The sequence below is a fragment of the Dromaius novaehollandiae genome, chromosome 16, assembly GCF_036370855.1.
Source record: "Dromaius novaehollandiae isolate bDroNov1 chromosome 16, bDroNov1.hap1, whole genome shotgun sequence".
In the NCBI taxonomy this organism is placed as follows: Eukaryota; Metazoa; Chordata; class Aves; order Casuariiformes; family Dromaiidae; genus Dromaius; species Dromaius novaehollandiae.
This window is the reverse complement of record NC_088113.1, coordinates 1,633,242-1,777,420: the sequence shown is the minus strand read 5'-3', so window position 1 is coordinate 1,777,420 and position 144,179 is coordinate 1,633,242. Positions and strand designations below refer to the sequence as shown.

General features: G+C 39.8%; 3 protein-coding genes and 1 long non-coding RNA gene across 7 annotated transcripts in view; 2 read left to right on the top strand and 2 right to left on the bottom strand.

The window, feature by feature from the left end:
* Positions 1–21,419, top strand: part of ASIP (agouti signaling protein) — a 31,415-nt gene extending 9,996 nt beyond the window's left edge. The window contains exons 2-5 of one of the 2 annotated variants that reach the window (XM_026115743.2): positions 1,007–1,047; positions 10,911–11,065; positions 15,797–15,858; positions 17,295–21,419. In XM_026115743.2, coding sequence (XP_025971528.1) covers positions 10,912–11,065; positions 15,797–15,858; positions 17,295–17,471 — 393 coding nt within the window. In that variant the 5' untranslated portion in view covers positions 1,007–1,047; position 10,911 and the 3' untranslated portion in view covers positions 17,472–21,419. The remainder of the gene's footprint in view (positions 1–1,006; positions 1,048–10,910; positions 11,066–15,796; positions 15,859–17,294) is intronic. The other variant, XM_026115744.2, reaches the window with a different exon arrangement.
* Positions 21,420–31,837: 10,418 nt separating this feature from the next.
* Positions 31,838–62,966, bottom strand: AHCY (adenosylhomocysteinase). Its single transcript, XM_026115742.2, has 10 exons — positions 62,817–62,966; positions 60,893–61,083; positions 57,896–57,971; positions 55,910–56,062; positions 47,634–47,746; positions 44,192–44,399; positions 43,233–43,320; positions 42,197–42,314; positions 35,833–36,027; positions 31,838–32,834 (listed from the first exon to the last, which is right to left on the bottom strand). The coding sequence occupies exons 1-10, from the start codon at positions 62,842–62,844 to the stop codon at positions 32,703–32,705; spliced, it is 1,302 nt and encodes a 433-aa protein (XP_025971527.1). The 5' UTR covers positions 62,845–62,966; the 3' UTR covers positions 31,838–32,702.
* A 10,389-nt stretch (positions 62,967–73,355) lies between these two features.
* LOC112992566 (uncharacterized) lies at positions 73,356–74,802 on the bottom strand. 3 transcript variants are annotated; one of them, XR_003261565.2, is made up of 3 exons: positions 74,711–74,802; positions 74,210–74,407; positions 73,356–73,663 (listed from the first exon to the last, which is right to left on the bottom strand). It is a non-coding gene; the product is annotated as an uncharacterized LOC112992566 (long non-coding RNA). The 3 variants fall into 3 exon arrangements; XR_003261567.2 differs by having other exon boundaries at positions 74,582–74,796; XR_003261566.2 differs by having other exon boundaries at positions 74,587–74,796.
* A 53-nt stretch (positions 74,803–74,855) lies between these two features.
* On the top strand, positions 74,856–141,365 carry ITCH (itchy E3 ubiquitin protein ligase). The gene is made up of 24 exons (XM_064521268.1): positions 74,856–74,975; positions 102,702–102,792; positions 105,362–105,500; positions 107,958–108,082; positions 109,347–109,484; positions 111,155–111,197; positions 114,425–114,594; positions 116,179–116,413; positions 117,380–117,475; positions 118,876–119,050; positions 121,558–121,624; positions 123,021–123,105; positions 124,384–124,512; positions 125,163–125,235; positions 126,219–126,290; positions 128,387–128,475; positions 129,131–129,290; positions 129,577–129,710; positions 133,588–133,728; positions 135,508–135,628; positions 136,342–136,446; positions 136,677–136,773; positions 137,129–137,201; positions 137,920–141,365. Exons 2-24 carry the CDS (start codon positions 102,723–102,725, stop codon positions 138,017–138,019), a joined length of 2,637 nt encoding a protein of 878 aa, XP_064377338.1. The 5' UTR covers positions 74,856–74,975; positions 102,702–102,722; the 3' UTR covers positions 138,020–141,365.
* The last annotated feature ends 2,814 nt before the right edge of the window (positions 141,366–144,179 follow it).

Genomic DNA, 144,179 nt, shown 5'->3' with positions numbered 1-144,179 from the left:
CACTATTCTACACTGGAAAAAGTTTCAGAAATGATTACATGGATCCCTGGAATATATGTGTACACGAATGCTGCCCAAAAATAAGTGCAAATTCAAATAAGATAATGTAAATTTATTATCAAGGATAGTGAAAGAAAATATTTCCACAATGATGATCATTTTCCCTTTCCCAAATTAAAAAAAGATTAATTACAGAACACACTATTTTGAAATATGAACATATGTAGAGTAATTTTTTTTTTAGAAAGGCATTATCTATTCAAATCATTGTCGAGAAATAATTGATTCTTTTTCTGACAATTTATGAAATGCTAATACAAAAACTGTGATAAGAAAATGTCATAAAATTATAACAGAGAGATACTTCTTTGTTTAATAAAGGAGCAAGTAATAATAAATACAAGAATAACACTCAAAGTTAATACAACCAAATTTGCTAGAGAGGTGGAACATATGTCATATGCTTTAAAAACTGTGTTCCTTTTGAGGCAAGTATGAGGGAAGTTTAAAAAACTTTTCATTGCAGAAAATTTTATTTTTACTTAAAATACAGTAAAACAGGTCAATTCAATCAAGGAAATGAGAGAATTATATAATTTATTAAGATGCTTTTAAAATTGTGCAGTTAGAAATAATAACAATGTAGCAGTATCCAGGCATCCTTAAAAAACTGAAGAATATTTGACCCCCTAGAACATTGTTTCTAGGCTTGGAAGAGGATCCTTCTGCCTGAATAATTTTCAGGCTTAGCACAAGAGTAAATAAAATATTCTCACATTTGTCACTGGCATGTGTGAGGGAATGGAGGTCAGTATGACTTTCTTTTTAACTGGTATCAGGTGGAGTATAAATAAGTTGACTATACGGGACAATATCATGGGAGACATCTACTAGATCACTTGGTATCTCAAGCAGTAACATTTAGTAATCATCTCAATATTCTTCGCTGACATTCATTCTAATTTAAATGCATTTTTCCGCATTTTTCCTCCACATGGGTGATTAGAATTGGACACCATACTCCAGATGAAGACCCTGTGTACAAAGGTATTAAATGCTTTCATATTTCCATTACGAAAACTTCTCTTGATATGTCCTAGAATTACATTTGCATTTTTTCCACAGCTGTATCACACTGTCACTCTTGGTCATGCTGGGATCAATACACCTGGTTCTTTCCCTTCTATCATCTGAAACCCAGAAACTATTAACTTAGGAAATTTTTTGCCCTCAAGCTTAAGTGTTCGAACTCGGCTTCTGCACTGTTGCATCTCATCCCATTTTACTGCTCCTTTCCTCAGGATTATACAGCTAGGGATAAGGCAAACAAGGTAGGAAGACAATGAAAGAGTACAAAAGAAAAAAGGACTAAATGCATAAAAAGCGAGAGATTTGTCTAAAGGAAACTCCATATCAAAAGAAACAGGACACAGTGGATCACTGAAGATGAAAGGAAACAAAAGGTAGAACAGGAAAACCGAAAATAGAAACAAAAGGAGTAGGGGAGCAAGGAAGATTGAGTGATTTCAATTAATTACATCAATATAATTTTCAAGCTAAAATTGCACACAAACTTAAAATACAATATCAGACACTACAGAAGTCTCACCAGTGCACTCACCCATCTCTGTACAACATGTACAGTTCATTTGAGTAGACTCACTGTGTTTATGATATAAAAAAATGATGCAGAACAGCAACTGCCCCTTGTGCTGGGGCCCCATATCGGGCATGAAACAAAAATATACAAAAGAAAGGAGATAAGAGTCTGGAAGGAAGAATAAAATGAATGAGAAGGAACTGAGAGAAACTCTCCTATGCCACCTGCCAGCTTGACTTTGCTCAGTAGTATTTTATAGCTTAGTTCTCAATTTGAAGAAGAAAAGAAGCAGAAATTTGGATATAACACACTGACATCCTGTGAAAATATCGATCCCAGGAATTCATGTCAACTTTTGTTGTTAAGAACTGCAGCGTTTTTGAAGGCCTTACCTTTAAACCCCTTCTGTGAAAAGGGAGAGTTGAGTTCCTGCTGCTCCTTCCTGGCACCTGGCCGCAGCACCAACGAACTTGGTGTCCTGCCGTAGCACCGAGCTGCCCGCGAGGGTCTTGCAGGGGCAGGTATGTGCGTCCTTCTGGCAGCAGTTTGGGCAGCTTGGTGAAATCAGTGAGCTGCAGATATGTAACCACTAAACTTCACTTGCAGTTCTGACACCAGGCTAACTTCTAGAAGGTCTAAGGGAAAGTATGTTGGATGGAGGACAGACTTAGCTGATAACAATAAGCAGAAGTACTAAAGAACCATTAAAAAATAGTCTCACTATATTTCTTGAAGTGGACACTTTTTTTTAAAAAAAAAAAGAACTTGTACATTATGTTTCACACTTAAAGCAAATTTAAGTTATTTTTCAGCTACAGACACATCTATCTTCATATACAGCACATTAAACTTTTTTTAACCATAGGGTTTAGATATAGGCACTGCAACTGCATGTATTTCTGTTGAGCTTTGCATTATTTTAAACAACCCAAAATGTAAAGATTGAATCTGAAATAATGAACAAAACGTCAGACTGGAACAGACTCTCTGAGCATGGAAGCTCTACTCTGCAATCACAGGCAGCTTTTTAAGAAGGAATCAGAAGTTAAGTTAAAATGGAAGATAAGAACTGCTCTAAGGGGTCAGACCTAGCCTTGTATGCCCCCTCCAACAGGGACACACCACAGATGGGCAGCAAAAAGTACACAAACAGGACAATCAAATTGTGGTGTTTTGCCTGGCCCTTGACTAATAAAAAATAAATATTATGCAAAACACAAAAACCACCAAAATTATTGGTTCATAAATGCATAAGCAAGCTTAGAATAAATGCCCTACTATGGTTTGTGTAATGTTTGTCCAATGATTTTTATAGTTGTGTATGTGGGATTCACATAAAGAAAAATCCCCAGTTACCCAAGTTCCTGATTCAATTTCAAAACACTTTGCTAAAGCAGAATTAACATTGCCAGAGAGTATTCTTGTGGCTTCCAGAACATTTGAGTTTGTCAGAACTCAAATTGCTGAGGTAGTTATAAGTGAAAGTGATTCAAAACAGTGAAAACCAAACTCTGCAGAGATAATGCCTGTGCAAATAGCAGGGCTGGCAATAGCCAAGAAGAGCTGTCTCCAGGCAATTTAGTGGTATTAATTGTACTATAGCTAGCTGTACTGAAAAAATACTTACAATATTTTGATTTTGAGGATTTCCAATTATAATCAGTAGCAGACAGGAGATGTGGGATATTCCCCACAGGAAAAAGTCTTTCATGCTGACCTTGCGGTCCTAGGAAGGAGATGGATGTGTACCCTGGTAGAGGTGCTGCATCACCAGGTGAAGGAGCTGCAGGAGGTTAGCAGATGGCATAGCATCTGGGAGGATGAGGGTTGACTGAGTTGGACCTAGTGTCTGCATCAAGAGGAAGCAGAGGGTAACGGTCACAGGAAACATCCTCCTGGAGATGGAAGCCCCTATCTGTCAACCTGATTGGTGTCTCCAGAGGTTTGTTGCTTTCTGGGGTCCGGATCTGGAAAAGCGCAAAGACACTGCAGGGGCTCCTCTGGGCACTTGCACTATTACCCCTTGCTGGTCTTCCATGCAGTCACCAATAACAGTGCCAAGGGAGTCTTTGAGCATATCCAGAGTGACTCGAAGACTCTGTGGGGCAGGGACACATGAAAGGTTGAGGTACTCAGTGTATTCCCTTCTCCATTTTTCACTGGTCAGCTCTGCCCTTTGTCCTCTCAGGTCCCTGAGCCTAGAGACAGAGCCCAGGGACATAGTACTACCACTGCAGAGGAAGATAAGTTAGAGGCCATTTAAACCAGCTGGACATAGAAAAGTCCATGGGACCACATAGGTTGCATCATACAGCACTGAAGGAGCTGGTTGATGTCGCTGTGAGCATGCTCTCTATCATCTTTGAAAGGGAAAGGTTCCGCATGCCTGGAAAAAGGAAAATATCACACATATCTTCAAAAGGGGCAAAAAGGAGGACCCAGGGAAGCACAGGCCAGTCAGCCTGACCTCAGTCCCTGGGAAGGTCATAGAGCAAATCAAATATTCCTTGAAGCCATTTCCAGTAACACGAAGGACAAAAATGAACCAGGAACAGCAGACATGGATTTACCAAGGGCACGTTGTGCCTGATCAGTCTGACTGTCCTCAGTGCTGAGGTGACTGGAGGTGTGAATAACTACATGTGTGGATAAATGGAGAGTGCTGTATATTGCTCAATGTACACCTTGATTTCAGCAAGGCTTTCAATAGTCTCCTATAGTGTCCTTACAGCCAAACTAGAGAAATATGCACTGGATTACAGAACAGTAAGGGAGACAGAAAATCGGCTAGAGCACAGGCTCAAAGCCTGGTGATCAGTAGTACAAATTCCAACTGGTGGCCAGTTACTAATGCTGTCCCTCAGAGATCAAACGTGGGGCCAATATTGCTTAGCATCTTTGTTAAAAACCTGGTTGATAGGATAGAGTGCACTCTCAGCAAGTTTGCAAGTCATATCAAACTGGCTGTTTTCTCTAGTAGTTGAACAAAAAAGAAAAGAGGAGAGAATTCAATACTGCAGGATAATGATACCACTGGATCCATAAACATATATTGGCTATGAATAAATCTAGGCTGAAAATTAAAAGATTTAATACCTATATGGAAATTAAGGAGGGAGATATGGAACTGCTTTATGATTGGGATGGCAGAGGGGTTTACGTAGTTTTGAACCTATGAAGAGGCAGACACAGGGCATAACAGTGTACCAGACTCAGTAATTCAAGAAGTTCCACTCAGTTTTTCTTCATCTGGTTAAAGAGATATGGGGTTAAAAATCCTGCCAAATGGCCAAACATCAAAAATTATAACTTGTAAAAAAATCAAAATGAAAAATTTTGCTATCCACGTTCAGGAAATCTGCCCAATAGCCACATTTTCTCCATAGCAAGCCAAAGATTCAGTGCAAGGAATGGTTCTGTTGTTCAATACATCCAACCCAGATTTAGTTATGGCTAATCACTGTTGGATGTGATCATCTATGCTCTTCAGCACGCACATGAGAACCTGAAGATCTAGCTTCTTAGCTACCAATGGAGTTAAAAACCAGCCCAACTCATTTAGACTTCTGAGACTTCTGTACGGATACACATATCTCTGTTCATTTTCACAAGTACTACTAAAGCTGTGAGGTTTCTTCTAATTCTACAAACTCTAAGTAGATCTATAAGCACATACAGAAGCTAACAGACATATACACATTTAGTAAAACTAACATATAAACACATATACAATTTATTATTAAAATAAATGCCATATTCTTTTCTTCTGTGTTTTTCCAACTTTTTGTCTTGGTCTGATTTACTTACTATACCCAGTAAAAGACCTTTTCTAAGTAAAAATTCTAACTAAAATTTCACATCTGTAAAAAAAAATTCCTTTTCTCATTAAAAATTTGTGCATGCTTTAGAGTTCACATCTTTCTTTCAGTTAACAAGGATGCAGAACATCTGTCAACTTTTCTAGCATTTTTAAAATTTGACAGATACATTTGTTCTTAATAATTTGATTCAGTTTCATATAATTTTCTAAGAACAAATTTGGTTTTCTGAACTCCACTTTATTTTATTTTATTTTATTTTTTTTACTTTTGGATTTGTATCTTGTGGAATTTTATTTACCATTTCTGAACCTAAGGAAATCTGCTTTCTTTTGGTCTATTGCTATAATTTGCTCTCCCTCTCCTTTGTTTCTGAAAATTGAACTCTATGAAACATCTGTACTTCCTTTTAACAGTGTTTCTACCCTACGAGAATTTCTGGCAGGGTAATGTCTCATGTGTTAATCATTTGCTGTTATTCTTGCTGCTTTTGAAGATTTGGGGTTTCTTCTCCTTAACTGTGAGTTTTATAACAAATATACTATAATTACTTCCCACATTCTCTACCCCATATTCATTGCTGTCCAGCAATTTCACCTTAATTTCCTGAATACACACAGTTGCTTACACACAGTTGCTTACTGTAGTCTTTGGAGAGTCCATTTGGGAAACTCTATGTTACTTATTAATATTTTTATGTGGAAAAGGTGTGCTTCTAGTGATAAGCCTTTAACATCAGCCACATTTCATATCTTCATCCGTAACATTTTCTGCCTCAGCATTGTATTTCCTGGTGTCAGCAATAGCCACCCCCATCGCTAAAGGGATGTCAGGTCTGGGATTATCATTAATCACCAGGTAGCTGTAAACTCCAGCTGATCTCTGACTTCATGGGCACCAGTTTCCCATTGATGTAATGTGTGAAAGTGTCAATGATGTGTTTGAAACTTGGCTGGAGCAAAGAGCAATCTAGAAGCGATTTCCTTCTTTTGAAATCAGAAGTTATAGTACTCCTTCAGAATGACAGACAACTTGCTTTCCCAAATACATCATAATATTTTCAGTTTCAGTTTCTTTTAATCACCCCTGGGCCACTGGCTTTTCATTTTCTTTTTTCTTAACCCGAGGAATTTCAAACTTACATTAAGCAATTCCTTGAATCATAGATGAAGATTTCTCTATTGAAGGAGTAGATTAATATTAATTAAGGAAGACATAGACTTTGAGTTTCTGGAGAGTATGCCCCAACAGGTGACTAAGTTCAAGATAGCACGCTCAAGTAAGGTACATTTTTTGCCACAACCCATTTCCTCTCATGTTTCTCTAACCATGTTACAGTCCTCATGTGACGGGCCCCTGAATAGCTTTTAATTCTTATAGATAGCCTAGGGAAACCTACCAGGAACTAAATCTTGTTCTGCATAGCTCTTATAGTCAATGCATGTATAAACTTTCTCATTGCATCAGGGTACAGCCATACCCAAAGATATGTTCTTTATGAGAAGGACAGATGAACCAGCCAGTCACTTCTTGTCCTACATGACTTTGGCAAGGCAAGTCATAGCTGCAACATTTTCTTCCTTTTTGAGCTCTAAGCTTACCTGAGCACTAAAATTGGTGATGAATCATCACCTAGCAGAGTCAACGAAGGTGATAAAGATTAAAAAGCACCTGAAAACTGAAGTTCTTAGACTATCCTAAAGAATTCCTTCACCTCAGTCTGAAGTGTGGGCAGTATAAAAGAACCTGTATCGGTCCTCCTCCAGCAGTTTGGACAGTATACCGCAACCATCAAATTGTACTTAAAACAAAATGTTAGTAGATCAGAATGGCTGAAACAAATATATTCCCTGATGTCCTTTGTTCTGCAGAAATGTTATTAAAAATTTATTGAATTTTGTTATTTTGGGTTTGTTTTTTAAGCACTTGGCCTTTGCTATTGCAATTGAAAAGCATGAAAATATGATCCCAAAGTGGCCTAAAAACTCAAAAACCAGAACACAACAGAGGAACAGAAATGTACTATTATTTTCTTTCTCATGATTCCAAGGGCCCACCTCATAATATATAAAGGCTAGCAACTATACTAAACTAAACAAAATTAAACATGTTATACACATAGTACAGGTTAGGCTACGTTTTTATAAGGCAGCTGTTGTTAAGCTAGTTCAACTTTCCTTGTATATCAATGGCATACAAAACAAGGGCAGATGTTCTTTGAAAGCTAAAGCTTTCTAGGGGAAACCACAGCAAAAGGGAATCTAGTAAGAGGGTTGGAATTTAGGTCTTTGGGTAAAAAGTTCTCTGCAAAATTTGATCCTGTGACATTTCTCCCAGAACCTTGGAGGTATAAGAGATATAAATGTTGTCAGGCTGCTTTCTAAAGGGGACCTAAGATTTTTCAACCCATTCCCCCAACACTGAATGAAATAGCTCTAGTGCATTAAATTTCAAATTAGACTGCAAATCCCAAAGGGCAGAATAGGGCCTCCTATTTTATTCTGTGAGGAAAGCTTTGGTTGTGTTGATTTTATTTAAATTATTCTGTGGTTTGAGAGTAAGAGCTATTGCTTTATATTTTTTTATGTGTTTTTAGATTTTGATAATGTCCTCTAAAGCCTTGAAAAAGTATATATCTTTGGTTTGCATTCTGTGCGGTCAATTGCAAATAAATCTACTGTTAGGCAACTGTAATTCTCCACAAAATAAACCCTACAATGGCTCTTGCTGTTATTCTCTTTAACTTAGCATTTTTCAAACCAGTAAAATGTCTCTCTTGGCTCTTCCTGGTTCCACTGGAGTGCTAGTGACTGGTTCTGTTCCCATTTGTCTCAGGTGGAGGCACTACTACATGTTAACCATTTACTCACACAATTTGCTGAATTGCAGCTAAAGTTCTGTGCTGAAGATTTCAGCACTTTGCAAGACTGAGTCCCTGTAAACAAAAAAACAAAATTGTAGCAAAAGCATTTACATTCTTCTAGTTTATTCTAGCCTCAGTAAAAATAATAAACGGTATCCCTCTAGAGATACTATCATCTATTACAGCAATATAATTCTCCTTTGCTAAGAGCATCACAGGAAACTAAACTCTTTTAAAACTAAGTGTTCACAGAAAAACAAACGTAAAGCTTGCTGAACCTAAGGAAAATAGAGTGACTTGAACAGTCTCTGATGAGACCTAGAAAAAAAGTTACAAAAATAATGTGCAAAAACAGAAAGTAAACCTCTCTTTTAACGCTGAAAAAGAACCCCAAACTTGAGCAAGGGTTTTGTGAGATGACGGAAAAGAAGATGAATCCCAAGACTACAACTATCTCTCTTTCATCTTTACATCTAACTCCACTTTCTACTAATCACCTTTTTCACCTTTTGAGGAACTGCAAAGCATATATCTAACAGCTTATGCAGCTCTAAGGAGTGTTATCTTTTTAGCCAATTGGTATAGTTTTCAGATCAAATGTGTAAGAACTAATATATGCATTTTTCAGGTTCAAACAGTCACTTGAAGGCTTTAAAATTCCTACACCGAACTGCTTATGGCAAACACATGCACAAGAATGTGAATCGACATATGCAGCTAGGTTTGCATTTTAACACTAGAGCACGTTCAGATGTCATTCTGTTTGAAGTGAACAGATGCAGGCTGTAAAATTTTACTAATTTATACATACTTGTGCACTTGTGTTCACTGACAGTTTTGCTGAAATAAAGGCAAGGAAATACAATGGAAATAATAAATAACATTTTGGCACAGAAGAAGTTTATGTACACAGTATTTTGGGGGCATGTCTACATGGTCTCCAACAGATAACTACGTGCCACCTATGCCTATACTCTAGGAAAGTAGCACATGGATATGAAAATCAAAGATATATTAGTGCATATCCCACACATAGGCTAAAAAGTTGCTTTAAAAAGCAAAAATTACAGGATGAACACCTTTGTGTGCAAACTTACAGCTCAGAGCTTGCTTCTTCCACTCCAGCTTGGAGCGTGGAAAGAACTATGGCCCAACTGTCTACATCTACCTGCAGTAGATGTACCCTGCACACTGAGATGCCATGAAAATAAGCAAATTTAAGTGTTAAGCAAACCAAGATTTTTAAGTAATATCTTTTATTAGACTGACTGCATATTACGAAAAAGTAGACCACTCCTATTACAAAATTTTCAACAAATCGTTCAAAGGCTATGTCTATCCACAGCCATGCCTATGATGCAGCTTGGGTCTCAGTTTCTGTACTACCTTTAAAATACACCAGAGAGAGCTTGAAATACACTCACAGAGCTCAGCCCAAGCATTTGGAATTAGAGGCATAATTTTAGACATCTCACAAGGGAGAATGGGTCAGTGGAGGCCATACAAGAAAGTGTAATATAGACTTAGTTGAGCAGCAGTGATTAGATTAGGTTCTTCTAATGCAGAACCTCTTCCTCTTTTAACTGCCTGGTCACTAACTTATTACAACCAGATTATGTGCACAAAAAAAATTGGTTTCACTCCCCCTTTTTTACTACTACTGGTAGCTTTTGACTGACAAAAAGCTACCAATAGATCTAGAGGTTAGCAGTGCCTCTGAGGGAGGGTTCCCATAACTCTGACACAACATGAAACTAATACACATAAACTAATACAAATAAAATCAACTTTGATCTTCCACAAGAAAAGGACACCAGAATGGTGTAATGCTCTGTGTACCCTATACTGCTGCACTCTGAGCCACACAGAGACTGTCCAGGGCCAGTGGATTTCTTCCAAGGTATATGGCCTGATTCAGCAGATCTCAGGTTTCTCTATAAATATGCTCAAATCCCACTGACTTTACTAGATCTTAAAAGTTAAGTACATACTAAACTCTAAAGCACATAAAGTACTTTATAGCACTGGGCCTTTTATGATTTGTATGAATTATGGCTATGACTCACCATGGTATCAGAGCACCACATCCAGGATGTAATAAAATAAGGCATTTCTTCATGACTTATTTGTAAATGGAGGAAAGCTTCCCCCCAGATTATACAGAACAAATCTGAAAACAAGACTTTCTGCGGTTCTGTGATTTCTGGGGAAAAAAAAGATGACATGATTAAGCTCATCAAAAGTGACAGCAGAAATTCCTCTCCCCTTGGTTGTGCAACAAACAACACTGTAAAACTCAGTGAGGAGAACTCATATTTACAATTTTGGTGAAAATAAACCTTTTGAGAAAAAAAAAAGAGAAAAAAAAAGACTGTCTAAATTGGTTATATTTGAGCTAGTATTTTTCCACTCAAGTCATTCTGAGCAGCCCACTACCAGACAGCAGCAATCCTAGGTATTCTGGTATTAGAGGCAAAATAGTAGAAACATAAGAATCATCAAAGGTACACCTGTGAAACCGCACAACATGACAGTAAATCATTTCTGAGATTCATCTCCCTACTTCTCTTCTACAAACAGGTTTTGACTGATTTTGGTTTTCATGACAATGGAATTTTTCTCTCTCCAGGATGGAAAGAAAGAACCTCTTCCTAAGCTTATTACTCTGCTACAGTTTGCTCAGAGCTGCCGATTCTTACCTGATAATTGAAGAGAAGACAGAATGCAACCCATCAAAGAGCAACAAAATGAATCTCCCAGATCTCCCACCCATCTCCATAGTCGGTTAGTAAAATTTGCCACTTGGCACCAAATTAACAAGATTTGTAGAAAATACAGTTACAAATTAATATGGAGTATTCTGATAGCTTACTACAGCATTGCAATTTCATATAAATGCCTTAGCTGCTACACAGAAGTGCAATGACAATTCAGCCATAGCATCCAAGAACGACATGGCAAACCATAGCTTGGGGTAAAAGAAAAAAAAAAGAAATACCAGAAAATTTCCTTTAGCTTTATAGTTCTTCACTGAAGCTCTTATCATGCTGTAAGTCTTTTTATATTCAATAGGGGTGTTTCTCCATTAATATGGGCATTAATCTTCCTTGAAAGATCTAATGCAAATAAAAAAGCGAATATAAACATATTCTTTTAGCATCTGCTCTTGCAGCACAGAAATTGACAGTTCTTTAATGTATTAATATGACCTCAACTTTACATGTATGCCAAACAATCTTAAACCAGGGGAAGAAAAGAGGCAAGAGATGGCCCAAAGTCATCTGTTTATTCAAGACAGGACCTGCTATGCCCCTGCCATTACTGGCAGATCCCTATCTATACTATTGTAAAGAACCTTGTTAGGGCAATGCTTAACTCTTCTCTGCACTGAAGTTTTTTTTCCTAGTGTCCGTTCTAGCTTTTCCATTGTAATTTAAGCCAACTTTTTTCTTCAGTCACCTCTTTCAAGAAGCTTTTGGCTATTTGGGGATGATTAGCTGCAGAATGTCATTCAGAACAGTGTCAAAAGTCCTAGTAAGTCAAAAAATAAAATTTCTCTCGTTTAAGTCCTTTCCACAAGTTTTCAAAACTTGTGCTCAAACCAGGTTGGTTTCTTACTTTGTTTCCTTTATTTTCTCTGCACTTTTGCTCTGCACAATGCACAATGCCTCAGCTCTTCTTTAAGGAGAAATAGTAGTTTCTTTAAGGAGAAATAGTAGTTTCTTTAAGGAGAAATAGTAGTTTCTTAGCTCCTTTCCCCACACATGCATTTCAGTGAAATCTGAACCACTGCATCCCTAACTTAGCTGAAGGTTGTTCTCTTTAACTCCAAGTTTTTTTAACTTGTGCTGTTTTCCCTCCTCCCAACCCATATCATTTCATGGTCCTTGTGATCCTAGGTGCCTTCCACCTCATGTTTCCGATCCACTTTTTCAGTCTGATTAAAATCAAAGATACAAAACACATTCCCTTACGCTCATTTCTCTACTTTCTCTCAAAACTGTGCACAATCCTTGAACTTGGCAAACAGCCTATGTGGCACTGCACTGTATTCCTTTGCCAGCAGATGTCCATGTAGGCAAAAAATCCCCTAACGCTGTCGAACCTTTTTGCTTTGGAAGATTGGGTAATGCCTCCCCAAACACCATCCTCCTCCTCTGCCCCAGCTTGGCTGCCTGCAATAGAAACCTCCTCCTCCATCAGCAGAGCACCCATGTGTCCTCCTCTTTACATATATCCTTTTTGCACACAAACAGAAGGAGCATTTGACATATAAAATGCAAGAATAACAAAAGAAAATATACAAAAGATTGGCATATCTTGTCAAAATACATCTCCGTAGACCACTGTCCTAGCTAGCTATTCCAAAAAGGAAAAGAGATGCAAAACCCGCCGTGACACTGTTAACCAGGGCTGCACTCGGTTTCCTGGGCCAAGAGGCATCTGCAAAGCTATTCCGAGGCTTTTCTTCAGCCCATTTGTTCAAACACAAGAGGCCAGTCTGATCCTCCATTACCCTGCATCTAAAGGAAGCTTGAAACAATACAAAGTGAGTAAGAAAACTGGTACAAATCACTCCCATTTTTTTACAGTTCATAGAATCTGACATATGTTTTGAAATAATTTTTCAGAGCTGAATTGGCACCTGTCCAAAACCTTTCCAAGTTTTACTTCAGACAACCAGTAGCCACATTATCATCTTTATCATTTATTAACTAAAATGATTGAATTACAACTTGATAAACTGTGTGCATTCACAAGTGCAAGAGGGAAGAGTTGCTGGAGGAAAGAGCAGAGCCTTGCAGACAGTCCTGTGCGGGACAGAAACAGATAGAATGAGAGCAATAAATGCAGACGGGCAAAGCAGCTGGAGCCAGATAAAAGTGGGAAGAACAGGCACAGGGATGGGGCAGCTGGCTGGGGACACAGCTAAGCTTTCCTGAGTGCCCATCGGCACGATCCTCTGGTGAGCTGCCACTGCTCTCACTGCCTGCAGCCCTAGCAAAACCTATGCAACGCTCAGGGATGAACATGAAGCCACAGATGGTAATTTTTATTATAATAATAGTATCATGGCAAAGGGCTGACAAGATGGTCTCTCCCATCGCCACTGCATCACCACAGAAATAATTAATTTAGAACAAATATGAAGGGAGGGTTTAAACCACCACAGCCTCCTCTCACCTCCTAACACATCTAAGTGGTTGGCTTCTTTATGATTTATCAGTTACGATTTGTTGTGCTTATACATATAACCTATTTTTGTATAACTTAACAGAAAAAATTCTTGTCAGCTGTCAACACCCTGGTTTAAACATTTAGGGTGCAGCTTCCTTTCTCAATCGCATTTTCCTGTAACAAGTCCTGCTCCTTCTGGTTGGCCACATAGAATAGAGCTGAGGCACTAATGTTCATGTCTTAAATTTAAAATGTCCCTGTAGCCTAACTAGAGTAATAAAACTCATTTGCAATTGGCTGATTACACACTTGCCAATCAACCACAGCGCTCATGGTATCGAAGGGTGACATGATTAGCCCAAATTCAATAAACTCTAAAGCTGGGATTGAATCACATCTCAAAAGATAAGCAGAGGATTTGCTAGTGTCAACTAAAAAAAAAAAACATACAGTCACCTGATTAACACAGGCTTTTTGTAACACTTCAGATCACAGTTGTATCAACAGGTGTTAGAGGTGTGCGTTAACACTTTTGTAAGCCTATATTACATTTTCCCGTATTTTGACAGATGAGATTTGTAAAGAGCTGGTTAATCGGTCAGGTGTTGAAAGCAAGGTAGGTGGAATATGAAGAATATGAGTGGCCAGTAGGGAGAAACACGGTGTTTTGCCTAAACCAGAGGAACTGCGGAAGAGACAATCACAGTACTCATCCACCAAAAGAAGCATTTCTACATTTCCCTCTCATCTGCTTGCTGGGCTTCATTTTCTTCTTTACCACACTATTCTTTGGAATAATTAAAGCACATTTATGTCAAAGCAATGTTTAAATCTCAGTTTAATGATATCATGTCCCCTCTATCTGAACATTATCAAAAAAATTTTGTAAGCAAAGCAATGCAGCCAATCTCAACAAGTGCAGCTGTATTATAGAAAATGTGTGTGCTATCCTTGCAGTAGAATTAAATGGCTTACAAGCATCTTGGTTACCACAAGAAGGTTTTAAAGGAGAGCATAATTGCACCTACACAATATAACAGGTGGAACCAGATCTAACCATTAATTCTAGTTAGCGCAATGCCCTTTTAAACCATGTTCTCATTAAGTGACGATAACATTACCCTCCTGAAATACAGTTTATCCTCCCACTGTCTCCTAGAAACAGATCCATAACTCCAACTCTGTAATGATATGAGGATAATAAATAAATAATCCTTGTAACAGCCCAGAACGGTGTATGCTTTATAACATTCTGCAAATTATAGCAATTATTGAATATTCTAAAAGATAAAAATAACAAGTTCTGGAATAAACAAGGAGCCCCCATGCATCCGTGGGCATATAAAAACATTTTATCCCTATCAAACATTTAGTATATATAGTTACCATTTATCACAAACATCACATAGACAGAATAAAGTTACAGAAAATACCTTAATAGATTAGTAAGCTGGGAAGTGCCTTACGCGTTAATAAAACACTTCGGTTGTGCTAGATGCCAATATGAGTCTTAGTTATGGAGCTAACATATAGCAATCAGTAATAATAGAGTTAATACAATAATAAAACTAATATCCTTCAAGTGATAATACAGGATGCTCACTATAGTAGTGCCTTAATTTAAAAAAAAAAAAAATTACATCAGACATAGTCTTAAATTTACCTGCTAAAATTTACCAAGTCTAAGATTCTATTCACATGTATTCAGAAACCCTTAAAAACTACAGGCACATTAATGAAAGACTTACCTCTGCAAGTAACATTTTGTAAAACAAGATGGTAGGTAGAAAAGGAACAAAGAATTGAAGAATGGTGGCATCACATTGATGAAAATTAGCAAAGTGCTTTTTGTGCTTGTGAAAACCAAAGTATACATGTTAATTTATGCCAAAATTATGCAGGTAACACTACCTTTTACTGAACATAAAAATGGATTTCTGAAAGTTTTTTCTAGTTTTGTCATATGACTGAAGTGTACAAATACCCTCAACCTTCTACACAGAGACCCTGAATTTTATTTCTCTGCATCGTATTTCGCCATTCACACCTGACCAAATAACATGTGAAAAAAACCCTCCTAAAATACAAATGTTAGTGGTTTTCTGTGTTTTGCACTAGCAACAATGACAACACAGGTTCAGACATACGATTTTTAAGTGAGGCTGGCTCCTAGGGATGACCTTAATTGCAATACATTCTGCTGCGGGAATATGCAGTGGCGAGGTGACAATGCAGGCCACCTGCCTTCTCTCGCACAAAAGTAGTATTAAGCTTCTCAGTTAAATAATATTTGCTGTAAAAGTGATTTAATATTATGCTGTGCTATTCTCTTTGAAGATCTAACTAAAAGATCCCAGAAAGTCAGCAGAAAAGAGGCAGAGAACAAGAAATCATCCAAGGTAGGTGACTGTTCAGAAAACATTGTCCGATCAGAATGATTTACTTCTGATACTTTTCCTCGGTGCATTTATTTGACAGGTTTTCACAGCCCTCTCCTGATTTAAATAACTTGCATACATTTTAAAGCTCTTAATACTGCAAAAACAGACCACAAAATGGTTGAGTTTGGAAGGGACCTCTGGAGATCATCTAGTCCAACCCCCCTACTCAAGCAGGGAAAAGATGCAAAGCACTAGTGGTGGAAAGAAAACTATGTGACCTTAGATTAGTTACAGGTTATTGTTGTTCTACAGCTTTCTCTTACACTAAACAGTAGCTTAACCTAGAGCTGTTTAAAGTATTTGCAAACCTATTTATTTGCAAAATAAAGATAACATTCCCAGGCACACCATGAGGGTTGACTGTACAAGTCTCCAGCACAGAGCCATAAACTCACTATCTGCTGATTTTAAACTGCAGATGCAAGAAAGTTGAAGTGGAGGCATCGAAAGAAGTTGATATTTGGTTGAAAATATTAACTAGCAATTTTATTGAATCACTAGATTAAGACTGATGAATTTGCTAATGTTAACATAATGTTACTCAGAGCTGTCAAACATGAACTATTACATGGGCTGGACTCCCATATTCTAAAGACTATCTGGGAGGGTAGAAAACATTATTTTCATTTTATTATTAATTAGTCATGATAGCCATTTATAGCCAACTCAGTCATTGCTGCAACCAGAAATATTTAGAGCTCCCCCTTTTCCTTTTTAATTTGTGCCTTGTGGGTCAATCTTCCTTGAAACACTTCTTAAATTCCTAGGAAAATTCAGGTTGGAAGGGACCTCAGGAGGTCATCTAGTTCCATCTTCTGCTCAAAGCAGGAAATTCTTGCAGTCAAGCTTTATCAAAACATTTTCTCCTATAGCATGTAGAGACCGCAAAACAATTTGTAGCTTACAACTGAAATTTCTGAGAACTAAGAAGTTAAAAACAGAACAGAACACCTGCAGGACCCCAGAGGTCTCACCCAAGCCCCAGGCACATGCTGATCAAGCTGAAGTTTCTCCCCTTTCGCAATCATAGGTAGAGAGGCAACACTACAGAGATTGGCTCAGAGATTTTTTTCAGCCCACTTACCCATGACTGTAATTAAGGATTCCCATGCACAAATCTGATGCAGAAAGGATTACCTAATTCCAAAAACAACCTGACAAGCAAACCATGTGAGGTAGGGTATTGACAAATCATGGTTGACCTCAAGCCACCATTTCCCATGTTCCAGTCCCATCATGTCAACTCTACATTGCTGCTAATATAGGTCTCACTACAAACAACTACCTACTGATCTCAAGCCAGAAGTTCCCATGGTTCCTTTTATTTGCATCTATGATTTATTCTAACTCATACTGGTTTTATGGTAGTATGAATTTTCATGTCTTTCTTCTAGAAAAATGCTGAACCGAAGACATCTCCAAAACCAAGGCCCACACCTGCAGCTGACTGTGTGCCAAATTTCAAAACCTGCAAACCACACTTGAATTCATGTTGTAACTACTGTGCCTTGTGCAAATGCCGAATTTTTCAGACCATCTGCCAGTGTCTACTGTTAAACCCAAAGTGCTAGGTCAAACCAGTAACACATTAAGGCTTCTGTCTTTCATTAGCTTCACAAGTGTCTATTTCAAACTGTCTCATGTATTGCAATCAAATTAGAGCTTTGAAGCTGGTAGGTTGGATTTGCCCCTCCTAAAACTAAATGGACAATAGGGTTTTTTTCATGGGGTAATGTTATCATAAACAGGATAGTTTTTAAATGCAGCACACAGCCAGGGAAAAGTACATCAAACAAGTATTTTTGGCAGAACTGATCTGCATTTAAAGAAGAATGCTGTTTTTTTCTGAAGGGTAATACTCACCAGACCGCAATATTGCCTAACCAGAACTGCAAAACCTGCACCAATAGCATACAAGTGGCCACAGGTTACATCAGGTGCAGGTTACATCACAGGTTACAAATGGTACAGGTTAATCCAGTGAGGAACCAAAGCTTGGGTTTGCCCACAAGGACACCACTGTACAAACTCCTGACAGAACCAAAGTACCAAGCTGAAAATGCAGGTTTCAAGGTTAACTCCCTCCTCGCACATTCAACAAAAGTTAGGACTAGAATCTATATAAATTATTCTACCTGGAAAAACAGACCCAAAACAGTAAGTCAATTTTGTAATTACCCCCGCCCAAGCATCAGTACATCCACCTCCAGGGTTTCCCATAGCCAGAATCTCCAGGATGTATAATCTGCACGTATATTTTAACCTGAATGTATCTGTGCCTCATGACTTGAAAAATCAGATTTTTTCCCAGCCATATCCATAAGAGAGGAGTCCCTGGCACTTTGCCTCCTGCTGCCCTAGACACGGTGCGTGTCATTCATTTAGAGACCAGAAGGAGGAACACGTACCCAGGACTCAGAGGAAGAAGGGAAATATCAACAAAAAATAAATGTGTCGCCCACAATTTGAAAAAAATGTTACAAGCAATCTTTCTTTTAGTCCATATGTACATTCTCACTATGGGCAATTCCCAGCACCTACCCTAAACATGAATTTGGCTGACAAACTTCACACAAGCGGTAACTGCAGAAAAAAATAATCAAATGCTGCATCAAACCCTTGAAGGGTCAGAAGTAGCTCTGCATATAGGGAAGGTATGGATTAAGATCTAGGCAGCAGTATACAAGTGTCTAGAACCAAGACATTTTTCTCTTTTTCTTGAAGATCCAGTCTTGAGTTATCCTTGATGGCATAGTTGGAAATTCCTCCTTTGGCAAACTACAAGGAGGGATGCAATAGGTCACAGAAGAGTGGAGGAGCAGACCTGGAAGCTGTCTCCAGCATTGAATACTTCATCTGCCAAACTCCAGTTCTGTTGCTTTTTATTTTCCCTCTTCTGTATCTACAGTCTTAGTCTCTCTCCCCACTCCTTTACAGTCTTCTTTCTTCTGTGGTTCTTTCTTGATTTTAGTCTTTTCCGTTCCTCCCACTGTTATTGCCAGTCACTAGAAGAGTCACCTGCACTCCCAGGGTTTAAGCCATATTTTTGCGTTCTCTTTGCCTGCCTGTTAAATGACTGCACCAGTGTTCCTGCCAATGCCTTTTTGCTTTCACAATGATATATTTTCTAATTATGAATTTATGATCACAATCCTGAATTTTCTAATGCTCTGTGCAAGTCTAATTAGGAGAACATTTCTTTACTGATTTATTGCTAAGCACAACTAAGGGCTACAAAATGTTCCAGGCAGGCAAAGACAACATAGATGATACAAATACTCTTTAAAGTGCCTCAAATTATATGTACTTTTTTTCTTCTGATAGCTTTACAAAGACCAGAGCTCAAAACACAAGTCAGATGTTGACAAAAAATGTCTGTCCATCTTCATAGAGATATATAAAGTTGACAGAGATTCATCCGAGAAAGTCTAAACAATGACAGAATGTCATTGAACTCATCTTTCATACAATGTATCAGTTGTCATACATGATGCAAGCTTGGATTCTTTTAAAGGTACATAGCTATTTCTTTTAATCAGACATCCTGGCTCAGGAATCTGTAAGCCATTCAGGTATGATAAAAAGAGGAACAGGAGGAAGAATGATACACATTATGATGGTCCCATGGAACAGAATTTAGCACCTTCTTTAATGAAGGAAAGCTGCAAGTTCCTGTCACGGTGTTTCAAAATAATGTTTCCAAAGACTATCAAAAAGTGTCCTTGGTTGATATTAAAATCGTATTAATAATCACACACCAACTTCTAAAGTAGAAATAAAATCATTTTATTATCAGAATGGTGAGATAGCTAGAAAAAATTGTATTTTAGTGGGGGTAGGAAGGGAACAGGAGGAGAGGAAAAGGAAAAGAAAGGAAGCAGAGCTAGAAATGAAACAGAACAGCTCAGGTGCCAATCTCTATACAGCATCTCCCACTCCAGCACGTGGCTGTCAGCTAAGGAGATGGAAAGTGCTGACACCCACAATGAGGGGCCTGAGACATGGAAGCTGAACTAGTGAAGTACAGGACAGTCCATTTAGGCAATGGAAGAAAAGGAAAGGTTCTTTCCTGTGAGAATGAGGGGATTTGTTTTTAAGCACATACTTTTTAATATAGCATTTATACATAGTGCATTTTGACAAATTTGATTATAAGCCTTTTTTGTAACTGGAATTGACTAAAAACAGATTATGCTTTCTTTGCCATTCATCTATCAAAACAAAAAATATATAGAATCAAGTACTCTGAAATTGTTGTTAATCTTAGCGACTTTACTTCTCCAGCTATAGACCACATTGCATGAGGTACTGATAGGATACAGAAATCAGTAAAACATGTACATCTACTATTTGTTTCCTGTGTTTAGTTTGAACAGATATTTATGTTAGAGTTTGTTGTAAGAGTTCCCTAGGGGACCTATTTGAAATGTCATCAGCACATAGATGATAAAATGTATGCATGGCAAAGATGGAGTGTTTAATTTTCAGTTGCCACATGTCAAAATGTCTTCAATGAAATCTTCAGTGGAATCCAAGCACAGCACCAGACCCAACAATGCTCCAAGATACAGTCTCATTCTGCTCCTAGAGATTAATGGAAGTTTTACTCTGATTACAGCTGAGTAGAATTCAGTATAAATAAATCACTATCAACTTTTCCAAATATCTGGTGTGAATTTAAAACAGATACTGTATTTTCCATCCAAAGTCCTGATCTGATTGCTTATTGTCAAACTCAAAGACCATAAAATCCAAGTTTACCCTAATAAACACAAACTAGTAGAATTAACACCTTAATGACTACAGCAGCTTCAAACACCTCACAGTCTCCCAGGCTAATGTTTGAAACCATCTGGAAGACCCACAAAGGGTCAAACAACTTGTCATGTCAGTCTTTAGGATCTTCTCATAGAAGGAATAATTTGATGGAAGGCAGAACAGCTTTTTCCAAGTCAACAGTATTTGTGATGCTGCTTTGTCTAAGGTTGCTGAAAGATTTAATAAAGTCCCTCTGAGACACAGAGACAGGGCCAATTTCACAATGCAATGAATAAAAGTGAACCAGATGGAGACTTGTTGTGTGAGCAAATTCAAGAGCCAAGGAAGAACTTGTATAACCCATGCCCAAAGCTGGTTCTGAAGGAGCTCTATTTTATGGTGCAAAAATTGTCTTATTTCTACAGAGAACATACTCCTTGGAGCATTGTGGAACACACTGTTCATGGGAGAGTACAGTCTCGGGGTCACTTTATGTACAGGTGTTGATAATAAACAACATTAAAGACAATACAAAAAATATCCCATCATGAGATTTTTAATCAAACCATTTTAAGCTGAACTAGACCATTCCATGGCCAGAAGTGACTTTATAACATGTTAAATAGACCAATACAGCACTTGTTCACATCCAATGTCATATTTAACTCAAAGAGATGACTTGCATGAGGAAATATTAATCAACATGACTCTGAATTGCAGAATCAAGGCTGAAAATCATTAAAAGAATTCTCCTAACATAAGCACATGATCACTTGCTATTTCTTTCTACCTACCTCTGAGCTTTGAACTGGACAGCCTTCTTCACACAGTGATCTCCAAGATCAAACCCTTAACCTGAGGAGAAAAGGCATGGAATGGCCTGCTATGGTTACTGCATTTCAAAATCCCATTTGCCATTGTAATACCTGGAGCAGACCTGTCACGAAGACTTAATTTCAAGAATTGAAAGTGCATAACAAACAGCTATGTATTTCCAAACAAAAACTTAATCTTAGATTTTTTTATTCAGTAGTTCATTTAAAACTTAACAGAAGTAATTGCCTCCTAGCAAGTTATTCCTCTTACAGAGAAAAAAAATTAGAGGCATGGTTCATTATTTAGATTTCAGTCTTAAATTTGCTGAGGTTCGCAGAAAGCACCGCTTAGTCTTATCTAAAGAATGTTTGAAAAGAGAAGTGAAAATGAAATCTGCTTCTTTGGCTGCCACCCAAGACAAGTTATTCAGTAGAAAGCACAAGTACTTCTGGCATTATTGCTCTCTTGCCTACCATCTCTCCATTGGCAAAGGTGTGCAAAAACATCCTGTGTGATGTTGGTGATACTAAATAAATTTGTATCCCTTAAAAGAATTTATTTAGAATCCTAGAGCAATTTGGGTAGGAAGGGACCTTTGGAGGCCTCTAGTCCAACTCCTCTGCTCAAACCAGGACCAGCTTAGATAAGGTTGCTCAGGGTCTTGTCCAGTTGAGATTTAAGTACCTCCAAAGATGGAGGTCCCACAACTTCTGTGTGCTCCTGGTCCAGTGTTTGACCACCCACCTGAATGGTGAACATTTTTTTTCTTTATATTTAATTGAAATTTCCTTTGTTCGGCTTGTGCCTGTTGCCTCTTCTTCTATCCCTGTACATTTATGAGAAGAGTCTGGCTCTGCCTTTTCTACGCTCTTCCATCAGGCAGTTGCAAACAGCAGTAAGATCCCCTTTCACCTTCTCTTCTCCAAGCTGAACAGACCCAGCTCTCTCAGCCTCTCCTCCTACGTTCTGCGCCTGTCTTGTACGGGGGAGCCCCAGACTGGACCCAGCACCGCAGAAGGGGTCTCAGCAGTGCTCAATGGAGGGAAGGATCCCTTCCCTCGCCTTGCTGGCTGCATTCCTGATAACACAGCCTTTTTGTGGTCAGCCTTTTTTGGCAAAGGGGCACACTGCAGACTCCTGCTCAACCCGTTGTCCACCAGGACTCAGGTCTTTTTTTGCAAAGCTGCTTTCTAGGCAATCACCCCCAGCATGTCCTGCTGCAGGGGGGTATTCCCTGTCAGGGGCAGGGCTGTGCATTTGCTTTCATTGAACTTCATGAGGTTCCCATCAGCCCATCTATCCAGCCTGTCAAAGTCACCCTGAATAGCAGCCATGTCCTCAAACGTATCAGCCACTCCCCTAAACTAAAGGGAACTGAATTACCTCACATTTACAGTAATTTGGAAGAGAAGAGAGGGACAGGAACCACAACTCAGAAAATATGCAGTAATTTGATTGTTACCTGAGCCCTGGCTAGGTCAGAACGCTCCTCCAGACTCCAGTAAGATGCTGCTCCTACCCTGGATTTAGGATTACCTTCGAGCACAATGCATTGATACAACCTAGCCTTTTAGTTATAAAGTCAGGAATTATCTCAGAAAGGCTTCCACAGCTAAAGCAGAAGTTGCAAACTTTGTGTCAGGCGCAAACAGGGTAACTGCCCTAACCACTGCCACTATGTGGTTCTCCAACCATAGGGATGAGACAAACTCCCACGTCACATTTGGTGGGCACCCCACCAGAGTCAATGAGTTTGTGAAGTCGCCCAGACTGCTAAAGGCTATAGTCAGAAGTTCATGACTTAGCCATAGCAATGCTACTGGGGGCATTACAGATGGGCCCACATACGTGGGCAGTGCTGAATCTTGGCTACCTATGCATGGCTTTCTCTTCTGTTAGTATGATCTCCACTCTGTGTTGTCTTAATTTTCATTTCATCCATATCCAGTCTCCACTAGATATTTTTCAATGGCATCAACAGCTCCAGTCAATGTAGATAAAGCACAAAGCTTTGGGACATGCACAATGGAGCCACAGCATATATTTCCTCCCTAAACCTCTTAGCAGCTCCTTAAACCTGTCGAATAAGAGATATAAAAAAAAGACCTGTAGTTCTTCATAGAAGCTAGACATAGCTAGCCACCGAACAGCTGTAAAATCACAGAACTTGAGTAATGGCACTATTCATGAGAAAAGTTCCCTAATCCAGCAAACTGGAGAAAGGCACTTTCCCCATATTTAATTTTTTTTCGTAACCACTATGACTGTTGTATAAGCAGCAGTACTGGTATCATGCTTAATGCCATACGTGAACACAACAAAAAGCACCTGCTCCAAAGAGCTCTAGATCAGAGGCCCTGAGATGTCCTGCTGATAACTCCTCTAAAATACTGAATACTCCCAATTTCTATAGACTCAACAAGATGTTGAGGATCCTGAAGTCAGCAGAAACTTGCAGTACTCTGTTCTTAATTAGTTATTTACAGTACATTAAACAGTAACAATAGTAATAGACTTTTTATATCTCAAGAGGATTTGGTGGAATTTTCTTCCCCATCCCCAGCAAACCACCCTGATCTGAGAGGCAAGACAGTCAAATGCCAGCCTTGCACACAGGGCTAGTTTAGGTTTTTCTATCATTCAATTCTCCAGAGTTGAAAAGGGTATTTTCTGCTTCTTCCACAGTTATATTTGAATGACCTAAGAAGAGAGATATGAAAATCAGCTCCTGTATTTTCATTTTTCTAATGAATATTCACAAGAGGAGCAGTTCTGCAGCATAAATATGTGTCTGGTATCATCTTAGACTTTTTAGGGTATCAGAGATGCTCATACAAGACTGGGAGATGTGACACAGAACTTCCAGGAGACTGTGCCCATCTGGGGCAGCAGCAGAAGCCTAGCGAGATGCACTAGGCTATCTTAAAACAGCAATTAATCACTCTCAAAATGCTTTTCTTAAATTTGTGGTGCCTGCAGATTACTTTTTGAGATAATACAGAGATTTTATTGGCAAACCTCTCAGATAATTTGCACATGGCCAACATATGGCTAAGTCCCTCTCCCAGCTCTCCCAGAAGAAATGGGAGGCTTTGGTCCTTTCTGCAGGATTCCCCAAAGAAATGAAAAATATTACAATTGCTGCACGACATATGCACACTTCTACCCAGGAAGTCCTCTGAGATGATAAAATCCTGGCCTGAAAAACGGGAGCCCTAAACGGCTGTAATAGTGTCATAGCGCAATTCACATGTGGCATTCATCTATACAGATAAAGGCAGGAAAAGACAAAAATATACACTCCCTAGTGAGTCCATCCAGGCCCCTTTGCATCAGTGGAAATCTTCTGCTGACTTTAATAAACTTTAGGTCATACCTTCATTACTCACTCTCTGCCATCAGGTAGGATTAGCTAATAGCAATGTTCTTCTGATACTCTTGCTATTTTTGGCAGTTTCCTTAGGCAAAATGTCATTCATGATCTCATACGGCCTTCCTTTCACTTGACACAGCCACCTCAAACAGGTAAACAGTATTATACAAATTATAATAGTAATAGCTAGAATATACAGTCTCACTTTCCTTGAGCTCCATTAAAAATGAGTGTGCCATTTAAAAAATATATATACAGACACATCAAAGGCTAATAGTAAAGATATTTAAAGCAATAGGTGAAAAACAGCAATTCCTTGAGTCTTCAAGAATGGAAATGGGAGCAAATGCATTTAAAATAGGACAATAGCCAGGGGTCCTTCACTCTAAATAACCTCAGAAATATCTGGCAAAGCCAGACAGCTTTCAAGTAGAAGGCTTTAATATTTAAAAGATCTCCTTGCTATAAAACTGTCATTCAGTTCATAATAATAAATACTCCATTTGGGAAGCAAATATTTGCAGCACTAAGTGACCATACCAGATGGTTTAGTTCCCTTTATTCTCTTCAACTTCTTCACAACATGTCTCCATTACTACTGCTCTCTTCTATGGGCAGGGGTTTGGTCAGAGATGTCATTCTTCATCTACAAAATGACATCTCGGGGGCAGGTTAGGTAGTATCTCAGACCTCCAAAAAGGCCAAAAAGAGTTTGTATCCAGTCATTAAAAAAAAAGTACAGACAGGAAACAATTTTGGAGGGGAGGAAAAACAAGAACAGCACATGGTTGTTCTGAGTAGAAATCAAGTTAACAATGCAAAGCAGATACTACCAATAATCCTAGGCCCAAAACAGACTCTGGGTGTCAGCCTCATCACTAAGTATTTAAAGGTGCTTCCAACATCTGCAATAGTGCAACTAAGAAGCTGTCCAATTTACTTCTAAAATATTGCTCTCCTGACAGGGAAAGAGACCACATGCCCATGAATGTATGCCCATTTAATGCTCCCTTACAGATATAAGTTCCTGGTTGATGAAACCAAAACCAGAGTGCTACAGAAAAATAACAGGTTTGTTAAGAATTGTCTCTGGACTCTACAGAATGTAGCAGAAAGTAAAAACTTTGCTATAGGCTAAGTATCCTAAAGATTTTAATTGCTCTACCACAGAATTTCAGGGAATTTGGCAGACAAACAGAATGGATGTCAATGCCCATCCAGTTTGAAAGGTTGCTGCATAACTTTAACAGATGCTTTTTGGTTCCATCCTATTAACTTCTAGAAGTACTTTCCATAGGCCATATTTTTTTACAGTCATGTTTGTGGGTTTTTTTCATTTTGTTTTTTCGCTTGGCCTGCAAATCATGAGCACACATGCTGGGTTGGGTTAGTGATTAAAAAAAAACCAGCAAAAATACTTAATTGCAATTGAAGCTCATTACAGCTGTGCAAAGTTATCTGGCAGAAAACACTGCTGCTGGTAAAACTACAGAGGCATTACAGTGTGCATTTGCTACATTTGATTTCTCTTAACAATAAAGCCCCAAAGGCTAAAAATCCACAATTTGCTTTTGAGAAACATCAGATCATCTTCAAGAACCACCACCACCATGAAAACAGAGCCAGTTACTAATCACTTAGTCAACAGGGGAGCCTTCATTTATGCATTCTTTGTCCCCAGCTAGTGATGATATGCATTTCCTAAGGCTATCTGTACTCCTCCATCAATCTCCATTTCACAAAACATCTAGCAACTCAAAAAAAATAAAGAGGAAGACCTTACAAGACTGTATTGCAAACTAGTTTCTTTTTTAAAATCATGGAGACTAATGCATTTGGTTGAGATAGATGGACAAAAAATGATGGCCTGTGTTCTCTCACTGCTTCTCACTCAGTGGTGGAAGGAGGAACAGGGGAAACTTGCAATATTTAAAAGAGGCAATAGTATTTTCAATGATAACAATAAGCTAAATGTTCACATTGAAAATGAATCTGAAAGACATCTGTTCATTTCCCAGATCTCAACCAGTGGTTAATTGGTTTATTTTTTAGGCCATTTATTAATCCAAGTCAATTCCTATTTCACAAAAAAACAGCACGCTATCTTTCGCCTCTGAATTTAGCTTTAGATCCTATTCTTTGTGCTCTCCACATCCCTCTTATATACATGCACACTTACCCAAACTAGACTTCATTTATGCATGGTTGGGAAATCTCACTTCTCATTTTGCTTTGCAAAATGAGTCTGCAAACCAGGCTGGGGGATGTGGTCGATACGCTGGAAAGCAAGGCCGCTCTACCAGCCATCACGTTTGGTCAGCCCAGCTGAGGACATGAGCCTGACAGAAGCACCGCAGAGTCAACCGGTGCTGCACGCTGCCCTGTAGCAGCTTCCTTGCTGCACTTTTCACAAAGGGAACATGCACAAGCATACAGTTAAATGAATCTTCCTGCCTGCACATACACCTGACCTGTTGAGTTTCATAAATTATGAAACTCAGATTTGTTCCCACTTCATGCTCCCAACCCTGCCCATGCCAAGGTCTCTGTATCATCAGTTTGCAATACAGCACAGTAATCCGTCTCCCCCGCTTTTTTTCCTGTGCGTCAGATCCAAATAGCCTGTGGCTCACATTTCGCACCGTGACATCTACTGCGCAGAGTCCAAAAAAGGAGAAAAGCCGTAGTCTGTCACTGGCACCCAACTCAGCGTGCCAGATGTGGGAAGCCACATGAACTGATGCACGGGATTTCAGCACTGGGGAGGGGGAGCTTGTGAGCCTCAACACATACAGATGCTGGGTTCTTGTTGCTGTTATTGTTCTTTTTCATTCATTTGCTCTAAAACCACTGTAAGGGAACCATAGTGGAATTAAGATACTCTCTATTCAGGGAATCACGATACTTGACTTCAGGCCAGACTGAATAGTGAATTCACAGCATCTAGATAAAATAGATAAACCTAGAAAGCTGTCAAAAAAAGTTGCAAACAATTTAGTGCAGCTCTTAGTGACAACTGATGTGCTCTTGCCAATAAAAAGCAAGCAAGCAATGAGGCTGTATGATTTCCTTTACTCTGGATTGGACATCTGTTGAGAAATTAGCAGGGAGTCATGACATGAAACAACAATGAGTTGTTTGGGGGGTTTTTTTGTTTTTGTTTTTTTTTTTAAAGGAAACCAGCTGCTGCTTCAAAGGTCATGTTTCAAATTCCTTCTATCCATTCTGGAAAGCTTCTGAAACAGAAGTGAAATCTGCATATTTTGCTGTAAAGGTTATTCAAATCTGTCCCTGAAAAAGAGTTCATAAAGAAATCAAGGTTACACCTCAGTTTGGCCAAAGTACAGATGATCTTCACATCATAGCAAGAAAGAACAAAATGTCCTGAAGGAAAAGAGGCTGCTAAGCTGCACAGAAAAAAAAGGCTAGTCAGGACACAATAACAGATTAACAGAATTATCAAATATCACCTTGCGTTAAGAAACGAGCTCAAGTGCTGCTGATTCACGAACAATACTGCTGACAGGTACCAGCCATGCTCTTTCTTCTAGAGGCAAGACTAAACCACCATTGCACTCTGGGGTGTGGGAAAGCGGAAAAAAAACTTTATTAGGTTTTGATCTAGTCTTATTCAATCAATAAAGCAGAAGGTCTAGCAGAATTAAATATAAATTTTTTTATATATAAACTTATCAACTCAAATCATGCTCCGAGTGAAATTCCCACATTGTTAACTTGCATAAATCACTGTATTTTTAGCAGCAAAGCAGAAGTAGAACTGGTCATTTTATGGTCTTTCTGAGAAAACCAAATATATATATATGCATATAAATGTCTCTGCATTAAACACTTCTGTATGCAATCTGAACATAGAGACGGGAAAAAAAATCCTAACCCACTACCCAACATACAAAATGATAATAAAATACCATTAATGCAAACAGACCACTGGTTGCTAGTCCTCACTCAAAAACCCTCTGACAGACCTTCCCGGAAAACATTTGAGATGACAAAGCACACTGCTAGCATAATATGCTACACATTAATCACCTAATGGAGCATACATTTCAGATAAATTCATTGTGTCAGCTATTTTTTTCACCTTTACCTGCTGTGAAACTATAATTCTTTGAGACTCAAGTCAAAAGTTTCTGGGTAAGTACCAGAGGACAAACCAAGACGGGCGGTATCATGGTGGGCACCTGACAAAATCACCTGATCAATAAGAGGAAGTAGCTGAAGACTTCTTTAGGTAGCTGGAAGAAGCCTCTTGATCACAAACTCTGGCACCCTTGGGGTACTCCAACCACCCTGATATCTGCTGGAAGGGCAATAGTGTTGGGCACAAGCAATTCAGGAATTTATAGAGAGCAGGAAGGACAGTTTCTTGACATAGGTGGTTGATGAACCAACCAGGTGAGATGCTCTGCTAGACCTGTTGCTCACAAACAAAGAAGAACTGGTCAAAGACGTGAAGGGAAGCCTTGCCTGTAGAGACCAGAGCGTGAAGTTTAAGGTCCTTGAATGCCCATGCAGCAAAGAAGCCCAACCTGCATCTGGGCTTTATCAATAAAAGTGCAGCCAGCAGGTCAAGAGAAGGGATTCTTCCCTATTTGGCACCTTCAAGACCACATCTGCATCGAGTTTTGGCTCCCCAGTATAAATAAAACATTGACACAGATGGTCGGGGGGCTGAAGCATAGGATGCACAATGAGAAGCTGAGAGACCCAAGTTTGTTCAGCCTGGAAAAGGTGAAGGGTGATTTATTGCTGCCTATAACTACCTAATGGCAGTGTGCAGAGAAGATGGAGCTAGACTGTCCTCAGACATGCACAGAGATAAAACAAGAGGCAATGAGCACATGGTGCAACACAGGAAATTCCAATTAGATGCAAGGAAAAAACTTTTTCACCTTGAGGGCAGTCAAATATTGGGATAAAGGCCCAAGGAGGTTGTAGGATCTCCTGTCTCTGGAGATATCCAAAATTCAGCTGGACAAGCCGATTGGCAACTCAATCTAATTGGTCATCACTTGAACAGAGGGGTGGATCAGAGACCTCCAGGTAGCCCTTCCTAGCTAAATTATTCTATGCATCCATGATCCAGAGAAGCAATCAAGTCAAAAACAATCACAACCCTGGACTTCACCTACAGCTGAACTAATGAGGAATGTGAAGTACAAGAGGGGACTCTGGAAGCACATCAGCAGCAAAAGGAAGGCTATAGAAAATATGAGCCCACTGCTCAATGGGTCTAGGGACCAAGTGCTAAAGGACATAGAAAAGGCTAAGGTACTCAGTGCCTTTCCCTGGTTTTCATTGGTCAGGTCTGCCATCTGGCCTCCCAGGTCCTTGAGCCTGGAGGCAGAGCCTGTGGGAACACAGCACTACCCACTGCAGAAGATACAGTTAGGGGGTACTTAAACCACTCAAACATGCACAAGTCCTTGGAACCAGACAGTATGCAGCCCTGGGTGCCAAGGAAGCTGGCTGTCATTGCAAGGCTATCATCCATCTTCTTTGAAAGGTCCTGGCAATCAGAGACATTCCTGCTGTCTGAGAAAATGCAAGTATCTTATCTGGATACTATTCTGTGACAAGAGGCAATGGACACCAGTTGCAACAAGGGAAATTCACATCAGGTGTGTGGGGGGGAAATGATTCACCATCAGGGCACTTGAACATTAGAACTGGGACCCAGAGAAACAGTTGTGAAATCTGTCCTTAAAGATGATCAAAACCCAGCACAATCAACTCTAAGACAGCCCTGCTTTGAGCAGGGAAGGTTGGACCACACAAACTCAAGAAGTCCCTTTCAATCTAAATTATTCTGTGACTCAATAAAACATGACAACTTGAAACATACACATAATAAGCAAATAACATAGTAGAACAGATATAAAGGGAACACAATGTCTGGGTGCTGACCAAAGATTTTTGATATTATCTTTGTTCTCTACCACATGCAGCTATGTCAGACATAAGGTGACTGTTGCCCATCATCTGCATTCAGATGTGTACAACAGCTGTGTGGACCAGGAAAGGATTGCCAGCAACTAGTCCAAAGTGCCTATTTTTTTCTTAGAAAGAGATGAATTATGCCAAAGACAGGTCAGTTAAATTCCCCTTTTTCCTCTGTGAAGGAGCCTAAACAGCTAGCTCTGATGTGAAGTTTGTTGGTGACCTTAACAGACCTCCTAACTTTATCTGGCTATACATGTCATGAGATATGGAATGCCATAAATATAAAAGTGATTAATAGGGCTTCGCTTCTGGGTCTGAGGCTCTGCAAGAATGTTAAATGGTTTTGCTCCTGGCTATCAGCTAAAATTTTGGCACTAAATTGCAAAGAGCTCAGCATAAATACAGAAATTTAAATGATAACCCATTACTGATTATGGAATAATTTAGGGTAGCTGTGTTCATGTGATCTGAACTCAGTTAAAATTAATGCTCTTCAGTGACTGGCAACAGCTTCTTTGCAGAATATAAAACAGTGCAAAAAGTTCCCTACTCAGTAACATCGTGTTTACTCATCTTCTTTCTCCTCCTCCAACAGTTCATACTCTGCACCATCTGTTTTAATCCCTCACTGACAACATTGCACCTGATGCTTGACTATGAATCTCAGAGCACTTCAACCATGGTTCTTCTTCAATGTTGTACCAAACCTCCAATTCTTACATCCAGAGACAGAGGTGGCCTGCTGTGGAATGTGTGACTGCAGAGGACAGTGGCAAGAGAGATCTTCCGTGAGGTATATGGAGCGGTATGTGTTTCAGAGGGGTAGAGGTTTTTTCTGCAACATTCAGCCCTTCAAATAAGTTTATGTAATCTGAGCAGCAGCTTTTCCCAGCTCAAATGTATGATGGCAGCTAGCTGAATTTTGCCTGGAGAAACTACCTGAAATATTTTCAACAGCTTAAGGAACACTTAAAACCAAACAGATCCATGGCAAACCGATCCAAGCATCTCACTATACAAAACAAGTTAGGCCACAGTCAGATCTTTAATAAAAGCACTTTGAGACACTGACAGAGATACTGCAGACATGACAACTTAGAAAAATCAAGTTGGGGTAGAAGCGTGTTGCTGGTGTTTTCAGAGAATCAAACAAGATCCCAACACTTAACCATCCCCTCAGTGATTTCCTCAGCCATTCACAACACACTAGAAGACTGCTAAAAAAAATTAAACACTCTTCTAGAAATGCTATGGAACCAGCACAGAAGGCTCTTGGTTTTGATTGAAACTGCTGGACTAGGCGACCCAGAAAAAAACCCTCTTCCCTGATCTCTGAAGAGATTAAATTGATTCCACAGGAAGGAGACCAAACAAGCTGCAGGAATGCTCTGTGCTACTTCCTGAACTTCACAATATACATCCCGGTTTAGGGCTCTTTTGTGGACAGAAGCCTGGCATTGCAAGCCTAATAAAAAGATTCATCTAATTTGAACAGGCCACAGCAGGCAGGATCTCCCTGTAGAGACAGTTCCTCACCTTATTTCTTTGCCTGTTCAAACAGGCTGTGAGCCATCTGTTTGACAAGACTAGGCATTCAGATTTAGAACTCTTCTGTCCCGCTCTCCTCATTGGGATAGTGGAAGTCAGTAAGAGTGTGTATTCACCACGACATCAGCTAATTCCAATTTTAATTCCAGTAATTCTAATTCTAAGAGTCAGAGTGATCCCCTCTCACTAAGGAAGTAAACCCTGAAACTTTCTTGGTAAAGGGATCAGTTCTGCAGTACTGAGAGAAGGATGGAGAAGGACTTGTTCTCAGGATCCCAGCATACACAAAAGAGCTTTGGAAGGTCGTATCCCTGCATGTTGTTCTTTGGGTAGTGCCACCTGCTCAGTATCTGTAGTGGTCTGGCTTGAAAGGCCCATCTCTTGATAAGCCTAGGTATTTGGCCTGCTTCTCACTCAGCTTTGTCAGCTTCACACACAGTTTATCCAGATGAGCAGCAGCCACAGCTTCATCCAGCTGAAAAACAAAGCATTGAGACAAGAATATTAGCAGAATGAAGTCCTATCACTCAGGAAAGTCGTAGTCAACAGTGGGAACAGTATCTGAAAATCAGTAGCAGCCCCAGGAAGGATTTAACAGGCTGACACAGGAAGAGCAGTGAGCAAGCTCTTTTCCTGTCTGAGCAAAGAGACCTTGAACACTGAACTGCATTCAGATGGAAAAGCCCCATGCTTTTCAAGGAGTCAAATCAAGCTCAGGCTTATTAACATAATCCAGTCCATTTCAGTCTCATTTACATGTTCACATCCAGTGACAAGTAAAGAACAGAGACCAAACTATTCAGAGATAAGAATATCCAGTTTGGTAAAACAGTAAGGCCCCAATCATGTTTCCAGTACAAAAACACCTTAACATACACTATTATCATAAGATTTTAGAGAAGTTCTAATACTGACAGAAAAAAATACATCTGGTTTCCAGATAACACATGTACCCTGAAGATGGGATAAGAACATTCATTCAAGAATCACCAATTCAGTAAGAATCCTAGAATCTATAAGCATGCCTCCATGAAAAATAAAGCCAAGGTATGCAGTGGGAAGTACAATATCAGCATATTTTATACCTCACTTTTTCTGAGCGTAATGGGCTTTTCTTTATCCCAGAGGTGTCAGACAATACCCACCTACTAACTTAAGGGATTGAAGAACACGTAAAGCTACAAGACAGTTAAGAACCACAAGAGATAGGTACGAGATTCAAAAACAGACAGTAACAGGGGAAACCGTAGTTGCTGCGTCAGAAGGGAAGGGAGAACCGTAAGAGACACTCAGAGATGGAAAGGATAGCACTAAGTGATCAGTGCTGCTGAGTTACATAAAGACAAGCTTTAACATCACTTAATTCCTGCAACACACAAGTAGTCATTGCTAAGGAAACAGATAAGTCTAAATTTCCAGCAGCACAAGAAAAAATGGTGATATCCCCTCCATACTAACCAAACAGATGTGAAAAGTTGTAAGAAATTCAAAGAGCAATAAATCAACTAAACAAGCAAGGGCCAGATCTTCAGCTTGTGTGAACCAGCATCTCCTAAATGATTCAGTGTCTAGCCCTAAATTTCCCACTCAAAGGGAGTGTAGTAACAAGCAGCCACTCTAAAAAAATTCAACGAACCAGCTAAGATGAAAAGTTACATTTATGCAGAATGCAGTTCACTGGGGCTCTACCAGCTGATAGTAAGTAGTATGGAACTGCTAAAATCTATTCAGAACCAGCATGCCCAACTAGGTACAAGACAAATGACTGAAAAACAAAGATCAAGTAGTCAAAGAACACAGCAGTGAAACATGAAAGCTATAGAATGCTACATAAGAGTCAGAGGGAAAGAAAGCAAGAACCAGCAGTTAGTGAAAGAAAACCTAAGTGAGAAGACAGGATTTAGAAGGGAAACAAGCATTTAAGCTTGACAGATCCTGCCAGAAAAAAAAAAGAGGGAGATTAAAATGGAATGCATATCTGCTTGACTGGTGCACTTCCAGCAATTGTAAGACAGGTTACCCCCACAACTCCAAAAGAAGCTGTTGGTGAGTCAGGTATGCTGATATTCTTACCTAGTGCACACAAAAATCAGATGGCTGAGCGTAAAGGATAGGTTTGTTACCAAGAATGCAGATGCAATAGTTTGGTTAGATTTCCGAGGAAAAACACACAGCATTTTCTTTGATTACTAGAAAACAGTTTTGATGATTAGCTACAACAAACATGTACACATTCTATAATGCAAGGTACTTAGCGGTTCTTAAATTTTACATTTGAACCTCAAAGCTACTACACAGAACAGGCAACAACATTAGCCAGAAAGTTATCAAAGAAAGCTATTCTACCCATCTTTCCCTGGTTCTGACATGAAGACAGCTTTATCTGAAATCCTCTATGAAGTACCACGGGTAAAGAGCATTTTGCCACAATACGCGTTTCTAAATAGATCACTGCCATATGCTAAACTGAATTGCATTTAAGTCACTGATTTGGGCATTATTTCTTCATTTTCAGTTCAAGTATGATTACTAAAAATTGTTATTTAGAAGTTTTATTAGCAACACTGGACTATCTCCCTCTCAAGAGGATTGATGATAAAACGTTTCTTCTGAAGAGGATGATGAGTGAGCTCTGACACAATCATTTCCCACATTAGATCTTTGCTATGCTTTGCTTGATCATTAATGGATGGTTTTGCAAGCTTAGAAATCCTTCAACAAACATTTCATTAACAAGCCCAAACATATATAGTCTATTTCCCAAATGAAAAGCATTTTCACATTTAATGTCACACCCGGTTGCATTTCAAAGGCAGTGGGATTTAACTCCAGCATCTTTTTCAATGTCTATCTCAAATTCTCAGGCTTGTTTTGAAAAATTAAAACCAGATTAGTTTTATAAAAGGAATTTGAGAGTTATGACATGATCCAGATTTCTCCAAGAACAAAGAATCCACAGCTAAGTTTAAAGGGAAACCCAAGGGAATCTGTGTCATGAATATTTTGTGAAGCTATTAGAACCAGATTATGATAAGCTCTGCTCAGGTGCAAATGGGCCCCAGACACTCTCAACCACAGTAAGAGGGAAAGATTTCTAGTTTCACTCCAGCTTTAACCCTGCCTCACTAGACTTTGCTGCTGGATGGGCATGTGAAAGCTTGCTGTGAATGTTGACTTGCAACAGAAGGGAAAAAGTTGAATGAAGCTCCCTGACCATCCTGAGGCAGCACAGGGCTTCCCAGCACCTCAGGGTGGAGCCCCCAGGTCAAGCCAAAAAGTGAACATTCCCACTGCATGTGACAGACAGGTCCCAATTCTGCACAACATGCTAGCCACAAGAACCAGCCCACATCAGACTCAGAGTGACTAAAGTCAAGCACTCATTGAGGGACAGAAGCTCCCTGAGACAACACTGAATTAAAGTACAGACAAAACTGAGTTACCTTACCCAATCTGAAATTGGCTTAACTCACCTTCTTTGGAAGGAAATGGACTCCAACAGTGTATTTGTCACTATTGGTCCACAGCTCGATCTGTGCCAACACCTGGTTGGTGAAGGAATTACTCATAACAAAGCTAGGGTGACCCATGGCACAGCCCAAGTTGACTAGTCTGCCTTCTGCTAGCAATATAATGTGGCGGCCATTCCTCAGTGTATAACGATCCACCTGGGTGGAAAACAAACCAAAATCAGTCAGAGGTGAGGGTACAGACAACAGTAACTCATGCAAAACTTGGTAAACAACCTTTCCACATCAACAATCCAGCAGTAGACTGGCAATATGGACTTAGATTGTAATTGAGAGATAACCTCACTCAATTCCCAGTCGGTGTCTATCAAGTCGGTAACTGTTCTGGATTTCATACAACATGTACCTACCTTCGCATATGCTTCTCATTTAACCACTTACCCAGTTGTTCTAGTTTTTCTGCATAGATGTCATCTCAGATGGTTGTGGTAGAGAACATGCTGCCAACAGCAACATGCAATTCATATATGCGTAGTTATAAGACCCAGTGTGGAGAGACAGGAGAAAAAACAGAACATATCTACATGCAACAGCATTTGCATCTAATACAGGGGCCACAGCCAGAGTCTTCAGCTTACTGAAATTACTCCCCTGTAACTCTTCCTGCTACAGTAAGGCCATTGCTTTACAGTCAAAGCACACACAGTTCAGCTCTTAGGTACAGCAGCCTGCACCTGGGTGATGTCTGCAAGCTCTCTGGCACTGTTCTAGGAACCTGATCCTGAAGAGTCTTGCAGTTTGACAGCTCACCACCTTGGGTGAGACCAGGTCCAGCTAAGGGCAAGAGAAGTCCAAAGACTAAACAGACTAGAAGACTAAGCAGGCTCTCTCCACCCGTCCAGTGAGCAAGTCAGGTTACATCTGTAGCTATAAAGAACCATAAATATCTCTCTCTAACACTGTCCCAGATTCTGGCAAACTTCCTTTGCTCTCAGAGCCAAACACATCAATCTTCCCGTCAGAACAATTTCCAAGCTGTGCTAGGGACAACAGGACTCTGCACACAGGACCAAATCTCATACAAGATAAGATGACTGGTGTTCAGCTATACAAGCAAGTCCCAAACAATTCAGGAGACTGTTTCACTTAACATGTGTCTCAACTGTCTGGGCCAGACTGGAATCCTACAATGTTAGCTCTTCTCTTCATTGCCTTCACACTTGTAGGATGTTAGAATATTAAAGCTTAGAATTAAATGCCAATATTGCCTGTAAGTCTCATGAATATTCAGCATTCACTGGTATTCATTCCTCACCTGTCATACCAAGCAGTTGGGAGTAGATTAAATCTTTGAAAAGACTGAAAAGATCAAAGATCATCTTTGACAAAATTAATCATATTGTAGACAAATTCGTTTATCTTGTGTTTTCATAGCACAGGTACTGTGAAAGACTTAAGAAGCTCCCTCCCCACACTGTATTTATACTATTAGTCTCAAAATTTTATTCAAATGGAACAAAAGAAAACATATCACTTTTGACTTTGTTCTTAAAGCTTTGGCCTGTAGGTTAGGTTAAAAGCCATGTGGAATATACAGTCTTCATTGCAGACAATACTACCTTCTGCAAAAACATCTCTATTCAGGTTCTTAGTAGACTTGCTGTAAGGAAACCAAGAGCAACCTTTTATTTTAGAAAGCAGTTCAATGGGAATTAAACCTTCAGAGAAAGTGTGCAGTTGCACGTCTTCCCTACCTGCCTTCCCCAGCTATGCTCCAATTCCAGAGCTATTTCTGGGATTTTTATGCTAGAGATTACTCCCCACCACCCCCCACATGACTTATGCGGATAGCAACCACCTCAAACAGAAGCCCTAAATAAAATTCTTAACTTCTCCTTTCCAAGAGTAGTACAGTCAGATAGGATTAGTAAGAATGTTTTCTATCACACAGTTGCAGCACTTCATACAGATGGTGACTCCTCAGAACGGACCACCACTGACTGTGCTGAGTCCACCCAAAAAATACAACATGCAGTATCAGAGGACTATGGGAGGAAGTAATGAAACCAAGGAGAAAGGAGCCATAAGCAGAACACTCTTAAAGAACCTTGAGGAAGCTGCAAGCACAAGCTGTAGGGAAGCTGCCAAGTCCAACAAAACTGGAGGAAGCCACATTATTACTCTAAGTTATGAAGTTCTTTTTTTAAAAGCCTCAGCTGCCATTTAAGATTGTTTCCTCTGAGGTGCCAGTGCCTATGCAACTGAAGGGACAGTTTTGCTGTTGTAAAGAATCTGTCCTCAAACACATTCCAGTTACCTTATTAAGAACACATTAGCATCTCCAACAGCCAGGCTATATGCTCAGGCAAGATTACAGTAAGAATGAGGGGCAGCACCTGGACTGGCTGGCCAGCACCTGGACTGGCTGGCCAGCACCCTACAATGAAGGGCAGTGTTCACAGGTCAGTCTCAAGAAACTGTAGGAGTAGTGGGGAGAGGCCTGCAAGTTCATACTCATTGTGTTATATCTTGGGCATCTCAATTCAGGCTACAAAGACAATTTTGTTCAGACTTAGCAAAACTGTTAAAATAGCATTCCATGATGAATGGCAGAATATGTGCCAGTATCAATAAAAGTACGTTTTTATTTAGTGCAGGATACTCATGGAAAAATCCATGAAATTTCAAGTTATTAAAACACTAGAAATTTGTCACATTAAAGCAAAAAGCACTCAAATAACTTAGTTTTCTTGCATAAATATACCTCTTTCTAGATGGGCAGAAAAATATACAATTCCAAGTTTCTTATACATTTTTAACAGTAAACATGGTATTTACAGGTTAATATGGCTACAAGGTATCACACTTCAGGGCTACTGTTCTGAGGTCTGAATTGGGTGGCTTAGGTGTCAAGATATTATACCCATATATTGACAAAACTTACACCTGGGCAGCTGCTGGCTTGTGCATGGAATCACATAGCTTTGACAATTTGCTGGCCTGACTCAGATTCAATGCACTGGGTAATGCAGAAAAATGCAAGATGTCTTTCCATAGAGAGAAATGCAAAATAGTAGTAATAGCAGCAGAGGCATAAGTCAGTGCTGCAAAACAAGCCTCATCCATAGGCAGGGATAAGCAGACTGATTTATAAACTCAGGAAATTCCTAGAGAAGTAGAATTCAAGTCATCCAAGTGCTAAGTTTATTTCCAGACTTCTGCAAATGCCTCCTCCCTTTCCTCATTTGCATTTAACTTACTCTGGACTTTGTCTGTTTTGCACTTCCTTTGTGTCATTCCTCCACACCTGAGAATAAATCATGTATTTAACAGAACCAGAGCTCACAAATCCCACCCTGACCTTTCCTTCCCCTCTACAGTTGTGCTTGTGTTACAAGTAATTTTCTAATATCAGAATGCAGCTGAGTGGGACTTTATCCAGTGCAGACCTGTATTCAAAACAAACTGCCAGCTTTTCAGGAATAAGCCTCCCTGCTACTCAGCTGTACTTTGAAAGTAACAGATGAATCATCAGCATGGCACACAGAGGCATCTTCCTTTCCCAGGTATTAGATGATTCTTATACCATCTCACCAATTGTAAGTGGGGACCATATGGTGCTAAAAATTACAGCATTGGACACTGTCTCCCACGGTGAAGGGAAGAAAGCTGCAGAGAACTTTGTGGGAGCTTTTTTCTAAACCTAAACCTAACCCATGTCCTGGAACATGTAAGGAACTGCTACAGCTCTCCATTCAGTGCCATCTAATTTGTTTCATGTGTGGACTGTGGACTGTTTCAGGCTGTGAAGTCAAGTTTTGCCTCCCAGTCCTGCTTTTTCTTTTTTTCCCCCTGCAGAAAGCTTTCAGAGAGAGAGAGACTGGTCCTGCTCAACTATCCAGCCACCACAGGAATTGGGCTTGGTAAAGCTGCACAGAGAATGAAAATAATACAGGTTTTACATAGCAGTACCTGTTCATGTAACACCTACTCAGCTACTTACCTTGTCATACAAGGTAAGGTCTGTGAAGTCTTTAGGGACAAGAAAACTAAACAGACACAAAATGGGGCGTAGGTCCATATCATTAGCACAGTGTAGCTACATATAGTATTAAACCCTCCCCAAACTGAGTCCAACTTGAGATTCAAACTAGTTGACAGTTCTGATTCTGTAAAAGTCAACAAAATCCAAGTACTAATCCTGAGTCATCAGGCTTGGCAGTATACAAGTCTACAGGCTATCCTCACCTTAATGAAGTCTCCAACATGTCACAGGAATGGTCATGTAAGATTTCTGTCGAGGTACATCCTGTCTCCATCACTAGCCAGTAGGTGCATATGGAAGAGTACAAAAAAGCCCAAGGGTACAGTGCTATTCTCCAACACATCCTCTCAGTTTCAGCTATCTGTGGATCAAGCTGAGGCAGAAGTGGTACATCCAGGGCTGCCAGAGATACCTTCCACAAATTTTAGCTATTTATCTTCAAACCTACACATCTGTGACACTCACAGCACCCTGGGCAGTGAGCTCCACAGCTTTCACTGTGTGAGGACCCTCCTGCTTGCAAGAGCAGCAGTTTATGCAACAGACTAGAAAGATTCAGAATAGGAGGCAGGTTTCACATTAAGCCATATGGACTACCTTGTCTCTAATTCTCTACCCTTTTAAAAAGACAACATGCTGTCTTTAGCCAGACACTTGTTACGGTTTTCATGCCTTGGACTAAATTGCATCTTACTGCAGGACTGGCTCCTTTAAAATGTGATATCTAAAGGAAAGGGACTACCTCCTCCTCCTCCAACAGCGATACTTATAATTTTTATGACAGGAGTCTAAGAGCCACACTGAACATCCATGTGCAGGTAAGTTCATATGCTACCATAAAAACATCCCTTTTAGCCTTCAACATTTGCTTTTTGAATGATCCCAATTTTAGTTTTGAAACCTGAGCTACCCAATAACAAGCTGCAGCATCCCTTAAGATGAGAGCTGCAAAGTCAGCTCTGCACTAAGGTCATAGGCAAGAACGGACTTGAACACAGGTAGAATTTTGGCTCAACTAAATATGAAGCTATACACTCAAGTTTAGTGTCCCAAAAGCAAACGGGATATTGAAAAGACTCACAACTGCTTACTAAGTTCGATGTGGGTGGCCAATAAGCCACAGGGGAGTTATGAAAATTGGAAGGGCAGATTAAGATGTAAGAAAGATGCTTGTATGTGTTAAAAAATGCCATACACCTGTCCCAGAATCCTATCAGCAACCACACTCCCTCTTCAAAAGCTAACTAGAAGCTGCTCTATGCCAAGTCCAACAGAGCCCGGTTTGCCTTGAACAATGTTCTCTCAATGCTGGCATTACAAAAGAGTTTTGGTTTAGTTTAGTTCTGTTTCTCTGTTTAAGAACACAGCTGAAATGCTGAAATTTTTAGATCCCTACTTTCCTGTGTGGCTACAGCTGTAGCTTGAAGTAGGCACGCGGTGGAAACGCAAGCAGAGCAAGCATAAAACATCCCTCCTTGTCTGCCCACACACAGACTTACGGTCTCCACAGGTTTCTAACATGAAACCACCGAGTCTGGAAGAGAACTCTGAATTTGGCAGCGCTCCAAAGAGGCTTTACTGAGGCTTCCATCTCCAAATAAAAAATGCTTTGAAGAGGTGTGAATTTTTTTCAAACCTTGACAGTCTCAGAAGACATTATCTTGAGATTCATTCTAATACTGGCACTCTGTTACAACTGAGATTCTTTTAGTGTAAGACAGCTACATTAGCAAGCAACTTCTTGCGAGGAAGTTTAGATCAAGGCAACCTACAATCTCTGTTCTTAAGAAGTTTTATACAGTCTCTAATGGCCCGCTCTGTATTCACCATCTAGCTTGTTTTTTAAAAATAAGTTTAGCACTGTTTTCAGCTGGTGGCTATCAAAAAGTACATTTCCATACCTTCCCTCCCACACCCCAAAACATCAAAGCTGACTTCCTGTAAGGAATGAGCATTAGGCAATTAATTGTCTACATGACCACCACCAAGAAGGCAGACTCACACTTGTCAAGGAAGTAGGAATGAATGGACAAAGATGCATCCCTCCAGGTGCCTCTCGCCAGAGACCATGCTGTACTCAGGGGCACTGGCTGGAACCAATTGCTTTAATATCAATGCAATAAAACTATGTGCAATTGCTCTAGGTTAATCAGGGAAGAGCAGATCATAGTCTGCATTCTCATCAGCCTAGAGCAAGGTCAGCTTCCAAACAAGCTAGAAACAGAAATAAGTATCTGAAGAGAAAGGCCCCCTCCCTTTCTGGGGCAAGATGCTGACTGGCTCTTCTTTCCATCAGGAGAGCCCATGCAAGTGCTGTCTCACCTGGGGCTTAACATTCACCACCTCTACTGCGTTTTCATTCAGCCACTTCGCATCAACTTCCACATCAAAATGGCCAATATTACACACTATGGCATCATCTTTCATCTGCTCAAAGTGCCTGTAAAGAAAGTTTTATAACAGTTAATGCACACATGAAAAACACAAAAAACCCACACAACTCTTTTCCAGTACAAGATGATGCACTACTTCGTAGCTCTGCTCAAGGAGAAATGAAGAGTCTTTGACTCACTGACTGCATTTGAGCCTCAAAACCATGAAATGTGTGGATGCAAAGCCCGGTGGAAAAAAAAATACTCAAGCTTCTAGGATGAGGCTCTTCCTAAGGATATGAAGGCGTGAGGGAAAATATTTTTCCAGTATGGAAAGTAAAATTAATTTTTTGAATTGGTCAGAACTAGAATACCTGCAGTTATTCTGTTCTTTCCTACACAGGAGGGACAGCCTACTCCATGTTTTTAAAGTTTCCAGCAGTTTTATATCTCTGGAGTCTAATGGCCTTATCTCTTCCCACTTAATTTGACCTTCTGCTCAACATGTACAGTCACAATGGCAAAGACAGGAAGGAGGGTATAGAGTGGAGGGGCTATAAATTGAGATTTAAGTGATAACAAAAAAACGCAGGGTAGTTTGTTGAGAACAGGCTAGTTTCAATCTGCTATATGTACTCACAGATGGAACTGCTTTCAGCCTCTACCTCCCCCACCATCTGCTCACATTTATCTGTCCTAACACAGAACTCAGTTCAAATGCTCTCATTCTCCAAAACTATCTATTCCTCTACACCTTTTATTGTTTCTCCAGCATTATATGCTGCAAGACGGGAACAATTGCAACTCAGCAATATCCAACAGAACTGAAAGACCAAAGTCCTGATTTCTCATTAAGTTCATGCTAAATCCAGATGGCCAGAAATGGGACCTATGTGTTAACCCTCACCATATTGCTGACAAGTTATGACTGTATAAAATCTAACTTTACAGGAATTTTTTCACTAAAGCAAGTGGCTAGACCATACCTGCCCTGAACAATGTCAGTGCATCCAGTGGTGGTTACAAAAATATTGCCTTCTTTGCAGGCCTCCTCCATGGTTGTAACTTCATAACCTGAAAAAGAGAGGGGGGGGGGAAAAAAGTATTTGCCTGTCCAGCCACAAACATTTGTTCAAAAACAGACTACAATATTATGAATAGAAAAGTCAAAAAAACTGTGCCAGTGTTTGATTTATGGAGGATAGCAGGATACTGGGCATGCTCTTGTCTCACTAAATGCTAGGGAAGCACAAAAAATATCTATCGATCACCTGTTTCCAATATGAAGATCCATATATTTAATGTTTGTATGTTTATATGTATAATACACAGCACAGCTCTTAGCTTGGATTCAAGGGGTCAAGTCTGCAAACAAAAATGCACCAATAATACTTGCATGTTCGCTTTATGTAGGAATAGAAATGGGATAAACTGGTACTAACAGACACTGCTGCAGGAGGGATTCACAGAAGAGTGGGAACACAGCTTTCAGAGCATGGCTTGAGCACAGCTTCACATTGGAAAGGCACAAATCATGGCATTGCTCTCCCCACACATCTACTGAAGGTAAGACCTGGTGTTTTACTGTGGAGATAGTCTAGTGAAGCCTTAACCCAAACTAGCAGTTAGAGTTACTCAACTTGAAAGCAATCAAACCATTCAAAACCAAGTTTACAGCATCATGAAATGGGGTGCTTCTCCCACTGCATATTTTCTATATCCTTGACTCCAAATATATCTTCAAAGACTATACTAAACTCCTTCCTGGAATGCACAGTTGTAAGGCAAGAGTTCCTCATAAGCTGAGTTGAGCTAGAAGTCACTTTTACCTCCACAAGAGGAAGGAAGTTAAAATGCACTGAAACTGTCCTGACTATCATTCAGTGCTCTGCACAGAGACCCCCACATGAGATGCACCGAGTTCCTCATCTCCTTTAGTTCTCACCTTCCATAGCTGCCTGCAGTGCATTGATGGGATCGATTTCAGTGATGATGACTCTAGCTCCAAAGCTCCGTAGGGCCTGGGCACAGCCTTTGCCCACATCACCATAACCTGCCACCACTGCCACTTTTCCAGCAATCATGACATCTGTGGCACGTTTGATGCCATCAATGAGGGACTCTCGGCAACCATAAAGGTTATCAAATTTGCTCTGAGGAAGAAAAAATAGCAACTTAGAACAGATGAAAGTCATTCATAAGCAGAAGTCCCTTAGAAAACCAAAATGGATTTATACAAAAGCACTACGAACCAGAAGACTGGCAGTCAGCTAAATAATTACAATGAGGGATGAGAAGAAGAGAACCAGGTTTGATGTTTTTGTTTATCTGTTTTTAATGTACATAGTTATACCAGATACAGACTTCAGTGCATCCCTGGTGAGAGGCATTTCACAAGCATGTTGTGTCCACTGGCCAGGGCTTGGACTTGTTAAAAGCTTGCTAGAGGTAACCTGAATTTATGAACTTCAAGCACAAACAATCATTGCATACAGAAGTAGGTCTGAGTTCCCTAAGCAGATGTTCATCAATTCTACTGCTGTTCCTCAAACTGAATCAAGTACCACAGGTAGCCAAAAAGCACCAGAAGAACATCTGGCCAGTTAGCACAGGTTCACATCTTTGAGACACACACACATCCTGCAGAAGCAACAAGCTGCCCACACCAGTCAGACCGGGAGCAAGGCACAGTGCAGCCCATGAAGATCAAAGTCATTTCTTCCCCTAGGAACAGTTACACTAATGCTGCCACACCTCACCACTGCTCAGCCCTAGAAAGAGTCAGTAAGTAACACTTCATGATACCAGAAACTGCAACCAAGAACCCCCAGACTTCATCTCCTAATGTGCCATCCCACAACATCTTCCTAATGTAACATTAGCTTATCAGCTTACCAGCAGCCAGACCTCCAAATCAAAACTCTTCCACTAAAAGTCAGAGGTCAAACAGTATTCCACCTGAACACCTTCCTAGACTTAGAAACATATCTTCCTGTGCTGATTTTTGACACTCCTCATTTTCTCCTTGAGCCCTTTGTTTCGGCCAGAAGGATGGGCTGGATAAACAGATTTGATTACCTGAAATGTTACAAAAGCCAGGAATTGAAGAAACCTGGCTACCAAAGTCATGCTATGCTCTGCAAGGCAAGGATGAAGTCACCATCCACAGGAAAACTCCTGTCTCAAAGCCTGCAGCTGTGCTTTCTGCAGCCTCAAATGATCAATCACTCTTGCCATTACACAACAGAGGTAGTGCTCTGTCCACTAAAAGCAGTCTTAAGATTATGTACTTAAATGCAAACTGCAGCACAGAGCTTTTAAATGGGAACTGTCTTGCAGTTATAGCTGGTGCCACATAGCATGTATAGTAAGTGATGTTACATGAAAGAAACACATGGCAACATTCAGATTTGGCTTTCAGTATCACAATTCATAGCTGTAAAGTTTTATTATAAAAAATGCAACAATGGCTGTGCACAAAACACATTGCAGATATAACTGACACATCATGTGAGCAGTTACAAAATATAGCTTCATATTGTTCTCATAGCCTCAGGACTTGGCCATTTGCCTACCTGTAAGTTCATCCAGAAGTACCTGACTCAGTGCCCATAAGTCTTGGCACAGGCAAATTTGCCATAAGTAGTTCAGGAAATTTGTGTTACCAATGTTTCAAATTCCAAAGCTGGTAACAGTTAATGGTCCTCTTTTCCAGTCCATGAGAAGATTTTCCTTGCACTGTAAGTGTTCTTGCGGAGCAAAGCAGTGTTGTCAGATCTGATTCCTCATCACCAAACCCCCACTTGCAATCAAAGCCTTCCTGGTGCCAGTGCAGTCCCATTCCCACGTGGCAAGGCAGCACAATGCCAGAGGCACTGACGTCTGTCCCACCCAACAATAAGTTTGCATGGCAGAGGTGCAGGGGAACAGGACTGCCTGCCCTGTCCTCTCTCCAAATATTAGTATAGGAAGGACTATCGTTTAAAAGCTGGCACCAAGTCGAAATATCCAGCCGCAGGAGCAAAGTTTGTCAATTCAGTAGATGGCTTCCTGGAGAACTATAACCATGGTTAGTATAAATCTTATTACATAAATGACAAACAGTGCTTGAAAATAAGCACTTGGCAGTAGAATAAAGTTAGCTCAACTTTAACCCACTCAAGAGTTTTTTAAGAAACATCTGAATTTCCAAGTCTACTGAACAGTATTAATAGCTATTGTGCAGGAGGCAGAAATCTAGGCAAAAAGGATGCGGAGGAACAAGTTTCTTCCAAAAGCAACTAGATTCCAGCCCAATGGCTAGGGAATAGAGATGCCAGGCACATCTTTGCAGGTAGAAAGGAGCTATTCTGCAGATAGCAAACTGCAGAGAAAACAGGCCAAACCATAGTGAAAAATGCCATGTGCAGCAAGACAATGTTAGAGACTGAGGTTAGCCTCAGAGTGTCCTCACAGCCACAGGATACTGAAAGAGGGCTGCCCTGGAAGTGCCATTTTGCACAGGCAAGCTACACATCAGCAACCATTATCATGGTTTTCCACCTTGAAAACTATTTTGAACTGAATGGAGTATGGCACCTTGAAAAAAGATTTAGCAACTAGATTTAACAAGCATCTTGATGCAAAAGCTTTTAAGCATGCCTGAAAGTCCCACTAGTATTTCATCTGCATCCAGAAGCATCAGCACCCTTTAAATACCATTTCCCCTCCATCCTCAGTTCACCAGGATTTGTCTCAGGAAGCAGAAATACAGCTAAAAACAAGGAATAAATAGCTCTTGCCCTATTCATTGTAAACACTGCTTGCAGAAATATCTTGTCACACCAACCCACCTTTAACAGCCACAAGCTCACCTGGGTCACTCTCCCTTTAGAGGTCAGTACTGACAGCAGCCTTTCATCCACCTACACTCAAGCAGCTGAAGCTAAGGACACCAGTTGTAACTGCTCTACCATTCTGCTTTGCTATTCCTGTGCTGCTTTCTTTTTCAGGTATTACTTGCCAGGCTAATGTGGGCTTTAAGGTACTGAGTGAAGACAGGCTGGTTGCCACAGGGACTGAGTGCAGCCTAATGCAGCCATAACTTCCAGAGGTCTTTTCATATTGTTATAACACATAATAAAAGGAATGCACATTCTTATACACAAGCCCTCGATATTCTAAAAACAGGGGCGCTATTTACAATGGCATGTCACATTACAAGCATCACAGGTTCCACTGGCTCACTTTAAGGACATACGCTCACTTTAACAACATGGCAAAAGTCTGTTCAGTACCAGGTCAAGAAGAGCCCAGCAGGAGTAAGAATACCTATATGGGAATGACAGCATCACAACACCAAACTAGTCAGACAGCAGAATATAGCACAAGGGCACTAGCTGCATTACCTTCGTGACAGAGTCGTTAACATTGATGGCTGGCACTTTCAGGGTCCCATTGGCCTTCATCTTGTACAGGTTATGAACTCCAGTAGTTGTCTCTTCTGAAATACCTCTAATTCCTACAAGGAAAGTAGAAGGATTCATCCTAGTTGGAATTAACACTGCAAATCAACACATCCAGACACCAGAACATCTTCCAAAGGCATCCGTTACACAAGCATCCTGCAGGAAGCAGCGAAGAGATGAGAACCTTCATCTGGGTCTTCAAGCACTAGTCTGAAGCTTCAAACAAGTTTCTCTCCCACAAGACAGTTAAGAGAGTAGGATAAAAAGTTTTTTGGGAAAACAAGGAGGAGGAGGAAAGCTGCTGGAAGACCACGACAATTGTCAGAAGGTGAAGAGCTTTCCAAAGAAACAATGAGCAAGTCCCTTGCCCATTCCTAAAATTAACATTGACAGGCAAGGAAAGGGGAGGGGGACTCCAAATAAGTGATTGGGATTTGAAAGCATCACTGATTTCATTTTATATTGCCCTTCTCAGACAGCACCCTATTTCCAGCTGTGGGAAAGAGAGCACACAAGGTAGACAAAGACCACACAGGTTTGTGGCAGAGGCAGGCATAGATCCCGATTTTCTAGTCCTCAGCCACAAAATTGATCTCTCTTTAGATCACCCATAGCATTCATTCTATAGCAGTTAAACACATGCATTAATACTTCATTACCAATGACAGAGCCATTTATGAGTACAAGTGTAGTGGCTGTTGATACCAACCATAATACATATTTTAGTGAGGAAATAAAGAGCAGTATGTGCCCAGGTGGAACTGCAGAGGGGTCAGCTTCATTAAGATGGTACTTCTTGCACTGATCATCCCTCACTCAAGACAGACAACTGTTTTAGCAAGAAGTTCATCAGCACTTCTGCAGCCAGAAGATGCCTTTGACAATGATGGTTTTCAGAAAAAAACCCACAACAATGCAGCTTTCTACAAAATTAAATTCAGGAGAAAGTTTCATAAAAAGCTTTCCAAAGAGACAAGAAACTTATCTTTTGTGTAATATTCCCATTATCTTTTAAAGCAATCTAAATATTAACCCAGCTGGAAGCTTAAGTAATTAACAGCTGGTACTGAAAGATGTTCAGCACTGCTCCTCAAGGTTAACCCATCATCTGTCTTCTCTGGATGCTCAACACATTCCTGCCAGGGACCCAGGGCAGTGACAGATCACTTCATCACACCAGCAGGCTCTGCCTACTGAAGGTGTGTACAGACTGAGCATACTGCAGCTTTCAGGACAGACACTGTTGGATAAACATCTACTCTGTTCCTCTACATAAAAGTGGGGAAGAGTAAGTCATTTGTCTGAGCAAGGATTCAAACCCAGGTCCTCCCAACAACCTAGCTATCTGACCTACTTTTTAAAGTATTAAGTGACCATTTAACCTATTCAGGTCACCAACACCATTTTCAGACAGATATAAGTGAAATAAAGGAATGAAGTGTTCATATGTCTGCTTATTTTAACTGGATCAAGACCAATAAAGACTACAGACATCCCACTGAGCTTCAGAGATGCCACTCCCTCATGCTCATTAGATCTTGTGAGAGAATGCTTAGCCACTCCAGAAATCACTTAATTGTCAGCCTGAGCTGCAAAAGCTGCAGTTTCTGACACTTTCTGCAGTTAAAGTTGGGAAGTGCATAGATAGACTTTTTACTATTTAAGAAAAGATTAGGTCTCATTAACACCAGTAAACAATATCCACAATTGTGAGGATGCTCACAGTAAAAGGTCATGGCAAAGACTGTCCCCAGATTCATTCGTAAAGGATTAAGCTTAAGTTCTGTGCTTCATCCTGTAGCTTTGCACACTGCTCAACAATCATCTGCCAAAATGAGTTCTTATGTAGATAAAGCACTCAGCAACCCAACAACACATTTTCAAACACAGTATGAACTGACTCTACACCAAGGAATGCAGAAAGATCAGGTGCTAATCCATTCTTTCACAAAATGTATGATAAAGTCCCCTTCTGCAAAATGGGGAAGATGCCCACCTCAGTGATATTTCTAAAGCCTAATTCAGTCTTGCAAGGTGACTTGAAGGGAGAGGACACCTAGGCCTCTAGTATGGTAAGGCCATATAAATCTAAGGCCTATGGTAAGGCCATATAAATCTAAAGCACTTGGATCAACTAATAAGGCAAATACATAATTTGCCATCCCAATTCCTCCTATGGATAATCAACTGTAGCTGTGATTAAACACCCCCCTGCCCCCAGTCTAGACACTAGTAATTCCCAGTCATGGGAATTACTAAGCAGAGTAAAAAAAAGTTTTTCAAGCATCCTGGTTTGAAAACAGTCCAGGGGTAGGAGGCCAGAGACAAAGTACTGCCTAGAAACACAAACACCTTACAGTAGAATTAGATCTTGATATCATACTTTGCACCACATTACATCCACAAGCTGAAGCCATAAATACATGATCTGCTTTAAGGTCCCTGACTCTTCAAGGGCCAATTGTCTACAACTAGTCTGACTGGGTATGCTGTGAACTCTGGATATTTCTGCTAACCTCTCAGTACCATCTCGTTGCATATAAATTGAATTTGCCTAGTTACTACCTAGGACAACACCTTGATTACTCAGAAAATCTATGCATAAGTTACTCATAACTTAAAACAAGCAGAATAAGTTTTGAAACAAACCTATCAAATCTGGCCGAATTTCAGATGTAGAGGATATGGTAATCATCTTTGTTCATTAAGGTCTTGAAGCATACTGTAAGACACCTAATCTGCTCAGGTATGAGCCACTGGGGGGAAAAATAAGAATTCTGCTAAATAAGGCAGAAACCACCAACACTAGTAGCAGCCCTATATGAAGAGATCCATGTAACACCTGCAGCTAATTCAGATTCACATGAAAAAAGACAGGTGAAAACAATGAATACCAAGTTCTACATAAATCTGAAATGTGTGGTGAGAAGATATTGCCCCTTCATGCAAGTGACCTCTGTCACTTGCCACTGTTGCCCCCTGCCATCCTCCAGCAAAATCCAGAAAATTGTTTATGCAGTTTATTAATTTTGGGGAGAGAAGAGAAAAAGGATCTAAATATTGCCACCTCCCCAGCCACTCAAGCAAATACTTTAAGAGTGAAAACTTACTATAGAAATTAAAACAAATTGCTGTAATGGCTGAGAGAGATAAAAAGGTATCCACAGTTAAGGTATGGTGAAGAACATGAAGTTTCCTTCACCAGATGTTGCCCCGACTGATCAAATACATTGTTTGGCTGACTTGGGAATGGTATTTTATATTGACCACTGCATATTTCAAGGCCCACATATGAGATACCTATAAAGCAGGATTAATAACTGGGGGAAAAAAGAAAACCAGGCATGAGCTTGGCACAGCCCAAGGACAGATGAGGAATGGAGCTAACCAGCCCTGCACCTCCAGCTGAGCAACGGGCTTTGCCCGCAACAGGCAAACAGATGAGGCCAGCCCGCAAGCCCAGCAGCAACACACTGACCCACGAGGCTGGCAGGCTCCAGAGAGGCATCCCAGGGCCAGGAAGAACAACGCGGATCCACCAAGATCTGCAGGAGCAGGCAGCCGCCAGAGGAGGGAAAGCACGGTTTCAGAGCACAGCCCTGTGCACCCCAGTCACCTGAGGGTGCCGAGTTTCTCAGAGGTAGGACATCCAAACAGGCTTTGGGACTCTGGCTCCCACGGGAAGGGACTCAGGTGCTTTGCCACGACCATGTGGGAGGAAATGCAAGCTGAAGCGACAACCAAGCCTGGCTGGAGGCCCAGGGGCGGTCATGGCCCAGGCCCAACAGGAGCACTGCAGGCAGGGCGCTAAAGGAAAGAAAGAGGAAACTCAAATTTCTACCACAGTTGAAGCAAGTGAGAAAGAATAAGCTCTGTTAAAAGTCACCTTCAAAGTTCAGGGCTTAAGCCTTCTGGAAGAGCAGCTTGCTGCATCCCCCCCCCCACCTGGCAGACACACGCCTGAGGCCTGCAGGACACCCGCTCCAGAACAGGGGAAGCAGGCACCGCCACCGCAGCCCCCCCAGTTCCTCCTGCACCCCGGCACCTGCAGCAGGCCCTGGAGCACCAGCACCCTGAGGGCAGCTCGCACTCTGCAGTAAGACATCACCGCCTAGCACCACCGGGAGAAAAGAAGCAATGAAAAGACTCACAAAGACGGGCACGAGCAAAAGCAACGTTTGGAGAACCTCCTGCACACCGAGGGAACAGAAGGAAAACTCCTACTAGCCAAATGCTCCTGTGTAGCAGTTTATCTTAAATCATCTGAACTCCTTTAGTTAGGCTAGCAACACATTCATGCTTTTCTTGGTTTAAAACCATGCTTAATGCTTTAAAAACCTGTGTACTGCCCAACCCCTAGGTGAACTACGCAAACCATGCACACTGACCACTCCAGTTTAAGTCTTCAAGTTTGACTCAAATCAGTTTTCAAAGTGGAATCTGTACAAGCAACAGATGTCTAGACAGAGTCTAAAAGACTAGGAAGGTTAGATTTCTTCACACTGAGTAGCATACCACAAATGCTACTTCTCCCACCAAAACAAAAGCTCCCAGAGAGCTCCTGGCTGAAGCCTCACAAATTACAACTCCCCAGCAGCACCGCAGTTGGCTGACCCCTTTCTAGCTTGGGAAGAGAGATCTGGCTTTGCCCTTCTGTCACTAACAGGTCAACCTGAAGCATGCCAGGTGGCTGCCCAGAACTCACTGGTCCTGAGGGAAATGAACAGAAACCAAGAGATATTAACCCTCCCTTTTTCTTCCCAGACCAGCAGTTAGAAGCACATGTACAGAGTAAATAGAGATCAGCACCTCTCCAAGGAAACATGGTTCTTGATTAGGCTGATTTGCCCCAAAGGTCTGTCTCATCACAGACCTTAAAGTCTTAGACAGCTACATTCAGCTTGGTTACATGTAGACAGAATGAGTTCAGGTTTTGGTACCTTCAAGACTTGTTTGGAGGGGCAGGACAAACTAAAGAATGTTATCTGTGGCACAGAAAAATATGGCACCTATAGCAAGTCTCCAAAAAGCAGCAATTTACCAAAAGCAGCAGTTTTCCAGTGCTACTGCCTGCATTAGGTACACTCATTCCCTTCCTGTGAAGGAAATCATCTCTGCAAGGTTGTAGCAGAGACCTCCAACTCAAAACTGCCTCCTCTCTTCTGGTCTATCTGGAGACTAAGAGACATGCACTCTCCCCTTTCTTCAAAAGCTCTCCAGGCTGACATTTCTAAGCTTAGCAGATTTTCTTTAAGATACCTTTACCCCAGAGAATCTGATGTCATGTAACTCAGCAGTTTCCCTTCCCTGACAAAGGCCTCCCTGATGCCCCAGGCAACATTTACATCTGGTCTAACCTACTTTGAAACTCTGCAGTAAGAACCACTACCTACATCACTGGTTTCAATGACCTTTTACAGAAGAGACTTAACTACACAGAAGAGCCTACAGCAAAGCAAAGATTGAACTAAACTGAAAAACCTTGCTAAGTATTCAAGCCTGCTTTGCTCTCCTTCTACCTGATAAGTGAGCAAATCTGGATTCATGGATCACAAGTGATCCAACTTTCTCAGTCCTTTCTTAAGAGCAGTCTTTTGCACAGATGCCACAGACATCCTGTGTGAGCTTGGATGGCTTTCTCCTCTGTTCAGTTCTGAAGTTTTCCCTCTTCTATCTTCAGTTATCCCAGTTTTAAGGACATTTTAGTTTAGAGGAGTAAGCCAGTAGTACAAAGTCATTCTGCCCTCTAATGGCAGGCTGGGTTAGGGGAGAGGAAAAGCATGTTGAGAATTTCCACATGCCTATTTAACAACACCATTCCTAGTTGAAGAAAACTTGAATGAACTAGAGACACCTATTTTCAACTGTTAGTTTAGTCCTGATGTGCAACTAACCTCTATTTAACTTAGAAGTGGCTGAAACATGGAAGACAGGCAGGCAGTCCCCTCAGAAATTAGGCCAGAAAACTTGTCCAATCCTTAACTGGCATATGGCACTTTCAGCTGTTCACTTCTGTGCACAGTGCAATTACATGTGCAAACATTTGCTAAATTCTCAGCTTTCCCCACATCTCAGAGGAGAATAGCATGCTGAAACATCTCCTGTGCTCAAGGTTCACTCTTTCCAAATATTGTGCCTGCTCTGCTGACATTACTGCTGGCCCTACCTCTCCCCCAAAGAGGTCATTGAACTGTGACATTAGTCTATTTTCATATGGTCATATGTGACCTTCAATATCACAAGGCCTTGATATTTATTAGCTTCTATTATCTTCAGGATACAAAAATACTGGATGCTACACAGGTGGTTGCTACATTTAAATAACCTTCACAGCACAGGGCTAAGTGCAGAGCTCAATTAAAGGAGATCAAGGCTCTACACAGTGGGCCCGTTTCAGGAAGTTTTCCCTACTTCTGAGGGGCGTTGGACTGAATAGCAAAACAGATCAAGTTCTGTCTGCTTCCAGAGATCAATCTTGATTAGTTTGCTGAATTGCCGCAAGGAGGCTTTTGATCTTACTTGACAGGTAAGACACCCAGTCTAGACTCTCTAAAAACACAGCTGAAAAGTCATTCCTGCAAGTTCAGGGAGCAACCCTAGGCACTAGGGATGTTGCTCTTGATGGCAGACCAGAGAGGGATGCAAAGACAGGAGACAATTCAACAGCCATTGCTTCACTCCACCATACTAAACTGGTCCTTGCATGACAGGAGCACAAGATAAGTAAAACAGAGGAGGGGGCTAAAGGGGAGAAAAGGGGGCAAACAGCAGGAATTCTAGATATGCGGAAGACGGCTCAGTGCAAACAACGCCAGGAGCAGGGATACAAGTGGAGATGTGTTGCATGTGCACAGCAGGGGAACAATCCTGCAGAACAGAGGATATGAACATGAAAAATACATTTTTGGGCCCATGATAATGCCAGGGAAATGAAGTGTTGCGACCGATCTTGATGTTCCTTGGTATCAAATGGCAGGAAAGCAAGAGGTCATCTAACATCAGACAGAGCCAATCTAGGAAGCAAAACAGGACTTTGATAGAAGAGGAGGGATCTGAGCATGACTGAGCAGATATCAAAGAAAATCTCAGATTATAGTTTAAATAATATCAAGTAAGGTGTTCACTGCAGAACAACTGACACCAGTCTAAGGGTGGCAGAAAGCGAAGCTGGTCTCACAGAAGCAGTTTCCTCTCTTCCTTGCCACCTACCCTGGCAAGCACAACGATGGGGAGCAATCCCAGCCTCCTACACTCGCACAACTCTATTTGTGGCCTGCCTTTTTCTAATCCCCTCCATCTTCCTCTTAAAACAGCATGAGACTCAGAACAGAGTTGATCCAGCAGGCTTCTCCAGCAACCCCACCTCCACGGACCAAGAACAAGCAGCAGTACACTTCGTGGTATATCAGTTTAGTTTCTCTGTATACACATTCCTGTTCAATTTTTTTCCACATCCTAGATCAAACATGCCCTTTGGCAACACTGGGCCTCTGTGGCTTGCAGCAGCAGTGCAGACTATATATGCTGACAGAGCTAAGGAGAAGCTGCCACAGATCAGTGTGCTACTGCAGCTTATGCCAAATTAGCTTCAGATAAATCATTTTACATAACCATGTTAGCCACACCACATGATCTATTCTCAGTTTTACTAACCTATACTTAAGTTAATAAAGCAACAAAGCAAGAGTCCCAAACCTGACTCCATCAGCATCTTTGACTGCCGACAAACTGGATAAGAGTGAATGCCTTGTAGTTTATATACTGCAGAAAACTGTCCCCTTTCCAAGAAAGGCTACAGGTTGTCATGATTTCATCCACAGGTGCACTAAGAGGATGAGGAGGAAAGAGTATTAATGTTAAAAAAAGTTAATTGCAAGCAGCAGCCATTAAACAATTCTAAAACACAGCCCATTTCCAGGAAGCTCTTAGCCCCATCAGCAGCACCACTTGTCATTTTCAGGTAATGGGCACCAAGAAGGATGGCCAGAAGGACAGGTCACAGTAGTATATTACAAAGCACAGACAGAAACGACAAATCCTGTAGGTAAGAAATTCTGGTCTTGGACTGTAAGTAATTTTTATGGATATATCACAGCCTGTTTTACACATGCCTTTCCCTCCTTTCCCCATCCCTTTTAAACAAGCAAGGAATTCCCATGGAAACCTAAATGGCCTGCCAAGAGCAGTTATGCCTGACATAACAGGCTACAAGTTACCTTTCAAAAGCTGTGGGTATTTGGTATGAACTAGGTTGGTAAGATCTCCACCGTCATCCAAAATCATGTTGAGGGGCTGCCCATCCTTGAAGTACAGTGTCTGCTCAATGCACCAGAGATATTCCTCGTCTGTCTCCCCTTTCCAGGCAAACACTACACAGAAACAAACACATACAATTAGCCAGTTTCTTACTCAGCACATAGCAAAGCAGATTGTTATCTGCACCTGGAGGCCAGAAAAGACTTCTGCATTGAGAAACAGGTATCAGCATGAGCAGAAGTGAATTCACTTCATCTTATATTCCAGGACACGAACTTCGTCAAAACTTTTAGTCTTATCTGCTCCTGTCTTATTCTTCTACATTAGGAGGGACAAGTCAAAGCAAGCTAAACCAGACTGATACCAACAATGCCGCATTTTCTCCCTTATTCCACCCTGTGTTACCAGGAATCAGAAAGAGACACTGCATATATTGACACAGGCAAATGAAAACAATGATAGCATTGGTTAGCACAACAGAAAAGAGGTATCACACTTTAGCATGAACTAAGCACCAGGTACAAGCTCTTCAGCAACCTTGAATTTAAGTTCTACTCCCCAGCAGTGTTAAAATCCAAGCTGCTGTGCCTTCTCTGCTCCTGTTAGCACATACATCTAGACCAGTACGTCTACCACCAGTAACATGCTGCAATGACTAACATGTTTTATCTAGCACTGGCAATACCTTTGCCTTTCCAGGCATTTGTATTCCCAATTTCACACTATACTTGAGTCTCAGTGGTACTCTGCTATTCAGGCACACTAACCATACAGTTTACGTACCCTAAGGTGGGACACCTGCTAAATTGCCCTGTTTTCATTATCTATACAGAAAACTTAACTCTGAGCCACAAAGAACCAATCCTGCAACTGTCCTTTCTGCAGAAACATGCATCAGTACCTCACATTGTACAAAGGATCAGCATTCCTTCAAGATCTGGTAAATTCAATATTAACAAAAAGAGTGAGGCCCACAAAGCAAGGCAGAGATCAAAAACTTAGACAAACACTCCACCCCTAAACTGCTCTTCAGCTGAATTCTGGGTGTTGTTGAGAGCAGTGAGGAAGGTGATACCAGATCTGGACAATGCCTCATGGTTCCCTGACATCGTATACCAGAGAGGCAGGAGGCAATGCCCACAGCTAGTAACAGCACAGCAGCCAAAGAAGGGACCACTCTCTTCATTACTTCAAAGTACACCACAGCTAGGAAAAGATTTGCAGCAATAGGTAATTATAAGAGAAATGGAAGACATTGCCCAAAACAGAGAATCAGGCTGTCAGAAATGAGATTTAGCATCTGCCAGCACCCAGGCTCAGGCCATGCAGTTTCTAGCATGCAGACTCATGAGGACCATACATCTTAAAGCCAAAGAAAGAGTGCAGCAGACAGCTTAATGTATTCTTGCTGATCAGCAAGAAATTGCTGTTTATCAGAAGGCAACAAAAATAAAACAGCAGCATTTTGAGAAACCACTTCAGGGATGTTAGACTGCAACACAACCGGTCTAGCCCCTGCCTTTAAAACATCTTGAACATTGACCCTGTGACTGTAACAGAGCACACTGCAGTCAGCATCTCCTCCCCAACACCAGTTAGCACCAGGCTTACTGGAAAGCACCAGACACCTGTGTCTAAACACACCTACACACCAATTTCTTTATTGCCTAGTCAGTTTAATCACCTTACTGACCAGACTTAAAGCTGCCAGGACACAACCTGGATCCATTGTAGTCTAACACAAGATCAGTCATTCTCAGGCGTGTTAGACTGTCTGATGCAATGCAGCTTGAATCAAATGTCCTCTTGTGTAACAACCACTCCTTTGATGCACTATTTCTATCCTAAAGCTTCCTCTTAAGAGCTTGATTTGTACGCAGTTTCATTTAGCTAGAATAGGCAGCACACACTTAATTCATCAGAGCCAAATTAGAACATAGACTTACCAGGGATACCAGCTTTCGCAATAGCAGCTGCCGCATGGTCCTGCGTGGAGAAAATGTTACAGCTTGACCATTGTACCTGGAAAACAACCAAAGTTGTATTTGCTGAGCAAAGTTCTGAGATATCAGACATTCTCATCCAGAAAGAGGAGTTAAAAAGGGAGCAAGAGCAGAAAGGCATATTAGTGCAAATTTCTGACCTTCTCAGTAGCTCTGCAAAGGTTACAGGAAAACTAAGTATCTAACTAGGACAGGGAGAATAATGCTACTTAGGGAGAGAGCACAATGGAGCCTCAGCTGTGCCATACATTCAGCCATCTCCTTACTTATGAGAGCTTCTACCAGACAGCCACAGCATACATTCAGCTATAGATCTGCAGCAAGTGCACAGTATGGTGGGTTTAGAAAGTCTAAGTCAAAGTTCAGATTTTCAGAAGAGCCACATAGCGAGTGTCCAGTGAGGAATGGGGACACACAGCAACACACCTGCTGGAACTCAGAAGGGTCAGAAATGCAGCTGAAATGCTACACTCAATCAACAGGCATTCTTTAAGATTATGCTCACCCAACTCCCACTCTGTGCTCCAGTCATGGAAGTTTTCCCAGCTGAGCTAAGCATTTTCCACACAGATTTCATAACTAGGCTCAGGCACCTAGAAAAGCAACAGCATGCCGCTGAGTTGCATTGAAAAGTATCTGTGTACCTATTGCAGCTCACCTAGAAAGCACTGCATCCGACAGCCACGTGCTTGAGTTCTTACTCCATCCCCTACAGGGCTGACTGGCAGGCATCTGCATGCTTACTTTTAACAAATCTTCAGGAGAGGGGGCAATAAGGTATAATCCTTCATCCTGTTTTCACACACTCATCCAATTTTATCAAGAACTGATATACTTCAGAGCAAGGCTACAGTAGCAAGCCCTGTGATTCCCCATTTGGGCCTACACAACCAGTGTTTGTTACTGAAAACCTATCTGGAAGAAGTATAGGAAAACTGAATTCATGAAGTCAAGCCCTCTCCCTCCTCACCTGCATTCTTCTGAGCTCCCACCAAGTCAGTACAGATGCCATAAAGAGGTGTCACGAAATTCAAAGTATACTGAAAACCTATATATTACTTACATTTGAAGCAAGACACAAAATAAAAGCCACTTTTCAATTCTGCATCCCCAGATCTGTAACAGCAGTTTGTGAAAATGACACAGACCCAAAAATAACTGGCATATCTCACAGGCTCAGAGACTAATATTTGTACCCTTAGAGCTCCTTGGTTACAAAAAGGATATGTTTCTGCTACCAGTTTAGAACTTGCATGGACCTGAGGCACAGAGCAATTATAGCATCCCTTTTTGGCTAGGCAAACAAAGATGTTCACTATGCTGCACAGTAAGTTACCTCCTCATTATGTAGGGTATACTTTCTTTATAGGTACTCTCCTCCCTCCCAGGCAGTGAAGTTCTGGCACAACAGATGAACCAGAGCTCAATCCAAACAGAAGTTAAAGTCTAAACCAACACGTAGACATCAGGACAAGAAGGGAGCTCACAATTAAGTCCCAAGCTAACATGACAGCACACATCTTAGAGGGGCAGCCCTAACTTACTCCTAGGGGAACCAAAAGTGTGCAGGTACTTCCCCTAATAACTTGGATGAACCCCAGAGGACACTGATTTGGTACTGTGCTTAGGCTAAAGCAGTTTGGCAATGTTTAAGCACCCAGCTGCTGCCTAGGCCAGCCATACTGGGAGACAGTAACTAAGAGGAGCAGCAAGGAGCAAATTCAGTGGCTGCTGCTCACTTTTAAATTCTGAGGGAGTAAGTTTCCTATACAGAGTAGTTAGAATCAAGCCTGGACTGTACCTCCAGGTCACAGCTCCTCCTTTTTCCAGCCTCCTTTAGCACTGCACCATTTACAACAGCAGAACAGCTCTGAACAGGCTGAAGAACACCTCCATGCAGAACAGCATGTAGCCTACGAGCACCTAGACCAATCCCACACTTTTTGAGGAAATGCTTTAACCTTTAGGTTGTTACAGAAAAGAGCTTCCCCTTCTCCCAGTGCCTTTTGATCAGTGTGACACTGATGAACTCTTAACCACTTGGGCACCTACTCTCAGGAGGGAGGCATCCAGGCTCTAGATTCCACACAGGCAGAGATACTTCTGGGCAGCCTAGGTTCAGGCAGCTAGACTTTAGGGAGAAGGGATTTCAGATGAAATACTGTGCTTAGCATAATCCATCATCAAGCTCCAGTCAGCTCCCTGCTCAGCAGGAAAGCTGTGTGGGTTGTGCTAAGATGTCCCGCTCTCCCCTCATTCCCAGTATGACGTTTGGACTTCATTCTGCAAGCCAGGCACAGGGCATGATGCAGTAGATGGCTTATAAGCACCTCAGCCTTTAATACAGACCAAGGTAACTGGTCCAAAGTCACACGGTGCATTTGGAGTCAATGGAGTCCATGACCCCAATCACTAAACCACAGTCTCCCTGTTGTTTTCCTGCACAGCTCAAGGGCCAGCAGGAGCTCTCAAATGGCTTCATTAGTTTTTGCTGAGTTTACCAGGACATGCCATGGTTTTTAATCCATGTTAATCTGCGCTGGAGGCAGTCACCACAGATTCAGCATTACCAGCATACCAGCAACAGCAGTGCATGCCTGAGCACAGCACAACTGTGTAGGCACAGCTTTTGGCACAGCTCCTCAGGGTGCTGTACAGACAGCCGCTCACAGGCCAGAGGGGGTTGCTGAAGCTACCAACCCTGCCCTGGATTTCCTGGGCACTCAGGAAGATGCAGTTTGCCTGCAACCCAAGGGCACAGGCAGTCCAGGCAACAAGCCTTTTGCTGAAGGAATGAAGAGGTAAGCCATCCACCTGGAGACTGCAGTGTGGTCTCTTTTGAGAAGTGCAGAAATTTGCCAGGATCCCCTAGGGTAGTTACATAAACAGAAGCAGCACCCTAGGAGAGCACACTGAAGGACAAACTCAAAGACACTTTACCTCAGCTCCCAGCTCTATAAGGGTCTCTATGAGAACTGCCGTCTGCACAGTCATATGAAGGCAACCTGCGATACATGCACCTTTCAGTGGCTTCGACGCAGCATACATCTCCCGCATCTTCATCAGCCCCGGCATCTCATTCTCTGCGATCTCAATGGCCTTGCGACCCCAGTCAGCAAGGCTGATGTCAGCTGCAAGCAAAGGAGGACAGCTGTTGGAGCTTAAATAGCTGAGGCTGTGGTATCTATTCACACACTTGCAGACAGCACCAGCTGCAACAGCTGAACCGGACACTGAACAGCTGGGGGACAGTTGAGGGAAAACCAGACCCCATCCCTGTCACTCCCTGATTTTGTACTTTGGGACAGAGGCTTTCAAAAGTAGTTTAGACCACACTGTGACCTAATGTTCAGAAGCCCTGAGGCTCGATAATTCAGTAGGCCCTTAGCCTTAAGCACCCCTCCTTACAGATACCACCCAATGCCTGACACTTCTTAACAAAATTTACTTCCGTAAAGTAATGAAATATACTTCCTGTATAGCAGTAGCTTCCCTACAGAAAACATGCAGGGCATACTCCCCACCAAGGCCTCCAGGCGCTGAACCCAGCTCCCCCCCCTTCCTTCCCCATAAATAAATAAGCTTCAGTGTTCCTAGGCCCTTTGCTCCACAGAGATGATTTTCCAGGCACCTGGAAAATTCTAGTCTTAACCTTGTGAAAAGAATCTACAGTAGAAAAATTCACCAGAAACTTTAAAAAAAGACATTTTCAACAGTCTAGCTAAGGGTAGAAAACACAGCTCCCACAGCAGATCTCTAAGTCAAGCCTTACCTACAAAGGCAATAGGCTAAGCAGCTAATGCCTGGGTGCACCATATGGCAGCACTAGCCAGTGCTAAATGTCACTGTTACCTGGTTACCTCATCCAGAGAGGCTTTTCTGGGGCTTCCTAGTTTGACTAAGAACTCAGTCAGTTTTCTTTCAGCTACCTAGCAGACACAATCCATTCAAAGCGCTGAGGAAAACTACGACCTCTGAATCTGACTGCCTGGTTTAACACAGACGAAATAATTGCATTTTGTTCCAGAATGAAGCCTAGGGGCCACTGAAGCCATTGCCTACGCTTTAGCTGACTGTTGCATGATCTTTATGCCAATGGGGAACACCAAAAAGGCCCAGGAAGCAGAAGGACCACAGAAATCACAAGGGAGGGGTTTCTTAAAACTCATCCCTGTTAAGGGCTCAGCTGCTGAAAAAAGCTCTGTGCCATTTTGGGTTCACAGCCCACATTCCTTCCTCAAAGGTGAATTCCTTGGGTATTTGAACCTTATGGCCAGAAGCTCTTTTCTTTGAATTTAGTCTTCGCAGAACACACAATGCTTTTTTGGGGGAAAAAAACAGGTTTTTATGAAGCTCTATATTTAGAAAAACGCCAAAATCTTTAGAGAAATGCACAACACAGCTCTCTGCTTTAAAGACACCCTCCTATTCGGGGCGGAGGCGCCCCCAGGGCAGGGCTCCCGCAGGCAGGCAGGGGCGGGGGGGCTGCAGCAGGCAGGAGCCCGCGGGCCGCTCGCCCCCTGCGAGGGCGGCGGCGCCCGGGCTCCCGCGGCTCGGCAGAAAGTGACAGCGGCCGCCCGCCGCCCGGCCGGCCCTCCCGCCGCTCCCCGCCGGCGCACGAAGGCTCCCCCAGCGCCTTATTTTCAAGGCTTCCGTGGCGGGGGCCGCGCTCCGCCCGCCGCCCCCGGCGCGGCCGCACGGCAGCTGCCATCTTCCCGCCCGCCGCGCTCCACGCCGCGGCGGCCACAGCGCGCCCCGGCCCGGCGCTCCCAGGGCCGCGGCAGGCCGCGCCCGGCGCAGCGCGCCTTCCCCAGCGCGGCCCGGGCACCGCGGAGCCGCCGGGCCGGGCCGGGCCCGCACTCACCCACTTTGTACGGCAGCTTGTCCGACATGCCGGCGGGCAGCGCGGGCCGCGGCAGCGCACAAGAGGAGGCAGCGGCAGCCCCGAGCGCGCTTTAAAGAGAGGCGGCGCCGCCGCTGGGGGCGGGACCGCGCCGCGCCGCCACGTGCGCGCTCCGCGCCGGCGGCCGAGCCGAGCCGAGCCGGGCCGAACCGAACCGAGCCGGGCCGAACCGAACCGAACCGGGCCGAGCCGAGCCGCCTCTAGAGCACTGCGAGGCGCAGCCGAGGCGGGTCGGCCGGGGTGCTCGGCCCCGGGGGCCGAGCCTGGCTGCGCCTCGCGCGCTGGGCTGCCCCGCCGCCCCCAGCGAGCCCACGGGCCCCCCCTCGCTCCCCTCGGGGCCAGGATGAGCCGCAGAGAGCGGCCCCCTCCCCGGCCCCGCTGCGGCCTCGGATGCTCCCTCTGCCCCCGGAGCCAGAGTGCGCCCCAGGCCCACGGGCAGGGTGTGGCACCGGGACAGGCCTGAGGCCCTCCCCAGCTGTGCCAGAGCCCGCTGAGGAGCCACCCAGGGCCGGAGCAGGCTCCAGGGCAGCACCAGGGCTGGCCTTGGAGCCCACCAGTACCAGAGCTGGGCCAAGCACAGTGCCAGGGCAAGCCTTGGAGCACCCTGGTACCAGTGCTGGGCCCAGGGCAGTCCTTGGAGCTCCCTGGTACCAGACCAGGCCCTAGGGCAGGCATTGGACCCCCCTGGTACCAGGGCAGGCCTTGGAGCCCTCTGGTACCAGAGTAGGTGCCAGGGCAGGCCTCTGAGCCCCCCAGTATCAGAGCAGACCACAGGGCAGGCCTTGGGGCCCCCCCAGAACCAAAGCGGGCCGCAGGGCAGTGCCAGGGCAGGCCTTGGAGCCCCCGGTACTAGAGCAGGCCCTGGCACCCCGTGGTACCAGACCAGGGCCTGGGGCAGCCTCTGAGCCTCCCCCCGCCCCAGTACCGGAGCAGGCCCAGGGCAGGCCTTGGATCCCCCTGGTGCCAGCCCAGGGCAGCGCCGGGGCAGGCCTTGGAGCCCCTGCTACCACTGCAGGCGCTTCGGCAGTGCCTGGGCAGGCCTCAGAGCCTCCCAGTAGCAGAGAGGGCCCCAGGGACTCGTTCCCCAGGTACCAGAGCAGGGCCACGGAGCCGCTGCAGGCACTGACGAGGCAGCACAGCCCGGCCTGCTCTCCTGCGACGGGCTTCTCACAGGGCAACCTCTTCTGTGAGCCTCTCCCCACGGTGCCGTAGTAGCGAAACGGCGCGCTGCTGGTGCGGAGGCATGCCGCTGCCGTCACTGAGTCACTTCTGCCTGAACCTTGGACTTGGTTGGAGCACGTCCTTGTTGCCAGCCTCCAGCGAACGAGCCAGTTTGCAGGTGCAGGGAGAGAACAGATCAGGCCGGCCTGCCGGCTGCCACGACACAGTCTCTGTCCACAGCAGTAAACAATGCTGGCTATGCCAGCGGGAGGCAAGGCCTTTTTTCAGCCTCATCTAGAGGCCACGTGTACATTGGCTTTGTTCTTACTGCTGCTCTAACACATGAAGCACATTTTTGACAAGTCTCAGTCATAAACTGGGGAGAATTTTGCAACCACTATGTTATATAATAGGTTCACCTCTTCTTTTATCAGTGTAATATTTACAAGCAGATGAGGATTTCCTCATACTTACTCAGAAATTCTCACTTAATTGTTTTGCAAAGTTTGAAATAATCCTCTCAGTGGATCAGCGCAGAGTTTGTCTCTGCTCCCTGTATCTGAGGTTCAGTGTTTGTTACCTGAGCAGCAATTTATCTTCTGTGACTGGTCCTACGGAGAGCAGTTCAAATAGAGATACAGAAGTCCCAGTGGGAAACCTGTAGTTATATAGCCAGTATATGTGCAAGTGCTAATATTCATGTTTGATGTTCAGAGCGCTAGCAGGCCACATCATCACATCTGATGCCGTACCAAGCAGTTATGTAAGTCAGAAGGTCCCCAGGGGAGTAACAGGCCAGTTCTTCTGGGACAGGTTCACCTAATTCAGTCATGCCTTCCTCTTTCCAGGCAAGGCAGCAATAGGGAGGTAATTTGTTGGTGTACATTACTAATAATGCTTTGTCACTGCTCCAATACACTGGTTCACACCCATGGGACAGCAGTTTAGGTTCTGGTAGTTCCGCACCCACTACCCAGACACCTACACCAAGGTTGTACCTGCTAGCAGGATGCAGCTTCTGCATGCCTCTGCATGCCCGCCTCTGCAGACATGTAAATGAGGAACTTCCCAACAGCTCTATTTTGTATAATGTGGCCTAAAGGCAACAAAACACCCCACATACGCCTCACATTAGATGTCAGCCCACAGCCTCCCCAGCAAACCTGATTGTCAGTTTGTCAATTATAGCAAATGTCTTTATGCAGTATCCCACAGCAACCCCTACACATAAAATGTCCTTCCTAAATTAATCAGCAAGGCCAGGACAAAGACATCATTTCATACAACTCCTACTAATTTGAGGTCAAGACATGCTTCCCTGTGACGGCTGAAAAGAACCAGCCACCTGACTACAGATATGCCAAAGTGTGGGTGGTCAGAGTTGGTATGTATTTATTAAATGAGGACAGTTCAGCCCCACCTAGAATGAAGATGCTCCACCACTTGACAAAATATTTCCAGTTGTTTATAACTATGCCTAAGGAGTATTTGAAGACAAGTCAAGTTAGCTGCCTTGTTTGCCTTGACCCTTTGATTTAAAAGATAAAGATAAAAGAGAGAAAAGATAAAGACCTGATATCATCGCATTCTATTGTATCTTAATTTAGTAAGTCAGTGCCTCAACTATTCATGTACACCCTGTGTCCCCTTATTGTTGCTGTCGCTGGTGGATTTGGGACACCAGATGGCACAAGATAGGTATGAAATGGCAGGGACTAGGATGGAGTGAAGCAGAGGGAACAGGGAAAGGAACAGAGGAGTCCAAAAAGCACTCTGTAGCAGAGAACATGAAACAATAGCAGGATGTTTTTCGTGTTATACATCCTGTTACTGTTGCATTTATTGCAGTAATTCAAACAGGGAGGCTCTGGGCTGTAAATTTAAATATCTCAGAGTCACTGAAAAGCTGTGAAACTCAGGGAAAAAAAGCTTTTTCTTCATGATAAGCATATGACAATTGAAGAATTGTATTTAAAAAAAAGATTGGGCTCAAAAGCCTTGGTTAGGAAACACTGTAGATTTCAAGACTAGAGAAAACATCCGTCTAAACTTCTGTGTAATACAGGTGATATTTCATGCAGGTACTCTATACTAAGATAGTTAATTGCCTGACTAGGGCAAATTATACATTATATACATTATAATAAACATATGCAATCTGAGAGCATCTTTTATAAAAAGAATGCCATTATTTGTTCAGCAGGATTCTCACGGGATAGTGCACTGGGATGGCCAGTGTTGAGTGTGAATTAGAAGTATGCAGCAAATGAGGCTGTTGTCTGTAGGATTTCATTTGTCACAGCAGGTAGAAGATGTGTATCATATAGCGGTAAGAATAGTCATACAGCTAAGGAGTGCTGTGGGAGCATGGAGAACGGTGTTCTACCCCTACCTCAGCCAAGCACCCCTTTGTGGCACTGGCTCAGTCTCTTAGGACAGGCTTTGTGTGAGCAATCATTAATTGAATATTCCTCATTTTCTAGACACCTGCATAAAAAGACCTGACACCACATTTTATTTGGCACACAGGTTCAAGCCCTTGCCTGACTCCAGCTTCACAGGCTTTATGTAAGCTTGAGAGGCAGCAAGGGGAGAAAGCCTGACTCACACGTACTTACAGATCAGCCCACAGCATCTAACCCACACTAGCTACCATGTAGCCTGTCACCACTCCCCATGATGTCAGGTGGCTGATAAAAGTCATACAATCTCTCATCACTGCAGGCCACAAAGGCAGAGGTGATATGTGGGATGCCCAAGGTCAGGCTGTCCTTAGGATCAGGTTGCTGGACACAATGCGCCCAAGCTACAGGCATCCTGGAGCCTATGAGGAGCAGGCTATGCTCCTTCCTATTCCTTAGTCAATGTTCTGCCAGGCAGTGTGGACTGAAGTCCAGAGTACATCACTGAGCTTAGAAAATGCTGCACAATTCTAAATACTCTGACAAATCAAACCCCGTGTGTCTCAAAGTGGTACCTGCAAGCAGTGAGAACATTTGATGTTATATTCTGTACCTCAGTTTTTCCTTACCTGTAAAAAAAGACGATGATGCCACTTACCCACAAACTCACACGCATACTGCAAAAATAAATTCATTTCTGTCTATGAAGCACTAAGATATTGTGATTCAGGAGCACCCTTAAGAAAATGAATGTTGTTTTATTCTGCATAGAGGTTTGATGAGAAGCAGTAAAGAAGAATCCTCATACTGAATGAGGCATATAAAGTAGGTGTTGGGTAACTACTATTTCACCAAGCACAAACCATTCTGCACAGTAAGGCAGAGAGAGTGTCTGATGATCCAGTTAGACTGTATGATGGTAAATGTCACAAGGTGCTTAATGAAGGTCATGAGAGTGACTGACATCTACTAAGTAAACCACTTTGTTCTGTAGGCTTTATGTTCCCTTAGCCAGAGCCAACAGTAGGTTTGTGAAGGCCCCAGCCAGCAGTTGAAGGTTGTAGCAGCCTTCTTAGATGCACTCTGGCTAACTTGCACTGCTTAGTGGGGGTCCCATGTGGTCTACAGCCTTTGTTGTTCATGTTTAAATTGGCTTTTAACATGAGGCTGCTGTAGATAGCATATACATATGTTCACAGTACTCAAAAATATATTACAGCTCAGGCTGTGAGTAAGCTTTCCCTACCTGCCTCCAGCATAAAATCTCTGAGACACATTGCCATATGTGTTTGCGCAAAGTGCTTCATAATTTGGTTTCACATTCGCTATCATCTTGTGCAGCAATATAGATAAAAACAGCAGGGTTCAGCTATGAGTTATACTAGCTCAATCCACAGAAGCATTTATATCACTGCAACTATCAGTAACATTATTATGATTATACCATTTGTCCCAATGATGTTAAATTCAACACACTCCAGATCCACCACAGCTGACTTTCTCCTGGTATGTCCCTGGTAAAGACTTCTGCACTTTCCAGGTTCTGATTTTGTGTATATGGTGCCATCCACTTTCCATCATTAACTCCCCAACAGAGGGCAGAAAGAGCCTTTGATTTGAGTTCCTTGTGAATGAGAACTATCAACATTTTAGGTAAGAGTTTGCTTATGACTAAGCTAGTGCCTTCTGGGAGGAGTATGTTGGTCCAAGGATTTAAAGTAGGCTATGTTTTTGTTGCAAGAACACCAGAGATTATTTGCCTGAAAACTTGTAGTCTCTACACCCAGGGTGGGCAAGAAATGAAACAAGAACTAGAAGAAAATAGATGAACTAGCGTGAAGGGAAGTTTGGACTAATTCTTTCTCTTGCCTCTTATTTTCCCTATGCCACCAACAGGAGAAAAACAACCAATTTTTGTTGCTTAGACAAACCCTGTGGCCAGCCTAAGTTACACAAGAAGCTGGTTCGGTCCCTGACAGCTTTGCAGCTCTGGGTTGGTGGTAAGTCAGTGAAACGTCATCTTCACGTCCCTCTCACCGTTGTAAAAAGCATGAACATAACATGAACTGAGGACCAAGCCCTGAGCCTTGTAGAACAAGTTTAGGCAAGTAAATTCTCTGTTAATCCAGCCTGGGAAATCATGAGAACTGTATCTGGTATGTTAATGGCATGTGATGGGACTGGTATAGCAACCTTCGTGCTCCATGCTGTTACTCACCTTAAATTTGCAACTCAGCTGTGCAGGTACTTGGTGTACTCAGAGCATAAGAAAGGCTGGATAAAATAAATGGAATGAATGAGCAAAATTGTCCATAAACAAGGGATATTCAAAGCCTGGACCTGTAGTTTCCGTGCAGTCCAAGACCAGGGATTTGGTTCAGAGTTCTTGTCCAGAAGGGTAATGCTGCAGCAAAAAGGGACAAAGGGACTTAGTGAGACACACAACTCGACCTCTTGCTTGACAGAATTTAGAGCTTGGGTTGTTTTGTTCTTTTTAGTGGATGGGAGGAGGTCAAGGAGTTGGAATATAGGGGCATTGGGATATCCTGATACTAGGGACTACAGGAGGTAAGGAAGGTACAGACTCCTGAAACTGATGCATAGACACTTACTGAACTCATAATGGAAAAGGTTCCCATTGGCTTTATTTGGCTTTGGATCAAGCCCCAAGTATTTAAATAGAAGGGTCTCTCTTTGCATTAGTTTTGACATTACGTAGCTTTCTATCACCACCTGTTCTGGTCTAAAATGCAAGCTGATTTATACTAGAACAATTTGCAAGGAGGTAAACCACTCAGGCGATGAGTCAGACTTTTTGATGTAGATAATTTACAACTGTATAAATGAGGGAGGTTGTTAGGGTGGGACAGAAATAAATCAGGGTCTAAACAAGATAAAAGTTTCCTCTCTGTTATCATCTCCATTTCAAAAACACTTCTCAAGGAACTTGGTAGAAAGAGGCATCCAACTTGCACAGAAACTGAGTAAATCCATGTGTTCTAGTCCTTTGAAAGTCCTAGGTGTAGCATTCAGAGAGGAAGGCTGTAAGTGGGACCAAGGGGTGCCTGTGGGTACCCTGCATGTCTACCGTGCTGAATCACTACTGGCCCAGCCAAAATGAAGACTGCCTGCAAGGCCGCTGTGTAGACAAGAGCTGGGCAGAGCTGTCACTTAAAGAACACATGGTATGCGTCAACATTTCCCCGTATCAGTATGTGATGTCTTTTTCTAAAAAATCCCCAAGAAATCTATGTTATCATGTTCTTCAGTCCAGGGTGAAATAATGTTCAGCCTTCTGTGTGGGGAGGAAAGAAACAATTTTCCCAGTATCTTGTCCTTCCTTTAAAACATACCCCTATCTCAGTTGTGTCATTTCCGTTCCCAAGACACTTAATCATTCCCTCCCCGTTCTTTGGTTATGCACTGGAGAGCAATTGAGCAATAAAATATTTAATTAAATAGCCACATGTCTTTGTTTTACCCTTTTATTAGGTTACCTGGACATAATAATAGTCTCTCACCAGCCTTGAGGGCTTTGTTCTTTTTTTCTGCAGATAACAGGAAGTAATTTATCTTTTCCTATTAATACTTTTCTATATCCCAAGTCAAAGTTATCAATTCAGATTTTAAAGGCAGTTAGAAAGAGACACACTCTGACATGGTTTTTTAATCTTCATGAGGGAAATCATGAGTTCAGACTCCAATAACAAGGCAGAACAACAAAAATTTTCTTTTCAAGGATGGTAACTTCAAAACAAGAAGTCTGATTTTAAAATATTAATCACTTGCTGGAATAATTAGCTACCTGACAAAGACTGTGGAAGACTTATTTATAAGAAGACTTATTTTACAGTTGTTTATAAAGTGCTTTAAAATCTGATAATGAAAAATGCTGTGAAAAATAAAATATTCACGTGTTCATTAATCACCAGCTTTACAAAGCCTTAAGTCAGGCAGAAGTGTTAAGCCACTGTTAAAGATTTAAAATAGCTCATCAGCTAATGGATGTTGGTGACATCTGATGACTACGCAATACTCATTGTGTGATGTTTGCTTGAGGCTGTGTCTATCCCCAGGTGGGTAAGCATCCACACTACCAAAACTGCTTCCATGGGCAGATGGTCACTGTGGTCTCTTCAGTACCAGGACTGGCTTTATGTTATCAACTTATTTAGCATTAGTGGATGGAGGTCCTAACCCATGGTGGACAAAAACCTCATGAAACTCAACAATGACAAAAGCACAGTCCTGCCCCTGGGAGGAATAACCGCATGCAGCAGGACATGTTGGGGGTGACTGCCTAGAGCAGTTCTATGTAAGAGGCTCTGGGATCTTGCTGGACAACAAGTCGAGCCGAAGTCCAGTGTGCCACTGTGGCAAAGGCAGCTGACCACATCCTGGGCTGCATTAGCAAGCATGCAGCCAGCAGGGTGAGGGAAGGGATCCTTCCTTTTTAACTGGTGGTGGTAAAATCCCATCTGCAGCAATGTGTCCGGTTTCAGCTCCCTAATATAAGACAGACAGTCATACTGGTACTAGTCCAGCAGAGGCCACCAAGACGGTCAGGGCTGGAGCACAGGATATAGGAGAGGTTGAGACAGCTGCACCTGTTCAACTGGAGAAGAGAAGGTGAAGGGGGATCTTACTGCTGTCTGCAACTGCCTGATGGGAGGGTGCAGAGAAGACAGAGCCAGATTCTTCATGGAAGTGCACAGGGACAGGACAAGAGGAACAAGTAAAAGTTCCTACAAATGAAATTCCTGATTAGAAATAAAGAAAAATGTTTTCAGTATATGGGTAGTCAAACACTGGACCAGGAGCACAGAGAGTCTGTAGCATGTCCATCCTTGGAGATGGTGAAGTCTCAGCTGGACAAGGCCCTGCGTGACATTATCTAAGTTGGACCTAGTTTGAGCAGGGGGTTGGCCTAGTGCTTCCAGAGACCCCTTCCTACCTAAATTATTCTGTATTTCTGTGATTCTGTGTCTGGATTTACATGTGCTTCACTAACATTAAAACAAAAATAAAAAATTGAGCATTAAACACTTGCCAAAGAGTTGAGAAATCTGGATCCCCATTCCAACTCTGCCAGTGACTTGCTGTGCAATCTTGAGTAAATTACATAGTCTTGGAAGGAATAGGTTTGTCATCTGTGAGGTCCATGGGGACCTGTCAGCTGGGAGTGGAAAATGGGAGTGAATGAAGGCAGAGTCCATATTAGGAGAGGGGATCCCATACTCGCAGGACCGGAGAATAAGATAGAGGTCCAGTGCTTCTGTTATGGGATCTAGTCCCAGCCCCCTAACTGAAAGATCCTGGGGCTTAGCAGAATCAGAGAGAGCGATCCCCATTTACAGACTCCTGTTCAAAAATCTAATAGAATCGTAATACTTCAGTGATACTGCAGCATTTTTTATTACCACAACATGAAAGATTCAAACATGGAAGTGATTCATACAACTCTATACAACACAGATGCTTATCCTGAGTGGTTTCCCAGTCAACTCCAAGCACCAAAGGCACTAACCCACTGTGCTAGCTATGGCTGTAACAACATAGTTAAGACCATGTTAGTGATTTGAATATTATTATTTACAGTAGCGTCTAGAGGCCCAACTGAGAAAAAATGCTGTATATATTTTGCTATGCCACAGGAAATAATCTCTCTCTCAGAGACCTTAAAATCTACATAGATAGGACTGACAAAGAATGGAAAAAATATTATCAGCCATCTGTATTATCTCTCAGAAAATAATTCACAGAAGCATTGTTTGACCATTGTTTGACCAAGCCTAGGAAATGTGAAGAGCTAAAAGGTATACACAGCTTTCCCAAACTCCTTTTTACGAGATCATTCTGTTGTTGCAAACTTTCCCAGTCTGTTGGAGTTTTTAGCAGTCAAAAGGAAGTTACGGTAGAGAACAGCAAGAAAATTCCATCCTGAGTATCTTGCAGTGATCGCAACCTTAAGTATACGAAAAAAACCAACCAAACAAAATAATTCTTTTCCTTTCCCCAATTAAGTAAATAAAGCAGCAGAAAAGTAAGGAACATACGAAAGAATAGATAAAATCTTGGATACGCAGCTCTTCTGCTGCTCCATTAGATTCATCTGTGCTTGTCACATTGTTCTAGTGTTAATTCATTATTTGATGTTGTAGTTCACTGACAGAGCATGACTTTTAACAGGGAAAATGATCTCTGGAAGAGTCTGAATGTGAAGATTGCATTAAGTTCATCTTGTCCTGGCAAACGAACTAATCAGTAGTCTGTGCACCTGGAATGTGTTTTCTTTCTCATTAATTTTACAGAGCAGCCAGCACCAATGTAACTTGATTTGAGGTATCAGCAGGCTAAAAAGATTAGGGTTTCTGAAGTTGAACAGTAACACTTTTCTGAAATGCCAGTTACAAAAGGAGGAAAAAAAATCTTACAGAGGAAAATCGAGCAGCGTACTTGAAAAGAGCCACTGGTTGTTATTAATCTACCTCTGCTTTAGCAACTTGAACCTTGGAAACCTAAAAATCAGCAAGATAAAAATAGAGACTGCAAGTGGCCAAGATGCCCAAGCCATATATGCACATCTATTGAAGTCTATAGGAGTCACACATACACGTGTTTGTGACAGCATTTAGCTTTTTGCTGCAAACACTGAACTTCCACTAAAGTCAAAAAGAATTCAGATCGCTGGGGAAATGCTCATAGTATAACCAGCTGTCATGTTCCTACAGTTCTGGGAATCAAATTATAGATACTCTGCAAAAACTAGCTTAATGTTATATATCAGTTGTGGGACAGAACAAATACACCATAAAGGAGACCCAGCTCTGCAGATGTGGAACTCCAGCTAAGATCGACAATAACGATGTGCACCTCAGCAATGGATGAGAGATGACTACTTATATAGATGATGCATGAGAAAGAAACTCCACATGTGTAACGCTTGCAGAAATTCATTTTTATTATTAATTTGAATGGACCACTGTAAATATGTAACTGTAAATATGTGTATATGTGGTCAAATATTAGTAAAGGAATGTGAACTTAGAGCTGCATGGAAAAGCATTATTGAAAAAAAAATCTCAAAAATTTATTTCAGCCATTCAGTTGGTTTACTTCTTATACGGGGCTGTAACTTTGTCTTCAAACTTGCTTCCCAGGGATGCACAATTTTCTGACAAATCCACGCACTCTTCTGACTTCAGTACTTGCAGGTTCTGATTCAGCAGCATTTAGTTTTCTGTGCTGAAACAAAAGTGATTGCTGGGTTTGAATTTATATGCATGTATACCTTGTTCAGTCATAACTGGGGATTGCTAATTGGCATTGAAAGATATTTATTATTCTGCCAAGAGAAAACAAACTGAGTTGTTTTCTGGCTTAGGCCTCACCAACAGAAATGCTAACTTGATGCTGGCTATGGGATCTTTACTATGGGAGTTTATGTGCAAGCTAGGGACAACAAGCTGAATTTTCAGATCCCTAGCAGTTGTGAAAAGCCCCCAAGCTTTGCACTTGTAAAGCAAGCAATTTTACTAAAAAATTAGTGAGGATCTGCTCCTGCTTTCTGAAAATTAAGGAGAGTCTTTGCTCTCATTTTAGAGCATGGAAACTGAACTGGCGCATCCCACTTTTAAAAGAATAAGTGTATTCTAGTTTCTGTGTATTCAGTTACACGATTGTGCATTTCGGTTATGCAAAAAGTCACTTTAAACAAGAAAGGCTTTTATACAAGGATTAAATGAGACAAACATCTGCAGTGGATACGTTAGAAACTTATTTGCGTCTCACAGCATCTACAGCGCTGCCCGTGATGCTCCTGTTGCTTGGCCGGTGGAAACCCCGACTACACGGCACTCCCTTCGGTGACCAGGGACCCTCCGCTCGGGCGGCCTCAGCGTGTGCTGCAGTGACCCGGAGCCACGCGCTGCCTTGGGTGCACTGAGGCCTTCTCGTAGCTTCAGACCTGCATTAGCCTCGTCGGTAGAGCTGTTGTGACAATCAAGCAATGACTTTTAATACACTCTTCATATAAATAAATAAATAAATAAGCCTGCACGTGTGTTTTTATATACATCCGCACACACACACAGTTTATTTTCCCGGACAGTTGTGGTGCGGGGGTGGGGGGGCGTGGCGGGGAAGGAGCAGGCCCGGGCGGACCTCACCGGAGCGGGGCAAACCCCAGCTGCGCCCCGGTGCCGGCTGCTCTGGCACCGCGCTCAGGCGAGCTCGGAGCCAAAGCCCCGGCTGCCTGAGGCCTCCCGCCGCTCCCGCGACGCGCACAAACACCTGCCACGGGCGAACGGCGAACACCCCGACTCGGCCCGGCCCGGCGCGGCCCGGCCCCCTCAGGGGGGCGGAAAGCCGGCGCGCGCATGCGCGGGGCTGACGCGGGGCACGCCGGGACTTGTAGTCACGGGGCGCCCGTGGCCGCTCGGCGACTCCGCGCGTGCGCACGGCCCGCCCGACTTTGGAAAGTCGCTGCCTCGGGTTGGGCTTGGAGTGGCTGCCATCTTGGCCGAGGGACGGAGGAGCTGTTACGCCGCCGTGCCCGGTGAGGGGAGCGGGGGGGTCTCCGCGCTGCGGGGAGGCGGAAAGGGTGGAAGCGGTGGCGGCGGCGGCGGGAACGGGACCTGCGGGGCGGCGCGGCGCCGCTCTCCCCGGCTCGCAGCTCGGCGCGGAGCCGGGGGGGCGCGGGGGCTCCGGCGGGCGGCGGCCTGGCTCCTCGGGGGGCTTCTCGCTCCCGGCGGGCCTCGCTGGGGCGGGGGCTCCCCGCCGCGCTGCCTCGCCGTGCCCCGGCGGGGGCGGCTCTTGAGGCGGGGGGCGGGACGGCAGCGTCGTCCCTGGCCCGGGGCCCCCGGTGGTGGTCCCGGGACCCCGGCGCTCCTCCGCGGGCGTTGCCTGCCCCGCGCTCGTCTCCGGCCTGTGCCGTGCAGCCCTGCCTGGCTCCGGCTGCGCGGGGGCCGGAGCCCGGCCCGGCGCGGCCGTTTCCCACAGCTGTGCGTGGCTCGCCCCGGTGCCTCGGCGGTCGGTCCCTGCCCTGCCGCTGCGATCGTCCCTAAACCGTCGCTCGCTGAGGGCCTTGGGGCTTCGCGCCCGTCAGAGGCTTGCCTGTGCGGCAGCCCCAGCCCTCTCGCCAGCCTTTGTGCTCAGCGCCCCCCGCGAGGAGCCCCTGTCCCGTCCTGGGGTCCCTGTCCGGGGGGCTGCCGCCGCCGTTTTACTGGGGTTCACTTTGTCTCATCAAGTTACAGCCGTGGCTCAGAGTAGTGATCCCCGGCGGTAAAGCGTGAGCGTAGCTGGAGGTTTATACTGGACTGTGTTCCCTCGTATAAACAGCAGAATGGCAGCACTGGTGCCACCGTTTTATTTTGGAAACACTGATAAGTTCTGGCTATTAACCCTCCCACTTCCAGATGGGTGTCTTTGACCTTGTGTGGCAGTAATACCTAAGTAAAAGCAGAAGAAGGTGTTTATGTGGCTGTCTTTATTTAGTTGTCTCTGAAATCCAAGGATTTTTGTTTTGATAGCTATAATTTGTCATCTTAAATTGATAATAGAACTTTGGTCTGTGTGTGATGCAAAGAGAAAATTGAGCGTAGCATTTGGGATATCTGTTGTCATTTGTGTGGCATCCTTTACCCTTCAAGCTTCAGAAAATGTCCCCAGTAAAACTAATCTTTATAACTCAGTTAGAATTGAAGAAATCAGAAGCCAGTGTCTTCTAGACTATCTTTTCCCAAGGTGGTGTTATTTCAGTGAGTTTCTCATTGCTTTCTTCTGTCTCTGTTACCTTGTCACCTGTCCTTTTCATAGAGAAAAGGAGAGAATTCTGGACTGATATTCATGAGAAGATAGTCCATATGACAGTAGATGCAGCCACTGCTTGCTTGAATCTACCTGAAAAAGGCATAGATGCTTAGGAATGAAACATCAAATGGAATCTGTCATCAGCTCTCAGGAACTTAATGCTTTAAAAAACATCTTGTTTGAAGATGTGAATTTAAGCTCTGTTCTCTCTTCTTACAGTGAAAGTCTAAAGCAGTTCTGATTTAATTACAGTTACATTGCTCTTTGCTACAGCCGTTTAAATCTGAACTTGGTCTAGTGTGCATTCTTAGTTGTGGTTTGAGTGACAGTTTTAATCACCACTCTGAATGCATTCACTTCCAAGTGATCATCAGAATAATACGCAGCATTCTGATCCAAAGTGAATTTTCTTTTCTTTAAACAAAGAACTGATACAGTACGTGTGAAAGATGGTGTTGTAGTGGAAAATAACTGAGACTTCTGAGTGCAAATTTTGAAAGCTTCTTACAGATTAAACGGTTATTTTGGTGCTTAAGAGAGATTGAAAGGAGATTATTTATATGAATTTATTACTTAAGCAACATCACCTTCCCCCCCCCCCCCCCCCCATTATCTCTCCCTGTGTAAAGTTCTGTTTCTTCCATGGTGAAACAAACCTGAAATATGAAGCTGTCTTGTTTATTTGTTTAAAAGTTTCAGAGTAGTTTGGGGAAGCTGTCTGCAGAATAAACAAGGTAATAGGAGGATGTGTATTAAGTAGCATAATGTTTCTGTTGTAGAGGTTATGTCTACCACTGTTTTTAAGAAAGTTTGTCCTTAGGACTGCTTTAAAGCTATGTGTGCTTTTTGAGTGCTTTAAAAAATAAATGTATATCCTTCTATTTTGTGACATATCCAATAGTTAAGTCACTTCTCAGAAGTGTTACCAGTTCATGTCTGTTGATGATAGCATCCAAACAAACATATTTTGTAAATTTGAAGTTGTTTAAACAAAGTTATAAGCTTATTCAACCATAGTAAAATGTCTTTCATATTGCAGCAGAAAACAACTTTCTCTCTGCTTAAAAACAAGAAAAATAATATATAGGGTTAGAGGAGAAGAAAAACTCATTGTAAAGGATAATGATGAAGCTTCTGAGAGTACTGTCACTGTTGCTGGTTTTTTTTTAAGCCTTGCTGTTTGGCTATCCAGTTATGCTCACTTAATGTTCTAATTTTTGTCAGTCCGCACTATTTATGTCTAGTAGGAGGAACTACTTTGTGCTTTTACACCTAAGGAAAGGGAACACGCATACATAACTGAGAGGAGAGCATTTACCTCAGTTGCTTACCCTATGTGTGCTTTGCCCAGCTGTAGAAGCACTTGGGAGTGTGTGCTTGCCTCAGAAGGGGAAATAGACAAGCCGTGATTATAGTCTAGCTTGGGAGTATTCTGTTTTTCTAGGTATTTACTTTATGCTATCTCATAAAATGAATATTTAGAAAGATTTTAGGCAGTCTACTTGCTTGTTTTCATTCCTTAGCTGTGGTTCGACTTATTTAATTCTGTGCCCGCATTTTGGAGACGGAAAGGTGATTTTTGTTTACTCTTATCCAGACAATGAAGCAATAAGAACTCAAGCAGTTTTTGTAAGTGTCTAGCACTCTGGTCTTGTTGAAGTGCAGAGTTGCTGTAGCTGAAGAACTTATCTTTTTCTTCATCAGTATTACAAATTACATTGCATAGGAATGAAAGTAGTGTAACAAACTGGGAAAGAACATTTAAAAAAAAAGTGGCCATATTTCATATGACCAGCTCTTAAGTTATGCCTGGAATTTCTACTTTTACTATGGTGGTGCATGGAACAAACTTAGTAATAAAACATCAAGGACAGATCATCTGCACACGCTCGCTTGCGCCGCTCTTTTGCTTGCTCTCTTTTGTGCATGCTCTCTCTATCGCGCTCCCTCACATGCTCTATCACTTGTGCACTTGCACACGCGCTCTTTCTCTCTCAGGAAACATGATGCTAGATGTTGTTGCACTGGTTATTCAAATCATTTTTAAAAAACTGGCAGTATGTTCATATGCTGTTCTTAAAAAAAAAAAAAAAAAAAAAAAAAGTTTTATTACAGTCCTCTCATTTAGAAACTGATAATGCCTGTCTTTCACCCACCTGTCTAAGCTATTCTAAACTGTGTTCATAGGAGCTGCCTATTGTTTCACTCATGAAGAGAGCTACTTATATGTTGGTCTTTCAGTGGTCGATTTTGAAGTTCAAAGCTTAGATTCAGATAGAGTTGTGATTGAACAGGAAAAGATCCATTTTCTTCAGGTGGATTGTTAAAGTAGGGTTGTGTGAAACACTTTTTTTTTTTTTTTCTTTTTTTTTGTCAAGAGGAGGAGAAGTTAAGTGACACTGCCTTTTACCTGAGCTGTGCAGAGCTTGGGCTTCAGGTTAGACAGATCATGATAGGAAAGCTGGAGCTTTCAAGAAGAATATTAAATATTAACCTCTATAAAATCTTAATGTTCTCTGTTAACAGTTCATTATTGGTCTTTGTTAGGGTTTCACTTTAGACATACTTTTTCTCTGTTAGTATTAGCTTCTGGCTAGTAGATACTTGGTAATCTTTCTAAGGCTTAATACCAAGAAAATGTTCAGTTTAAGTTTAAACAGCCCTTAAATAGGAAAAGACATAGTAAGGGTCATTAATCTGGTCCTACTTTATTCATTAATTCATCAAGTGGATAGCCATCTGTAGTGAAATCTCCATCAAGAACATAAAATTTGTGACTGTTCGGGTGCATATCCATTTACTTAAAATTAAAGTGGGCCATTCATGATTCCTGCACTTTCACATGGCTATGATTGAGCTTCTGCCTGTGCAAGTCTCTCACGTTCTCTGTAGGATTATATCTGAGAATGGAATAGAGTGGTTACTGCTTTTTTAGCTTTGCTTCTTCTAGTGCAGTAAAGTAAGTTAAGGAAGACTAGATGCTAAGTAGCTTGAAGAATATGTACTGAGACATGAAAGAGTGGAGTGTATTAATTTTTAACATGCTTTTGGTCAGTATCCATCCCTCATGCCTGCCCCTATCCTCAGTGCTAGTTTTCTTTTAATTATATATTAATAACCATTACTCTGGCTTGGCAGTTAGAGTTGTTGAATGTCCAAATTTTGATTTCTCCAGTGTTTAAATGGATTAAGCCCTATTGCTCCAAACACAACACTTGTACTTTCGTGATACCGTGACTTTTGCTCTGCCAGTGCCATGAGCTGCCCTTTTCTTGATTTATTTGCAAAGCAGTTAGATGGAATGAGTTCTTTCTTTATAAAGATTCCTTAACTTTGATTTTTATTTATTTATTTATTTATTTTTACTTTGGCTTGTCAGGGCCTGAAGTAATTGATCTTTGGATCACTGATTAATTTCTTTTCACAGGGCTTGTCTCTACGAGTGTGTGTGTGTATATATGTTTCCCCTACTAGTATATGTATGTGTGTGTGTGTGTGTATATATATATATATATATACACACACACATATATACATATATATATATAATTTCCCTTACTGTTATAATTATATCACTTCAGAAAGTAGATAAATTTAATGGTTAATATGTAAAAATGTTCATAGTGTGATGATATGGTTAGTCTAATCTTTAACCAGAGTTGGTAACTTCTGTGAAAACAATGAGCTGCCATATATTCACTAGGTTTTTACCTTAAGTTGAACACCCTTTCCTCCCTATTTAGCCTCCTGGGGTAAACTTGCAGGAGAAGGGCACTTCAATCTATAAAGAAAGAGAGGAAAAAGAAAATACAAGAGCTTAGGAGATTGGAGGAAAAAAACAACCAAACAAAAACCACACAACAGTGCGGCACTGATTAGACTTTTTTTGTATAAGGTTATCAGGCTGCCTCTTCTAAATGTATGCAGTTCATCTATCACATATGTTGTCTTCAATGGTTGTAATTTTCAAAGAAGCTTCTTATTTCAGCTGCTTGAAGGAGACTGAAGTGCATAATAGTAACAGGAAAGAGGAGTGAAAAGCCAAAGATTTAGGAAAATACTTTGGCCACCTTGTTCTGCATTAAAAAAAAAAAAAGTTCTTATAGTTATCCAAGCTAAAAGGTTGGCATATTTGTTTTCAGCTTTTTACGTTTTGCTTGTTTAGTGAATACTGGTCATGTCTCATATTTCTTATTCCAATTAAGATTTGTTCATCACTGAAATGTACAGAGGAAAACTTATGATTAATGGGCAGTACTTGTGGATAATCGGCATGCTACTTTCTGTGTTTGCCAAACTGATTTTTCCAGTAAGACATTAGAATATCTTTTTCTTGAATGTTAGTTAAACAATTTTAACTATTAGTATCAAAGTTTAGTATAAAAATCTTAAGGAAGTCTATGAAATATTCTGAAATAATAGAATACTACTTATCTACATAAAATAAGTGCAAATATTTGTCTTTTGTAAATGCAGCATATGCTGCGTATTACAATGGCCGATTTCCAGAGTCATACTACATTTGTTAAACATTTGCCTGAACCAAATCTAGTTCAGGTCAATGAATAAGCTATCACAAGGCAATGATTTTCTCATTGTTCCTCTCTTTGTGCAGCTATTGAATGAGTGTGTTTAACCCTTGTTCTGAAATCTAAATTGGACACATGGATTTTTCTCTACGTAGAAACCTGTTGACATTGCAGGTGGTTTGTTTGAATATTCTCCCTGATGTGAAGGTTTGTAACATAGACCTGTGAGGTGTGGAGTATCATTATTTTTTTTCCTTTCTATTCCTTTTCCCTCCCTTATGAGCCCTTCAGAGCTGCAGGACTTTTATGCCATTAGTGATAATCTGACATTATTAAAGCAAAAGGTAACGTTTAAGAAAAGTCTTACTTTCCTGTCCATCTGGGATGTGAACTTCTGAACAAAAAGACACCTCCTCATGGTGATATTGCAGGCCAAAATACACTCAGTAATGTATATTCCCTCTAACACTGCGTACTTCATAGTGAACTGTGTTAAAGGTATGTCTGAGTGTAGAAGATATCAGCAAAATGAAATTCACAATTAAGGGTGGATAATGCCAGGGTGGCGGGTCAGGGAGTTCAGAGACAGTAATGCTAGGGGTGTGATCTAATGTGAGAGAGAACCTGTGCCACAGTTGAATTTCTTTGCTTTTTGGAATTTCACTTCCTATTTTTAAAATAGAGAATTCAGTATTTTGTATTTTGTAATTCTGCTTTCACACCTTATAATCAGCACAGTAAGGGTCTGATGCTTTACAAACTACATAAAAAATATCTAACAAAATATTTAGCAGTACAATTATTAGAACTCTTGAAATGGCTTAGGAGTGTTAGGTTTTGTATCCAGAAGAATGCTTTGATGATTACAAAGGTCATTACATTGTGTTATAATACTGTGGGCATATACTCTTGCTCCAGGATGTGAGTACCTTTCTGGTTTGCCTCAAAATGCATGAAAAGGTAAGCTCTGAAAAGGTGTGTGTGTACGCTTTAATAAGTGTGTTCACACTGAGTTATACTCATAAATAAAATGCTAGCCAATATAGAAGACTTTTCCAGAGTGCTCTGTCTGAAAATATGTTTTGCTGTTATCAGGGATCCTAGGCTTTTTTTTTTTATCCTCCCCTCTGAGGATTTACTGCATTGAAACAGGTCACTGGGTGTCAATTTAGCAGTAGCACTGGCAAAAAGATGGGAAGGGACTTGTGTGGCTGGCAGGAAGAGCGCAAAAGGTGAAAAGTGGGACCACTGTTTCAGCAACATCAAGCTGCCAGAACAGCTCTGTTGACTTACAAAATCTCACCTTTTGTGCCTCCACTGGTGGCTGCATTGTTTCCAAACCAACTGTGCTGCTGTCGCTCTCACTGTACAGCTACCTCTAGCTTGCTGTCAAGTTTTAGTGTAGGAGACGGTTCCAAGCTTCTTCACAGGTCTGTTGGCTTTAAGTCACTTACCTGTAGTTTGACAATTCCCTTGAAACTGAAGGATGCATTTCATGTTTATTGTTAGCAGACAGTCCTGTTCTTTATTTAAACATGTCATCTTGAGTTTCTCATACAGAAGATCTAGGGCATAAAGACTGAGACTTTTGTTCAAGGATGTTACGTATTACTACTGTCAGAAGTCTCCTGGGTAATCTAGAGGGTGATCAAGATTTCAGAAGGGAAGTCTACCCTATCTCCTGCTAAAAACGCAGAAACAAATTAGATGGAAAAGCTGAGAGTATTGAAATAGTGGTACCGTTCTATGCAGTCTTCTTTTTCTACAATTTCTGTTCTATTTTTCAGGGCAGCATGGGCTGAAATGTAACCAACAGTTGCATTTTACAGGTTATTTGGGATGGTCCTATTGCCCAGTCCTGGCTATGCTTTCATGCTGCCCCCTAGTCTCTTGCAAAAGATCCTCAAGAAGCAGGTGATAGACCTTTCTTGCAATTATAGACTATAAAGATGTTTCCTCCAGAATTTAAGAGGGAAAAGATTTCACTTGCAGCAGTTTGCGCTTCTAAAAAAGACAGTGACTCCTACTAGATGTTTACCTAAGTTGTCTGAAGACTTGTGAGAAATTCTCATTTCCTTTACATCCTTTTCTGATTTGTGTACTTTAGTAATGGATAATTTAGACTGCAAAGATACAATCTTTATTTCCAGATAGCATTGAGTTTAGCACGCAGGAATATTATTTCACTTTATCAAAAAGAATAGGTTTCTTGGTTTGAGTTACTTTTCTTTGGTCATTTGCAGTGTTTTGGAGTATTCATGAAGAAAACAGCTTATTCTTGTGGGACAATGCATGTGTATTTGTATCTTGGTAAATAGTTGTAAGAAATTTGGTGCATTGGGTACAATAGTTCAGAGTATACTCTTGTTCTTCTAGCTGAGTCTCAAAAGTTAAGTCAAGAGAAACTACATCTCCAACATTTCATTTGCTGGTTCAGTTATAAGCAGCAGGTGACAAAGGTCTTTCTCTTCAAGAAATTTCAAATAATCAGCAGATCTTAGATTTGCAGTTGTCATTGGTGGTAGAGAATGATTCATCGTTTCTTTGATAATCCTTGCCAGGTCGAATTGCAAATCTGTACAGTCTTTTGATTTGGTTTGTTGCTCAGGTGCCCACAGTGAGAATCTATTCAGCAAGGTAATCTTTGTCAGGGGAGATCATTTGTCAATATCTTTCTACTGATACCTCTGTGGCCCTTGTTATGCATGTTCTTGAGAGAAAAGATGTTGAAGCATATCTGATGCTTTCTTCATTTTTATGCTCCTTGGAGCAGCCTTAGTACAAGTGTGGATCCTCATCAGTGTTACTGATGCAAATACTCAGAATTGTACCAAGGAACACTCGTAAAACAGATGTTATCTGCTGTACAGTTCTGTACAGAGCATATTAAAGAATCATAGTTTAATATAGGCATCATCTTTATTATGCTTTTGAAAAAAGTATCTGCTAAACTCCAGCCCTGCAAATACCAAGATCACATTTTGGTTCTGAGTTTGCAGATGAGTAGGATACAACAACTAGCTGTTTTATGGTAGTCTTAAGCAGCAATGAACTATCAGCAATTCAACAGAACTAATATTTTTGATCAAGTGATGCTGTTTTTCTAGAAGAGTAGCCAATATACAGGGCCACTTTTTAAAACATTCTTTAAAACACCTGTAAGCACAGCTAAAGTTTTCATACTTAGCAATGAATACAAATAACAGCAATTTAATGGTGAGGCTTTCTCCCCTCACCTCCCCAAGACTGAAAGCTTTGTATAGGTTTGAATAAAGGTGTGTATGAAGGGTAGCACTGAGATTGGAATGGGGAAATGTGTTAAAGCAAGCACTGAGTTGTAAACAAGAGGAGGAACTAACTGGCACAGATAACAGAATCCTCTGTAGATGCTCTCCTCTGTTGTTAATAAGTGAGTATGTAACTGCTAAAGCTTTAAAAGCTTTAGAAAAAAAATTCGTAAAAGCTGCAAGCTGGGTGGTGAAACAGAAGGTGGTAGCCTTGTATTTTGTTTTACTATGAGAGTTTATAATATAGCGACTGTTTATAATATTTAGATTCTTATAGACACTTCAGAGGTAACGCCTTTGAAATATATTTAAAACTAAGTGGTGCTCCAACATAGCTACTGATGCCAGTCATTATTTTCTCTCCCTCTCCATGAGAATCAAATTAAGGGGTTCTGCAGTGTTTCTGGAGCTTGTTCATGAAGGTTAATGAATTCAGCCTTTTTAACTAAAAAGAGAACAGAACAAAACTGTGTAATGTGAACTGTGTTGTCATTTGGGTATTTCTCAAATAAGTTAGTTGATCTAAAATGTATACACTGGGAACTGTGAATTGAGTGAATGTTAGTGGGTATGTTGTAACCATAAGGTTAACTTGGCACGTTGATGTGAATTTACGTCAGCTTAGTATGCAGCTATATTATGACTCCACGGTCAAGATACCTGTATGTATCAATGGGATTTTTGGCAGCGTAATTTTTTCATCGTAAGTGAAACTGCATTACTATTCTTTCCCACTTAGCTTTGGAGAATTTATGTGGGTATCCAGGAGGAACTTTTAGAAATCCTTGGAGGGTGAGCAGGCTTTGAGTGACTCTCTGGCCCAAATTAAAGTAACGCATGGGATATTAATTTTTTATGCAAAATAAGGTAATTAATTTGGTTGGAAATATTGCAAAGCTTGGGCTAGAGACCCTCTAGGTGCATGGGAGAGATAAAGAGCAACACACAAATAACTGTTCAGCCTTGCTCTGGCAAGTTATCCCCATAAGAGTAAAAAAGAAGGAAATTCTTAAAGGTAGGAGCATATGGACACTTGCCAGTAACAAAATAAAGGTATCTTTTTGAGTAAACAGAAAATTGACCGTGATGTTCAATGACTTCCCCATCTCTAATGTTATACAAATAAGGAAGGAATACCACAGGTTCCAAGGCAATGATATATGAATTTTATGAGGTTCTTATTGTAAAAGGCTCTCGGGTTGGTTGGGCATGATTTTCCCCCTTGTAAATCAATGCCGACTACTCCCAGACACCTGCTTGTCTTTAGTATGTTTCAGAATGGCTTCTGGGAGGGTTTACTCCCGAACCTTCCCTGGGATTGAGGGGAGGCTGTCTAGCCTATAGTTCCCTAGATCCTCCTTTTGCCCTTCTTTGAAGATAGGAGTGACATTTGCTTTCTTCTGGTCCTTAGGAACTTTTCAGGAACGTGGAGAGTCACTCAGAGGGAGTCGAGTGACCTTTCTACTTACGCATGACACAGCATGGGCTTTGAGCTCAAACATGACCACAGAAGTTTTAACTGTTTGACGTATGATTTTATCTGTTGTGCAGAGAATGAATGAGAGAAGAAACCTGTTTTCCAGCATCTTTATAGATGTTTAATACTTCCTGAAATTTATCCTCTTTATAAAGGCAAGTGTTTGTTTTTACATGGATAGTGGTACTCGAGCTACTGGCCTTCATTCCACGCAAAGCAAATAGTCCTGTGGTCTGGCTCGCTAGTTAATTGTCTAAGTAGAAGTCAGATCTCCCACCCTATTTGAAGACACATATTTTGTGCTTTATGACAGAGCTTTCCTTCACCTATAGCATTAGTCATTTAAGTTAAGTAGATGTATGTTCAAAATACAATTTTAATCAATTTAACTGAAAAGATCCTTGTTATTTACTTATTTTTAGCTGCTTTTTGATCCAATGATCAAGGAAAGTGGTAAACTGTGTGGTCAGCTCTCTGTATCATTGTAAAGGAAGGAAAGTGTTCTGTGAAAACATCTCCAGGCTGAAAGGGAGAGAGGGAAGCCTCTGCTTAATGCTCTCAGGTGAACCTTTCGGACTGTCAAAACTGGGTGAAGGGTAGAATCTTTTTTGGAAACAAATTGACTAAGCATGCCCACGTATGAAAGTATTTATACCTGCATTCGCTGAATAAAGAAAAAGAATGGAAGTTATTGGAAAAAAATGAAGCTTGAGCTAGTGGACATAAGTGACACTTGCTGAGGTTTACCATTACAGCTAGAATGCATATTAAAGCGGAATAGGTGAATGGGATGCACCTGCATTAGTGTTTTATTTCAGACAAGAAGTGTGCTTTTGAAGTGAATTTCCTGATTTTCTTCACTGACTGCACTTTGATTTGACTTATGAAATGATCGTGGGTCATGGAAGCTGAATTCCTTTTGGCTGGAACTACACTGGAAGCTGCAGTGCAACAGCTGAGGTGCCAGGGGACCGGAGTAAAGCTGTCCAGAGTAAAACTCCAGAAACATATACGATGTAGGTACTGGGTCCTCCTGTCTTGCTTTCGAGCTCCACTTCTATTACATTGCACTCCTTGCTGATGTGGACATAGCTATAGTGAGTCAGATTAAAGAATGTACAGTGAGAGTTTAAAGACTCTCATTGCTGGCAAGACACCGTAAGAGGCACCATAATAAAATAGCAGCAGCAGAACTGTCTGAAAGGCAAGGAATTTTTAGGAAGATGGGAACCGAGGAGGTGAAAAATAGGCATGTAACAAAAGTCTAGAAGTTTAATCGTGTAGCAGAATAAATATTGCCACACAAAATGCTTTTTAGGACTTGTAGATTTTAGTTCAGATACTAGTAAAGCAGTTTGATTTACTGTTTGCATGAACTCCTGAAGTAAATTATCTTGACCCTGAGAAATGTCATATGAAATGAAAGCTGGCTTTGTAGTTGAACTTGGTTGGAAGGTGACTGCTTAGGGTAGAAGAGGCAGTTGTCTTTGGAGTTCATCTATTTCACTCTATTCACTCTGTTTCTCTGTATTATCATAAATACTAAGAGGAAAAAAATCTAAGGAATGCATCTTTAAACCACTTCATATTTTAACTTTCATGAACTCCCCTGTTTTTCTTTGGTAGCAGTATGGAAGGGACATTTGAAGGGCCTGAAATTTAGGAGCGTAAGGCATTTATGTGCATTTATGCATTAAGAAAATAGGATGTGCCTTTGTATAAAACCACAGAGCAGATCTCTTCATTGTTACTACACCTGGAAACTTGGATGTCTATTGAGATACATTTATTACAACTTGTATCTTGCTACTAGTTTAATGTACTGAATTAGTAACATTGTTATATGACCCTGAGCAGCCTGGTCTAACTTTGAAGTTGGCCCTGTTTCCAGCAGGGTGTTGGGCTGGATGACCTACAGAGGTCCTTTCCAGCCTAAATTATTCTGTGATTCTCTTAAAAAAAAAAAAAAAAAAAAAAAAACAAAAAAAAAAAACCCACTTGGGAGGAAATTAGAAAATGATTCATAGAATTGTGTTCTCATTTTAAGATACCCTTGTTTCCTTGTATGGTCTTTCAATAACATATTTTTATTTACATTATTTTCAGATCACTTTTAGATATTTTTAAGTATGCACAGAATGGGAAGAACAATAATATATGAAGCAAGAAGGTTCTGAGAGATGAGATATAAATGTTCCTTGACAATTGTTTAGACTATATTCAGGATTGTTTAAAAGTAAACCAAAGCAAACTTATGTTCTCACCCAGTGTGAAAATTGTCACAAGGCTTTCTACCACTGCTTTAGAATCACTGACTGTTCTACATATTTTGTCTCCTTGTCCTTCATTGTCTAGGCACCTGAGAATCACAAGAGGCAAACTTTTTTTGTTCGCTTTATGGTGTATTTTTTTTTATGTTTTAGCTTTGTTCATGTGTATTATGTGAAGAAACTTTTTAACTTCGAATATCTTTCTGTTTTAGATACGGAAGTGATCATTAGTGTTTTTCCTGTCTGTTCCTAATAACTTCTTGCTTTTCCATAAAACTTTTAAGCTACTACAAGACAGGAAAAAGGGAGGTCATTTAAAATATCTCTTCCAGGCCCTCACCAGTTAATAGATTTCAAGGAATAAGTTTGCTTAAAGGGTGGGGAGGGGGGAATAACTTACAGTTTTGACTTAATATTTTTGCTCTGAGTGGTCACATTAGATTATTGCATTACCCTAATTAAAAATTAATTGAATACAGTGAATAAGTAGCTTATGGCTGGTGGATTTGTGTTACCATCTCTTCTTGCTACTGTGTCATATGGCTAAAGTAGTGATAAACAGTGGGGCCTTCAGATAAATTCTTCCTTCTCCTTGCTGTAGCAAAAGGCAGGAGGAGACTTTGGGTAAATTTCTTCAGAAGACTTCTTTTTCATACTTTTAAGGTAAGGTCCAAAATAATCTGCTGCTGTCAACACTGGCATTAATATTTGACTCTGAGGTGCTGGATATTAGAATTTTGCTTTGCAGAAACTGCTTAACCTCAGAGCTGACTGGGCTTGTCCTCTTAAATATTTGTTTCATGCTCAAAGTTGTCCTTTGTGATGACATTTATGTGGAGTGGTGTTGAAAAATATAACCTCAAAGTTGTAAAACGAGTATATATATTTCTATGGTTGCAATGGAATCTTACTTAGATAAATTGTAAACAAGGCTGTATGCTGTAGAATATTATCTTTAAAACAACTGCTATTCAAACAAAGTACTAATGCTTGTAGATAGATCAGTTTACTGTTAGTGCACAGTTTAACAGTGACTGCTTATAAACTGTATGGGCACGCTAGCTGCTTTTCACCTGGGAAAATTTTGTTCCAGGATTGCCACTGGCAAATGTGATTTATGCTTTCTAGATATTTTATTTTTAGAAACGTGGAAATATAACAATGTTTTCTTTAAAAGAATAAAGTGAAATAGAAAAAAGGCTTTGCCCATTAGGGTTCACTCAACACAAGGCTATATGCTATTTTGCTCTTTAACTGTATTTTCTTTCTCTCTCGGGAAGGTTGGCCCTGAAATTACAGCATGGATAATTTTTTATTTCAGAGAGCTGTATTTCCACAAAACTCAGTGCAGGAGACAGTTCAGAGTGCACAGAAGTGGAAGAATTAGGAGGGAGAGCTATATCTAATTTCTACAGGATGTGATGGTTCTGATTGCTGGCACTTGACACCTTTTTATCGGAGATCTGTAATAAGACCCTGGAAGGAATTGTGTAAGGTTAGAGAAATGTAGGGATTTGAAAGTGCCAGAAAGGATACTTTCACTTGAGAAGAAGTTAAGAATATTGCTCATTCTGAGAACTTGGTCCACTGTATAATCAGTCACTGCCAATTCTGGAGCCTTCACCTCTTCAAGGCAGTAACTTTCTAATCATAATATTAATCTGCTGATAGTTTTCAGGTCATGAATTTAAGCTGTGTGTTGGAAGCTGAACTTTTTTAAAACCATTCATAAATAAACATGGTGTAATTGTCTGCACTCGGTCGACCAGCTGCTACAGAGGCAGATGTGGGGCTAAGGTTGATTAGTCTTTTTTGATTATTTAAATAATGTTTTGCAATCAGATGTATAGGGTTTTTTCTCCATTTAAAAAAAGTCAACCAACATTGGTTTTAAAATCTTGACATAGAGAGTAGGCTATCTGAGGAGGGAGCCTAGAAAAATAGTATTTCACCCATTAAGAAATGGATAAAAGAGTGCAAACTCTAGACTAACTTCTGTTTTGCAAGTGTATTTTTGGCCCTGATAACACTTGAGTACTTTCAGCCATAAAAGGAATAAAACTTGAGTACCTGGTTTCTTGAATGAAAGACTATTTATCTTGCCTTGAGGGCAGCAAGGTGGCTGCTTACTTCCCAATCCAGAATTGATAACGTTGCTCTGGATGTGCACTAACAGTGAAAAACTTTCATGAAAACTCATCACATAAGATGTCGCTTAGCTTTGAGTCAATACAGCATTGTGTTGAAATTATAACAGACTTTTTTCTTTTTTTCTCCCCCCCCCCCCTTTTAAGGCAAAATGAATTATTTAATGTTGTGGTTTGTAAAATGTAAATAGGTTAATAGGTTAATGTCAGTAACTCCAGTATAGTTAAAAAATACACTTGAAGTTTTTTTGGTAGTTACGAAGCTCTCAGTTTCACTGACTCCTCCTTTGTGTACCTAAAAAAAAAAAAAAAAAAAAAAAACTTTAATACTGTCTATTGTGTGTTAAAAAGCATGCCAAGTTTAATATATCTTGCTTTCCAACTCTGGTATTTAAGAGCCAGCCATTTTAAGTATTGCTCTCTCTTTAAGATTACAGTAGTGAACCAGTTTTAGCTTAGTGGTTTGCATGTATGAATTATTGTCCTCCTTGAAATGGATTGCGCCATGACAAGGAAACAGCTGAAATAAAAATAGACTGTCTCTTTGTTTTCCACAAATGGTTTTAATTATCTTGTGCAGCTCTGCAGTGGCTTTTCTTGCCAGACTTCTTGGAATTAAGCAAAAGGCATATGATGTTCATGTGCATTTTTGTCTTTTTCCCCCATTTGAACATATATTAAAAATTAGTCAAAGCTAACATCCTTTTACTTATGAAGAATAAAAAATGAATTGTAGGAAATTCATTGGCAAATTATCTGAGTTGGTAGCAAAGCCTGTTTTGTCTCTTGTCCATCTCTTCTGCCTGCTACATATTTAGTGTCTCTGAGAACGGCTTATGGTTGGAGAAATAGTGATATATTACTGAAAGGGGAAATTACCAAATTATTTTTCTCTTTTAATTTTACATGTTGCAACACTATTTCTTCATTTCTTTTTTTTCCCCCCAACTATTTTATTTGATATCAAATAAATCATGTATACAGAAAAGGTCAAGTGTAATATTTCTGTTGAGATGGAAGTTATGCAAGCAGGTTTTCGGTGCACAGAAATGCTAATGAATTAATTCTGTTTAATTTTGATGCAAGTCTTTGGGAGCACTGAAGACACAGTTTAATTCAGATTGCAAGCAGTGGTGTTGGAAGCATTTTTCTCTGCGGATTTAAGTTGATGGACGGGTTTTTCTAACCTGTGAGTTTTGCTTAAGGAACACTGGTGATCACTAGGTGAATGTCATCTGGGTATCTGGTTACAATGTTTCCGGACTTCTTTTGCCTTTCTGTGGGTAGTCTTTTTATTTGGATAGCCAGGATAAATATTTGTTATCTTTTTCCAATTTAGAAACTGTGGATTCACAACACTTCTTACGTTAAATTCCTCTTTGAGATAGGTATCAATGTCGATATCTAGGAAAAACAAGGAATCAGTGCTGAGGATTAGTCTTGCAGAAGTGATTGTCCCAGTGTTTTTAGGAAAGGTGTATGAGGCTGTTATTGGTTCCCTAGTCCTTCACCACTACAATTTTTAATCTATTGATAATGCAAAGAGTAGAGCCATCTTTTGGTCCTAGTCTAGGATATCAATATGGTGCGGACTGATAATCATTCACTGTTGTGCATGAGGTTGCAGGAAACTAGTGCAACAGAAACTAGTAACTAGAAACAAACTTATAAACTAGAAACAGAAACTTTATGAGACCTATCACATGCCCTTTCTGTAATTCACTTCAAAAGTCTCTAAGTCAGTTAATTTTACCCACTCACACTGTGAGTATTCACTCTTTCACGCTCATATACACACAAGCACCAGGTCATTTTTCTGTGTTCGGGTGGTCTAGCCAGTATCTCTTTTGGGCAGAATGGAAGATGGACCTCATGCCATCTGGCAACTGCGTAACATGTCTTTTGGGTTCCTCTTGGTGGCAATGAACTACTTTTTGGATAGATCTACTAAACTCCTGTTGGAGTCAATAGCTGTTATAGGATGGATAGTCCTTGGTTTTGGCATCTTGCTTATTTCAGCCTTCATAAATCTGCAGGGAAGGCTAATGCTTGCTGTTTGTTTTTGGCTTATTTGGAATATGTGCATCTTTATAGCTGCAGCATGTTTTCTTTTTGGGCTAACAGCAAAAGGAATGACTATGTGATGTGCCATAACCCTGTTGCCATTCCCCTCTTTTTTAAAGCACAGGCTCTTTGCTGGCCAGTCATCTGTGCTGTAGTTTTATCAGAGCAAAGACATTCTGGTCTTGACACAAACACACTCCTCAGTTTTATTGCTGCAAGAAATGTCCTTTGTTACCAGTAAAGGCCATTCTTCTAACCTTTGTTCTTCTGCTTTTTTTTCCTGGTACTTATATATGCACACTTCCATTCTTTCTTTTTTCATACCAATCTTAGTATTTCTATTACAATTCCGTACATGGTATATTGTTGCAGAAATAAAGTTGATTAGAAGATTCATGAGGATTCATGATATTAATCTAGAACAGATTCAGACATTCTCACACACAACATATAATTAGGCCATTTGATTTAAAGGAGATATGATTTCTGATGCTGATATACTGCTACTTTGAAAGAGAGGAAGAAAGAGGATGGTCTGTTAGTAGACTGATTAAAAAAAAAAAAAAAAAAAAGTGGTCCCTGCATTGAGCCAAAAAATACAGTAGGTCACGTGTGGTATACTTTAATTAGATGTCAAAACTCCAAAATACTTGCTTATGTTTTTGAAGACAGGAAAATGGATAGAGGTTCTACTTCAATGTCAAGGACATCTCAGTAGCCAGTCCATAGTAGGGAAAGATGAGAAGTTGGACGGCTCTTTTTAGGTTTCATAGTTTATATATGTTGCTTTTTCATCATCACAACCTCCGAAGGTTATGTCACTTGACTTGCTTCCTGAAATTATTAAAATAGTTTTCCCAGAAAACTATATTTTTAGCTAGCATATTGAATTCACTCTAAAATCACAGAATCTCAGGACAGTTGAGGTTGGAAAGGACCTTTGGAGATCCTCTAATCCAACCCACCTGCTCAAGCAGGATCACAACAGGTTGCCTAGGACCCTGTCCAGATGGCTTTTGAATATCTCCAGGGATGGAGACTCCAAAACATCTCTGGGCAACCTGTTCCAGGGCTCTGTCACCCTCACAGTAAAAAAGTTTTTTCTCATATTCAGACAGAACTTCCTGTGTCTCAGGCTGTCCCCATTGGTTCTTGTCCTGTCACTGGGCACCACTGAAAAGATCCTGGCCCCATCCTCTTGACACCCTCCCTTCAGATATTTATATGCATTGATAAGATTTCCCCCCCCCCCCCCCTCGCCAGTCATCTCTTCTCCAGGCTGAACAGGCCCAGCTCTCTCAGCCTTTCCTCATACAAGAGATGCTCTAGTCCCTCAATCAGTCATCTTAGTGGCCCTTCACTGGACTCGCTCCAGTAGCTCCGTGTCTCTGTTATACCGAGGAGCCCAGAACTGGATGCAGTGCTCCAGATGCAGCCTCACCGGGGCTGAGTAGAGGGGAAGGATCACCTCCCTCAACCTGCTGGCAACACTCCTCCTAATGCAGCCCAGGATACACCATTGGCCTTGTTGGCCACAAGGGCACGTGGCTGGCTCATGGTCAACTTGTTCACCATGATCGCCAGGTCCCTCTCCACAGAGCTACTTCCCAGCAGGTCAACCCCCAGCCTGTCCTGGGGCATGGGGTTATTTCTCCCTAGGTGCAGGACCCTGCACTTCCCTTTGTTGAACTTCATGAGGTTCCTCTCTGCCCATCTCTCCAGGCTGTTGAGGTCCCTCTGAATGGCAGCACAGCCCTCTGGTGTATCAGCCACTCCTCCCAGTTTGGTATCATCAGCAGACATGCTGAGAGTGTGCTCTCTACCTTCATCCAGGTCACTGATGAGTAAGTTGAGTGATACTGGACCCAGTATTTACCCCTGAGTACACCACTAGCAGCAGACCTCCACCTAGACTTTGCGCCACTGATCACAGCTCTCTGAGCTCTGCCATTCAGCTGGTTTTCAATCTACCTCACTGCTCATCTAGCCTGTACTTCCTCAGCTTGTTTATGAGGATGTTATGGAAGACGGATGTTCAGTGTTGCCTTTGAATCTGCACCTCACTAATGTTTATCAGAACAGCAGCCTGTATATTAGCTCTGTAAATAGTTAAAATAAATATATATACAGCAAAACAGCGGTGTGGCTTTTGTGTTAGCTAGCATATCAGTGCTGGCTCTAATCTAGCTTGTACAGTTATTGATAGCAGTGGAGATACGACGTCATGAACTTACTTGCATAGCTAGCACACACTTCTGTACCTTGCTTCTGTCAGGCTCACACAGCACTCAAGGAAACCCCTTTTATGGTTTCCTCGCTCGTTAGCTTCGCTAGCTAAAAACAAGTTGGCATGGCAATGCTTGCCTATGCAACAATAGCATTTGCACTGAAGTGTAAATCTATTTTGTGATGTTGCTTCTGTGCCTATAGTTCAAAGAATTGAAAAAGTTTGAAGTGTGCTTTTTAAAAAATTCTTGAGTTGTATGTGAACATGATGCATAACTGCTGATATTACATATTACTCTTGCGTAATGAGAGTTACACATTTGCTCTGAATAGCTGTAATATAGTTATAGTGTTACTTTTGTCTTGAAGACATTCTAGGTGCAAAAGTTATTTTGAGGAATTATGAAACTTGAGCTACTAAGTCAGTAATTGAACCTAGAGTCTTTTTTTGGACTCAGTATGCACTGTATTTCACATCTGGTCAAAACACAATTTAAGCATCTGGATTTTAGATTTCAGCAGCTGTATTATGGCAGATACTATTTTCAGTGCATCGGTGTAAGTGCTGCTCACATGCAATAATGGCTAAGGAAGCTAAGCTGCATTCTGCTGCTAAAACCCTTTTCATTTCCATTCCTTATGCAAATATCCCCTGGAGCAAAGCTCATAATTGCTTCCCTTTCCAACCTCTACTCAATATTCTTATAATCTGTGTCTGCTCTTTCTTTCCTTGTTGATTCTCACACTTATTTAACTTTTGTATTTCTTCTTGTTTGGGCAAAACTGACTGTGTTTCTTAAAGCTTATTCTAAGGAAAAGCCAATAAAAATGTAAAACAATAGAAAGAGTGTGCAAAACCATTTTTTAAAGGATGAAACTTGAACACTTAAAATAGGTGGGGATTTACTATCAATTTTTTTTAAACAAGAAAGTTACCAAGCTAACTGTGTCTACTCAGGCTTACTAGAGAATTATATTCAACCTTTAATAGAAAGAAACTTTGTTATCATGCAAGCCTGCAGTCAAGGAGAGCTTACAGTGTTTGGGTGGAGGACAGTGTTTGTGTTTAAGTTGTTACACATAAAGTACAATATAAGCATGAGCAAGTGACTTTGAACTTTCTCTGAAATATATGTCTAATCTCAACTGCATGCAATGCCCTTACATACCTGTTGATTAAAGATCAATGTGCTGTAAAAGGGACATAGATATGTTACATCTGATATGTAGATATTTAAACGAAATTTTGTATGGTTTACACTTATTCCAAACGTCTGTTTTCCTATCTGTGCAGTGAGGTTTTCAAGACTATTGTTAAAATTGCTCAGCATAATTAAAGTAATATTTTTTCATTATTGCAAATATTTTACTGGTTCATTAGTAAAATCGTAAGTAGTAAATACGCTCTCTGGGTCGCTACACTTCTAAAGACTACATAATGATAACAGTACTTGTATAAAGAAGGCTCAACTATCCTGAAACTTTGAGGGAAAGAGCAGTTCAGTCTGTGTTCTTAAAACTGATTACTAAACAAACACTATAAAAGTGTTACAGGGGCCAAGCATGTGCAATTATTTCAGTATTTTTTATATTATAAAGAGCATATGCAGCATATTTTCAAAGCTATGCCTTAGTAATATGCAACCACAAAATTTCATTCTGACGTAGTTATGTCTTCTGTTCATTGAAATGAATATATCTGACATAAAATTACCTTCTTAGATAAGTCAGTTCTTTACCAGATAATCCTGTTATTGAATGAAATCACAAGTTAAACTGGTATGACACTGCCTGCAGATCTTTAAAGCCTTAGATAGCATTTTTCTTCTGTTTATACCCCTTGATTTTTTTGTGGTAAGAAGCTCCTTCCCTTTTCTTACCTTTATTTTGATGAAGAAGGGCTTAAAGCTTCTCTTCTCCCCACATCTTCTCATGATTTGCTAAAAGAAAAATAAGTGAGAGGACTCTCCCTTCCTGCCACCTTGTTTCTGGAAGTGTCGGTAGTATCTGGGTGTGTTCCTCCAGAATTTCTTCCTCCCCGGCTCCCGCACAAAGTTGGGTATTGAAGTTTGCTGTCTTGGATTAAAATGCCACTGGTGATGATGTAATGTGGCCTAACAGCATCAGTTCATGCCTTAGGGGAGGCTTTCTAATAATGAACTAAGGTTAGAGGTGGGAGTGAAAGAGCTCTGACTTCCAGAAGGATTTGTGGACCAACTTCATTACTGTAAGGCAGAGTTATTTTAAGCCTTGGGTTGTTTGGACCTGCCTGTGCACCAGCAGTGGCATGTGCAGTTTCTCTAACTGCATAACATAACTGTAGTTGTCATCTTGTTAGGATGTTGTATTAAGCATGCAAAAAAATACTGTAGCTACTTGTATTTGAGTGCAGCTGTCCACAGCATGTCTATTGCCTTTTTTTATTTCCCCCACCATTTTCTTCGTACCGTGAGTTTAATGAATTCTGAGTATCTGCTTTCGTACTGCTCTCTCCAAAAGTAGAGATGAGACATGTTTTGCATTGAACAGCCAAAGCATCAAGTAGTTATCAACCTGATAAAACCTAAGGAGATCTCCCTTGAATCTTAGCATTGGGTTTGATTTAATAGAGATGTGAAGTACTATGTGTGAACCGACTTCATCACAACTTAATGGCCCTGTTGAGTGGTGACATACAATGGTGACATACAATGGTCACTTGAAGGATGGATGGGATCAACTAGTAGCTGGCATTGCTTCACTTTTTGTCAGGACCAGGAAGAAGCTCCGGTTCTGTGATCCCTTGGAGTATATTCTGCATGTCAACCCCTTACTGTGTTCTTCCCTAGGCCTCATAGGCTACCATACTTATTTCAGTAAGTCTGCTTTTCCAAAGGTGAAAGGTAAACTTCTGAAGCTAATGTTGGCTGATGCATCTACTCCCGCTCTCTCTCTTTGCCACCCATCTTAAAATGGTAACAATTCCTGACTCGTTTTGCATGCACAAACGCAAAGGAAAAATCATGAAAGCTGCCTTTCAGCTCTTTGAAAACAGTGTTTGCTTAAAATTGAAGGTAGTCAGATGATTTAAAATCAACAAGCATTGCTGCATAGTTCAGTGCAACTTTCTGCTGGGACCATATGAACGGCGACCAATGCAGTGTAATTTATCTAATAATCTACACGTTATTGTAGCGTGTTACAAAAACAAATCCAACTGGGAGGATATATGCAGTCACTGAAGTAATTCCTGTAAGCATTTGAATGATTATGTCTGCTGATTGAAAACATTAGTCTCATATTATGCTGTATTATTTTATCTTTTTGTATGCCAAACAATTTCCGTAGTCTCGTTTGCTTCCTAAGAAAATTAAGCTTATATGATCATGCTCTGAGTGTCTTTTCTCCTGCCTCTTTTTTCTACCCCAAATAGGGGAAAAATGACAGTATTAGCTCACTATAGTTTTTTTTTTTAGTACTATCATTTATGAAGATATGTTTATATTTTGTTCTACTGCAGAAAAAGAACTTGAATAGCCATTCTCAGTTGTCTAGAATCAACAATTTTTAGGTAATAGGGCCTTCATTAGCTTCAACTCATGGAAGTACTTGTTGCATTGCAATGCATTTATAAAGCTGATACACCTTGTTTGTAATGATTTCTTGAATGATACGTTTGTTCATAAAATCATTGTTTATAATATCGCTTCAAGGCAATTGTTACATTCCTTTCAACTGGCAAGAGGTTTGGAAATGTAGTACAGTTAAAACACTTGTCAGTGTTCGTAATTTCATGCACGATGGCATGGTTGCTCACATAACTGTTTGTCTGGAATGATAAAATTTGCTTTTGATAGAATCCTAAATATTGCCAATATTTTAATTAAAAATCCATTTTAATAAATGGATTTTTTTCTAATTATTCAATAATATGTTGTCTTATTTTGTGGTTCTGTTTGTAAACATGTTTGAGCTGAACTGATATGCAATTTTACTTTTAAAAATGGCTAATACTGTAGTTTTTTACTGATTTCTTACTAGACAGATTTAATTTTTGTTTCTTACATAAACACACACATACAAAGCTTAGCTTATATTCTCACTGAAAATGTAAACTAAACTCTGTTTCCTCGAGCACTCAACAACAAAATAGCATAGTAGAAGTTTGTCTGCGAGCATGTTACAAAAACAAATCCAGCTGGGAGGATATGTGCAGCTGCTGAAGTCATTCCTGTGAGCATTTGAATGATTATTTCTGCTGACTGAAAACATTAGTCTTGTATTGTGATGTAGTATGATATCTTTTTGTATGCCCAGTTTGAGTTTTTAAAGTTGCAGGTAAAATTAATTTAACCGAACTGATACAAAGGCTTGCGTGAAAACTCTTGGTCCCAGTCTAGTTACGATGAAGTACGCTAAGGGGAAATGTTGCGTGTGCTTCAAAAATGAACTTTGGCTTTTCTCATACAACTTTTGTATAGGCCATTTTAATTCCAGTCAGCTGTAGATAAACTCAAGCCTGTGGCTGCCCAGGAATGGCTAAATCCTTGTTGCTATTGATGAGAATGAAAAGAAGGGTAAATCATTTCAGACTGAGTTGCAAATTTTGGAATCACAGAAAGAAATCTGGTTATTCTTAATCTTTGAGATCGTTTTGGGAATTTCCTATGTAATTTTAGATACTTTTTTCAAAAGTGCACAATCGTTTAAATGAATGCTGTTTTTGTATCAAATTTATTCAGTGTGATAAACATTTCTTCTGTTTCTTAATATCAGTGCTTTTCACCATGCTTGAAGCCTTCTCTGTGCTGCATCAAACTTAAATACATTTTTCAGTACTGCAGGGATCAATCCAGCCAGAGCAGCTTGTAAAATCTTGCTGTTTGACTCACGGGTGCAGGTCTTTTTTCCTGCACAGTGTGGAATGTGTGGATGCTTCTATGTTGGGGGAAACAAGTGAGACTTCTATAAAACTTGCTTTTAGCTAGTCGATGTTGTAACAGGAATAAAACAAATAAAAGTTTTGGAACATGTAGAAGACTCATATAACATTAAGAAACTAACTTCGGTATTTTTTCTATCAGGTAAGGTCAGTGGTGCAAAAGACCGTAGTAGTAGGATAGCTACTTTACATCAAAACTAAATGGGAAATGTTTTTTAATATGTAAATGTATTCAATATGAGTTGCTAATATATGCAAGAGGAGTTAAGTGCTAAAAATTAAGTATAAAAATAGAAATCAGCTGGATGTGTGTGATTTATAGGGTTATTGTTTTTTGCTGTCTCTCTGGGCTCCTTCAAAATGTTGCTCATTTAATCATCATGGATTCTTATTTAAATAACTAAAGTATTTTTAGCTTTGTTTCCTAAGGAAATGAGGTTTACGCAGTTACACTGTCAGCCTGTCCGGTTATGCTCTCTCCCTCCCTTTCCGCCCCCGTCACCCCACAAACTTCATTACTTTTTGATCCATCCTCACTAAAATGGATGGGGAGGGAGATATCAAAGATGATTAAATAGGAGTTATATATGCGAGTTATGAAAAATCTGGAGAGAGTGTATATATGTATGGCAGGAAAGAGACCTAAAGTGGTGCCTAGCTGAGGGGAAAGCTGCCATGTGAGTTCGGTGGTGATTCCTTGTTGGATGCCTGGCAGCGCATGCATGTGGCTTGGGACTGGTTATGGCGCTTGCTCACTTTTTCGACTGGTAGTTAAGGGGGAATAGAGGAGGCGTGGGGGTCAGGTTTTAGGAAACATGGAAAGAGAATAAAGTTATTGATGTGCGGGGCATGGTTAATTGGGACAAAAAGATCTAGGACGGAAGCTTGCTTGCTGCTTCTTCCTATGGAGCTTCCTCCGGTTAACTAATGAAACTTGCATTAAGTGAAGAGCCTCTGAGTTTTGGCAAACGCGCGGTGAAACAAAAGTCTTCGGTTTTATTGTTCAAAAAATGATTGGAAACTTTACTTCCCCTGAGAGAACTGAAAAATGTATAACATTGTGGTTTCTTATTTTCAGGAGCATTGGGAGGCTAGTTGCTTGAAATTTGACTAAAGCTGATTATTAGTAAAAGCTGCAGGTCTCATGTAAATACTTGGACAGATCAGTGTGGTGATAAATTAATTTGTGTGTTTGCAGGACAGTCATGTTTGTTGTAATAAAGCTACTAGAATTTATTTTCCTGCATATTTTCAATGAAAATGAGATCAAATATCACTAAGATTATTTAATGAGTGTATTTTTCAGGCTTATAAATGAAAATTAGGTTTAGCATATTTCTGAATGAGTGTATGCTGTATGTGCTTACCTTATGACTTCAAATGCAATTATCACCTTCAGTAATTGCATTTGTATTATGTGCAATGTTATTTTTCCAGGTGGAAAACAGCAGCTCTTATTTAATGCAAACTGCTTTAGGCTGTCTTATATGTCTGTGTTGGTCTAGACTCTTTATTCAGCTGCTTTCTTAAAGCATAAGGAATACCTACTTAAGTTTGGTAGGTAGAACTAATTAAAAGATCAAACTTAAGAATTGTCTTCTAAAGTCTGTTAAATTTTAGATTGCTTTTGAAATGCTTATATTAAAAGCTTTCACACTCTAGCAAGATTTAGATTTGTGTGATTCACATCTGGAATCTAGCAATTAAAAGCACTTAATTCCATCAATAGCACTATAAGCTATTGCAGCAAGTTGTTAGTATGCTTTTTTTGGTAGTGTCATGTTTTCCAGTAGTTAATACTGGTATCTGCAAGCTGTAACATGCAAAGACTTCCTATTTTATCACTTTTGAAACGTGCATGGAGTTACCAATTTCACATTTTCACAGAATGTAGACTTTTACTTTAAACTGCAGCTTCTAAAATGGAATTTGTGATATTCAAATCTATTTTCCTTTTCCAAATCCTATTTTGCATGGCATGCAGATGGTAGCTTGTTCGCTTGTTATTTAGTTTGTTTGTGCTGTTATCAGTTGGGAAATTTGTATGTATAGCCTTTTGTATTCAAGATACAAACATCAGCGGCTTAAGTTAACATGTTGCTTTCTTTGTTGGAAATAATACTTGTGCGCAGCAAATGACCTGGGACCTGGTATGCAAAACCTGGTCTGCTTAAGGATTCGGATTTAGTGGCACACCAAAGATGTGCAGCAGTGGGTCAGGAGCTTTGCACGCTAGAAATAGCCAGCTGCTTGGCTAGAGTGTCCTCAGAATAGCTTAGCAGCATGCGCTGCCTCTCAGCCGTTGGGAGCTCAGAGAAGGGTAAGTCGGACATGTAGGTGGGTGAACAGTGTTGCAGTAGGTTATGAACGCAGGAGACTCTGAAGAGGTGGCACAAGGGACATGGCATGGGAGGGACTGAAGCATGAAATCTGCGAGGGAAGTGATCTTCAGTGGGTAATTCGGAGAATGAACAGGCTATTAAAGACTCCTGTGGGTAAATCCCGCTGTGGATTTATTAATATAGATATTATAATACCATATTATATGATAAATCATATAATAATATTATAATATATAGTATTACAAATACATAGATTTACCATATATTGAGCTGCTAAGGAAGGTTAAGTTGAGGATACAATTTAAAAACAAATAGGGGATGAGGATATCTGAATATTTCCAACATAACCTTTATTTTAAATTAAATACTACACCATTTCATGTCTGTCTGTTAATATCAAAGTTATATGACACATCTTGTCCTTGTTCTCCCCCTTCCTCCCCTGCAACCAGATAGTGAATTAAATTCAAAGTGCAGTAGGAATCTGTTCACTTCAGTGTGTTTTGCAGAGGGTGGTGGGACACTCAGGCTGGTCTGGCTTGGGGGTGTGGTAGAGGGGGAAGGTTGGGCTGTAAATGAAGTTCGTCGCATACACTTTCAGAAGTGATGTGTTTCCTCTTTAGGGAAGCACTTTGTAGAGTTTCGGACCACATTTGTAGACTTCATCTCACCAAGTGGAAGCAAAGACACGTAGAAGCAGGCTTTTCTGAATTTGAAATTTACTTTTTAATTTGTCAGTTCTAGGATTAATCTCATTTGGGAGAAAGGAGGAATGGTTCCTTTTTAATCTTTTATTCCTCTCCCGGTGGGTTTTGTTTTGTTTTAAAACCAAGTAGGACTTGTCTTCAGTATGTAAACTTCTTATCCAGGATTTATGACATCAAAAAGGGCAGAGATTTTCAGACATAAGAGATACAGTAAATTTTGCAAAGATTAGAACATCATTTACACTCACTTAATTGGTAAATTAAGAGGACAAAATCAAAAGACCTTTTTTTGCCTAGGACATAAATTTTTGCAGTTGATGTAATGGTAGAGACAAGGCCCTTTGTGGACCATATTTCATACGTTGAGAAAATGGAAAGCAATTAGAAAGAAAACAAGTGTGGTGATTTTGCTTCCAGTGTAATGTATCTGCACATCAAAAGGCAGATAACTTGGTTTTTAGGTTTTCTGAGGTTTTAAATTTTTACATTTCCTCTTCATCCAGATTCAAGATCCAGCCCATATTATGGCTGGCAGTGGGTCCAGATCAGGATCAGCCAGTGGATTTTCCATGAAATCGCAGCTTCAAATCACCGGTAAGTCTTTTGAAACAATGTATCCTTTTCTGGTTAAAAAATGTAAAAAAATAAGAAGGTTTTTTGCATAATTCAGTAGAAGTTACTAATATGTTGTGTTTCAGGAAGTTTTGAGTAGTACAAAACTCGAAAGAAGTTGCAAACTAAAATTGATGGTGTTACGTCATCATGACTTAGCAGAAGCATTGCTATTTTATTCAGGGTTTTATTTGAAGCGCCTTTTTGAAATGATAGGTTTTCCTGTGAGGAAGGAAGAAATAAATTATTTTTGAATGTTAAGTCAAATGTACAGAACAATTCTCTTTAATACTGCTTTCTGTTACTAACACCTTACATAACATTGAATCTAACACTTTCATTTAATAATCAAGCTGAGTGAATCTGCACTGATGGTTATCAATTTTGACTTCTTGATTCTCATTTGTCAGCACGTTTTTGTGGCCAGCGTTGTAAAGGAGCTTTAATCAAAGTGTTAGTGAGAATATTACTGTAAGTGAGCACCTGCAGATTGCATGGGAATGGATTCACATGGCATACTTCTTGTCGCGCCCCACCAAGAGAGTAGCCGTTCAGTTTTCATGAAGTTTTCTCACTTGTTCTCTACCTGGCAAATATTACTGAAGTATCAAGTCTGAATCCTGAAGATGGGAATGGGAGGACTGTGGATGTATGCAGTTCTTTGTTTAGAAGCAGCAAGTGTAAATTTTGCACCCTTAATGTGGAGGATATGTGGGTATATGTAGAAGTTTCACAAACTTTATATCGTGGGGATAAAAAGAATAATCAAAAATAGGTGGGATCTTTAAAATAGGAAGAGTGAAACTAAAAAAATTATATACTGCCTCTTGCTGCCACAATGAGATCAAGTTTTTTTTGTCTCAGTGGGCCATGAGACTTTAAGAGAAATCTTGTGTCCACAGATAGGTGTTGGAGAGAAAGATTGATGAACTTTGCAAGGAGGTATGTCCTCCCCATAGCCACGTAGAGCAGAGCTAAAAATGAAAATGGTGATTCCTGTCTAAGGTTTGTCCTGTTAAAAGGCCTGCAACTCATATAGAGAAAATGAAGCTGAAGAGATGTCTCCTGTTTAGAATGGAGACTCTTGAGATGTTTGAGTCTTAATTTCTTTAGAACTTCAGCCACAGTCTGCAAGAAAGCTATTTCCTGTGCAGGCGGGCTTTACCTTTTTCTGTAGAAAGTTCTATAAACACCTCTTCCTCCTCTTTTAGTTCTGCTGTCTCCATTATAGATTTAAGTGAGCAGATAAGAACCTTGAAAATATATACGACACTGCAGAGTTGTACTGTATCAAACCAGGTCTTGATGTCTTAGGATAGCTAATGGTGTTGAAGCATGAGATGCTGTAATATTTGAATACTGGTGATGGAAGGGGAGTTATTCATGAAGACTAATGGTAGCTAACTGAAGAAAATTTCCATAGGATCTTTGTAATATAAAGAGAAAGAAGTTCCCCTGGGAGCAGTTCAGAGCAGTTTATACTAAGCTACTTCTCTAAATCTCTGAAGGAGTGTAGGCTATAATGGGAATCTAGGTAGATTAGCCATATGGGCTTGAATTAGTCTGCCTTTTTTCTTAAGCCTATAGTGCAGCTGAGATGGATGATGAAAATAGAGGAGACCAGGCTGTCATTTGTCAGAACAGAATGGAGTTCACTAGCCAACTAGAAATGGTCATATATTGGTTTTAAGTACTGTTTTGTGAGCTTAATGTTGTTGAGGAATCCAAGAACATTCCTTATCTGTGAATCAAATAGACATTGAGGGTGGACAGGTGCACCCATACATTTCTTTGGCTAAATGGAGGCAGCAGCATCACAACGTTTGACAAAATAGCATCTCAGTCAATGACGTTGAATTAAAAACAAACAAACAAAAAAAAACCAAAAAACAGGAGAAGGATGATGGGTGGTTGCTGTCCAGACATTAATATCAAGAATATATTCATTAGCATGAGTAAAGCTCTAAAGAGTTCTAAGTCCTGTCCAGGTTTGGTTTTGTCTAGAAAAGTAGGTAGTTATTGAAACTCAGAGTATACCTTTGGCTAGTTTTTCTGGAAGTTTGCTTTGCTGCAGAAAACTTAACACAAAATGCATTTCCTTACTTTTATTTATTTAGTTAGTTTTGCCAGAAGTGACAGGAGCTGCCCATGACTCTTTAATGAGAGAGAGAGATCATGTTTTGGGCTTCTTGACAAGTGAGTGTAATAAACTACAGGAGTTTTCTTGACTGGTGGAAGTTGTAGAGGATATTTTTGTCGTTCAACACATAGGTGTGTTTGTGGATCTTATACTGATGATTATCAATTAGAGCATCTGATCCTCTAGAAAAAGTATTGCTGCAAGTTTTAGGCTTTCATATGAGCAATTGCATTGTATAAATGGTCTGGAATGCAAGAGTAAGTCTTTCGTGCATTTACTGTATTTGTTCTCTTAAGCATTGTTGTCAAGCATCAGTGACCTCACACTTGGATCCTGAAGCACCCAACTGAAAAACACCATTTGTAGTTGAAGTCTCATCAAGTCTATTGTTATTTTTCTCTTTCTTAACAGTTATTTCAGCAAAACTAAAAGAAAAAAATAAATGGTTTGGACCTAGCCCTTATGTGGAAGTCTCAGTAGATGGACAGTCAAAGAAGACAGAAAAATGCAACAATACAAATAGTCCGAAGTGGAAACAGCATCTTACAGTGTAGGTTTGATGGTTTTGCTTTCTGGTTGGATTATTTGAGCTAAATTAATGCTATGTAATTGAAATTAGACTTAAAGGTTGGGTTTCTTGTTTTTTTTTCTTTCTTTTTTCTTTTAAGCAATGTGTTCTGCTTTACATGATATGAAGATATCTGTGTAATTTCTGGAGCAAATGTGATACCACAGTCTGGAGTATATGTATCTATAAAACAATTGCATAATTTTCCAATAGAAAGGCACAGTGCTGAAGAGGGAATGCATAGTGTATTAACGTACGTGGCATATAAAAGCAGCTTTAATTGCATGAGTAGTAAGGAGAGTAAGGTAATTTGATAATAAAATTGACAGTGTCCCATGTATGTTTTTGTTGCCATATTTAAGATTACAGCATTGTAAAAATACCATGGCTGGAAAACATAGCATAGTTTGCATAGCAGTGTCGATTGTATAGTATGTCATAGCACTGTTAGCGCCATCTTGCACACTTCCAACTTCGGTTACAAGTACAAAATTCCTGATGAGTTCGTGCTCACAAAATACGAAAACAACATTAGTTTCAAGAGGAACACAGTTACTGATGTTTGTTTGACCCAGTGTTTGTGGTGAGATGATAGCAAGTATAAAGCACAGATATTAAAAAAACAAAAAACTGTACTCTCAATGGCATTTTTTCCACAAGAATGTGTGACATGAAACATTGCAATAAACACCACTCTTCTGCTGGTACATTTGTTTACACTTAAGCCACAGATTATTAGTCTTGGGGCACCTTGAACATTTGTGTCTGATGGAAAACCTCTGTGCCTGTGCATTTCTTGTAACTCTGGCCATTGTGAAGTTAGTTGTTAGAACTCACCTTATTTATATTTTCCACTGTGAAGAAATATATTAAGAAAAAATGTTCCTTTTGTGTTTCATGCACATCACTGTGCTAAGATTCCAAGAGCAGATTTTTTTTAGCTTCTATAACCTACTTTTTTTTTTTTTTTTTTTTTTTTTAATGTTTGTGGCTTATGCTACCCAAGTCCACATAGTCATACATGGACAGTTTTTGCTCTTGTTCATTGTATGCTGAAAAGAGGCACTGAATGCATTTCAGTTTCATTGAAGATTCCACAAATGCTATGTAGAACTTAGTGGAGTAAGTGTCAAAATGTTTCATAAAACACATCTTGCTTACACTTGGAATAGTAACAAAAAATATAACTGCTTCTGCAAGTGATATGGACTATAGCTTCCTCTTTTAAAAGGCAGTCTGTTAGATGGAGCTGCATATCCTGCAGGGGTTGAATGTTAAAAAAACAAACACAGAAATCTATGAGCATGGTAATCTAGACTTCTCAACCATGTTTGAGTGAAATGCTCTACTGAGAAAACAAGCAGCTGTTTGTACACCAGCCTCTAGCAAGTAAAGTACTTTAAAATGTTAGAATGTTCTTTATAGGAAAGGAATATAGATATTAAAAATAACCCTGATGTTGATGTTAGGGATATTTTTGGAAAAACAGAAATAGGTTCATACAATGTCAGCAACTAATATTGACATAAATTTGTTTCTCTGTAGTCATGCTTCTCAAAACTTAAGGGAACACATTTTTATATCAATGAAACAAGTCTCCTTTAAAATTAAAGAGAAAGTGAAAGAAATGAACAGTGAACTCTTATTTGAATTATTTGATTTGGAATGGAGAGAAACTGAAACAGGCCTGAAACCTGTTCTCTAAGAACATAATCAAATTGGGGTACCATCAAGGTAATACCTCCTGCTCCTGCATATGACGAGGAAAGTTCTTTGAATCATTTAGTCCTGGAAGGTGTAATCTTTCAGTCTCAGGAAATGCATTTTGCAACCAGAAGTATACTAGTAAAGTGTTAAATAATTTTATATATATTCCTGATTCTTTGTCGCAGCATGATTTAGGTATGTGGCAGCTTATTAGGAGAACAATCACCTTTGAAAATATGAAAAATAGTTTTGTGTATGTCCCTTTTTATGGAAAGTCCTGAATTTTCAGATAACCTGCTCAGCAAGCAAATTAGTTGTCTTACCTCTCTATGTGAACAATTCTAACATCAGGGTGCAAATGCTCTGAACACTTACGAAATGTGAAACTGCAAGAATAAGTCTTTTTTTCTAATCTGGGATACACTTAGATATTAATTGCGAGTTGGTAATTTTTCTATAGATACTTCCTTAAAAATACTCAAACTTTTAACAATCTCAAAACAATTTTGACTTTAATGTATCTTTCCTATATGATAACAAGAAGATGACTGCATTTTAAGATGTCATAATTAGCAAGGGCTTAGTGTTACCACCATTATTTCTTTATTTTAAAATATTTTTGAGTATTGTTCAGTACACATGGTATTCAACAAATACCATTACACAGTGTTCAACTCTTTTTTTCCCCTTTTCTTTTCTTTCTTTTTTTTTTTTTTTTTCCCCTCCTCTCAGAATTGTCACTCCTGTAAGTAAATTAAACTTTCGAGTCTGGAGCCATCAGACACTAAAATCTGATGTTCTTCTGGGAAGTGCTGCTCTGGATATTCATGAGACTTTGAAATCAAACAGTATGAAGCGTAAGTATAAGACAAAAAATACTTTGGAACAGAATTTGTCGGACATTATCTGTAAATTTGAGCACTGTGTGCAAACCTTTAAAGACTCTAGTGGGCCTTAGGAGTTCCTTTTGCTACAGACTTTTGCTAATACAGATTGCATTTAAGAGCTTTCTCACACTTGTGCAGTGTGTGTGTATATATATATTTAATATTACACAGTCTGCTATGGTGTCATTGAAAATGTGGTGTTTTTCACTTTACTAGTATGTGCAAGAGTGAAAGCCTAACTGAAAATGGTGTCTTTCCTTTTACATTACTTAAGAACAAAAACTTTGACATGTTTCTGATTTCAGACCAGGAAATAAGTGAAATTTATTTTTTTCTGTTCTAGATAGTGTTATAGAGGTAATGTATTGTTTCATGCATCTCAGAACTATTTAGCCTTTAGGCAGTATGTGCATCCTATGAAGCTTGAAAGGGGAATACAGAATGCTACGCACCCCATTACAGAATTTATGTTGCTACAACATACAACCTTGTGTTCTCATCCTTGCCTTCTGTCCTTCAATGGAGTGTTTGCTTCTGACCTTCCAAGTGTGTGCATCATAGTTGCAGCATGTTAGTAGCATTGTAGCAAGCTGTCCTCCTGACAGCGTCACTCTTGCTGAATCTGAGTGATAATTACCTTGGGTAACTACCTTGTTCTGTATGACACCAGATATCCTGCTGTAATTCAGTGAATTTGGTTCAAGCCATTTCATCAAGAGTGCGTACTTATGATTGTGTTTCACTGTGACATGGAGTCATTTATCCTGCAAGTATCTTTGGTCTAGGGATATGATACAAAATCTTCTCATTTTAACTGTAAATCTTGTGGTGATTAGATAAATGTGGAATGTTTTAATCTGAAGATAGAATTGATATCTGCCCTGAATGAAGAAAAATAAGAATTACATTTTTAAACTTCAGGTTTTTGAGGATGGCTGTTGTATTTGCGTCAGAAGTGTGGGCAGAAACTTGAGTCTCAAATTCTGCTGTAATAATGATCCTTTCCTTAGGTAGCAATAGGTTTATGCTTCAGTTTTCCTCTTTTCATAGAAACAATATATTTTTATTCATATCTAGGAATGATTAATTTTATGCAAAAAAAAAAATATGGATGCAGAGCTGTGCTTCTGGGATATTTTTCTTTATTGCTGTGGTCTGTGATTTGCTTCTTGAATAAAATGTACTTTTTTGTCATGTAGTAAGATAATTTCTGTTTTTTTATGTACTTTTTCAGTTGAGCAGGTAGTTGTGACATTGCACCTTGTTGGTGACAGAGAACCAGCAGAAGTGGTAGGAGATTTGTCTGTCTGTCTAGATGGGATGCAGGTAGATCCTGAGCTCCTAACCAATGGTGATGCCTCAAGTGTAAGAAGTAAGTAATACTCAATTCAAGTGTACAATGAATGCAGTCTGTGGTGTGCAAAGCTTTTTTCTGGAAGCTTTAACGCAGTATTTTACTAATGGGATATCACTGGTTACTATAACTTCATGTTTATAAAGACCAGAACTCTTCTGTGCTTTTATATGAGGTGGACTCACAGTCCACAGTGAAGATTTTCAGCCTTACTGTAATGCTTATTCAAGCAAGGCATTTCTTAGGTTTCTCTTTCTTTTTAAAGACCAAAAGAAATTGCTTTCAAATTCCACCTAAATGTCATAGGAATATTGAATTAGCACATTAGCATTTCTTAAAGTTTTTAATTCATCTTCCTTTGAATCATGTTAATAGATGAATCATGTGATCTGAGGGCATGAGGTTTTCTTTTTGTAAAGAAAAGCTGAATATTGGGATTGTATGGGGCTTGTAGAGCAAGGTTGAGATACGTTGATAGAAGTATGTAATGAAAGTAACAGTTTCCTAATATATATTTATTTTTCCTCTATGCTTTTGCTTCTTCCCTTTACTGAAGTTCACCTACTGAGTTGAGAAAAAGGTGCTAGTAAAGAAAGAAGGCAGGTAGTGGAATTGAGTACTGTGTCTAGTTTTGGAATTCCCAGTACAAGAAAGACATTGATTTGCAAGTGGAAGTTTAGCAGAGGGTTTCCAAATGATCAGCAGACTGGAGCATGTGAAGAAGGAATGAAATCTTGCAAAGACGTAGCACATTCCTGTTGGGCAAGCTAAAGGTGCTCATAGGCAGTTACATTGTTTACTCAATAGCCTTTTAAATCTTATATTAAGATGTTTCAGTTTCTGGAATTAAAATCACTTCCTTGTATGACCCATTAGCTTCACATTACCATAAGCCTTTACATGACTACATTCTTCTCTTTGACTTAGATCTGTATGTAGTTCCCACCAAAACTGGTAACAGACTTCCTTGCTAATAACATTTGTTTAATTCTGTGGAACTGAAGTATTTGTGCTGTCTACATGAATGAGTGGTTCAGTGCTGCATATTGAAGTATTACGAGTGCTGGCACAGAAGGCAAATATTTGCAAGGTAGCTGAATAAGCAACTGCAAAATGTTTGCAGATCTGGGCTGAGCTGCTATAATTCTGTTTGGAAAGCAGCCAAGCTGCACCTGCTTGAGTGCCCTTATGCTAAATAATTTACAGAGCAAGGCGAGGGTCAGGGATAGAGAGCCCTGGAAAGCAAGAGCCTTGCAGTTTTGTGCTAGCCAACCGGAGAGAGAATTTTAGAGAAGTTGGAGTCCTACCTGCTTTCCCTGTCCTCATCAAAACAAAGGTGAAAATATGAAAAGCCAGATCCACTTGAAGAGTGGATAAAACTGCTTGTTATTGCTAAATAGACAGGAGAGAATATGTGTGTGCTTGGGAATACTCATACAGTTAAATAATGTCCTGTTATATCTTCCATAAGGAGAAAATATTACTGCTTTTATACTTCAAAGCAGCAGTGGTTTAAAAAATGAATATACATAAACACACACAGTCTTGAAATGAGACTATAGAGAAGCAGCGTGTAGTGTAGCACCTCACTATTTGAAAGAAATCTGAGCATTAAAGACTTTTTTAACTTGAAAATCATTCAGAATGTTGCTTATACTTTTATTGTCTTTTTCTTTCTGGTATTTAAGATCCTACACAGAATGATACCTCCAGGGTAAAGAATGATGCACGGTAAGACTTTTTTTTTTTTTTTTTTTTTTTTTTTTTTTTTTTTTTTTTTTTTTACTGAGAGGGAAAAAAAAGAACAGAAAATTCTGAGTGTGTCTTGCAAAGGTATCTGTTAAGATCCAAGCAGATTCTTAAACAAAAATACTGTAACCATTGCACATTCAAATACAGAAAAGTCAGTTTAGTATCAGCTCTATTTTCTAGCTTCAGTTTGCCTCCATACCTGAATGATCTTTTGATTTTTCCCTTCATGTTCCCCACCTCCCCATGAAGCTTTGTTTTAGGAAAAATCTCTCACTGGAGAGATCATAACACCTTTTTAGCATTATAAAGGCTTTAACTAATGCCTTTTGAATGTGAATTTATTTAACTATGTTAAGTGTCTTTAAAAACAAATCAATTACAATTTTATTTAACATACTAGAATAGAAACCTTTTTCCAAAATTAAGCAAAACTGTATTGTATCGGTTCAACATATTGTCAAGCTTTTGACTCTGCGTTTGATAACTCGTTCTTTGCAGATCTATACTGTGTTTATACGCAAGCTCTCTGATTAAACTGTTTCATTTGAACAATTATAAAATTGTATGGATTTCCCTACTTTGGTGTCAGAACAGTTACTAGGGTTTGGTTGGGTCTCCAGTAGCAAATCAAGCTGGCATGTTTTAAGATGTGAATAATCCCAGTAAGAATTCATTTGGTCCCTGCCCTGAGCCATACCAAAATTGGTGAAAGGTGTGCACAATTCACGTGTATTATCTTTAACTGATATTCACTGGGTAATTTAAGCTGAGTTGTTCTCTGCAGCTGAAGTGCATGCATGTTCTGCTGGCTCTGTTGTGAGGATGGCGATTTATGTTAAGAGCTCTAACAACTATGAGACCAGTGATGTTTTAATGCCACAGTAATTTGCTTAGTAAATGTATGTCTTAAATAGAACTGAAATATGCCTGATATTAAGATGAATCTCATACATGAATTTATGTTTATGGTTCAAAAAATGTGAGTCTTTTCACATGCATTATTCTTAGATTTATAGCTTTTCTGAAAATTCTTTACCTCGGTGCAGTTTTTTTCAGTATCACAGGTAAATTCTGTGGAATGCTTTGAGGACGTGTGGTTGTATCTCTGAACTTGACTATCTCTGTGGTGAGAAACTGTTCAGAGAGTAGAGCAGCAGTAGACCTTATTTTTGGGAAGGAAAATTGAGCAAGCAGAAGTTTAGAACTAGTCTAAAAAGGGATTGTCTCACTCCAAAGTACAGAATATTTCTAGTTTTTGTGTATGTTGAATGTGGTCTCCATTCTTGAGGTTCTTCCTACATCTCAAAATAGAAAGACTTTGAGAATTCTCAGTGGTTAACGAATTTGTAAAAAAAAAAAAAAATCCTCACTGGTGAGTAAATGGCACTAGTTATTTTCACACAGATTTTTGTTTTAGAATTACATTTAGCTTTGTTAAATAAGATACCAGAAGCTCTCTAGCACTGGCAGTTTTTTAAGGTCCACATAGGATTATGTATCCTGCTGCTTGGTGGGATGAAAGTGTGACCACACTCCATGATAGATTGACCTTCAGTGAGCTCAGAGTCACTTCAGTTAGTTTTCCAGTGCTACAAGTATCTTAACAATCTGTACAGTGCACTATACTTCTGGATGACATTGGGAGTAGCTGAGTTAAATTTCACCATTCTTTTATAGATCATGAATATAACTGCCTTAGTTATGTAGTCTAGAGTCTCCCCATGACAGTTTTATTTTTGTTCTGTTTCTTTTCACCCTCAGAAGAATGTTTTCCAAGCTTGGGCATTCAGAGTGTCTGGGTGTTTGAGTAATAATAGCTGCATAGTTTTAGCACCAACCAGTGGAAATCTTGGTGTTCATTAAAGGTCCATTTTGAGGATCCTTTGTATGGTTATGTCAATGATCTGAACTTGGAGTATGTCTAGCAGTGCTTGTTGTTATATGTATAAAAATGTCTTGATATGGATCATTATATCTTAAAGTGACAGGTGAAATATATGAAAGATAAAAGGTTAAGCTTTTTACATTACAGGTTCAGGTAACAGCACTGTGCTTTCTGCAGCTGAGGAAAAACTAGGCTATAGTTCCTACAGACTTTAGATCACTAATGATTAGTACATGCTTGCACAGTCATTTAGTTTTATGTTTCTTCTGAGTTGATGTGGTATGGTATAAATTATCATGTGCACCATACCCGATGTAGAGCAAAGGTATATTTGACACTTTGATATTGAAGTCAAATATACATGATTTTATTTGATCCTCTATGACTAATGATTTAAATTAAGCCTATCTACTTGCTTTTATTTTGTGCACATTTAAAAGGATGTGTTGCACAGATTTTAGCGGTACTGTGTGGAAACCGTAACTTAGTTTTATTACCAGGGGCTTGTGTATTTGAGCTGTCAATCCACTAGAATTTTTAATTGACAGTCTTTTTACTTTACTGAACATGCTAATTCTGAAAATAAAATGCTTTAGATATAAGGATTCAGATACCTGAAACTCTACTTATGGAACTACAAGTATATCAGAATACTATATAGCTAAACATAACCGAACAGTGCAGCATGGCTGAGAACTGCTATCTAAAGTTTCTGAGGGCTTGAAAAGTTGAGGATAGTAATTCACAACTATTTGACAAAACTTCAACACTCAAGTTTGAAATTCTCTGTTATGCTGTCCTTTAGACTGATAGGTTTGAAACAACCAAAACTAGGCACTTCCAGAACTGAGTTTAGGGGAAAACTTGTGTATCTTAATGAAGTCTTTTAAAATTTTCGAGCATACTGTCTGCTCTGAGCATATTCTCGCCCTGTGGGGCAAATGCATATAGGCAGTTCCCAGATCTTAGTCAGCTTCTGTTCTCATTAGAACAAGCAGAATTCACGGAGGGAAATAGCTCAGTAGCAAAATCCCCAGGCTGGACCAAAGGGCAGGTGTATTGAATTGGGAAATGAAAAGGGATTTTCAGCAATAGATGTTAATATATATATATATCTCACAACCTTTTCATCAACTGATGCCTCATACACCTCAGAAGATAAACTCTTAGTATGTTTATACAAAGATATCATAATGACAGGTTTTTATCATCTGTAATGAATGTAAGAATCTCACCTTGTTGCATTCTAGTGTCTTCCATAAAATTTAATGTCTTCCATAAGTTCTTACAATAGTTCTCCGCTCTGTCTTTTTCTGCAAAGGACCAACTCAAATAGCCTTGAAAGCTGTGAAGATGCAGCTCCCAGTGAAAACAAGACTGTTAATGGCAGTGATTCTCCGTTACTCACAAATGGAGGCTATAAACCTTCTAGACCTCCCAGGCCTTCTAGACCACCTCCACCCACTCCCCGTAGACCCACTTCAGTAGCTGGTATGTATTCTAGTGTCAGGCATTCATTTCAGAGCTGTTTATAAGCTACACGCTGTTTGAATGAACATAGCCATTTCTGGTACTGTTTTTGAAATACTACCTTTTTCAGAGCAAATTTCTTGTGGGCACATTATTTCTAAATGATTATTTGTAGGTTGCCTTCACTGTATGTTGTTTAATCATGGTTCCTATTATTGGAAATTTCTTGCTTCAGTGTCTGCTAAAGAATGATTGCAATGATACTGCTAAATATAGTGGGGCTGGTCCAAAAGAACATGAGAGTGCTACCACTCCGCTAAGACATCCCATTGAATTTGATGAGACTTCATTAGGAAGAAATCTACTGAAGGATTCACAGAATAGTCCTAAGTTGATCATACTAGGTTTGAAAGACTAGCGATTTTTTTTTTACAATTCTAGTTCTAAATAGCAGCGCTTAGTGTTTTGATTACTCTTGCATTGAAACAGGTAGATGTTTTTTGTTATCTGATTATTTACATGCTACAATACTTAACACTTCTTTTAAATTTTATAACTTGGTCTCTGATTGCTCCCCAAGGAATCCATCTTAAGCTATATCCATAGCTATGTAGTGTATGTCATTTGTATTTTGCTGTAGAATGCTTACAAAACCTTACCAGAATTGCTTTCTAAGGGGTTTTAGTGGATTCCCTTTTGTCTTTGTAGCAAAGAACAGACCATCTTAGTGGCTTACTAGGAACTGGGAACTGTTAAATGTGATTGAGAAACAGTTGCATTGAATGGCAATCCTCTAATGCAGCCTAGGAAATCTTAGGCGAATAGCAAAACAGAATTTCATGCATACTCATGAAGTAGAATGACTCAGAAGAAAAAAAGTACTCCTGAAAAGTTAGTTGATAAATGTTTTTAGGTAACTCTTTCATCCTCATACACTGCCATTTGTTTCAGTGGTCTCATTATTACAGTTGGTAAATGCTGATTCTGGATGGGAAACTGGGCTATAGTAATTACTTCAAAAGATGAATGCAGTATAGTTCAGTACTAAGGCCTGACCTGCATATAACTTTTAATCCCCCCTGCCCCACACACACACGTAACATACATTTTAAAAATATTTTCACTTCTTTGTATCTGTTTCTTTCCCCCCACTCCGCCCCCTAGTCCCCCCCAATTCTTTGCATGTAGATGTCGGGTCTCTTCTTGGAAAACTTATGTTTACCATATCTTAAGTTATTGCAAGTAATAAATGATGAATAGCTAGCTTATCAATGCAAGGAAGAAGGTTTTTGTTTATAATTATTTAGTGTTTACAGAATACAGACAGCTTGTTTTGGTAAAGATTATATATTCTATCAGAAATACCAAAGCTGTGCAGTTGCTGGCAATTCTTGGATTAAAGCATTTCTACAAAGTCAGGCAAAGCTTCTTCTGAGTTTTGTGTAAGATGCAAAATATGTGGCTGTATGTGTGCACTCTGTGAAATGCCAGTTTTTGCATATCTGCTTTTATAATTTATAATGTCCAGAGTAGATTGGTGATGATGATAATTAAAGAAGTTTCAGTCAGAAGTTTTATCTCCCATCTTTATCTCTGATGTCACAGGAAGTGCCAATGGTCCTTCATCCACATCCACAGAAAATGATGGGGCCAGTGCAGGATCCCTGCTGGGTACAGCTGCAAGTGCTTCTTCAGAACAGAGCCCCGAGGGCGCAACAGCTGGAACAACAGCTCCTGCAACTGCTGCACTGACCACACCTCCAGTATCAAGACAAGTCCAGCCAGTAAATCCTCCACCTCAGGCACTTACTACAGTCAGCCAAGGTCCTCTTCCACCTGGGTAGGAGCTCAATGATTTTTTTGTGGTGATGTATCTGTTCATTTGGTTTGGGCTTTGGATTTTTTGGGAGAGGTGAGAGGGATTGGATTTTTGTTGTTTCCCTTTTTTGTTTGTTTTTTTTTTTACTTACAGTAGGTATTACAAAACAAAACATTTGTAACATCTGGCTTTTACCACATTAACAAATATCTCTGCAATACTTAGTTTGGAGGTTTTCATAACTTTGATTTGGTAGGAAAACAAAAACTTCCCAATGTGAATAGCGTAACTGGTGAAATGTTATCTGCCTTAATTTGCCAGCAGTTGAAGCAGTACGTGGGAAAAGTTTGACTTACCTCACAGAGTAATTCTGAAGTACAAAAGCAGTCTTGAAAAAATCAATTGTCAGTTTGACTTTGATTTCAATACAAACAGTAAATTAATATGCTTTTTTCCCATGCTGTATTTGATACAAATGCAAGAGTTATGCAGCATTTGGGACACTGACTTATACCAAAAATACATCATCAGTGCCCTTCTGAAGAATTCTGCATATGTATGATCTGTGCAAAAGTTACATATTGGGGGAATTAAATTAAATGAATCTTACTATTCTAACATGGGATTATGCTCAACAGGTTACATTGTTTTGGTATTCAATACACAACATTGTTTCATTGCTTTCTAAAATTGTATACGTAGGTGTGAAATTTAGCTTCATTTTCCCATAACAGGCAGCTGTGTAAAACTTTCTTGTTTTTATTACTTGTCTAGTTGAAATAGAATTACTGTCAATGTGGATGTTATACCACTGTATATTGTACAGCATTTTGGTACATCTCGTCAACCAAATATTAGTTACAAGTGTTTTATTTGCAGTTTGTTTTTATAAAATGCTTATTTATAAAGTGTCTCATAGTTGCACAGCAGATGAATGGTTGGAACAGTTTTATCTGGAGAAAGATAAAATTATTGTTTTATTTTTAGTTGGGAGCAAAGAGTAGATCAACATGGTCGAGTATACTATGTAGATCACGTTGAAAAAAGAACCACATGGGATCGGCCAGAGCCTCTTCCTCCAGGGTGAGTTGGAAAAGTCATCTGATTGTCTAGGATATATCTGGACTGGATTTATCTAAAGTTAATTGACTGACAGTTTACTAAAGCTAGCAAGCATATTTGTAAATAGTAATGTGAATGCAGTGCAAACAGTTGCTGCAGGATATCTCTGATGAGCTCTACAATAATAGCGCATAGTATGGGAAGGAGGGGAATGTCAAAGATAACAGAATCGGAATTTAGCTTTACTGTCAAAGATTAGGCAACTGCATGTATATTGAGAAACTGGTCCAAGTTAAAGAAAATAGATGCCCCCAACTCTAAAAGAGAACCAAAACTATAGAAAGGTGTTTTGAGATTAATCTAACTATTAGCTTTGAGCAAGAATGCCCTTGACTACTCCTTTATCCTGAGGTTACTCTTTCAGGCCTTTGATCATGTCTCAGGGTTCCCAACTGCTAATTTACTGTGCTTTTATGAAACAGCTTTGGTTATCAGGCTTTTCCAGCTGTTAGTGTCAGAACAACCAACAGTGTTAGTCATTGTTAGAGCCTGTGTTCACATTTGTTCCATTTTTCTTATTTTTCAAAAACGAAGACATAAGAATTGTACTGTTATGCTTCATTCATTCTCAAGTCATTCGCTCGTACACTATACAGTTTACAAAGTGGAAACGTGTAAGAACAGTAAGGAGAACTTGATTTTAAAGAGCAAATCAAGCCTGCAGAAAGTCTCATCAAGATAGCCCACCTGTCGTACTCGGTTGGTCTTAAACTTGGTGACAGGATTAACTATCATATTGCTAAAACTTGTTCAAAATCTTAGTGTTTTCACTCAAATTTTGTAAATAATTTATATGAACTGAAAACCAAAAAACAACCCCCATACACCAAATTCCCCTTCCCCCCAGCCATTCCTTGTTTCTGCTAAATCAGACTGAACTTGTGCTAGAAAGGGCATAAGGTAATCTTGTGTGGTACAGGCCAACGTGTCAGGGTTTTTGTGCATTTTTTTTTTTTTAGGAGAAACCAGAAGGCTATTATCTTCAGGGGTTGGGAGGGATAAATGCAGTAATGACAGTACAGTAATGGCAGTGGTTTATGTAGTACTTGAAAAGTAGGTTTAAACTGCTCTGAAACTATTTTAAAAGAATTGAAAGAACAGTAAATGGGATGAGTCTGATTTGGTATACGATTGAACAAAGTGAAAGTCATTCTGTTCAAAAAGAACTTCAGCTTTTTAAAATTTTAATGGAGGGTGGGTAAAGGGAGAAAAAAATGCCTGCTGATGAGCCCATACTTTTATATCCGGTTCCAAATGCACTGTCTCTTTGCTTTGCAATTAGTCTGACCCTAAAAATGCTGCTTAGCCTTTAAAATTATTGTGTGTTATTGAGAACTGTTGCTTGTAATTTTTTTTAAAAGCTGGGAGCGACGAGTTGACAACATGGGGAGAATTTATTATGTTGACCACTTCACTAGAACAACAACATGGCAGAGACCAACGTTAGAATCTGTCCGGAATTACGAGCAGTGGCAGCTTCAGCGCAGTCAGCTTCAAGGAGCTATGCAGCAATTTAATCAAAGATTTATATATGGGGTAAGGAATGTAATGCTGAAGTTAAGAGAAATGCCTTTTCCAGATTCTCTACCTATTAGATCATAATTTCTCTTTCTTTTCTGCGTTTTGAAACTATGTACATACTTTGTTTTTGGGAATGCTTGTGGTAGACTTTTCCCAGTAAAGATATCAGACTTTAATGGTATGTCTTATTCTTTGCGATATATTGTACCTTTGTATGTGGTGTTACTTCCTGCCATGCAATTAGTAACCTCAGCTTGTATCCTTGCAACAACTGCAGGCAGCGCATGCAGTGTAATGGTTTTTATCCATCAGCTGAATATAGCTGATGTGCAATTTCTTTGGTAAAATTTATGTTCAATATTGACAAAAGTCAATGGTTCAAAACAAACTGCAGCTTACTAATAAGCTGTTTTATTTATATCGTGTCTTGCATTGGTTTGGCCAAAGACCAGGAAGGAAAGGTAGCTCAGAGGAAACAAATTATTCCTGCTTAGGTAAAATGTAATATGCGCAATGAATGTTATGAAAGCAAGGGGATTTAAAATAACCATTCCAGAATTTCAAATCCAATGTTTACCTCTCTTGAATAGTACACTTCAGACTTTAGATAGCTCCAAATAAAGCTACAAGTTTATCAAGAATGCTGTAGATTCTAAATTACTGTTTGTATATGGAGTAAAAATGTACCTCATACGTTGCAGTAGGGAGAACTGTGCTGAGTGCAGGAATAAAGGAGAGGTGCCTGAGGACTGGAAGAAAGTAGATGTCACTCCAGTCTTCAAAAAGGACCCAGGAAACTACAGGCTAGTCAGCCTCACCTCGATCCCTGTGATGTAGTAGCTAATCCTGGATATCGTTTCCAGGCATATGAAGGATAAGAAGGTGATCAGGAGTAGTTGGCATGGATTCACAAAGAGAAAATCCACTTCCATGATGGAATGACTGGCTGGGTAGATGAGGGGAGAGCAGTGGAAGTCTACCTTGACTTCAGGAAGGCTTTTGACACTGTCTCCCATAATATCCTCATAGGCAAGCTGAGGAAGTACAGGCTAGATGCACAGAGTGAGGGTGAATTGCAAATTGGCTGAATGGCAGAGTTCAGAGGGTTGTGATCAGTGGCGCAAAGCCTGGTTGGAGGCTAGTAAACTAGCAGTGTACCCCAGGGATAAACACTGGGGCCAGTGCTCTTTAATGTCTTCATTAATGACCTGGATGATGGGACAGAGTGCACCCTCAGCAAGTTTGCTGATGATACAAAAGTGTCAGGAGTGGCTAATACACCAGAGAGCTGTGCTGCCATTAAGGGGGACTTCCCTAGCCTGGGGAGATGTGCATAGAGGAACCTCATGAAGTTCAACAAAGGGAAGTGCAGGGTCCTGCACCTAGGGAGAAATAACCCCATGCCCCAGGACAGGCTGGGGGTTGACCTGCTGGGAAGTAGCTCTGTGGAGAGGGACCTGGCGATCATGGTGAACAAGTTGACCATGAGCCAGCCACGTGCCCTTGTGGCCAACAAGGCCAATGGTGTATCCTGGGCTGCATTAGGAGGAGTGTTGCCAGCAGGTTGAGGGAGGTGATCCTTCCCCTCTACTCAGCCCCGGTGAGGCTGCATCTGGAGCACTGCATCCAGTTCTGGGCTCCTCGGTATAACAGAGACACGGAGCTACTGGAGCGAGTCCAGTGAAGGGCCACTAAGATGACTGATTGAGGGACTAGAGCATCTCTTGTATGAGGAAAGGCTGAGAGAGCTGGGCCTGTTCAGCCTGGAGAAGAGATGACTGGCGGGGGGGGGGGGGGGGGAAATCTTATCAATGCATATAAATATCTGAAGGGAGGGTGTCAAGAGGATGGGGCCAGGATCTTTTCAGTGGTGCCCAGTGACAGGACAAGAACCAATGGGGACAGCCTGAGACACAGGAAGTTCTGTCTGAATATGAGAAAAAACTTTTTTACTGTGAGGGTGACAGAGCCCTGGAACAGGTTGCCCAGAGATGTTTTGGAGTCTCCATCCTTGGAGATACTCAAAAGCCATCTGGACAGGGTCCTGGGCAGCCTGCTGTAGGTGACCCTGCTTGAACAGGGGAGTTGAACTAGACGATCATTAAGTGTCGCTTCCAACCTCAACAGTTCTGTGATGAAGTGATTTTCTTTCTGATTGTTTTGGGTACCACTGTACTGATTTTCTGTGCAGGCAGGTGCACTTCACAAAGAATGCTTATTTTCTTGGCACTGAAGTTAATTAACCATGCCAAGTGCTGTAAAATTAGCTAACAGAAGAGCTTTCAATCTTTAGTACCAAGAAGAAAAAAAGCCTAAATAAAAGACCAGTTTGTAACAAACTTAGGGCTTCTCTGTGGAGAGAGAGAGAGAAAAAAAAAAAAACTTTTTGGCATCTTTGCTATATGTAACATTAACAAAAATGCATTTACTTCAACAATTTATGATGGCTACACTTGGAACATCTGGAAAGAAAATGGATAATGGCTAGTTATTAATGGACCATTTGTTTATGTGACTTGCAGAACCAGGACTTTTCTTCCACACAGAACAAAGAGTTTGATCCTCTTGGCCCTCTGCCGCATGGGTGGGGTAAGACTGACTGACATAGTGTTTTGTAATGTAATTTAATTAAACATTAAAGCATACTTCTGCCAAATCCTGTCAGCTGTTTTAGTGTTTGGTTTTTTGGTGGTTGTTTTTTTTTGGTGAAAATCTGTATTTTAAATCTTCTTAAATTAAATCTAATCAAATGTGCTATTAAAGTACCAAGTCCAGACAAGGATGCTTGGTTTCACTTGTGCCTTGTTGCACTATCTATATAATATTTCAAGAAATGTCATTCATTAGGCTGAAATTGGCCCAGGAAACAGCAAAACTGAGTTTCCACAGTGTACTATTTTGCTATCAGTATAACTTCTATGGACAGGAATCTGCTTCCAGACCTGTCTTCTAAACTGCAGCTTGTTACCTGCTATAGTCAGATTTTGATCTGGTTTTATAATTTGGATTCTATATTCTGTATTGCTTGTGCAACCCTCTAAATAAAAAATTTCATAAAAAACTGCAGAAGAAATGCCAGAAGACCAAATCCTGGCATTTGTCATAAATATGTTTCAATCATGGGCATAGGCTTAACTATTTGAGTGAAAGAATTTGTCTATTTTCTTGGAATGGGCACTGATCCTTTTTCTTTTTTTCTGAATATGAAGGATTATTCCACTGTTCATATGGCTGTGTACTTTCTTGATACTTGTACATACATCTCTAAACTGTTTTGTGTTTGCTGTCTATGTTGTATGTAAGGCGCACAGCAATAATCAAAGCACCTGTGGAGAAAACAGCTTACATTTTTGTTTTCTTCCAATTAATTTTTTCCTCTAATTGAAAAAAGCAAATAACACAGTAAGTGATCTTTAGATGGAAACTTCAGCTTTATCAATATTTTAATCTATTTTAATTTTTTAACTTTGAAAAATATCTGAAAAAGCTTTTTAAAAACTGTTAGCAGTAGGGCAATAGATCTAGTGAAGGTAAATCTCCCGTGTCGAACTTTCCTTCATACAAATATCTATACTGTGATGATACCCAGAATCTGACTTGTTATCAAAATTTCATCATATAAGCTGTGCAGATGTAGATAGGTGAGCTTTTCAGGGTAAGCTGTAGGAAATAAGGAACTTTTCCATGAACACTTCAGTGCAGCTTTTCATTCAGGATAGGTGATGGTGAAGTTTCATATGATTATTAGCAGTCAGTACTGTTAAGATAGAATAGACTATTGCTGAATAGACTATTAAGCAGTAATGTCCATGTGAATGATGAGATGCTGAGTCAAAGTAGGTACAGAGAAACTCGAAGACAATAGAGGCTGGTGCAGGGACTATTGATTTCCGCCCCCCCCCCCCCTTTTTTTTTTTAATATGATGTAGTCTGAGCAATACATTAAGGGGATATTGAAATGTTTTCAATTTTTGCTTCCTTTCAGAAAAGAGAACTGACAGCAATGGCAGAGTGTATTTTGTCAATCACAACACACGTATTACTCAGTGGGAAGATCCCAGGAGTCAGGGGTAAGAAATCAGTTAGTTTCATGTAGATCTGGAATGACAATTTAACAAAATGGTGACATTGAGAACTAGGAGACATGGCTCAAAACTGAAAGATGGGTTATCCTATACAGAATTCTCAGACAGTGTCCCTTAAGACAAAATGGAAACTCTCAAAATGTTGCTTGCTAATAGCACCATTATCAGGAACGTCTTGGTAAACAGCAATATGTTATTATTTGTTAGACAGTAACTAAGAAACAGAAAGAAAGTAGACAAACTCCAAAAAACTGCAGCACCTTCCCCCACTTCCCCCTCTTTACCTTCTACCAAACTTCAGGCTTTAGATTAAGACAGAGGCAGAATAGAAACCTCAGGCACTACTAAAAGTAATGGAGTACTACTATAGTTCGAGGTTCAATTACTTTGACTCTTTGAAGTGGGGAGGGTCGGCAGGAAGTTGGAGATGTTCTATCATAGCTCCTCTATGCTTGAGCTGAAAACTTCCAGTTCGTGAAGAAACTTCATCTGTCCTCATAGAAAAGGAGTGAGAGGGAATGGAATGCCCTAATATGTGGGCAGGAGCTGTTGGCTTTAGCCAGAGTTGGCAGCTTTTCCATCTATCACATCTGCAGCAGCTGACCATGTAGAAAAGCACTGTGATTTTTAGTAACAACCCAACAACCAAATGTTCTGGCTTTACAGTTGGAAACATGGTCCTACCATGTGGTTTTGTGGAGGGGAGTACAATCTGAGACTGCGCTGGTGGAATGGTACTACTCAGGTCTTCCAATTATACCAAGATCCATTTATATTTATACCAAACTTGAGCTGGAAGTTGTCAAAAATTATACAAGATCAGTATTCGTATTTTCTTGATATTCTTTTATTTTGGTCACCTTGAAACCCTTCCTTTTTGACTACCGTGATTATATGTGAGGTTCCAAAAGCTCATTGAAATGGTGTCAATTTTAGAATAAAAATCTAATAGAGGATGAAATTCTATTACTTCAGTGGAGGAAACATCCATAAAGTTTATGTAGCTTTTTTCCCCAAAGTTCTTTTTGCTGTTATTACAGATAGTGCAGTGGAATGAGCTAATGCTTATTTAAACGAGCATTTTTGTCTTAGTGATAGCTGACATTAAAATTTAAGATAAAAACAAGCAGAATAAATGTCGAATAGAAAGTTTCTCGATCTGTTGTTTTTCAGATATGCTAATTCTTTTACTGTCTCAAGTATTGATAAATTAACTTCATGTATTAAGTTGATCAGTTACCATATATTTTCTTGTATCCACAGTCAATTAAATGAGAAACCTTTACCAGAAGGCTGGGAAATGCGATTTACTGTGGATGGTATTCCATATTTTGTTGATCACAATAGAAGAACCACTACATATATAGATCCCCGCACGGGAAAGTCTGCTCTGTAAGTGTTTTTAAACTTTGTATTAGGCTTTTAAAAGTAAAATTTAACAGGTATCATTTTTGAGTTTTTTTTTCTTTTCTTTGTATGGTTTTTGCAGAAGGTTTGGCAAGTAGAAAAGCTTCCTAGTTTTCTAGTTTTTTCTTCCAGCGAGAACTGTCTCTGCAGAAAACAGTGTTCTGAGCACTTCAGAATCTATCTTGCCAAATACTAGATAAGATTTTGGGGGTAGTGGAGGGGCTCCATGAATACTTCTGATGACAAGATCCCTTTCTTCTAATTACTGGTCTTCCTTTTTAGATGTACACTCAAGCCCTTATTTCCTTGATTCTCAGGAACGAGGATGGAGTTAAAAGCAGAATTTAACTCCCAACTTAATTTAACTGAATTGTTAGCATCCTTTTGTTTGCACATAATAATCAGATACTGTTAATAAATACTGTATGTGCACCTCACAATATTACAAATAACATGGTTTTTAGTTAAACAAGCAAATTACACCCCAAAAATCCCAAAGTGTGCCTGAATAAGAATCTTCCAACTAGATAGATTTGTAGCCAACTACATCACCTAACTACGTAACTAATAAATACACAGACTTTTCTCTTAAATTACCAAAACACTGAAATTCATTTTTCTCCTTTTGGTTACAGAGACAATGGACCCCAGATAGCTTATGTGCGTGATTTCAAGGCAAAGGTTCAGTACTTCAGATTCTGGTGTCAGGTACAGAATTACTTCTTGGGAATGTTTGTTGCTTGTTCATTTACTTGCTTTAAATGAACTCTTCAATACCTTTCGAGTAAAGCTAATTGAACTACTTTAAGTTTAAACATTAGTTAAATTAAGAGGTGGTAAATACAGACATTGTGTAAACTCATGTAAGATTCAAAGCTAGGTAAGCTGAGGGATATCTTTACAGCCTTTTAGAATAATGGAAGACATCAATGTAGTTACAGCGTTTTTGGAAAGTGATAGACTTCAGAATAGTGGGTATTTTTCTGCTTTTAATAAAGGATTATTGGAAGGCACAGTAGTGATTTTTAAATACAGTTAATACAAAATCTAGTTTCTGCACAAATACATTCTTCCAGAAGAAAATGCAGGACATTTGTCAAAAGAACATATATGTCTAATCACTGAAGAATATACTGTGTTGCAGGCTAGCGTATTCTAACATAATTTCAATTTATTATGTCAGTTTTGGTCCTTTAAACTTTACATATATCAAAAGATTAAATAACTTGGCATATAGGAAAAACTCTTGGGTTTATACATTACAGTTTTCAAGAGTCAATGAATTATCCTTTGAAAAACAGCAGAGCCACTAGCCTGCCTGATTTTTCACTTTGAAATGTGTGCAGAATAGCCTAAATTCTCTAATTTTTATTAATTTTTGAGGTAGAAAACTTTGCTGACTTAAAATATGTTGTTGATTTTAATGCTTTTCTTATGTCTTGTAAGAATAAAGTATTTGAACCTGTTCAAAGCAGAGTGAGGAGGGTCCTATATGCCTTATTGTAGATAACAATATTGGAAACAATTTGTTATTGGAATAACTTAAAATTGAGAATATATTGCTTACTGGTTTTATTTTATATGGGTTAGTGAAATTCACCTGTACTTCTTAAAGCATATACAACAAATAGCATAGTATTAGAAAATATAAATGGTTGCACATTTCATCTCTGAAAAATATTTCGTTTCAGCAACTGGCAATGCCACAACACATAAAGATTACAGTGAGCAGAAAAACATTATTTGAGGACTCATTTCAACAGGTATTTCATTAAAACATATTTTAGTACGGGTTTTGCAAAGTTGGATTGATGAATTTCATAGTCAGGTGTCATTCCTGACAGCTTGCTAATATTTTTTTAAGTGACAGAAACAAAAACTAATGCTTACAATAGTGTATTTAGAATACAGTCATGCTTACGTATAATAAAATCATGCTAAAATGAGATGTTCTAGCCCTCATGACAGATCCACCTGACAGTGTTTCACAGAGACAATGATTATATAGCTCAGTATTCTTCTACTGAGTTAGTTTTGAGGGGAGTGCCGTGGGAGAAGAGCTACCTGTTCTCAGGAAGTTACTAGTTCATTTTATTTTTGTGGGCACGTTTTCCTAGTAGTGTTTCATATAAGTGTGATAACGTACCAGAATATATTGATAAGTTGATCTTATTCTAGGTATTGTGGCATAATTAATGATTAAAAGAATTAAATGATTAAAAGAAACTCCAAGTTATTAGTTATGTTTAGATTACTAGTAGCAAAATTCTCATCAATGTCAATAGATCTAAACCATGGTTAAAATTTGTAGTTCTACAGTTTTTTGAAGTACTTTTGGATTTTTTTTGAATGTTCATTGTGACAATAAATCACCCCTGTTGTTTTGTTAAGTAGAAGCAGAAAGCAGCTGTTCGTCAGTCCAACAAGATGCATAGAAATAAGAATGGAAGTACAGGGAAAACAGATTCCTCTGGCCACTTCTATATTTTTCTGATTTAAAAGTAACTTTAGAAAATGCAGGCCTTATCTAAGAAGATAAGAGCTTTTAGCTATCTCTGTCTTTACTGTCAATAGCTGAGTTTTATTAATCTTCTTGTATGTCTTCAGGCTTTGTTTCTTAGAAATTATCATTGATGTGTCAAGCCAGGAAATTCATATGCATGGAATAATATGTTTGGAGACAAGAAAATATGTTCTTAAATAAAGCTTATTATCTTCCTGTTCAAATTACTCTAAACTGGCTTAGCAGAAGCAATAAATATTAGTGCAGTTGGCTATTTTTGTCTTTTAGAACTCTAATGTCTTCAAATAAAAAGGATTAAATTGCCAAAGTAAATCGCGTAACAGAAAGTTGGCTGCAGCCTTAATTCCTAAATTTGTACTTTGTCCTTTTGCAATAATTGTAAAGGTAATAAAATCATATTGTACGAAAAAGATTCAAAAGAGAGAGATGACTTAATCATGTAAATATTAGCAAACCTAGATTTACTTTAGAAAACAGGGTGTCTCATCAGTAATTTAGATGATATAATCACAAAGATCTGAGCTAATTTTTTTATGCTTATTAATCATTTATCATTTGCAGGTATTTCTATTGGAAATATAAAATTTATTATAATAACTACAGACATGCAGGAGAGATTTTAAAATACAGATTTTGTTCCAAATTCTGCATCTGTCATTGCTAACAAAAACTTAATGCTCTCAGACACTCAAGCAATATGTGAAATCACAGCCCTGTTTTGCTATGAAAACCTCTGACATCTGACCAAATCAGCAAATTTGGTCATTGTATTAAAAATGACATTGGGATAGTTGGGTTAGCAGCTATGATTCTCCCTGGTGCAGAACTGACAGCCATTCTCCTTTTCAGGGAGTGAAGCTGTAAAATGGAAAAAAAAAAAAAGTATATAATGTATGTTTGTTATTGTTTATTTTAATTTATTTCTTTGAGTCTTTGCTCACATTGCTTCATTAAGTGTGACTGCGATACTATTCAGAATGTTATTCTAGAAAGCCCAAATTTACTCTCTATGAGCCTCTCTTATTTATTGGCCGGGTTTTTGTTGTATACTTATAGACAGGCTGCTGATCTAAATAGGAGTCTTTCGTTTAAGAATTATTTTCTTCTCTTACTTTTCCATCTTTTACTTTTCACATCTACTAGCAGGAAATAGGTTTGCACTAACCCCTTAAATTCCATGAACACTTCCTAAATAGGTAGCTTATATATTTCTCATAGTTCATTTTATGGTCTGATGTATTAAATGATATATTGTTTGCTAACAAATAGTAATAAGTCTATCCTGTGCTGGTAGCTATCTTCTTTATATAAATTGATTGTTTTTCTTTTACTAAGATAATGAGCTTCAGCTCTCAGGATCTACGGAGACGTTTATGGGTTATCTTCCCTGGTGAAGAAGGTTTAGATTATGGAGGTGTTGCAAGGTAAGCCAAACTAAAATGGCACAAAAACTTTTTTCTGTGAGTTGCTGGTGTGAAAACTTCTCCAAAGGAGCTACTTAGACTGAAATGCTTTAAAAATATTAGTGAAGCTTTTATTTCATCTTTCCTTAGAGTATCAGTGCATGTCTTGCAATAGTTTTGTACAGTTTTTAAATCATACAAGGAGTTATTTGAATGCCTCAATGATTAGAGAAAAAAGATAAATAGTTTACACAACTACAGTAAGGCTTTGGCAAAACTGTTAATATCAAAGTAAAGGTCTATTGAAAAGTGAATAGAAATCCACTTTCAAGTCAGTAGTCTTTACTGTAATGTAACTGAAAAGTATGAATTAGCATTCCCTAAAAACTGAAAGTTTAGATCCGTGATAGCCTCTTAAAAGAACTAGTCTAATCTGCCCATTAAGATAATGGTGTCTTTTCCAAACCATTGATAGTTGTATAAGGTGGTAAATTTGCATACTAATTCCTAAGTTGTGTTAGTTATAGTTTGGTTTAGCCATAAATTCTGGAAAAGAAGTCAGGTTTGCTGCCTATGTGCCAACAAGCTCCTAAGTCAGTTTTTACCATATGAGTTAGCTAAAATAAATTTTGAATAAAATAGCAATGTGGTTTTTTCTGTGTTTGTGTGATTTCAGGGAATGGTTCTTTCTATTGTCACATGAAGTTTTGAACCCAATGTATTGCCTGTTTGAATATGCAGGGAAAGATAACTACTGCTTACAGATAAACCCAGCCTCTTACATTAATCCAGACCATCTGAAATACTTCCGTTTTATTGGAAGATTCATTGCCATGGTAAGTTCAAAAGTAGAAAAAAGCTAATTCCTGTAATTTTTCCTATAGATAAATATTGTACCATTAGATGGATAATTAAATAATTCATCTTTGAGCTGAAACTATTATCAGGTGTTTGGATATAACTGCCGTTGGTATAAATGACTTAAATGTATTAGCAGTCATGATATTCTAGGGTGCTTTAATTCTTTGGCTGTCAAATTTCATTGGTACAGAATACAGAATGTTGTCATATTGGATATTCAATCATCCTTTACATTATTTTGTCTGTTTTCATGTTCTTCAGGCTTTGTTCCATGGGAAATTCATTGACACTGGTTTCTCTCTGCCGTTCTATAAACGTATCCTAAACAAGCCAGTAGGACTCAAGGATTTAGAATCTGTTGACCCAGAGTTTTACAACTCTCTCATCTGGGTAAAGTGAGTTTGATTTGATTTTGTTCTTGAAATAGCAATAAAATGATTTTGATTTTAACTTATGCCAGGAATTAGGTGTAAATTTATCACCAAAAAACCGCTGAACAATAGAATATGTCAATTACAGAGTAGTACTGGAATTGCCTTTGGTTTATTGAATATTCTGTACAGAATCTTGCATTCCGTTTTCACTGCTTTTTGAATAAAACTAGCTAGACGTAATACAGATGTGGTAGTCCCCCACACTGTTAAAAAATAAAACGGCTTGCGTAAATTCCACTGAAACATTTTTCAGATAATTGATTTTAAAAAAAAAATCAGAAAATATCTATTCATTAATGCTTTCTTTCTAAAATAACTGGTTTAGTTTAGTGCTACAATAATTTGAAGTTAACAAATGTGGCTTATTACTTACTATCACATAACTGTTGTCAGTCATCCTTGAAATTTGACTTTAAGGTTAATAGTTTAAAATTAACTAGCATGCATTTTTCTAGCTAGCATTGTTTTTTGCACCAATCTGGATGATTCAAGACCATTTCTACGTAGACCCTTCCGTGTGTGCATTGTCAGTCATCTGTCTATTCTACATTCATACTCTTTTTGAGTTTTTCCTTCTCCACTCCTTAATAGATTCCTCTCCAGAAAGTGGCAGGTAAAATGGATCTGGAGTTTTTAGACGCACAATTGTTTTGGAAATGTGTTAAAAATATTTTTAGAAATAATTTTAAAAACCCTTCAGATTTAAAGGCACTGTAACTCTGTGCTTGATAATAGCAAGTTTCCAGGATGTTGTAGTCCATGGTTGATGTGTACCATTAAAAGTTTCAGTAACAGTGGTGTTTTTTTCTTCCAAAAATAAAAAAGAAAACTGGAAGGGAAAGACAAATCCATTTTTAAAAAAAATACTGTTACTTCTGTTATAATAAAACAAATCTAGCAGAAAAATCAGTCTGTTATGCGTGACTAGTGAAATAAAACATACTATACTTAAGAATGATATAAAATCAATTAAAAATGTTTTAAATTGCTTTGTAAACTTAATTAAAAAATTGGGATAGATTGATTTTTTTTTTTTTTTTTTAAGTGAAAATAGATATAAAAGGCAAGAATGTCATCTCCTGTAGTGGTGAATCGTGGAGGTATTATCTGGAATAATGAGGAGGAGGGGAAAGGCTTTACATTATATTTACAAATAGAGAGGTGGATTTTGCTTTGGTTTTCAGAATAGTATGTTCTGTACCCAATCATTTGTGGCTAAAAGGTACAGTTAAGTTAAAATTCTGATGGCAAAACTATAGTTGATATTTGGACAAAGATGCCATGAAAGTGAGAGCTGAGAGAGAAGAAAAGGTCTCAAAGCTTTAAGTCCTGATTCTTACAATTAAGCTTGCTGTTTCATAGATAATGTATATATTATTTTTTTTTTAAAGGAAGGGGTCATTTGTTGTTACCTTATGACTACAGGCATTTTAGAGATCAAGCAAATACGACACTGAAAAATGCAAGTGTTTTTGAGAAAGTTATAGAGAAGAAATTTACAGTAGTTGATCTGTAATCATAGGGGAAGCTACTACGGGTGAATGATCTTGTGACTGACTGGTGATGAGTTGCACATATATAAAATCATTTACCATATGAAGAGTATCGATTCATTAATCATCTGTGGAAGGTCGAGAGTAGAACGATATTATTTTTAAGCTGTTATCCTTAGACAGTCACATCTTTGCATTTGTGTGTCTAATGCGCATAAGCTGGAGACTTGAGTTCAGCACTGCCCTTCAGGCGTTTTATAGTAATGGTTTTCACTGATGACACCCGATACTTGTGTGATCTTTCAGTACTGCTGGAGTGTCATATTTAATCCATGCATGGTTCTTTTGGACGATACGTTATTTATGATGGCTCAGAAGAGAGCACAGAGGCTTCTGGAAATCAGTATCAGGCTGCCTGGCCATGGCAATAAATGGGGGCCTGTTATAGACATGGCAGACTACTTTTCTTCTCTCACCTTTCTTTCAAAGCATGCAGTGTTGCCAGGTACCATCCAGTTGATTGCTGGTGTGAAACTTTTCTTGGGTACCAGCAGTCCCTAGTGAAAGGTTTTGTCAAGGGCAGGAGAAGCCTATGCTTAAAGTAAGGAACCAGAAAACTTGCAACTTACTGTCAAGTAACAGTTCTTGTATCTCCAGTCTGTAAATTAAGGCTTCAAATGACTAAGCTGTGTTGGCTACATATGCTTTTATAAATCTGTACTTAGTGTTTTGGTTTTTTATTTGATTGCCACAGAAGAAAGCTTTGGGGAAGCTTAAGACAGTAGCAAGAATTTTTCTAAGGCTGTCTCTAGAGCAGATATGACCTGTATATCAACAATTTCTGTGGTGATGCAGAGTTCTTCTAAGTTGGAGCCCAGGAAGGCTTTACTGCCTTGAAAAAAACACCCAAGGATATGAACATAGCTTTCAGACCTCTGAGGTGTAGACATTGGTCTCTAAGTACAGAGATGGAAATTTCAGGTTTAGCAGAGTTGAACTTGCTGATTAGCAATGCCAATGGAGTTATTCTCCAAGGAAACAGTCGTAAATCTGTAGGAAAAATTCATGTCTGGCAGGGAAGACATAATTTCTTTCATCCTCAAAAGACCAAGAAACTTTTCAGTAGTTTTGAATCTGCTTGGAGCTTCTTGTATCAAGTAGCAGTTTTTTTACATTCCCACCATTTCTGGTAAACTGTTTCAATAAATCTTTAATATTAGAAAATGATGAAGAAGACTGTGCAATTCATGTCCTTTTTCATGTGCATATCTCACAAGGAAACTTGAGACCTATTATCCAGATACTCATGTAACCTGATGCAATATGAAGGAGGTCTATTTCCTTTTAAAAGGAAGGAGTGATTTTATTTGAGGTATTTAATCATCCATCAGTCTGAAGCCTTTCCTCCTCATCTACGTTTTCATGCAATAAATAAATAGCATGTATTTTGGGAAGATCAAGTTCAGAAGCACCATCACATCACAGTGCTAGATAAACCATAGTGGTGATGTATTCAAGACTGGCATTTCTGTATTATGGTTCAGGAAAACTGCCTTGTTTTTTCAGTCTATCTTGGGGAGGGAAAATGGTCATGAGCACCACTGCATATGCGGGTGATTCTTCACATTATAGGAGCATACATCAACATACACATTACATTGTTATGCCTGTTATTCTGCCAGTTATTAAACCCGATAGAGAGAATAAAGTTTATTAAAGCGGCATCTGTTGGTTATAGATCAGCAAAGGTTTCTTCCTATATTATGATTTCTAGTAAGAAAATTCCTCTAGCAGGAGAGCCAATACGTATTTTGTTAATTTAGGAGCTTAGAACATTTTAGGATATGCTCAGCAGATAGACCCATAAATATATGGGAGTTGAAGATAATTCATTAAGCATGCAGAGCCTTTCTTAGTTACTTCTAGTCTGGTATTACCTGAAAAAAGCACATCTACATTTTAGCAAGGTCTTTGTTACCAATTAGAAGAAGCAATCATGCCATAAAAAATGCAAAAATGTTATTACTTTGAAAAGTTTCTGTAGTGCATTGAGCTACTAGATAGAGTTGGCAAGGTAATATGTCAGCCTTAGTGACTGACTGATTTAATGGTACTATTAATAAAAAAAACCTGTTGGTCAAGAGTGCAATTCATGTATGTACATTGCATCAGTGAAATGAAGTCAGTATATTTTGCAAAACCACAGTTGTTGTGTAAGTAACATTTCCTTAACTTAATTTTTGAACTGTAATCCTTTTTTTTTCTTAAGGTTCTTTATACACATCTCCTGTACTGAGTACGACATTTCTTTATTCAGTATTTACAATATTTATTTTTTCTTACAGAGAGAATGATATTGAAGAATGTGGCTTGGAAATGTTTTTCTCAGTTGATAAAGAAATTCTAGGTGAAATCAAAAGCCATGATTTGAAACCAAATGGTAGCAACATTCTAGTCACAGAAGAAAACAAAGAAGAATATATTAGGTAAGAACAAATGAAAATTTTAAAATACTCATTTATGTCCATTTTCTTTCTTTAGTTCTAGCAAGAAAAGATTGTCCAGCTATGTAATAATCTGAAGCATTGTTGAAAACTTGCCTCTGAGTAATGGCTGATGTTAACAACAAGTGGCAATTGTTTGGATATCATATTTGAAAGAAAAAAATATTGGAAATAAAAATCCACTTTTCCCTAAATACTAAGTTTAGCAGATGATCTGCTTTTTTTTCTAGAGATTAGCAGAATATCACAATGAGAAATATGAATGTCAAGTATTTCAGCAAATCAGTGCACGTGTTTATTATTTGAATTATGCTAATTCAAAACCAACTCATATTCTAGTGAGCCATTTTTGTTTTAAACTGAACATCTTTGGATGTTTTCTTGATAATTCTTAGTTTTTAAAGGTATTTAGTACCGCTATTGGTTTTATTTGAACTGGCCTTATAGTACAGTTAGATCTTGGCATTTCTAACAGCACAGTGTTATGAATGATGGAGTAACTTGTATTGTCATAAACCATGTGTTATGATTGCAGTGTGGGAGTGTTTTAAGGCAATAGATTAGGAGGGAAGGATCTTTCACTAAGAGTGATTAAAGACAGACAACATGAACAATGAGCTGGTTTGTCTTGATATATCCCTTCCTTAATGTGCAGCAGTACATAAGCTCTGCTTTAAGGTGTGATCCTTAACATATAAGCTTAGATGAAGAATGTCTTTGCCAAAGAAAATCGCACATGGCAGGCACAAAATGAACTGAATTTCACTGGAGTTTTCCTCTCTCTTGTGATGATTTTGGTGAAGTTTGCCTTTCCGGGGCGAGGTGTGAGGGCGAAGGGAGTTGGATTTTGTTTTTGTTGCATGAGTAATCTGAAAACATTTCAGTGCTTCACAGAAAAGGTAACGTTTGCAGAAGAAACATACTGGCATTTTGTAATTTTGCATAGTATTCATATTGGGGTTGAAAATGGGGAGGATCTGCAGAAAACCATTCTCTCCTAGTTTTCAGGAACCCAGGGAGAGCTCGGATTCCAGCTTCACTCATATTCTTCTGTGTCTTACTCTGGGTCCTGCTTTAAGTCCCCAAAGTTTCTAGGATTGAAATTAGAAAATAGCCATCTCTCCTTTAGACTCCAATTCTCCTGACAGGTTAGGCTTGAATTCAGCATAATGTCTGCTTCTCCCTGGGTTCAGGTTCTTCGGGTCTCCTGCCTGCTTTTCACCCTTTTATTAATGGAGAGTGGAGTTTCTGCCACAGAGCAAAGTTTCATGATTAACAGAAACAAATATGGAACTTTCCAAATGGACATAGTCGTTTCTTGGTAAGCTAGCAGTCCTACTTATCTTCACCAGTACAACTTGACCTAGTTTTTTTCCTTTCCATGGATAATGATTGAGATTTCTGGGGAGAACATTAGACAAAGATAGCTCTGCGTTTTTCTTTCTTTCCTCAAATATCTAGGGACTGCTGTGCGCTCATTAATATAGTCAGTGAATAGATGCTGCCTCCTCTTTGAGCCTAAAATACTTGCCATTGCAGAATGGTTGAAAACATAGGGTTTTAACTTCCATTTTAAAAACTTGTTTGCACAGAGTAAAGGTTACGAATAAAATTATACGATGCTCTATCCCCAGAACTTTCCAGACTTTCCATGATATTTTTAACATAGCTTACAGTTCATCTCAAAATAGGCTAACAAAAGATGTGGACTTTGGGCAGCATGGGCCAGTTTAAATTATCTTTCTCTATTTTCTTTTGCAGGCTAGTAGCAGAATGGAGGCTTTCCCGAGGTGTTGAGGAACAAACACAGGCTTTCTTCGAGGGCTTCAATGAAATTCTGCCACAACAGTATTTGCAGTATTTCGACGCTAAGGAACTGGAGGTAAAGGACTACTTGGTTATTGCTAGATCCAGTTTGTTGCATGCAATACTTAAATTCCAGTCATTATGTTTGAAGAACAGAGTTCACTTAGGCTCACAGCCCTGTTTTATAGGGGAAAAGGGGAAAACTTCATGGAGTAATATTTGATTAATATGTTTTCCTTTGCTTTCCTCTTTGCCAGCCACTGACTCATTTCTAAAGGATACGATTCTGCCAACGCAAAATTGTTGTTGAATTGCTTTTGAAATCCTCAGCAATTTGATTTGCTTGTGTTTAAGGAATGAGTAACTTGACAGAAAGGGAGATAAAACCAGAGCTCTAGTTGGTTTTCATCTCACAAAATTACACTTCCTGAAGCATCTCTTTAATTTGAAAAGATGAAAACCAAACAGCTTATACCCAGCACAGAATTATATGGTTGGGCAATGATAAAGTGTGTTTTTGGTTTGAATGTCCAAATGCAAGCAATTATTCCCTTTTTCATGAATGATACTCTTGCTGTTTTGTGGTCTCTCAAAATACACTTCATAAGCAATGATTATTCTTTGTTGTGGAAGTTTTGGATAAAGTTTAAAATTAAAAGTGAGCATGCAGTCTTTGCAGATGCTTCCAAGTATGGTACAATTGCCGTTCTTTGTTGCTATGTGGGCAGCCGTAGAAACGGAGTGACAGCTTGTACTTGGCATGTTTATTTTCCCTTTTCTCCCCCAAAGGTGCTTTTATGTGGAATGCAAGAAATTGATTTGAATGACTGGCAAAGACATACCATCTACCGGCATTATACCAGGACCAGCAGACAGATAGTATGGTTCTGGCAGGTTTGTAGACTTTGTTTTATTCTCAGAACGACAGAAGTTAGAGAGTACAGCTACAATTGAGTGAGCAATAGTCAGAATTGCTGGACAGATTGGTAGCATATAAATAAAAATTGTTACTGCTAGTCCAGCTATTCTTAACAGTTGTGTAATTTTTAAATCTATGGATGATGAGGTAAAAATACAAATATCAAATGTGTACCTAAGTGTTTATTTCAATTATTATTTTTCAGTTTGTGAAAGAAATAGATAATGAGAAGAGAATGAGACTCCTGCAGTTTGTTACTGGAACATGCAGATTACCAGTGGGAGGATTTGCTGACCTCATGGGTATGCATAATAACCCCTCTAATGGATTAGCACATTTTTTTGTTCATGGACATTTTTATGAATTTTATATTGAATGTTAAGTCCTCCATATACATCAGCTATGAGAGAAAGAGTGGGGGAGGGATTGTTCATACCCATTACACTGAGTTTCTTTCAAAATCAATTCTTTAAGTTCGTATGTTTCACCACATGAATACTTTTATCTGGATAGAGTTGTGTAATGAAAGACTCTTGTTCTGTGTCGGTAATGATAGCCTTGTCTTGTTTTTAAGTCCTTCCTATTTCAGTTGTCATATATTAACTACTGATACTAAGTTAGCTAGACCCATGTCTTATTCACTTGAATTTATTACAGGGAGCAATGGACCCCAAAAATTTTGTATTGAAAAAGTTGGAAAGGAAAACTGGTTACCTAGAAGTCACACCTGGTGAGTACATAATAAATCAGAGTATTGCTATGGTTTTATTTTTTCTGACAAAGTCTACTTTGAGATTGTTAGTAAATGGGTAATCTACTTTAATGTCTGCGATTGTGTGAAATCAAATACCAAGCTATGCTAAACAGTTTTATCATGGAATAAAAGTTGAGCTTCTGAACTATTCTGTGGCATGGAGTAGATTCCATTACTGAATTTTGTGGATTTGTGTATTACTGAAAATTTAAAGTAATAAACAGTACTTTCTAAAGACGATGGGATTGATCTTTTGTTCTCACCACACTTCATTTTGATAATAAAATGAATAGCTGCATTCACATTCCCTCTTCCCTAGAGAAAAGGTGGCTTATGCTCATTTCTTCAGTTACATTAATACTCAGTAAAAAGAAACAAGTTTAACATTTCAAATATGAATAATGTCTCTAGGTAGCCAACTAGGAAAGTGTAGTGAGGCTTATTACCAAATATACTGCACTTGTGGAAAACTAGCTCTTTTGAAGCATTTGTACTCTAACTTTTGCTCTCAGAAATAAATGATATCTGGTCTGTGGTCAGCTTTTGACAGGGTATAAATCCAGGATATTCCTGGACTTTTTTCCCCTTCCAACTGTAAAATAGCTGTGAATTAATTATTGTATTCATTTTGTGTAGCAAAAGGTTTAATTACTCATATTCATAGCAGATTTTTTTGGTGATGTTTGTTTTTCAGTTTCAATCGCTTAGACCTTCCACCCTATAAGAATTATGAGCAGTTGAAGGAAAAGTTGTTATTTGCAATTGAAGAAACAGAAGGATTTGGGCAAGAATAACTAGCTATAATTTGCACCTTGAAGAATGTGAACTCAACACATGATGTACGTTCTTCACTTCTTCTGCTTGTTGCACACTTCATTGTAAAGTAGACTTGACTTGGATTTATTTAACAAATACTAGTGTGTAAGTAAATGGATGTTATCCTGAGGTTTTACCCACATTAACTCTGGATTTCTACCGAGCACTTTCAGAAATCAAATGGGATGAATTATGAACTAAGTAGATATTTAAAACAGCTTTGGGCTCTGCTATGTTTCACTGTTCATTAATTAGAATGTGTCCTTAATGACTGACAGATTTTTAAGAATAGTTTCGTCTTTCCTTTTTAGTAGCATTTTTTGCTACTGATGCACTGGGAAGTTCATTGGTAGCTGCAATGCTGCAGCATCCTCATAAGCCTCTTTACAGCAGTGTTACTAGAGCCAGCCTGTAACCATCCTCTGGGTACTATGAGCAAATTCATTGCTTATGCTCTTTTTTCTGACTCAAGTGTGGCCAGACTGTTTTTTCCCCCACCTGGAGTCTGCTCACATGCCAGCTGGATTCAAGCTGCTGCTAAGGGGATGTAGAAGTGTGGCATAAATCCAGGGCATAGCTTTGATCCCTCTTCCCCCAAATCCTGCTTTTTTCAGCTAAAAAGCCCACCTGCCCAGAGTTGTTGGAACACTTTCATGTGCCCTCAGAAGAATTCTGATCGTTTTCTGCATAACAGATTTAACTTTTACAATAATAAAAACACTGTGGTACTTCACTCATTTTACAAAAGTCAAGACCACCTGGGATTGCACTGATTCCATTTAGATTCATGTTCGCAGACTGATGTTTCTCATCAAAAGTGTCAGTGGAAATTATACTCAGTGTTATTCTTACATGTTGCAGTCAGTTTTCTCCAAATATTTTACTGGGTTCTCAGGAAGAGGTATAAAACAACTGGATTTAAAAATGATAACACTTATCATTCTTTTGGTGATGAACTGATGGGTGATATTAGCTAAGGCTAACAGGGCTAGAAAGTTCAGACATGGATTACAAATTTTTGAATTGTTGGAGCATCAGTAAATAATTCTATGAAGATTAGAACTAAAGAATTTTGGGGAGATTTCTAAATTCATCCCTTAGCTGCTTATAGCTAGTAACTTTTGTAGTGAGTTCTTACTGGTTTAATAACATCTTTTACTTCCTTTTAGAATCTGTTAATGTTCAGTTCTCTTCTGGTTTACAATGGCATCATATATTTTACTGCTCCTTTAGACTGAATGCACTTTTGGGGTATGGTCAGCTCTTTTCTTTTCTTATCTCAAGGGAGGAAAGCAAACTTCAATGAGATGGGCCATAATAAGAGATGTTAGCCATAATAAGAGATGTGACACTTGAAATGGCATGTAGCATATGTTAAAGCATAACTGCAGCTCAAAGCATTGGGACAGAAGCTGTTTTTAAGAGCACTCTAGAGCTGGAACGGGACAATGGGAAACTAAAACTGAATTTCCGCTCTTGAAAAAAGTATTTCCTTCCTGCTGTCCCCTCAGTCTTAACTATAAGATGGAAAAGCTGATTCAGGGCTAAGAAGAATGAAGACACTACAGTTTTATAAGTGGCTTCAAGAGAGTTTTTCAGGTAATATAAAGTGATAAGTGCTTACTGTAAGGCAGAATGATTAGACTCTACAGTGTATGACTCTTGCCACGCATCTTTAAGAAAAATGTAAAGAGTTTCTGATGGTATAGAAATGACCCCCTTTTATCTTCTCATCGGTGGTGAGAACTAACGTGACTTCATGGTTTTACTAGGAGGAAAATCTGCCAACTTCAAAATATTTGATGGCTATTTTACAGTACATAGCACATGAGGAGAAAAAAAGCCTTATAAATATTTTCTGTTGATGTTAATTCTTACAATGAAATCTAGTTATCTAACATATTTACAAGAGAGATTAAATTAAGCAAGATAATGCAAGATTAAGCTATGAAAAATAGTTTGTGTTCTGCATAATGCTTTATGATTCATGTAGGGAACCTAGAAATATTGTTAATGTATAAATATCACCCAAAAGGCTTTCAGCCCTATATTTTTAAAATAAAGAATAGTTATAATTGAAATAGCCTTAGCCCTAGTTCTATAGGGTATGGCTGTTTAATATTTTTATGGTTGAAATGTTTAGTTCAGGAAAAAGGTAAATGCTTGTATATATTTTTGCAGTCTGGGATTCCATTTATTCCATTTTTTTCTTTCTTTAATTTAAATAGCATGTTTATATGTCTTTTCTGCTGTATTAGAATGGGAGAAAGGAGGCTGGATATCCCAAGCACCAGAAATAATTTTCAAATATTGCAATTAAAGAATTCAGTGGGGGAAAAAAATAAAATATTGGATTTGGCAAAGTATAAGAATTTAGAATAAGTTTACTGTGTAAAATTAGCAATATTCCTGAAGTCAGAATTAAAGATTACCTGCACATTTTACTTTGTAAGCATTGTAAATGCTAACAAATCTGTTAATTTTCTACAGCATGTTGTGTAGAAATAAAAAGGAATTAATATGAGCCACTGATGCACTCTTCTATTCTTTATGAGAGTCTGGTGGAAACATCATGTGGATAAGCCCATAGTGTATAGTATACCAGATAATAAGTTATTCTGAATTGGACTACAAGCAAGACTTTCAGCAGAGATTAATGAATGTGTCTCCCACTGCTTCAACTGATTAGCAGCCTGAGCTCCATAAATTCATAGGGTGTAACAAGTATATATTCAAGTGCAACTGTCAATTGATCCAAATTTACAAGTATTAGAATAACTTTTATTTAGAATTTTGCCTTATGAGAATTAATGAAATGCTGAGCCACTGATATAAGATTTAATGAAGCCTTATTGTCCTGAGTAGCTCAGGAAATGTCAATATATTAATGAATTACGCAGGAAATGCATCATATCTTCATCTGATTTAATATGCAATTTTATTTTTTTAATCCAGTTGCTTGTTTTAAAACTTGATTTTTTTCTATTATATGTGAAACATAAAAGCAAAACAAATTTTGTGATCAATTTTTTTTTGTTTGCATTTTCATTACATGCTGCACTGGATTTGTAATCTCAACTCTATCTGTTATTTTGGTATGTCCAGCCCCCTTTTTTGTGGTGTCTTTTAATTCTCTTTCAGAATCATTGTTTGTGTATATGTGCTCTAGTGAACTAGTATGTAAACTGGGATCAGCAGCACTGGATTGTAAAATACTGTACTGAAATTTGTTGTTGAAATTTCCTTGCATTGTAATTTCAAATACTCAGGTAACTGTAACAGTATCTCAGTAAGTCAAATACTTTTATAAAACCTACTTAAAGAGCTGGTTGTCTTGTCATTATTCCTTTGGTGTTATGAAGCATACATGTGCCTATAAATTGTTGTTCGTGTGCTCTTTGGGGGCGAGGGTGAGGCTGTGTGAAGTCGTCCTGTTTCTTTCCCGAGAACTCTTCTGCCGATGTTTACTGCGTGGAAATGCATTAGACTTCAGACTCAGTACATGGTTGCCTTTGTGACTGTTAGAATCTCCAGCTAGAATAAATCCTGAATTTAGTGCTAAAGAACCTAGGGATACTACCCCAAGAAGATGGTGAGACTGTCTGTGAACAACCATCTTCTGACTCTGCAGGAGATGCACCAGAAGTAAGGAGGCCAATCTAGGTGGCTGGACTGCTTGGAGAGAGGGAGATGTATAGAAGCCATGGCTTTAGCATTTTCTTTTATTGCTACTGCAGAGATAACAAAGATGAGATGTGATGGTAAGGACAGGGTTTTTTTTTTTTTTTTCCCCCTTTCCTGTTCAGGAATGAGGGGATGACAGGAAGTAGGAAAAAAATATGAACAAAATTTTTATTTAGAGATTATCTAGGACAAAATCCCAGATTCCTAATAGAAAAATTTTCATGATACTTAATTGATACAATGTATTTCAATTACAATGATACATGGTAGTTGAAATAAAATGACTTGTACTGTAGAAGGAACGTTTACAGCTGCTATCTTTATTAATGCTTACCAAGACAGGCTTGCCATGTTGCTGGTGTGGGGGTGTGTGTGTGGGTGTGTGTGGTATTTCTGCACTACTGAGAGTATAAGTTCCACAGTCCTTAAAAGAAAAAAGTGGATCTGGGATTCTGTTTCCTAGTTCTCCTGCATGCCATAATGTGACTTACTGTGACCAGATGCAACTGAGTCTCAGATCTCATTGCCTCTTGTCCCGTCACCGGACACCGCTGAGAAGAGAGTAGATTAGTCTTCTTTGCTCCCCCCTATGAAGTATTTATACACATTGATAAGATCCCCCTGAGGCTTCTCTTCTCTAAGCTAAACAATCCCAGGTCTCCCAGCCTCCCCTCATAGGACCAGCTCCAGTCCCTTAATCACCTCTGTGGCCCCTTGTTGGCCTCGCTCCAGTAGCTCCATGTCTCTCTTGTACTGCAGAGCCCACCACTGAACACCGCACTCCAGGTGTGGCCTCACCACTGCTGAGCTGAGGGTAAGGGTCACCTCTCTTGACCTGCTGACAAGGCTCTTCCTAATGTAGCCCAGGATAGGGCTGGCCTTTTTTGCTGCAAGGGCACATTGCTGACTCATGGTCAACTTGTCCACCATGACTGCCAGGTCCTTTTCTGCAGAGCTGCTTTCCAGCCCACTGGCCCCCAGCCTGTCCTGGTGCATGGTGTTATTCTTCCCCAGGTGCAGGACTCTGTACTTCCCTTCATGAGGTTCCTCTCTGCCCATCTCTCCAGCCTGTTGAGGTCCCTCTGAATGGCAGCACAACCCTCTGGTGTATGAACCAATCTGCCTAACTTTGAATCATTGCAAGCTTGATGAGTGCACGCTCTGTCCTGTCATCCAGGTCACTAATGAAGATGTTAAACAGTCTTGACCCTGGAGGTATGCCACTGGTGACTGGCCTCCAGCCGGGCTTTGTGCTGCTGATCGCAACCCTCTAAGCCCAACAGTTCAGCCAGTTCTCAATGCACCTTGCAGTTCATTTATCTAGTCTGTACTTCATCAGTCATCTGTGAGGATGTTATGGGAGATAGCGTCAAAAGCTTTATTAAAGTTGAGATAAACAATATCAATGTCCCTCCCTTTGTTCACAGAGCCAGTTGTCTCATTGTAGAAGGCTCTCAGATTGGTTGGGCATGATTTCCCCTTTGTAAATCAATGCTGACTACTTCTAACCACCTTCTTGTCTTTAATATGTTTGGAAATGACTTCCAGGTGGGTTTATTCCCCAGCATTCCCAGGGATCAAGATGAGGCTGTCTAGCTTGTAGTTCCTCGGATCCTCCCTTTTGCTGTCCTTGAATATAGGAGTGACACCTGCTTTCTTCTTGGTGTCAGAAATGTTCCCTGATTACCATGACCTTTAAAGGTAACTGAGAGCAGCCTCACAATCACATTGACTAGCTCCCTTAGCACTTGTGAGTGCACCCCATCAGGGCCCATGGACTTGTGTAAGTCCAGTTTGTTTAAACGTTCCCTAACCTGATCCTCCTCTACTCAGGACAAGTCTTCATTGCTCCAGCCTGTCCCCTTGTTCATACAGATCTTTACACTATTCATTTTCTACAAGTTCACATAGGAAAGCTCAATAAACACAATTTCATCAGCAAGAATCAAATTCAAAGTTTGCTTTTCTGTGCAAAGTAAATACAGGTGTAGGAATGGCCTTTTTTCCGTAGCAGATGTTCGTTTCAAGTTCGTTAATCCATGCTTACATGACATCACTAAACAGCATGCTAGCAAGTAGTGTAGACCTAAATTTGATGCTGTTTTGGGCAGTTTTAAAGTTAACACAACTGTGTGGATATTTCACATCCACTAGAAGTAAAAAAAAAAAAAGAAAAAAAAAGTGAATCAGAACTCTATGAAAAATATACAACTTCAGTGGCATCATTGCATTAGTTCCTTCTTCTGTGATACTGCTTAATGTTGGTACCAGTCCTGATGGGATATTGTTTTTTTTGTATATTGTAAGCTGCAAGTGCTCTGTTCCTTGCTTGGTTTAGGTTTGTGATGGCAGCTTTGCATTGCTTACTTATTGGCCAAATCTTACATTCATTGGTAGGACTAGAAGTTGAATCAAGCTATGGTAAAATGTCTTTCTGTAGCCAACCTTTAGAAC

Excerpts from the sequence above, each read along its gene's own strand:
- AHCY (XM_026115742.2), bottom strand. The coding sequence starts at position 62,844 with ATGTCGGACAAGCTGCCGTACAAAGTGG. Across the intron at positions 57,972-60,892 it reads TTATAGAGCTGGGAGCTGAG|GTACAATGGTCAAGCTGTAA; the intron begins GTAAAGTGTCTT and ends GTTGTTTTCCAG. Across the intron at positions 42,315-43,232 it reads ACTGACATTGTTCAGGGCAG|GCACTTTGAGCAGATGAAAG; the intron begins GTATGGTCTAGC and ends CTTTCTTTACAG.
- ITCH (XM_064521268.1), top strand. The coding sequence starts at position 102,723 with ATGGCTGGCAGTGGGTCCAGATCAGGATCAGCCAGTGGATTTTCCATG. Across the intron at positions 102,793-105,361 it reads ATCGCAGCTTCAAATCACCG|TTATTTCAGCAAAACTAAAA; the intron begins GTAAGTCTTTTG and ends CTTTCTTAACAG. Across the intron at positions 137,202-137,919 it reads TTACCTAGAAGTCACACCTG|TTTCAATCGCTTAGACCTTC; the intron begins GTGAGTACATAA and ends TTTGTTTTTCAG.